The sequence below is a fragment of the Lepisma saccharinum genome, chromosome 24 (assembly GCF_977018435.1).
Source record: "Lepisma saccharinum chromosome 24, izLepSacc3.1, whole genome shotgun sequence".
Lineage (NCBI taxonomy): Eukaryota > Metazoa > Arthropoda > Insecta > Zygentoma > Lepismatidae > Lepisma > Lepisma saccharinum.
In genome coordinates, this window is record NC_139252.1 from 4,189,503 (window position 1) to 4,333,681 (window position 144,179).

Below are 144,179 nucleotides of genomic sequence, written 5' to 3' on the forward strand. Positions count from 1 at the left end.
GAGTATGTAGTTTTTGACCTTATCTGGAACCTCCTATCTGAAAATTTGAAAATTCTTAAAAAATTCGTCCAAAATCTTGAAGACCCCAATCTCTTGTTTTGTACGTTTTTTCCACGTGTCTTGACATCCAATGTATCCCTGCAAAGTTTGGTGAAGATCTGAGTATGTAGTTTTTGACCTTATATGGAACCTCCTTTCTGAAAATTTGAGAATTCTTAAAAAATTCGTCCAAAATCTTGATGTCTCCAATCTCTTGTTTTGTACGTTTTTTCCACGTGTCTTGACATGCAAAGTATCCCTGCAACGTTTGGTGAAGATCTGAGTATGTAGTTTTTGACCTTATCTGGAACCTCCTATTTGAAAATTTGAAAATTCTTCAAAAATTCGTCGAAAATCTTGATGTCTCCAATCTCTTGCTTTGTACGTTTTTTCCACGTGTCTTGACATCCAATGTATCCCTGCAATGTTTGGTGGAGATCTGAGTATGTAGTTTTTGACCTTATCTGGAACCTCCTATCTGAAAATTTGAAAATTCTTAAAAAATTCGTCCAAAATCTTGATGTCTCCAATCTCTTGTTTTGTACGTTTTTTCCACGTGTCTCGACCTCCAATGGATCCCTGCAAAGTTTGGTGAAGATCTGAGTATGTCGTTTTTGACCTTATCTGGAACCTCCCATCTGAAAATTTGAAAATTCTTAAAAAATTCGTCCAAAATCTTGATGTCACCAATCCTATGTTTTGTATGTTTTTTCCACGTGTCTTGACATCCAATGTATCCATGCAAAGTTTGGTGAAGATCTGAGTATGTCGTTTTTGACCTTATCTGGAACCTCCCATCTGAAAATTTGAAAATTCTTAAAAAATTCGTCGAAAATCTTGATGTCTCCGATCTCTTGTTTTGTACGTTTTTTCCACGTGTCTTGACATGCAAAGTATTCCTGCAAAGTTTGGTGAAGATCTGAGTATGTAGTTTTTGACCTCATCTGGAACCTCCTATCTGAAAATTTGAAAATTCTTAAAAAATTCGTCCAAAATTTTGATGTCTCCAATCTCTTGTTTTGTACGTTTTTTCCACGTGTCTTGACATCCAATGTATCCCTGCAATGTTTGGTGAAGATCTGAGTATGTAGTTTTTGACCTTATCTGGAACCTCCCATCTGAAAATTTGAAAATTCCTAAAAAATCCGTCCAAAATCTTGATGACCCCAATCTCTTGTTTTGTACGTTTCTTCCACGTGTCTTGACATCCAATGTATCCCTGCAAAGTTTGGTGAAGATCTGAGTATGTAGTTTTTGACCTTATCTGGAACCTCCTATCTGAAAATTTGAAAATTCTTAAAAAATTCGTCCAAAATCTTGATGTCTCCAATCTCTTGTTTTGTACGTTTTTTCCACGTGTCTTGATATCCAATGTATCCCTGCAAAGTTTGGTGAAGAACTGAGTATGTCGTTTTTGACCTTATCTGGAACATCCTTTCTGAAAATTTGAAAATTGTTAAAATTTCGTCCAAAATCTTGATGTCTCCAATCTCTTTTTTGTACGTTTTTTCCACGTGTCTTGACATCCAATGTATCCCTGCAAAGTTTGGTGAAGATCTGAGTATGTAGTTTTTGACCTTATCTGGAACCTCCCATCTGAAAATTTGAAAATTCTTAAAAAATTCGACCAAAATCTTGATGTCTCCAATCTTTTGTTTTGTACGTTTTTTCCACGTGTCTTGACACATAATGTATCCATGCAAAGTTTGGTGAAGATCTGAGTATGTAGTTTTTGACCTTATATGGAACCTCCTATCTGAAAATTTGAAAATTCTTAAAAAATTCGTCCAAAATCTTGATGTCTCCAATCTCTTGTTTTGTACGTTTTTTCCACGTGTCTTGACATCCAATGTATCCCTGCAAAGTTTGGTGAAGATCTGAGTATGTAGTTTTTGACCTTATCTGGAACCTCCCATCTGAAAATTTGAAAATTCCTAAAAAATCCGTGCAAAATCTTGATGACCCCAATCTCTTGTTTTGTACGTTTTTTCCACGTGTCTTGACATCCAATGTATTCCTGCAATGTTTGGTGAAGATCTGAGTATGTAGTTTTTGACCTTATATGGAACCTCCTATCTGAAAATTTGAAAATTCTTAAAAAATTCGTCGAAAATCTTGATGTCTCCAATCTCTTGTTTTGTACGTTTTTTCCACGTGTCTTGACATGCAAAGTATCCCTGCAACGTTTGGTGAAGATCTGAGTATGTAGTTTTTGACCTTATCTGGAACCTCCTATCTGAAAATTTGAAAATTCTTCAAAAATTCGTCGAAAATCTTGATGTCTCCAATCTCTTGTTTTGTACGTTTTTTCCACGTGTCTTGACATCCAATGTATTCCTGCAATGTTTGGTGAAGATCTGAGTATGTAGTTTTTGACCTTATATGGAACCTCCTATCTGAAAATTTGAAAATTCTTCAAAAATTCGTCGAAAATCTTGATGTCTCCAATCTCTTGTTTTGTACGTTTTTTCCACGTGTCTTGACATCCAATGTATCCCTGCAAAGTTTGGTGAAGATCTGAGTATGTAGTTTTTGACCTTATATGGAACCTCCTTTCTGAAAATTTGAAAATTCTTAAAAAATTCGTCCAAAATCTTGATGTCACCAATCTCTTGTTTTGTACGTTTTTTCCACGTGTCTTGACATCCAATGTATCCATGCAAAGTTTGGTGAAGATCTGAGTATGTCGTTTTTGACCTTATCTGGAACCTCCCATCTGAAAATTTGAAAATTCTTAAAAAATCCGTGCAAAATCTTGATGACCCCAATCTCTTGTTTTGTACGTTTTTTCCACGTTTCTTGACATCCAATGTATCCCTGCAAAGTTTGGTGAAGATCTGAGTATGTCGTTTTTGACCTTATCTGGAACCTCCCATCTGAAAATTTGAAAATTCTTAAAAAATCCGTGCAAAATCTTGATGACCCCAATCTCTTGTTTTGTACGTTTTTTCCACGTGTCTTGACATCCAATGTATCCATGCAAAGTTTGGTGAAGATCTGAGTATGTCGTTTTTGACCTTATCTGGAACCTACCATCTGAAAATTTGAAAATTCTTAAAAAATTCGTCGAAAATCTTGATGTCTCCAATCTCTTGTTTTGTACGTTTTTTCCACGTGTCTTGACATGCAAAGTATCCCTGCAACGTTTGGTGAAGATCTGAGTATGTAGTTTTTGACCTTATCTGGAACCTCCTATTTGAAAATTTGAAAATTCTTCAAAAATTCGTCGAAAATCTTGATGTCTCCAATCTCTTGCTTTGTACGTTTTTTCCACGTGTCTTGACATCCAATGTATCCCTGCAATGTTTGGTGGAGATCTGAGTATGTAGTTTTTGACCTTATCTGGAACCTCCTATCTGAAAATTTGAAAATTCTTCAAAAATTCGTCCAAAATCTTGATGTCTCCAATCTCTTGTTTTGTACGTTTTTTCCACGTGTCTCGACCTCCAATGTATCCCTGCAAAGTTAGTGAAGATCTGAGAATGTCGTTTTTGACCTTATCTGGAACATCCTTTCTGAAAATTTGAAAATTCTTAAAAAATTCTTCGAAAATCTTGATGTCTCCAATCTCTTGTTTTGTACGTTTTTTCCACGTTTCTTGACATCCAATGCATCCCTGCAAAGTTTGGTGAAGATCTGAGTATGTAGTTTTTTACCTTATATGGAACCTCCTTTCTGAAAATTTGAAAATTCTCAAAAAATTCGTCCATAATCTTGATGTCTCCAATCTCTTGTTTTGTACGTTTTTTCCACGTGTCTTGACATCCAATGTATCCCTGCAAAGTTTGGTGAAGATCTGAGTATGTAGTTTTTGACCTTATATGGAACCTCCTTTCTGAAAATTTGAAAATTCTTAAAAAATTCGTCCAAAATCTTGATGTCACCAATCTCTTGTTTTGTACGTTTTTTCCACGTGTCTTGACATCCAATGTATCCATGCAAAATTTGGTGAAGATCTGAGTATGTCGTTTTTGACCTTATCTGGAACCTCCCATCTGAAAATTTGAAAATTCTTAAAAAATCCGTGCAAAATCTTGATGACCCCAATCTCTTGTTTTGTACGTTTTTTCCACGTTTCTTGACATCCAATGTATCCCTGCAAAGTTTGGTGAAGATCTGAGTATGTCGTTTTTGACCTTATCTGGAACCTCCCATCTGAAAATTTGAAAATTCTTAAAAAATCCGTGCAAAATCTTGATGACCCCAATCTCTTGTTTTGTACGTTTTTTCCACGTGTCTTGACATCCAATGTATCCATGCAAAGTTTGGTGAAGATCTGAGTATGTCGTTTTTGACCTTATCTGGAACCTCCCATCTGAAAATTTGAAAATTCTTAAAAAATTCGTCGAAAATCTTGATGTCTCCAATCTCTTGTTTTGTACGTTTTTTCCACGTGTCTTGACATGCAAAGTATCCCTGCAACGTTTGGTGAAGATCTGAGTATGTAGTTTTTGACCTTATCTGGAACCTCCTATCTGAAAATTTGAAAATTCTTAAAAAATTCGTCCAAAATCTTGATGTCTCCAATCTCTTGTTTTGTACGTTTTTTCCACGTGTCTTGACATCCAATGTATCCCTGCAATGTTTGGTGAAGATCTGAGTATGTAGTTTTTGACCTTATATGGAGCCTCCTATCTGAAAATTTGAAAATTCTTAAAAAATTCGTCCAAAATCTTGATGTCTCCAATCTCTTGTTTTGTACGTTCTTTCCACGTGTCTTGACATCCAATGTATCCCTGCAATGTTTGGTGAAGATCTGAGTATGTAGTTTTTGACCTTATATGGAACCTCCTATCTGAAAATTTGAAAATTCTTAAAAGAATTTAACAAAATCTTGATGTCCCCAATCCTATGTTTTGTATGTTTTTTCCACGTGTCTTGACATACAATGTATCCCTGCAGAGTTTGGTGAAGATCTGAGTATGTAGTTTTTGACCTTATCTGGAACCGCATTTCTGAAAATTTGAAAATTCCTAAAAAATCCGTCCAAAATCTTGTTGACCCGAATCTCTTGTTTTGTACGTTTTTTCCACGTGTCTTGACATCCAATGTATCCCTGCAAAGTTTGGTGAAGATCTGAGTATGTAGTTTTTGACCTTATCTGGAACCGCATTTCTGAAAATTTGAAAATTTTTAAAAAAATCGTCCAAAATCTTGATGTCTCCAATCTCTTGTTTTGTACGTTTTTTCCACGTGTCTTGACATCCAATGTATCCCTGCAAAGTTTGGTGAAGATCTGAGTATGTAGTTTTTGACCTTATATGGAACCTCCTATCTGAAAATTTGAAAATTCTTAAAAAATTCGTCCAAAATCTTGATGTCTCCAATCTCTTGTTTTGTACGTTTTTTCCACGTGTCTCGACCTCCAATGGATCCCTGCAAAGTTTGGTGAAGATCTGAGTATGTCGTTTTTGACCTTATCTGGAACCTCCCATCTGAAAATTTGAAAATTCTTAAAAAATTCGTCGAAAATCTTGATGTCTCCGATCTCTTGTTTTGTACGTTTTTTCCACGTGTCTTGACATGCAAAGTATTCCTGCAAAGTTTGGTGAAGATCTGAGTATGTAGTTTTTGACCTCATCTGGAACCTCCTATCTGAAAATTTGAAAATTCTTAAAAAATTCGTCCAAAATCTTGATGTCTCCAATCTCTTGTTTTGTACGTTTTTTCCACGTGTCTTGACATCCAATGTATCCCTGCAAAGTTTGGTGAAGATCTGAGTATGTAGTTTTTGACCTTATCTGGAACCTCCTATCTGAAAATTTGAAAATTCTTAAAAAATTCGTCCAAAATCTTGATGTCTCCAATCTCTTGTTTTGTACGTTTTTTCCACGTGTCTTGATATCCAATGTATCCCTGCAAAGTTTGGTGAAGATCTGAGTATGTCGTTTTTGACCTTATCTGGAACATCCTTTCTGAAAATTTGAATATTGTTAAAAAATTCGTCCAAAATCTTGATGTCTCCAATCTCTTTTTTGTACGTTTTTTCCACGTGTCTTGACATCCAATGTATCCCTGCAAAGTTTGGTGAAGATCTGAGTATGTAGTTTTTGACCTTATCTGGAACCTCCCATCTGAAAATTTGAAAATTCTTAAAAAATTCGACCAAAATCTTGATGTCTCCAATCTTTTGTTTTGTACGTTTTTTCCACGTGTCTTGACACATAATGTATCCATGCAAAGTTTGGTGAAGATCTGAGTATGTAGTTTTTGACCTTATATGGAACCTCCTATCTGAAAATTTGAAAATTCTTAAAAAATTCGTCCAAAATCTTGATGTCTCCAATCTCTTGTTTTGTACGTTTTTTCCACGTGTCTTGACATCCAATGTATCCCTGCAAAGTTTGGTGAAGATCTGAGTATGTAGTTTTTGACCTTATCTGGAACCTCCCATCTGAAAATTTGAAAATTCCTAAAAAATCCGTGCAAAATCTTGATGACCCCAATCTCTTGTTTTGTACGTTTTTTCCACGTGTCTTGACATCCAATGTATTCCTGCAATGTTTGGTGAAGATCTGAGTATGTAGTTTTTGACCTTATATGGAACCTCCTATCTGAAAATTTGAAAATTCTTAAAAAATTCGACCAAAATCTTGATGTTCCGAATCCTATGTTTTGTATGTTTTTTCCACGTGTCTTGACATCCAATGTATCCATGCAAAGTTTGGTGAAGATCTGAGTATGTAGTTTTTGACCTTATATTGAACCTCCCATCTGAAAATTTGAAAATTCTTAAAAAATTCGTCCAAAATCTTGATGACCCCAATCTCTTGTTTTGTACGTTTTTTCCACGTGTCTTGACATCCAAAGTATCCCTGCAAAGTTTGGTGAAGATCTGAGTATGTAGTTTTTGACCTTATATGGAACCTCCTTTCTGAAAATTTGAGAATTCTTAAAAAATTCGTCCAAAATCTTGATGTCTCCAATCTCTTGTTTTGTACGTTTTTTCCACGTGTCTTGACATCCAATGTATCCATGCAAAGTTTGGTGAAGATCTGAGTATGTCGTTTTTGACCTTATCTGGAACCTCCCATCTGAAAATTTGAAAATTCTTAAAAAATTCGTCGAAAATCTTGATGTCTCCAATCTTTTGTTTTGTACGTTTTTTCCACGTGTCTTGACATGCAAAGTATCCCTGCAACGTTTGGTGAAGATCTGAGTATGTAGTTTTTGACCTTATCTGGAACCTCCTATCTGAAAATTTGAAAATTCTTCAAAAATTCGTCGAAAATCTTGATGTCTCCAATCTCTTGTTTTGTACGTTTTTTCCACGTGTCTCGACCTCCAATGGATCCCTGCAAAGTTTGGTGAAGATCTGAGTATGTCGTTTTTGACCTTATCTGGAACATCCTTTCTGAAAATTTGAAAATTCTTAAAAAATTCGTCGAAAATCTTGATGTCTCCAATCTCTTGTTTTGTACGTTTTTTCCACGTGTCTTGACATCCAATGTATCCCTGCAAAGTTTGGTGCAGATCTGAGTATGTAGTTTTTGACCTTATATGGAACCTCCCATCTGAAAATTTGAAAATTCTTAAAAAATTCGTCCAAAATCTTGATGTCACCAATCCTATGTTTTGTATGTTTTTTCCACGTGTCTTGACATCCAATGTATCCATGCAAAGTTTGGTGAAGATCTGAGTATGTCGTTTTTGACCTTATCTGGAACCTCCCATCTGAAAATTTGAAAATTCTTAAAAAATTCGTCGAAAATCTTGATGTCTCCGATCTCTTGTTTTGTACGTTTTTTCCACGTGTCTTGACATGCAAAGTATTCCTGCAAAGTTTGGTGAAGATCTGAGTATGTAGTTTTTGACCTCATCTGGAACCTCCTATCTGAAAATTTGAAAATTCTTAAAAAATTCGTCCAAAATTTTGATGTCTCCAATCTCTTGTTTTGTACGTTTTTTCCACGTGTCTTGACATCCAATGTATCCCTGCAATGTTTGGTGAAGATCTGAGTATGTAGTTTTTGACCTTATCTGGAACCTCCCATCTGAAAATTTGAAAATTCCTAAAAAATCCGTCCAAAATCTTGATGACCCCAATCTCTTGTTTTGTACGTTTCTTCCACGTGTCTTGACATCCAATGTATCCCTGCAAAGTTTGGTGAAGATCTGAGTATGTAGTTTTTGACCTTATCTGGAACCTCCTATCTGAAAATTTGAAAATTCTTAAAAAATTCGTCCAAAATCTTGATGTCTCCAATCTCTTGTTTTGTACGTTTTTTCCACGTGTCTTGACATCCAATGTATCCCTGCAAAGTTTGGTGAAGATCTGAGTATGTAGTTTTTGACCTTATCTGGAACCTCCTATCTGAAAATTTGAAAATTCTTAAAAAATTCGTCCAAAATCTTGATGTCTCCAATCTCTTGTTTTGTACGTTTTTTCCACGTGTCTTGATATCCAATGTATCCCTGCAAAGTTTGGTGAAGATCTGAGTATGTCGTTTTTGACCTTATCTGGAACATCCTTTCTGAAAATTTGAATATTGTTAAAAAATTCGTCCAAAATCTTGATGTCTCCAATCTCTTTTTTGTACGTTTTTTCCACGTGTCTTGACATCCAATGTATCCCTGCAAAGTTTGGTGAAGATCTGAGTATGTAGTTTTTGACCTTATCTGGAACCTCCCATCTGAAAATTTGAAAATTCTTAAAAAATTCGACCAAAATCTTGATGTCTCCAATCTTTTGTTTTGTACGTTTTTTCCACGTGTCTTGACACATAATGTATCCATGCAAAGTTTGGTGAAGATCTGAGTATGTAGTTTTTGACCTTATATGGAACCTCCTATCTGAAAATTTGAAAATTCTTAAAAAATTCGTCCAAAATCTTGATGTCTCCAATCTCTTGTTTTGTACGTTTTTTCCACGTGTCTTGACATCCAATGTATCCCTGCAAAGTTTGGTGAAGATCTGAGTATGTAGTTTTTGACCTTATCTGGAACCTCCCATCTGAAAATTTGAAAATTCCTAAAAAATCCGTGCAAAATCTTGATGACCCCAATCTCTTGTTTTGTACGTTTTTTCCACGTGTCTTGACATCCAATGTATTCCTGCAATGTTTGGTGAAGATCTGAGTATGTAGTTTTTGACCTTATATGGAACCTCCTATCTGAAAATTTGAAAATTCTTAAAAAATTCGACCAAAATCTTGATGTTCCGAATCCTATGTTTTGTATGTTTTTTCCACGTGTCTTGACATCCAATGTATCCATGCAAAGTTTGGTGAAGATCTGAGTATGTAGTTTTTGACCTTATATTGAACCTCCCATCTGAAAATTTGAAAATTCTTAAAAAATTCGTCCAAAATCTTGATGACCCCAATCTCTTGTTTTGTACGTTTTTTCCACGTGTCTTGACATCCAAAGTATCCCTGCAAAGTTTGGTGAAGATCTGAGTATGTAGTTTTTGACCTTATATGGAACCTCCTTTCTGAAAATTTGAGAATTCTTAAAAAATTCGTCCAAAATCTTGATGTCTCCAATCTCTTGTTTTGTACGTTTTTTCCACGTGTCTTGACATCCAATGTATCCATGCAAAGTTTGGTGAAGATCTGAGTATGTCGTTTTTGACCTTATCTGGAACCTCCCATCTGAAAATTTGAAAATTCTTAAAAAATTCGTCGAAAATCTTGATGTCTCCAATCTTTTGTTTTGTACGTTTTTTCCACGTGTCTTGACATGCAAAGTATCCCTGCAACGTTTGGTGAAGATCTGAGTATGTAGTTTTTGACCTTATCTGGAACCTCCTATCTGAAAATTTGAAAATTCTTCAAAAATTCGTCGAAAATCTTGATGTCTCCAATCTCTTGTTTTGTACGTTTTTTCCACGTGTCTCGACCTCCAATGGATCCCTGCAAAGTTTGGTGAAGATCTGAGTATGTCGTTTTTGACCTTATCTGGAACATCCTTTCTGAAAATTTGAAAATTCTTAAAAAATTCGTCGAAAATCTTGATGTCTCCAATCTCTTGTTTTGTACGTTTTTTCCACGTGTCTTGACATCCAATGTATCCCTGCAAAGTTTGGTGAAGATCTGAGTATGTAGTTTTTGACCTTATATGGAACCTCCCATCTGAAAATTTGAAAATTCTTAAAAAATTCGTCCAAAATCTTGATGTCACCAATCCTATGTTTTGTATGTTTTTTCCACGTGTCTTGACATCCAATGTATCCATGCAAAGTTTGGTGAAGATCTGAGTATGTCGTTTTTGACCTTATCTGGAACCTCCCATCTGAAAATTTGAAAATTCTTAAAAAATTCGTCGAAAATCTTGATGTCTCCGATCTCTTGTTTTGTACGTTTTTTCCACGTGTCTTGACATGCAAAGTATTCCTGCAAAGTTTGGTGAAGATCTGAGTATGTAGTTTTTGACCTCATCTGGAACCTCCTATCTGAAAATTTGAAAATTCTTAAAAAATTCGTCCAAAATTTTGATGTCTCCAATCTCTTGTTTTGTACGTTTTTTCCACGTGTCTTGACATCCAATGTATCCCTGCAATGTTTGGTGAAGATCTGAGTATGTAGTTTTTGACCTTATCTGGAACCTCCCATCTGAAAATTTGAAAATTCCTAAAAAATCCGTCCAAAATCTTGATGACCCCAATCTCTTGTTTTGTACGTTTCTTCCACGTGTCTTGACATCCAATGTATCCCTGCAAAGTTTGGTGAAGATCTGAGTATGTAGTTTTTGACCTTATCTGGAACCTCCTATCTGAAAATTTGAAAATTCTTAAAAAATTCGTCCAAAATCTTGATGTCTCCAATCTCTTGTTTTGTACGTTTTTTCCACGTGTCTTGATATCCAATGTATCCCTGCAAAGTTTGGTGAAGATCTGAGTATGTCGTTTTTGACCTTATCTGGAACATCCTTTCTGAAAATTTGAAAATTGTTAAAATTTCGTCCAAAATCTTGATGTCTCCAATCTCTTTTTTGTACGTTTTTTCCACGTGTCTTGACATCCAATGTATCCCTGCAAAGTTTGGTGAAGATCTGAGTATGTAGTTTTTGACCTTATCTGGAACCTCCCATCTGAAAATTTGAAAATTCTTAAAAAATTCGACCAAAATCTTGATGTCTCCAATCTTTTGTTTTGTACGTTTTTTCCACGTGTCTTGACACATAATGTATCCATGCAAAGTTTGGTGAAGATCTGAGTATGTAGTTTTTGACCTTATATGGAACCTCCTATCTGAAAATTTGAAAATTCTTAAAAAATTCGTCCAAAATCTTGATGTCTCCAATCTCTTGTTTTGTACGTTTTTTCCACGTGTCTTGACATCCAATGTATCCCTGCAAAGTTTGGTGAAGATCTGAGTATGTAGTTTTTGACCTTATCTGGAACCTCCCATCTGAAAATTTGAAAATTCCTAAAAAATCCGTGCAAAATCTTGATGACCCCAATCTCTTGTTTTGTACGTTTTTTCCACGTGTCTTGACATCCAATGTATTCCTGCAATGTTTGGTGAAGATCTGAGTATGTAGTTTTTGACCTTATATGGAACCTCCTATCTGAAAATTTGAAAATTCTTAAAAAATTCGTCGAAAATCTTGATGTCTCCAATCTCTTGTTTTGTACGTTTTTTCCACGTGTCTTGACATGCAAAGTATCCCTGCAACGTTTGGTGAAGATCTGAGTATGTAGTTTTTGACCTTATCTGGAACCTCCTATCTGAAAATTTGAAAATTCTTCAAAAATTCGTCGAAAATCTTGATGTCTCCAATCTCTTGTTTTGTACGTTTTTTCCACGTGTCTTGACATCCAATGTATTCCTGCAATGTTTGGTGAAGATCTGAGTATGTAGTTTTTGACCTTATATGGAACCTCCTATCTGAAAATTTGAAAATTCTTCAAAAATTCGTCGAAAATCTTGATGTCTCCAATCTCTTGTTTTGTACGTTTTTTCCACGTGTCTTGACATCCAATGTATCCCTGCAAAGTTTGGTGAAGATCTGAGTATGTAGTTTTTGACCTTATATGGAACCTCCTTTCTGAAAATTTGAAAATTCTTAAAAAATTCGTCCAAAATCTTGATGTCACCAATCTCTTGTTTTGTACGTTTTTTCCACGTGTCTTGACATCCAATGTATCCATGCAAAGTTTGGTGAAGATCTGAGTATGTCGTTTTTGACCTTATCTGGAACCTCCCATCTGAAAATTTGAAAATTCTTAAAAAATCCGTGCAAAATCTTGATGACCCCAATCTCTTGTTTTGTACGTTTTTTCCACGTTTCTTGACATCCAATGTATCCCTGCAAAGTTTGGTGAAGATCTGAGTATGTCGTTTTTGACCTTATCTGGAACCTCCCATCTGAAAATTTGAAAATTCTTAAAAAATCCGTGCAAAATCTTGATGACCCCAATCTCTTGTTTTGTACGTTTTTTCCACGTGTCTTGACATCCAATGTATCCATGCAAAGTTTGGTGAAGATCTGAGTATGTCGTTTTTGACCTTATCTGGAACCTCCCATCTGAAAATTTGAAAATTCTTAAAAAATTCGTCGAAAATCTTGATGTCTCCAATCTCTTGTTTTGTACGTTTTTTCCACGTGTCTTGACATGCAAAGTATCCCTGCAACGTTTGGTGAAGATCTGAGTATGTAGTTTTTGACCTTATCTGGAACCTCCTATTTGAAAATTTGAAAATTCTTAAAAAATTCGTCGAAAATCTTGATGTCTCCAATCTCTTGCTTTGTACGTTTTTTCCACGTGTCTTGACATCCAATGTATCCCTGCAATGTTTGGTGGAGATCTGAGTATGTAGTTTTTGACCTTATCTGGAACCTCCTATCTGAAAATTTGAAAATTCTTCAAAAATTCGTCCAAAATCTTGATGTCTCCAATCTCTTGTTTTGTACGTTTTTTCCACGTGTCTCGACCTCCAATGTATCCCTGCAAAGTTAGTGAAGATCAGAGAATGTCGTTTTTGACCTTATCTGGAACATCCTTTCTGAAAATTTGAAAATTCTTAAAAAATTCTTCGAAAATCTTGATGTCTCCAATCTCTTGTTTTGTACGTTTTTTCCACGTTTCTTGACATCCAATGTATCCCTGCAAAGTTTGGTGAAGATCTGAGTATGTAGTTTTTTACCTTATATGGAACCTCCTTTCTGAAAATTTGAAAATTCTCAAAAAATTCGTCCATAATCTTGATGTCTCCAATCTCTTGTTTTGTACGTTTTTTCCACGTGTCTTGACATCCAATGTATCCCTGCAAAGTTTGGTGAAGATCTGAGTATGTAGTTTTTGACCTTATATGGAACCTCCTTTCTGAAAATTTGAAAATTCTTAAAAAATTCGTCCAAAATCTTGATGTCACCAATCTCTTGTTTTGTACGTTTTTTCCACGTGTCTTGACATCCAATGTATCCATGCAAAGTTTGGTGAAGATCTGAGTATGTCGTTTTTGACCTTATCTGGAACCTCCCATCTGAAAATTTGAAAATTCTTAAAAAATCCGTGCAAAATCTTGATGACCCCAATCTCTTGTTTTGTACGTTTTTTCCACGTTTCTTGACATCCAATGTATCCCTGCAAAGTTTGGTGAAGATCTGAGTATGTCGTTTTTGACCTTATCTGGAACCTCCCATCTGAAAATTTGAAAATTCTTAAAAAATCCGTGCAAAATCTTGATGATCCCAATCTCTTGTTTTGTACGTTTTTTCCACGTGTCTTGACATCCAATGTATCCATGCAAAGTTTGGTGAAGATCTGAGTATGTCGTTTTTGACCTTATCTGGAACCTCCCATCTGAAAATTTGAAAATTCTTAAAAAATTCGTCGAAAATCTTGATGTCTCCAATCTCTTGTTTTGTACGTTTTTTCCACGTGTCTTGACATGCAAAGTATCCCTGCAACGTTTGGTGAAGATCTGAGTATGTAGTTTTTGACCTTATCTGGAACCTCCTATCTGAAAATTTGAAAATTCTTAAAAAATTCGTCCAAAATCTTGATGTCTCCAATCTCTTGTTTTGTACGTTTTTTCCACGTGTCTTGACATCCAATGTATCCCTGCAATGTTTGGTGAAGATCTGAGTATGTAGTTTTTGACCTTATATGGAGCCTCCTATCTGAAAATTTGAAAATTCTTAAAAAATTCGTCCAAAATCTTGATGTCTCCAATCTCTTGTTTTGTACGTTCTTTCCACGTGTCTTGACATCCAATGTATCCCTGCAATGTTTGGTGAAGATCTGAGTATGTAGTTTTTGACCTTATATGGAACCTCCTATCTGAAAATTTGAAAATTCTTAAAAGAATTTAACAAAATCTTGATGTCCCCAATCCTATGTTTTGTATGTTTTTTCCACGTGTCTTGACATACAATGTATCCCTGCAGAGTTTGGTGAAGATCTGAGTATGTAGTTTTTGACCTTATCTGGAACCGCATTTCTGAAAATTTGAAAATTCCTAAAAAATCCGTCCAAAATCTTGTTGACCCGAATCTCTTGTTTTGTACGTTTTTTCCACGTGTCTTGACATCCAATGTATCCCTGCAAAGTTTGGTGAAGATCTGAGTATAGTTTTTGACCTTATCTGGAACCGCATTTCTGAAAATTTGAAAATTTTTAAAAAAATCGTCCAAAATCTTGATGTCTCCAATCTCTTGTTTTGTACGTTTTTTCCACGTGTCTTGACATCCAATGTATCCCTGCAAAGTTTGGTGAAGATCTGAGTATGTAGTTTTTGACCTTATATGGAACCTCCTATCTGAAAATTTGAAAATTCTTAAAAAATTCGTCCAAAATCTTGATGTCTCCAATCTCTTGTTTTGTACGTTTTTTCCACGTGTCTCGACCTCCAATGGATCCCTGCAAAGTTTGGTGAAGATCTGAGTATGTCGTTTTTGACCTTATCTGGAACCTCCCATCTGAAAATTTGAAAATTCTTAAAAAATTCGTCGAAAATCTTGATGTCTCCGATCTCTTGTTTTGTACGTTTTTTCCACGTGTCTTGACATGCAAAGTATTCCTGCAAAGTTTGGTGAAGATCTGAGTATGTAGTTTTTGACCTCATCTGGAACCTCCTATCTGAAAATTTGAAAATTCTTAAAAAATTCGTCCAAAATCTTGATGTCTCCAATCTCTTGTTTTGTACGTTTTTTCCACGTGTCTTGACATCCAATGTATCCCTGCAAAGTTTGGTGAAGATCTGAGTATGTAGTTTTTGACCTTATCTGGAGCCTCCTATCTGAAAATTTGAAAATTCTTAAAAAATTCGTCCAAAATCTTGATGTCTCCAATCTCTTGTTTTGTACGTTTTTTCCACGTGTCTTGATATCCAATGTATCCCTGCAAAGTTTGGTGAAGATCTGAGTATGTCGTTTTTGACCTTATCTGGAACATCCTTTCTGAAAATTTGAATATTGTTAAAAAATTCGTCCAAAATCTTGATGTCTCCAATCTCTTTTTTGTACGTTTTTTCCACGTGTCTTGACATCCAATGTATCCCTGCAAAGTTTGGTGAAGATCTGAGTATGTAGTTTTTGACCTTATCTGGAACCTCCCATCTGAAAATTTGAAAATTCTTAAAAAATTCGACCAAAATCTTGATGTCTCCAATCTTTTGTTTTGTACGTTTTTTCCACGTGTCTTGACACATAATGTATCCATGCAAAGTTTGGTGAAGATCTGAGTATGTAGTTTTTGACCTTATATGGAACCTCCTATCTGAAAATTTGAAAATTCTTAAAAAATTCGTCCAAAATCTTGATGTCTCCAATCTCTTGTTTTGTACGTTTTTTCCACGTGTCTTGACATCCAATGTATCCCTGCAAAGTTTGGTGAAGATCTGAGTATGTAGTTTTTGACCTTATCTGGAACCTCCCATCTGAAAATTTGAAAATTCCTAAAAAATCCGTGCAAAATCTTGATGACCCCAATCTCTTGTTTTGTACGTTTTTTCCACGTGTCTTGACATCCAATGTATTCCTGCAATGTTTGGTGAAGATCTGAGTATGTAGTTTTTGACCTTATATGGAACCTCCTATCTGAAAATTTGAAAATTCTTAAAAAATTCGACCAAAATCTTGATGTTCCGAATCCTATGTTTTGTATGTTTTTTCCACGTGTCTTGACATCCAATGTATCCATGCAAAGTTTGGTGAAGATCTGAGTATGTAGTTTTTGACCTTATATTGAACCTCCCATCTGAAAATTTGAAAATTCTTAAAAAATTCGTCCAAAATCTTGATGACCCCAATCTCTTGTTTTGTACGTTTTTTCCACGTGTCTTGACATCCAAAGTATCCCTGCAAAGTTTGGTGAAGATCTGAGTATGTAGTTTTTGACCTTATATGGAACCTCCTTTCTGAAAATTTGAGAATTCTTAAAAAATTCGTCCAAAATCTTGATGTCTCCAATCTCTTGTTTTGTACGTTTTTTCCACGTGTCTTGACATCCAATGTATCCATGCAAAGTTTGGTGAAGATCTGAGTATGTCGTTTTTGACCTTATCTGGAACCTCCCATCTGAAAATTTGAAAATTCTTAAAAAATTCGTCGAAAATCTTGATGTCTCCAATCTTTTGTTTTGTACGTTTTTTCCACGTGTCTTGACATGCAAAGTATCCCTGCAACGTTTGGTGAAGATCTGAGTATGTAGTTTTTGACCTTATCTGGAACCTCCTATCTGAAAATTTGAAAATTCTTCAAAAATTCGTCGAAAATCTTGATGTCTCCAATCTCTTGTTTTGTACGTTTTTTCCACGTGTCTCGACCTCCAATGGATCCCTGCAAAGTTTGGTGAAGATCTGAGTATGTCGTTTTTGACCTTATCTGGAACATCCTTTCTGAAAATTTGAAAATTCTTAAAAAATTCGTCGAAAATCTTGATGTCTCCAATCTCTTGTTTTGTACGTTTTTTCCACGTGTCTTGACATCCAATGTATCCCTGCAAAGTTTGGTGAAGATCTGAGTATGTAGTTTTTGACCTTATATGGAACCTCCTATCTGAAAATTTGAAAATTCTTAAAAAATTCGTCCAAAATCTTGATGTCTCCAATCTCTTGTTTTGTACGTTTTTTCCACGTGTCTCGACCTCCAATGGATCCCTGCAAAGTTTGGTGAAGATCTGAGTATGTCGTTTTTGACCTTATCTGGAACCTCCCATCTGAAAATTTGAAAATTCTTAAAAAATTCGTCGAAAATCTTGATGTCTCCGATCTCTTGTTTTGTACGTTTTTTCCACGTGTCTTGACATGCAAAGTATTCCTGCAAAGTTTGGTGAAGATCTGAGTATGTAGTTTTTGACCTCATCTGGAACCTCCTATCTGAAAATTTGAAAATTCTTAAAAAATTCGTCCAAAATCTTGATGTCTCCAATCTCTTGTTTTGTACGTTTTTTCCACGTGTCTTGACATCCAATGTATCCCTGCAAAGTTTGGTGAAGATCTGAGTATGTAGTTTTTGACCTTATCTGGAACCTCCTATCTGAAAATTTGAAAATTCTTAAAAAATTCGTCCAAAATCTTGATGTCTCCAATCTCTTGTTTTGTACGTTTTTTCCACGTGTCTTGATATCCAATGTATCCCTGCAAAGTTTGGTGAAGATCTGAGTATGTCGTTTTTGACCTTATCTGGAACATCCTTTCTGAAAATTTGAAAATTGTTAAAAAATTCGTCCAAAATCTTGATGTCTCCTATCTCTTGTTTTGTACGTTTTTTCCACGTGTCTTGACATCCAATGTATCCCTGCAAAGTTTGGTGAAGATCTGAGTATGTAGTTTTTGACCTTATCTGGAACCTCCCATCTGAAAATTTGAAAATTCTTAAAAAATTCGACCAAAATCTTGATGTCTCCAATCTCTTGTTTTGTACGTTTTTTCCACGTGTCTTGACACATAATGTATCCATGCAAAGTTTGGTGAAGATCTGAGTATGTAGTTTTTGACCTTATATGGAACCTCCTATCTGAAAATTTGAAAATTCTTAAAAAATTCGTCCAAAATCTTGATGTCTCCAATCTCTTGTTTTGTACGTTTTTTCCACGTGTCTTGACATCCAATGTATCCCTGCAAAGTTTGGTGAAGATCTGAGTATGTAGTTTTTGACCTTATCTGGAACCTCCCATCTGAAAATTTGAAAATTCCTAAAAAATCCGTCCAAAATCTTGATGACCACAATCTCTTGTTTTGTACGTTTTTTCCACGTGTCTTGACATTCAATGTATCCCTGCAAAGTTTGGTGAAGATCTGAGTATGTAGTTTTTGACCTTATATGGAACCTCCTTTCTGAAAATTTGAAAATTCTTAAAAAATTCGTCCAAAATCTTGAAGACCCCAATCTCTTGTTTTGTACGTTTTTTCCACGTGTCTTGACATCCAATGTATCCCTGCAAAGTTTGGTGAAGATCTGAGTATGTAGTTTTTGACCTTATATGGAACCTCCTTTCTGAAAATTTGAGAATTCTTAAAAAATTCGTCCAAAATCTTTATGTCTCCAATCTCTTGTTTTGTACGTTTTTTCCACGTGTCTTGACATCCAATGTATCCATGCAAAGTTTGGTGAAGATCTGAGTATGTCGTTTTTGACCTTATCTGGAACCTCCCATCCGAAAATTTGAAAATTCTTAAAAAATTCGTCGAAAATCTTGATGTCTCCAATCTCTTGTTTTGTACGTTTTTTCCACGTGTCTTGACATGCAAAGTATCCCTGCAACGTTTGGTGAAGATCTGAGTATGTAGTTTTTGACCTTATCTGGAACCTCCTATCTGAAAATTTGAAAATTCTTCAAAAATTCGTCGAAAATCTTGATGTCTCCAATCTCTTGCTTTGTACGTTTTTTCCACGTGTCTTGACATCCAATGTATCCCTGCAATGTTTGGTGGAGATCTGAGTATGTAGTTTTTGACCTTATCTGGAACCTCCTATCTGAAAATTTGAAAATTCTTCAAAAATTCGTCCAAAATCTTGATGTCTCCAATCTCTTGTTTTGTACGTTTTTTCCACGTGTCTCGACCTCCAATGTATCCCTGCAAAGTTAGTGAAGATCTGAGTATGTCGTTTTTGACCTTATCTGGAACATCCTTTCTGAAAATTTGAAAATTCTTAAAAAATTCGTCGAAAATCTTGATGTCTCCAATCTCTTGTTTTGTACGTTTTTTCCACGTTTCTTGACATCCAATGTATCCCTGCAAAGTTTGGTGAAGATCTGAGTATGTAGTTTTTGACCTTATATGGAACCTCCTTTCTGAAAATTTGAAAATTCTCAAAAAATTCGTCCATAATCTTGATGTCTCCAATCTCTTGTTTTGTACGTTTTTTCCACGTGTCTTGACATCCAATGTATCCCTGCAAAGTTTGGTGAAGATCTGAGCATGTAGTTTTTGACCTTATATGGAACCTCCTATCTGAAAATTTGAAAATTCTTAAAAAATTCTTCCAAAATCTTGATGTCACCAATCCTATGTTTTGTATGTTTTTTACACGTGTCTTGACATCCAATGTATCCATGCAAAGTTTGGTGAAGATCTGAGTATGTCGTTTTTGACCTTATCTGGAACCTCCCATCTGAAAATTTGAAAATTCTTAAAAAATTCGTCGAAAATCTTGATGTCTCCGATCTCTTGTTTTGTACGTTTTTTCCACGTGTCTTGACATGCAAAGTATTCCTGCAAAGTTTGGTGAAGATCTGAGTATGTAGTTTTTGACCTCATCTGGAACCTCCTATCTGAAAATTTGAAAATTCTTAAAAAATTCGTCCAAAATTTTGATGTCTCCAATCTCTTGTTTTGTACGTTTTTTCCACGTGTCTTGACATCCAATGTATCCCTGCAATGTTTGGTGAAGATCTGAGTATGTAGTTTTTGACCTTATCTGGAACCTCCCATCTGAAAATTTGAAAATTCCTAAAAAATCCGTCCAAAATCTTGATGACCCCAATCTCTTGTTTTGTACGTTTTTTCCACGTGTCTTGACATCCAATGTATCCCTGCAAAGTTTGGTGAAGATCTGAGTATGTAGTTTTTGACCTTATCTGGAACCTCCTATCTGAAAATTTGAAAATTCTTAAAAAATTCGTCCAAAATCTTGATGTCTCCAATCTCTTGCTTTGTACGTTTTTTCCACGTGTCTTGACATCCAATGTATCCCTGCAATGTTTGGTGGAGATCTGAGTATGTAGTTTTTGACCTTATCTGGAACCTCCTATCTGAAAATTTGAAAATTCTTCAAAAATTCGTCCAAAATCTTGATGTCTCCAATCTCTTGTTTTGTACGTTTTTTCCACGTGTCTCGACCTCCAATGTATCCCTGCAAAGTTAGTGAAGATCTGAGTATGTCGTTTTTGACCTTATCTGGAACATCCTTTCTGAAAATTTGAAAATTCTTAAAAAATTCGTCGAAAATCTTGATGTCTCCAATCTCTTGTTTTGTACGTTTTTTCCACGTTTCTTGACATCCAATGTATCCCTGCAAAGTTTGGTGAAGATCTGAGTATGTAGTTTTTGACCTTATATGGAACCTCCTTTCTGAAAATTTGAAAATTCTCAAAAAATTCGTCCATAATCTTGATGTCTCCAATCTCTTGTTTTGTACGTTTTTTCCACGTGTCTTGACATCCAATGTATCCCTGCAAAGTTTGGTGAAGATCTGAGCATGTAGTTTTTGACCTTATATGGAACCTCCTATCTGAAAATTTGAAAATTCTTAAAAAATTCTTCCAAAATCTTGATGTCACCAATCCTATGTTTTGTATGTTTTTTACACGTGTCTTGACATCCAATGTATCCATGCAAAGTTTGGTGAAGATCTGAGTATGTCGTTTTTGACCTTATCTGGAACCTCCCATCTGAAAATTTGAAAATTCTTAAAAAATTCGTCGAAAATCTTGATGTCTCCGATCTCTTGTTTTGTACGTTTTTTCCACGTGTCTTGACATGCAAAGTATTCCTGCAAAGTTTGGTGAAGATCTGAGTATGTAGTTTTTGACCTCATCTGGAACCTCCTATCTGAAAATTTGAAAATTCTTAAAAAATTCGTCCAAAATTTTGATGTCTCCAATCTCTTGTTTTGTACGTTTTTTCCACGTGTCTTGACATCCAATGTATCCCTGCAATGTTTGGTGAAGATCTGAGTATGTAGTTTTTGACCTTATATGGAACCTCCTATCTGAAAATTTGAAAATTCTTAAAAAATTCGACCAAAATCTTGATGTTCCGAATCCTATGTTTTGTATGTTTTTTCCACGTGTCTTGACATCCAATGTATCCATGCAAAGTTTGGTGAAGATCTGAGTATGTAGTTTTTGACCTTATATTGAACCTCCCATCTGAAAATTTGAAAATTCTTAAAAAATTCGTCCAAAATCTTGATGACCCCAATCTCTTGTTTTGTACGTTTTTTCCACGTGTCTTGACATCCAATGTATCCCTGCAAAGTTTGGTGAAGATCTGAGTATGTAGTTTTTGACCTTATATGGAACCTCCTATCTGAAAATTTGAAAATTCTTAAAAAATTCGTCCAAAATCTTGATGTCTCCAATCTCTTGTTTTGTACGTTTTTTCCACGTGTCTCGACCTCCAATGGATCCCTGCAAAGTTTGGTGAAGATCTGAGTATGTCGTTTTTGACCTTATCTGGAACCTCCCATCTGAAAATTTGAAAATTCTTAAAAAATTCGTCGAAAATCTTGATGTCTCCGATCTCTTGTTTTGTACGTTTTTTCCACGTGTCTTGACATGCAAAGTATTCCTGCAAAGTTTGGTGAAGATCTGAGTATGTAGTTTTTGACCTCATCTGGAACCTCCTATCTGAAAATTTGAAAATTCTTAAAAAATTCGTCCAAAATCTTGATGTCTCCAATCTCTTGTTTTGTACGTTTTTTCCACGTGTCTTGACATCCAATGTATCCCTGCAAAGTTTGGTGAAGATCTGAGTATGTAGTTTTTGACCTTATCTGGAACCTCCTATCTGAAAATTTGAAAATTCTTAAAAAATTCGTCCAAAATCTTGATGTCTCCAATCTCTTGTTTTGTACGTTTTTTCCACGTGTCTTGATATCCAATGTATCCCTGCAAAGTTTGGTGAAGATCTGAGTATGTCGTTTTTGACCTTATCTGGAACATCCTTTCTGAAAATTTGAAAATTGTTAAAAAATTCGTCCAAAATCTTGATGTCTCCTATCTCTTGTTTTGTACGTTTTTTCCACGTGTCTTGACATCCAATGTATCCCTGCAAAGTTTGGTGAAGATCTGAGTATGTAGTTTTTGACCTTATCTGGAACCTCCCATCTGAAAATTTGAAAATTCTTAAAAAATTCGACCAAAATCTTGATGTCTCCAATCTCTTGTTTTGTACGTTTTTTCCACGTGTCTTGACACATAATGTATCCATGCAAAGTTTGGTGAAGATCTGAGTATGTAGTTTTTGACCTTATATGGAACCTCCTATCTGAAAATTTGAAAATTCTTAAAAAATTCGTCCAAAATCTTGATGTCTCCAATCTCTTGTTTTGTACGTTTTTTCCACGTGTCTTGACATCCAATGTATCCCTGCAAAGTTTGGTGAAGATCTGAGTATGTAGTTTTTGACCTTATCTGGAACCTCCCATCTGAAAATTTGAAAATTCCTAAAAAATCCGTCCAAAATCTTGATGACCACAATCTCTTGTTTTGTACGTTTTTTCCACGTGTCTTGACATTCAATGTATCCCTGCAAAGTTTGGTGAAGATCTGAGTATGTAGTTTTTGACCTTATATGGAACCTCCTTTCTGAAAATTTGAAAATTCTTAAAAAATTCGTCCAAAATCTTGAAGACCCCAATCTCTTGTTTTGTACGTTTTTTCCACGTGTCTTGACATCCAATGTATCCCTGCAAAGTTTGGTGAAGATCTGAGTATGTAGTTTTTGACCTTATATGGAACCTCCTTTCTGAAAATTTGAGAATTCTTAAAAAATTCGTCCAAAATCTTTATGTCTCCAATCTCTTGTTTTGTACGTTTTTTCCACGTGTCTTGACATCCAATGTATCCATGCAAAGTTTGGTGAAGATCTGAGTATGTCGTTTTTGACCTTATCTGGAACCTCCCATCCGAAAATTTGAAAATTCTTAAAAAATTCGTCGAAAATCTTGATGTCTCCAATCTCTTGTTTTGTACGTTTTTTCCACGTGTCTTGACATGCAAAGTATCCCTGCAACGTTTGGTGAAGATCTGAGTATGTAGTTTTTGACCTTATCTGGAACCTCCTATCTGAAAATTTGAAAATTCTTCAAAAATTCGTCGAAAATCTTGATGTCTCCAATCTCTTGCTTTGTACGTTTTTTCCACGTGTCTTGACATCCAATGTATCCCTGCAATGTTTGGTGGAGATCTGAGTATGTAGTTTTTGACCTTATCTGGAACCTCCTATCTGAAAATTTGAAAATTCTTCAAAAATTCGTCCAAAATCTTGATGTCTCCAATCTCTTGTTTTGTACGTTTTTTCCACGTGTCTCGACCTCCAATGTATCCCTGCAAAGTTAGTGAAGATCTGAGTATGTCGTTTTTGACCTTATCTGGAACATCCTTTCTGAAAATTTGAAAATTCTTAAAAAATTCGTCGAAAATCTTGATGTCTCCAATCTCTTGTTTTGTACGTTTTTTCCACGTTTCTTGACATCCAATGTATCCCTGCAAAGTTTGGTGAAGATCTGAGTATGTAGTTTTTGACCTTATATGGAACCTCCTTTCTGAAAATTTGAAAATTCTCAAAAAATTCGTCCATAATCTTGATGTCTCCAATCTCTTGTTTTGTACGTTTTTTCCACGTGTCTTGACATCCAATGTATCCCTGCAAAGTTTGGTGAAGATCTGAGCATGTAGTTTTTGACCTTATATGGAACCTCCTATCTGAAAATTTGAAAATTCTTAAAAAATTCTTCCAAAATCTTGATGTCACCAATCCTATGTTTTGTATGTTTTTTACACGTGTCTTGACATCCAATGTATCCATGCAAAGTTTGGTGAAGATCTGAGTATGTCGTTTTTGACCTTATCTGGAACCTCCCATCTGAAAATTTGAAAATTCTTAAAAAATTCGTCGAAAATCTTGATGTCTCCGATCTCTTGTTTTGTACGTTTTTTCCACGTGTCTTGACATGCAAAGTATTCCTGCAAAGTTTGGTGAAGATCTGAGTATGTAGTTTTTGACCTCATCTGGAACCTCCTATCTGAAAATTTGAAAATTCTTAAAAAATTCGTCCAAAATTTTGATGTCTCCAATCTCTTGTTTTGTACGTTTTTTCCACGTGTCTTGACATCCAATGTATCCCTGCAATGTTTGGTGAAGATCTGAGTATGTAGTTTTTGACCTTATCTGGAACCTCCCATCTGAAAATTTGAAAATTCCTAAAAAATCCGTCCAAAATCTTGATGACCCCAATCTCTTGTTTTGTACGTTTTTTCCACGTGTCTTGACATCCAATGTATCCCTGCAAAGTTTGGTGAAGATCTGAGTATGTAGTTTTTGACCTTATCTGGAACCTCCTATCTGAAAATTTGAAAATTCTTAAAAAATTCGTCCAAAATCTTGATGTCTCCAATCTCTTGTTTTGTACGTTTTTTCCACGTGTCTTGATATCCAATGTATCCCTGCAAAGTTTGGTGAAGATCTGAGTATGTCGTTTTTGACCTTATCTGGAACATCCTTTCTGAAAATTTGAAAATTGTTAAAAAATTCGTCCAAAATCTTGATGTCTCCAATCTCTTTTTTGTACGTTTTTTCCACGTGTCTTGACATCCAATGTATCCCTGCAAAGTTTGGTGAAGATCTGAGTATGTAGTTTTTGACCTTATCTGGAACCTCCCATCTGAAAATTTGAAAATTCTTAAAAAATTCGACCAAAATCTTGATGTCTCCAATCTTTTGTTTTGTACGTTTTTTCCACGTGTCTTGACACATAATGTATCCATGCAAAGTTTGGTGAAGATCTGAGTATGTAGTTTTTGACCTTATATGGAACCTCCTATCTGAAAATTTGAAAATTCTTAAAAAATTCGTCCAAAATCTTGATGTCTCCAATCTCTTGTTTTGTACGTTTTTTCCACGTGTCTTGACATCCAATGTATCCCTGCAAAGTTTGGTGAAGATCTGAGTATGTAGTTTTTGACCTTATCTGGAACCTCCCATCTGAAAATTTGAAAATTCCTAAAAAATCCGTGCAAAATCTTGATGACCCCAATCTCTTGTTTTGTACGTTTTTTCCACGTGTCTTGACATCCAATGTATTCCTGCAATGTTTGGTGAAGATCTGAGTATGTAGTTTTTGACCTTATATGGAACCTCCTATCTGAAAATTTGAAAATTCTTAAAAAATTCGACCAAAATCTTGATGTTCCGAATCCTATGTTTTGTATGTTTTTTCCACGTGTCTTGACATCCAATGTATCCATGCAAAGTTTGGTGAAGATCTGAGTATGTAGTTTTTGACCTTATATTGAACCTCCCATCTGAAAATTTGAAAATTCTTAAAAAATTCGTCCAAAATCTTGATGTCTCCAATCTCTTGTTTTGTACGTTTTTTCCACGTGTCTTGACATCCAATGTATCCATGCAAAGTTTGGTGAAGATCTGAGTATGTCGTTTTTGACCTTATCTGGAACCTCCCATCTGAAAATTTGAAAATTCTTAAAAAATTCGTCGAAAATCTTGATGTCTCCAATCTTTTGTTTTGTACGTTTTTTCCACGTGTCTTGACATGCAAAGTATCCCTGCAACGTTTGGTGAAGATCTGAGTATGTAGTTTTTGACCTTATCTGGAACCTCCTATCTGAAAATTTGAAAATTCTTCAAAAATTCGTCGAAAATCTTGATGTCTCCAATCTCTTGTTTTGTACGTTTTTTCCACGTGTCTTGACATCCAATGTATTCCTGCAATGTTTGGTGGAGATCTGAGTATGTAGTTTTAGACCTTATCTGGAACCTCCTATCTGAAAATTTGAAAATTCTTCAAAAATTCGTCCAAAATCTTGATGTCTCCAATCTCTTGTTTTGTACGTTTTTTCCACGTGTCTCGACCTCCAATGGATCCCTGCAAAGTTTGGTGAAGATCTGAGTATGTCGTTTTTGACCTTATCTGGAACATCCTTTCTGAAAATTTGAAAATTCTTAAAAAATTCGTCGAAAATCTTGATGTCTCCGATCTCTTGTTTTGTACGTTTTTTCCACGTGTCTTGACATCCAATGTATCCCTGCAAAGTTTGGTGAAGATCTGAGTATGTAGTTTTTGACCTTATATGGAACCTCCTATCTGAAAATTTGAAAATTCTTAAAAAATTCGTCCAAAATCTTGATGTCTCCAATCTCTTGTTTTGTACGTTTTTTCCACGTGTCTCGACCTCCAATGGATCCCTGCAAAGTTTGGTGAAGATCTGAGTATGTCGTTTTTGACCTTATCTGGAACCTCCCATCTGAAAATTTGAAAATTCTTAAAAAATTCGTCGAAAATCTTGATGTCTCCGATCTCTTGTTTTGTACGTTTTTTCCACGTGTCTTGACATGCAAAGTATTCCTGCAAAGTTTGGTGAAGATCTGAGTATGTAGTTTTTGACCTCATCTGGAACCTCCTATCTGAAAATTTGAAAATTCTTAAAAAATTCGTCCAAAATCTTGATGTCTCCAATCTCTTGTTTTGTACGTTTTTTCCACGTGTCTTGACATCCAATGTATCCCTGCAATGTTTGGTGAAGATCTGAGTATGTAGTTTTTGACCTTATCTGGAACCTCCCATCTGAAAATTTGAAAATTCCTAAAAAATCCGTCCAAAATCTTGATGACCCCAATCTATTGTTTTGTACTTTTTTTCCACGTGTCTCGACCTCCAATGTATCCCTGCAAAGTTTGGTGAAGATCTGAGTATGTAGTTTTTGACCTTATATGGAACCTCCTATCTGAAAATTTGAAAATTCTTAAAAAATTCGTCCAAAATCTTGATGTCACCAATCCTATGTTTTGTATGTTTTTTCCACGTGTCTTGACATCCAATGTATCCATGCAAAGTTTGGTGAAGATCTGAGTATGTCGTTTTTGACCTTATCTGGAACCTCCCATCTGAAAATTTGAAAATTCTTAAAAAATTCGTCGAAAATCTTGATGTCTCCGATCTCTTGTTTTGTACGTTTTTTCCACGTGTCTTGACATGCAAAGTATTCCTGCAAAGTTTGGTGAAGATCTGAGTATGTAGTTTTTGACCTCATCTGGAACCTCCTATCTGAAAATTTGAAAATTCTTAAAAAATTCGTCCAAAATTTTGATGTCTCCAATCTCTTGTTTTGTACGTTTTTTCCACGTGTCTTGACATCCAATGTATCCCTGCAAAGTTTGGTGAAGATCTGAGTATGTAGTTTTTGACCTTATATGGAACCTCCTATCTGAAAATTTGAAAATTTTAAAAAAATTCGTCCAAAATCTTGATGTCTCCAATCTCTTGTTTTGTACGTTTTTTCCACGTGTCTCGACCTCCAATGGATCCCTGCAAAGTTTGGTGAAGATCTGAGTATGTCGTTTTTGACCTTATCTGGAACCTCCCATCTGAAAATTTGAAAATTCTTAAAAAATTCGTCGAAAATCTTGATGTCTCCGATCTCTTGTTTTGTACGTTTTTTCCACGTGTCTTGACATGCAAAGAATTCCTGCAAAGTTTGGTGAAGATCTGAGTATGTAGTTTTTGACCTCATCTGGAACCTCCTATCTGAAAATTTGAAAATTCTTAAAAAATTCGTCCAAAATCTTGATGTCTCCAATCTCTTGTTTTGTACGTTTTTTCCACGTGTCTTGACATCCAATGTATCCCTGCAATGTTTGGTGAAGATCTGAGTATGTAGTTTTTGACCTTATCTGGAACCTCCCATCTGAAAATTTGAAAATTCCTAAAAAATCCGTCCAAAATCTTGATGACCCCAATCTCTTGTTTTGTACTTTTTTTCCACGTGTCTCGACCTCCAATGTATCCCTGCAAAGTTTGGTGAAGATCTGAGTATGTAGTTTTTGACCTTATATGGAACCTCCTATCTGAAAATTTGAAAATTCTTAAAAAATTCGTCCAAAATCTTGATGTCACCAATCCTATGTTTTGTATGTTTTTTCCACGTGTCTTGACATCCAATGTATCCCTGCAAAGTTTGGTGAAGATCTGAGTATGTCGTTTTTGACCTTATCTGGAACATCCTTTCTGAAAATTTGAAAATTGTTAAAAAATTCGTCCAAAATCTTGATGTCTCCAATCTCTTTTTTGTACGTTTTTTCCACGTGTCTTGACATCCAATGTATCCCTGCAAAGTTTGGTGAAGATCTGAGTATGTAGTTTTTGACCTTATCTGGAACCTCCCATCTGAAAATTTGAAAATTCTTAAAAAATTCGACCAAAATCTTGATGTCTCCAATCTTTTGTTTTGTACGTTTTTTCCACGTGTCTTGACACATAATGTATCCATGCAAAGTTTGGTGAAGATCTGAGTATGTAGTTTTTGACCTTATATGGAACCTCCTATCTGAAAATTTGAAAATTCTTAAAAAATTCGTCCAAAATCTTGATGTCTCCAATCTCTTGTTTTGTACGTTTTTTCCACGTGTCTTGACATCCAATGTTTCCCTGCAAAGTTTGGTGAAGATCTGAGTATGTAGTTTTTGACCTTATCTGGAACCTCCCATCTGAAAATTTGAAAATTCTTAAAAAATTCGACCAAAATCTTGATGTCTCCAATCTTTTGTTTTGTACGTTTTTTCCACGTGTCTTGACACATAATGTATCCATGCAAAGTTTGGTGAAGATCTGAGTATGTAGTTTTTGACCTTATATGGAACCTCCTATCTGAAAATTTGAAAATTCTTAAAAAATTCGTCCAAAATCTTGATGTCTCCAATCTCTTGTTTTGTACGTTTTTTCCACGTGTCTTGACATGCAAAGTATCCCTGCAACGTTTGGTGAAGATCTGAGTATGTAGTTTTTGACCTTATCTGGAACCTCCCATCTGAAAATTTGAAAATTCTTAAAAAATTCGTCCAAAATCTTGAAGACCCCAATCTCTTGTTTTGTACGTTTTTTCCACGTGTCTTGACATCCAATGTATCCCTGCAAAGTTTGGTGAAGATCTGAGTATGTAGTTTTTGACCTTATATGGAACCTCCTTTCTGAAAATTTGAGAATTCTTAAAAAATTCGTCCAAAATCTTGATGTCTCCAATCTCTTGTTTTGTACGTTTTTTCCACGTGTCTTGACATCCAATGTATCCATGCAAAGTTTGGTGAAGATCTGAGTATGTCGTTTTTGACCTTATCTGGAACCTCCCATCCGAAAATTTGAAAATTTTTAAAAAATTCGTCGAAAATCTTGATGTCTCCAATCTCTTGTTTTGTACGTTTTTTCCACGTGTCTTGACATGCAAAGTATCCCTGCAACGTTTGGTGAAGATCTGAGTATGTAGTTTTTGACCTTATCTGGAACCTCCTATCTGAAAATTTGAAAATTCTTCAAAAATTCGTCGAAAATCTTGATGTCTCCAATCTCTTGCTTTGTACGTTTTTTCCACGTGTCTTGACATCCAATGTATCCCTGCAATGTTTGGTGGAGATCTGAGTATGTAGTTTTTGACCTTATCTGGAACCTCCTATCTGAAAATTTGAAAATTCTTCAAAAATTCGTCCAAAATCTTGATGTCTCCAATCTCTTGTTTTGTACGTTTTTTCCACGTGTCTCGACCTCCAATGTATCCCTGCAAAGTTAGTGAAGATCTGAGTATGTCGTTTTTGACCTTATCTGGAACATCCTTTCTGAAAATTTGAAAATTCTCAAAAAATTCGTCCATAATCTTGATGTCTCCAATCTCTTGTTTTGTACGTTTTTTCCACGTGTCTTGACATCCAATGTATCCCTGCAAAGTTTGGTGAAGATCTGAGTATGTAGTTTTTGACCTTATATGGAACCTCCTATCTGAAAATTTGAAAATTCTTAAAAAAATCGTCCAAAATCTTGATGTCACCAATCCTATGTTTTGTATGTTTTTTCCACGTGTCTTGACATCCAATGTATCCATGCAAAGTTTGGTGAAGATCTGAGTATGTCGTTTTTGACCTTATCTGGAACCTCCCATCTGAAAATTTGAAAATTCTTAAAAAATTCGTCGAAAATCTTGATGTCTCCGATCTCTTGTTTTGTACGTTTTTTCCACGTGTCTTGACATGCAAAGTATTCCTGCAAAGTTTGGTGAAGATCTGAGTATGTAGTTTTTGACCTCATCTGGAACCTCCTATCTGAAAATTTGAAAATTCTTAAAAAATTCGTCCAAAATTTTGATGTCTCCAATCTCTTGTTTTGTACGTTTTTTCCACGTGTCTTGACATCCAATGTATCCCTGAAATGTTTGGTGAAGATCTGAGTATGTAGTTTTTGACCTTATCTGGAACCTCCCATCTGAAAATTTGAAAATTCCTAAAAAATCCGTCCAAAATCTTGATGACCCCAATCTCTTGTTTTGTACGTTTTTTCCACGTGTCTTGACATCCAATGTATCCCTGCAAAGTTTGGTGAAGATCTGAGTATGTAGTTTTTGACCTTATCTGGAACCTCCTATCTGAAAATTTGAAAATTCTTAAAAAATTCGCCCAAAATCTTGATGTCTCCAATCTCTTGTTTTGTACGTTTTTTCCACGTGTCTTGATATCCAATGTATCCCTGCAAAGTTTGGTGAAGATCTGAGTATGTCGTTTTTGACCTTATCTGGAACATCCTTTCTGAAAATTTGAAAATTGTTAAAAAATTCGTCCAAAATCTTGATGTCTCCAATCTCTTTTTTGTACGTTTTTTCCACGTGTCTTGACATCCAATGTATCCCTGCAAAGTTTGGTGAAGATCTGAGTATGTAGTTTTTGACCTTATCTGGAACCTCCCATCTGAAAATTTGAAAATTCTTAAAAAATTCGACCAAAATCTTGATGTCTCCAATCTTTTGTTTTGTACGTTTTTTCCACGTGTCTTGACACATAATGTATCCATGCAAAGTTTGGTGAAGATCTGAGTATGTAGTTTTTGACCTTATATGGAACCTCCTATCTGAAAATTTGAAAATTCTTAAAAAATTCGTCCAAAATCTTGATGTCTCCAATCTCTTGTTTTGTACGTTTTTTCCACGTGTCTTGACATCCAATGTATCCCTGCAAAGTTTGGTGAAGATCTGAGTATGTAGTTTTTGACCTTATCTGGAACCTCCCATCTGAAAATTTGAAAATTCCTAAAAAATCCGTGCAAAATCTTGATGACCCCAATCTCTTGTTTTGTACGTTTTTTCCACGTGTCTTGACATCCAATGTATCCATGCAAAGTTTGGTGAAGATCTGAGTATGTCGTTTTTGACCTTATCTGGAACCTCCCATCTGAAAATTTGAAAATTCTTAAAAAATTCGTCGAAAATCTTGATGTCTCCAATCTCTTGTTTTGTACGTTTTTTCCACGTGTCTTGACATGCAAAGTATTCCTGCAAAGTTTGGTGAAGATCTGAGTATGTAGTTTTTGACCTTATCTGGAACCTCCTATCTGAAAATTTGAAAATTCTTCAAAAATTCGTCGAAAATCTTGATGTCTCCAATCTCTTGTTTTGTACGTTTTTTCCACGTGTCTTGACATCCAATGTATCCCTGCAATGTTTGGTGGAGATCTGAGTATGTAGTTTTTGACCTTATCTGGGACCTCCTATCAGAAAATTTGAAAATTCTTCAAAAATTCGTCCAAAATCTTGATGTCTCCAATCTCTTGTTTTGTACGTTTTTTCCACGTGTCTTGATATCCAATGTATCCCTGCAAAGTTTGGTGAAGATCTGAGTATGTCGTTTTTGACCTTATCTGGAACATCCTTTCTGAAAATTTGAAAATTGTTAAAAAATTCGTCCAAAATCTTGATGACCCCAATCTCTTGTTTTGTACGTTTTTTCCACGTGTCTTGACATCCAATGTATCCCTGCAAAGTTTGGTGAAGATCTGAGTATGTAGTTTTTGACCTTATCTGGAACCTCCCATCTGAAAATTTGAAAATTCTTAAAAAATTCGTCCAAAATCTTGATGACCCCAATCTCTTGTTTTGTACGTTTTTTCCACGTGTCTTGACATCCAATGTATCCCTGCAAAGTTTGGTGAAGATCTGAGTATGTAGTTTTTGACCTTATCTGGAACCTCCTATCTGAAAATTTGAAAATTCTTAAAAAATTCGTCCAAAATCTTGATGTCTCCAATCTCTTGTTTTGTACGTTTTTTCCACGTGTCTTGATATCCAATGTATCCCTGCAAAGTTTGGTGAAGATCTGAGTATGTCGTTTTTGACCTTATCTGGAACATCCTTTCTGAAAATTTGAAAATTGTTAAAAAATTCGTCCAAAATCTTGATGACCCCAATCTCTTGTTTTGTACGTTTTTTCCACGTGTCTTGACATCCAATGTATCCCTGCAAAGTTTGGTGAAGATCTGAGTATGTAGTTTTTGACCTTATCTGGAACCTCCCATCTGAAAATTTGAAAATTCTTAAAAAATTCGACCAAAATCTTGATGTCTCCAATCTTTTGTTTTGTACGTTTTTTCCACGTGTCTTGACACATAATGTATCCATGCAAAGTTTGGTGAAGATCTGAGTATGTAGTTTTTGACCTTATATGGAACCTCCTATCTGAAAATTTGAAAATTCTTAAAAAATTCGTCCAAAATCTTGATGTCTCCAATCTCTTGTTTTGTACGTTTTTTCCACGTGTCTTGACATCCAATGTATCCCTGCAAAGTTTGGTGAAGATCTGAGTATGTAGTTTTTGACCTTATCTGGAACCTCCCATCTGAAAATTTGAAAATTCCTAAAAAATCCGTGCAAAATCTTGATGACCCCAATCTCTTGTTTTGTACGTTTTTTCCACGTGTCTTGACATCCAATGTATTCCTGCAATGTTTGGTGAAGATCTGAGTATGTAGTTTTTGACCTTATATGGAACCTCCTATCTGAAAATTTGAAAATTCTTAAAAAATTCGACCAAAATCTTGATGTTCCGAATCCTATGTTTTGTATGTTTTTTCCACGTGTCTTGACATCCAATGTATCCATGCAAAGTTTGGTGAAGATCTGAGTATGTAGTTTTTGACCTTATATTGAACCTCCCATCTGAAAATTTGAAAATTCTTAAAAAATTCGTCCAAAATCTTGATGACCCCAATCTCTTGTTTTGTACGTTTTTTCCACGTGTCTTGACATCCAAAGTATCCCTGCAAAGTTTGGTGAAGATCTGAGTATGTAGTTTTTGACCTTATATTGAACCTCCCATCTGAAAATTTGAAAATTCTTAAAAAATTCGTCCAAAATCTTGATGTCTCCAATCTCTTGTTTTGTACGTTTTTTCCACGTGTCTTGACATCCAATGTATCCATGCAAAGTTTGGTGAAGATCTGAGTATGTCGTTTTTGACCTTATCTGGAACCTCCCATCTGAAAATTTGAAAATTCTTAAAAAATTCGTCGAAAATCTTGATGTCTCCAATCTTTTGTTTTGTACGTTTTTTCCACGTGTCTTGACATACAAAGTATCCCTGCAACGTTTGGTGAAGATCTGAGTATGTAGTTTTTGACCTTATCTGGAACCTCCCATCTGAAAATTTGAAAATTCCTAAAAAATCCGTGCAAAATCTTGATGACCCCAATCTCTTGTTTTGTACGTTTTTTCCACGTGTCTTGACATCCAATGTATTCCTGCAATGTTTGGTGAAGATCTGAGTATGTAGTTTTTGACCTTATATGGAACCTCCTATCTGAAAATTTGAAAATTCTTAAAAAATTCGACCAAAATCTTGATGTTCCGAATCCTATGTTTTGTATGTTTTTTCCACGTGTCTTGACATCCAATGTATCCATGCAAAGTTTGGTGAAGATCTGAGTATGTAGTTTTTGACCTTATATTGAACCTCCCATCTGAAAATTTGAAAATTCTTTAAAAATTCGTCCAAAATCTTGATGACCCCAATCTCTTGTTTTGTACGTTTTTTCCACGTGTCTTGACATCCAAAGTATCCCTGCAAAGTTTGGTGAAGATCTGAGTATGTAGTTTTTGACCTTATATTGAACCTCCCATCTGAAAATTTGAAAATTCTTAAAAAATTCGTCCAAAATCTTGATGTCTCCAATCTCTTGTTTTGTACGTTTTTTCCACGTGTCTTGACATCCAATGTATCCATGCAAAGTTTGGTGAAGATCTGAGTATGTCGTTTTTGACCTTATCTGGAACCTCCCATCTGAAAATTTGAAAATTCTTAAAAAATTCGTCGAAAATCTTGATGTCTCCAATCTTTTGTTTTGTACGTTTTTTCCACGTGTCTTGACATGCAAAGTATCCCTGCAACGTTTGGTGAAGATCTGAGTATGTAGTTTTTGACCTTATCTGGAACCTCCTATCTGAAAATTTGAAAATTCTTCAAAAATTCGTCGAAAATCTTGATGTCTCCAATCTCTTGTTTTGTACGTTTTTTCCACGTGTCTTGACATCCAATGTATTCCTGCAATGTTTGGTGGAGATCTGAGTATGTAGTTTTAGACCTTATCTGGAACCTCCTATCTGAAAATTTGAAAATTCTTCAAAAATTCGTCCAAAATCTTGATGTCTCCAATCTCTTGTTTTGTACGTTTTTTCCACGTGTCTCGACCTCCAATGGATCCCTGCAAAGTTTGGTGAAGATCTGAGTATGTCGTTTTTGACCTTATCTGGAACATCCTTTCTGAAAATTTGAAAATTCTTAAAAAATTCGTCGAAAATCTTGATGTCTCCAATCTCTTGTTTTGTACGTTTTTTCCACGTGTCTTGACATCCAATGTATCCCTGCAAAGTTTGGTGAAGATCTGAGTATGTAGTTTTTGACCTTATATGGAACCTCCTATCTGAAAATTTGAAAATTCTTAAAAAATTCGTCCAAAATCTTGATGTCTCCAATCTCTTGTTTTGTACGTTTTTTCCACGTGTCTCGACCTCCAATGGATCCCTGCAAAGTTTGGTGAAGATCTGAGTATGTCGTTTTTGACCTTATCTGGAACCTCCCATCTGAAAATTTGAAAATTCTTAAAAAATTCGTCGAAAATCTTGATGTCTCCGATCTCTTGTTTTGTACGTTTTTTCCACGTGTCTTGACATGCAAAGTATTCCTGCAAAGTTTGGTGAAGATCTGAGTATGTAGTTTTTGACCTCATCTGGAACCTCCTATCTGAAAATTTGAAAATTCTTAAAAAATTCGTCCAAAATCTTGATGTCTCCAATCTCTTGTTTTGTACGTTTTTTCCACGTGTCTTGACATCCAATGTATCCCTGCAATGTTTGGTGAAGATCTGAGTATGTAGTTTTTGACCTTATCTGGAACCTCCCATCTGAAAATTTGAAAATTCCTAAAAAATCCGTCCAAAATCTTGATGACCCCAATCTCTTGTTTTGTACTTTTTTTCCACGTGTCTCGACCTCCAATGTATCCCTGCAAAGTTTGGTGAAGATCTGAGTATGTAGTTTTTGACCTTATATGGAACCTCCTATCTGAAAATTTGAAAATTCTTAAAAAAATCGTCCAAAATCTTGATGTCACCAATCCTATGTTTTGTATGTTTTTTCCACGTGTCTTGACATCCAATGTATCCATGCAAAGTTTGGTGAAGATCTGAGTATGTCGTTTTTGACCTTATCTGGAACCTCCCATCTGAAAATTTGAAAATTCTTAAAAAATTCGTCGAAAATCTTGATGTCTCCGATCTCTTGTTTTGTACGTTTTTTCCACGTGTCTTGACATGCAAAGTATTCCTGCAAAGTTTGGTGAAGATCTGAGTATGTAGTTTTTGACCTTATCTGGAACCTCCTATCTGAAAATTTGAAAATTCTTCAAAAATTCGTCGAAAATCTTGATGTCTCCAATCTCTTGTTTTGTACGTTTTTTCCACGTGTCTTGACATCCAATGTATTCCTGCAATGTTTGGTGGAGATCTGAGTATGTAGTTTTAGACCTTATCTGGAACCTCCTATCTGAAAATTTGAAAATTCTTCAAAAATTCGTCCAAAATCTTGATGTCTCCAATCTCTTGTTTTGTACGTTTTTTCCACGTGTCTCGACCTCCAATGGATCCCTGCAAAGTTTGGTGAAGATCTGAGTATGTCGTTTTTGACCTTATCTGGAACATCCTTTCTGAAAATTTGAAAATTCTTAAAAAATTCGTCGAAAATCTTGATGTCTCCAATCTCTTGTTTTGTACGTTTTTTCCACGTGTCTTGACATCCAATGTATCCCTGCAAAGTTTGGTGAAGATCTGAGTATGTAGTTTTTGACCTTATATGGAACCTCCTATCTGAAAATTTGAAAATTCTTAAAAAATTCGTCCAAAATCTTGATGTCTCCAATCTCTTGTTTTGTACGTTTTTTCCACGTGTCTCGACCTCCAATGGATCCCTGCAAAGTTTGGTGAAGATCTGAGTATGTCGTTTTTGACCTTATCTGGAACCTCCCATCTGAAAATTTGAAAATTCTTAAAAAATTCGTCGAAAATCTTGATGTCTCCGATCTCTTGTTTTGTACGTTTTTTCCACGTGTCTTGACATGCAAAGTATTCCTGCAAAGTTTGGTGAAGATCTGAGTATGTAGTTTTTGACCTCATCTGGAACCTCCTATCTGAAAATTTGAAAATTCTTAAAAAATTCGTCCAAAATCTTGATGTCTCCAATCTCTTGTTTTGTACGTTTTTTCCACGTGTCTTGACATCCAATGTATCCCTGCAATGTTTGGTGAAGATCTGAGTATGTAGTTTTTGACCTTATCTGGAACCTCCCATCTGAAAATTTGAAAATTCCTAAAAAATCCGTCCAAAATCTTGATGACCCCAATCTCTTGTTTTGTACTTTTTTTCCACGTGTCTCGACCTCCAATGTATCCCTGCAAAGTTTGGTGAAGATCTGAGTATGTAGTTTTTGACCTTATATGGAACCTCCTATCTCAATATTTGAAAATTCTTAAAAAAATCGTCCAAAATCTTGATGTCACCAATCCTATGTTTTGTATGTTTTTTCCACGTGTCTTGACATCCAATGTATCCCTGCAAAGTTTGGTGAAGATCTGAGTATGTAGTTTTTGACCTTATCTGGAACCTCCCATCTGAAAATTTGAAAATTCTTAAAAAATTCGACCAAAATCTTGATGTCTCCAATCTTTTGTTTTGTACGTTTTTTCCACGTGTCTTGACACATAATGTATCCATGCAAAGTTTGGTGAAGATCTGAGTATGTAGTTTTTGACCTTATATGGAACCTCCTATCTGAAAATTTGAAAATTCTTAAAAAATTCGTCCAAAATCTTGATGTCTCCAATCTCTTGTTTTGTACGTTTTTTCCACGTGTCTTGACATCCAATGTATCCCTGCAAAGTTTGGTGAAGATCTGAGTATGTAGTTTTTGACCTTATCTGGAACCTCCCATCTGAAAATTTGAAAATTCCTAAAAAATCCGTGCAAAATCTTGATGACCCCAATCTCTTGTTTTGTACGTTTTTTCCACGTGTCTTGACATCCAATGTATTCCTGCAATGTTTGGTGAAGATCTGAGTATGTAGTTTTTGACCTTATATGGAACCTCCTATCTGAAAATTTGAAAATTCTTAAAAAATTCGACCAAAATCTTGATGTTCCGAATCCTATGTTTTGTATGTTTTTTCCACGTGTCTTGACATCCAATGTATCCATGCAAAGTTTGGTGAAGATCTGAGTATGTAGTTTTTGACCTTATATTGAACCTCCCATCTGAAAATTTGAAAATTCTTTAAAAATTCGTCCAAAATCTTGATGACCCCAATCTCTTGTTTTGTACGTTTTTTCCACGTGTCTTGACATCCAAAGTATCCCTGCAAAGTTTGGTGAAGATCTGAGTATGTAGTTTTTGACCTTATATTGAACCTCCCATCTGAAAATTTGAAAATTCTTAAAAAATTCGTCCAAAATCTTGATGTCTCCAATCTCTTGTTTTGTACGTTTTTTCCACGTGTCTTGACATCCAATGTATCCATGCAAAGTTTGGTGAAGATCTGAGTATGTCGTTTTTGACCTTATCTGGAACCTCCCATCTGAAAATTTGAAAATTCTTAAAAAATTCGTCGAAAATCTTGATGTCTCCAATCTTTTGTTTTGTACGTTTTTTCCACGTGTCTTGACATGCAAAGTATCCCTGCAACGTTTGGTGAAGATCTGAGTATGTAGTTTTTGACCTTATCTGGAACCTCCTATCTGAAAATTTGAAAATTCTTCAAAAATTCGTCGAAAATCTTGATGTCTCCAATCTCTTGTTTTGTACGTTTTTTCCACGTGTCTTGACATCCAATGTATTCCTGCAATGTTTGGTGGAGATCTGAGTATGTAGTTTTAGACCTTATCTGGAACCTCCTATCTGAAAATTTGAAAATTCTTCAAAAATTCGTCCAAAATCTTGATGTCTCCAATCTCTTGTTTTGTACGTTTTTTCCACGTGTCTCGACCTCCAATGGATCCCTGCAAAGTTTGGTGAAGATCTGAGTATGTCGTTTTTGACCTTATCTGGAACATCCTTTCTGAAAATTTGAAAATTCTTAAAAAATTCGTCGAAAATCTTGATGTCTCCAATCTCTTGTTTTGTACGTTTTTTCCACGTGTCTTGACATCCAATGTATCCCTGCAAAGTTTGGTGAAGATCTGAGTATGTAGTTTTTGACCTTATATGGAACCTCCTATCTGAAAATTTGAAAATTCTTAAAAAATTCGTCCAAAATCTTGATGTCTCCAATCTCTTGTTTTGTACGTTTTTTCCACGTGTCTCGACCTCCAATGGATCCCTGCAAAGTTTGGTGAAGATCTGAGTATGTCGTTTTTGACCTTATCTGGAACCTCCCATCTGAAAATTTGAAAATTCTTAAAAAATTCGTCGAAAATCTTGATGTCTCCGATCTCTTGTTTTGTACGTTTTTTCCACGTGTCTTGACATGCAAAGTATTCCTGCAAAGTTTGGTGAAGATCTGAGTATGTAGTTTTTGACCTCATCTGGAACCTCCTATCTGAAAATTTGAAAATTCTTAAAAAATTCGTCCAAAATCTTGATGTCTCCAATCTCTTGTTTTGTACGTTTTTTCCACGTGTCTTGACATCCAATGTATCCCTGCAATGTTTGGTGAAGATCTGAGTATGTAGTTTTTGACCTTATCTGGAACCTCCCATCTGAAAATTTGAAAATTCCTAAAAAATCCGTCCAAAATCTTGATGACCCCAATCTCTTGTTTTGTACTTTTTTTCCACGTGTCTCGACCTCCAATGTATCCCTGCAAAGTTTGGTGAAGATCTGAGTATGTAGTTTTTGACCTTATATGGAACCTCCTATCTGAAAATTTGAAAATTCTTAAAAAAATCGTCCAAAATCTTGATGTCACCAATCCTATGTTTTGTATGTTTTTTCCACGTGTCTTGACATCCAATGTATCCATGCAAAGTTTGGTGAAGATCTGAGTATGTCGTTTTTGACCTTATCTGGAACCTCCCATCTGAAAATTTGAAAATTCTTAAAAAATTCGTCGAAAATCTTGATGTCTCCGATCTCTTGTTTTGTACGTTTTTTCCACGTGTCTTGACATGCAAAGTATTCCTGCAAAGTTTGGTGAAGATCTGAGTATGTAGTTTTTGACCTCATCTGGAACCTCCCATCTGAAAATTTGAAAATTCCTAAAAAATCCGTCCAAAATCTTGATGACCCCAATCTCTTGTTTTGTACGTTTTTTCCACGTGTCTTGACATCCAATGTATCCCTGCAAAGTTTGGTGAAGATCTGAGTATGTAGTTTTTGACCTTATCTGGAACCTCCTATCTGAAAATTTGAAAATTCTTAAAAAATTCGTCCAAAATCTTGATGTCTCCAATCTCTTGTTTTGTACGTTTTTTCCACGTGTCTTGATATCCAATGTATCCCTGCAAAGTTTGGTGAAGATCTGAGTATGTAGTTTTTGACCTTATATGGAACCTCCTATCTGAAAATTTGAAAATTCTTAAAAAATTCGTCCAAAATCTTGATGTCTCCAATCTCTTGTTTTGTACGTTTTTTCCACGTGTCTCGACCTCCAATGGATCCCTGCAAAGTTTGGTGAAGATCTGAGTATGTAGTTTTTGACCTTATCTGGAACCTCCCATCTGAAAATTTGAAAATTCTTAAAAAATTCGACCAAAATCTTGATGTCTCCAATCTTTTGTTTTGTACGTTTTTTCCACGTGTCTTGACACATAATGTATCCCTGCAAAGTTTGGTGAAGATCTGAGTATGTAGTTTTTGACCTTATCTGGAACCTCCTATCTGAAAATTTGAAAATTCTTAAAAAATTCGTCGAAAATCTTGATGTCTCCAATCTTTTGTTTTGTACGTTTTTTCCACGTGTCTTGACATCCAATGTATCCCTGCAAAGTTTGGTGAAGATCTGAGTATGTAGTTTTTGACCTTATATGGAACCTCCTATCTGAAAATTTGAAAATTCTTAAAAAATTCGTCCAAAATCTTGATGTCTCCAATCTCTTGTTTTGTACGTTTTTTCCACGTGTCTCGACCTCCAATGGATCCCTGCAAAGTTTGGTGAAGATCTGAGTATGTCGTTTTTGACCTTATCTGGAACCTCCCATCTGAAAATTTGAAAATTCTTAAAAAATTCGTCGAAAATCTTGATGTCTCCGATCTCTTGTTTTGTACGTTTTTTCCACGTGTCTTGACATGCAAAGTATTCCTGCAAAGTTTGGTGAAGATCTGAGTATGTAGTTTTTGACCTCATCTGGAACCTCCTATCTGAAAATTTGAAAATTCTTAAAAAATTCGTCCAAAATCTTGATGTCATCAATCTCTTGTTTTGTACGTTTTTTCCACGTGTCTTGACATCCAATGTATCCCTGCAATGTTTGGTGAAGATCTGAGTATGTAGTTTTTGACCTTATCTGGAACCTCCCATCTGAAAATTTGAAAATTCCTAAAAAATCCGTCCAAAATCTTGATGACCCCAATCTCTTGTTTTGTACTTTTTTTCCACGTGTCTCGACCTCCAATGTATCCCTGCAAAGTTTGGTGAAGATCTGAGTATGTAGTTTTTGACCTTATATGGAACCTCCTATCTGAAAATTTGAAAATTCTTAAAAAATTCGTCCAAAATCTTGATGTCACCAATCCTATGTTTTGTATGTTTTTTCCACGTGTCTTGACATCCAATGTATCCATGCAAAGTTTGGTGAAGATCTGAGTATGTCGTTTTTGACCTTATCTGGAACCTCCCATCTGAAAATTTGAAAATTCTTAAAAAAATCGTCGAAAATCTTGATGTCTCCGATCTCTTGTTTTGTACGTTTTTTCCACGTGTCTTGACATGCAAAGTATTCCTGCAAAGTTTGGTGAAGATCTGAGTATGTAGTTTTTGACCTCATCTGGAACCTCCTATCTGAAAATTTGAAAATTCTTAAAAAATTCGTCGAAAATTTTGATGTCTCCAATCTCTTGTTTTGTACTTTTTTTCCACGTGTCTTGACATCCAATGTATTCCTGCAATGTTTGGTGGAGATCTGAGTATGTAGTTTTAGACCTTATCTGGAACCTCCTATCTGAAAATTTGAAAATTCTTCAAAAATTCGTCCAAAATCTTGATGTCTCCAATCTCTTGTTTTGTACGTTTTTTCCACGTGTCTCGACCTCCAATGGATCCCTGCAAAGTTTGGTGAAGATCTGAGTATGTCGTTTTTGACCTTATCTGGAACATCCTTTCTGAAAATTTGAAAATTCTTAAAAAATTCGTCCAAAATCTTGATGTCTCCAATCTCTTGTTTTGTACGTTTTTTCCACGTGTCTTGATATCCAATGTATCCCTGCAAAGTTTGGTGAAGATCTGAGTATGTCGTTTTTGACCTTATCTGGAACATCCTTTCTGAAAATTTGAAAATTGTTAAAAAATTCGTCCAAAATCTTGATGTCTCCAATCTCTTGTTTTGTACGTTTTTTCCACGTGTCTTGACATCCAATGTATCCCTGCAATGTTTGGTGAAGATCTGAGTATGTAGTTTTTGACCTTATCTGGAACCTCCCATCTGAAAATTTGAAAATTCCTAAAAAATCCGTCCAAAATCTTGATGACCCCAATCTCTTGTTTTGTACTTTTTTTCCACGTGTCTCGACCTCCAATGTATCCCTGCAAAGTTTGGTGAAGATCTGAGTATGTAGTTTTTGACCTTATATGGAACCTCCTATCTGAAAATTTGAAAATTCTTAAAAAAATCGTCCAAAATCTTGATGTCACCAATCCTATGTTTTGTATGTTTTTTCCACGTGTCTTGACATCCAATGTATCCATGCAAAGTTTGGTGAAGATCTGAGTATGTCGTTTTTGACCTTATCTGGAACCTCCCATCTGAAAATTTGAAAATTCTTAAAAAATTCGTCGAAAATCTTGATGTCTCCGATCTCTTGTTTTGTACTTTTTTTCCACGTGTCTTGACATGCAAAGTATTCCTGCAAAGTTTGGTGAAGATCTGAGTATGTAGTTTTTGACCTCATCTGGAACCTCCCATCTGAAAATTTGAAAATTCTTAAAAAATTCGTCCAAAATTTTGATGTCTCCAATCTCTTGTTTTGTACGTTTTTTCCACGTGTCTTGACATCCAATGTATCCCTGCAATGTTTGGTGAAGATCTGAGTATGTAGTTTTTGACCTTATCAGGAACCTCCCATCTGAAAATTTGAAAATTCCTAAAAAATCCGTCCAAAATCTTGATGACCCCAATCTCTTGTTTTGTACGTTTTTTCCACGTGTCTTGACATCCAATGTATCCCTGCAAAGTTTGGTGAAGATCTGAGTATGTAGTTTTTGACCTTATCTGGAACCTCCCATCTGAAAATTTGAAAATTCTTAAAAAATTCGACCAAAATCTTGATGTCTCCAATCTTTTGTTTTGTACGTTTTTTCCACGTGTCTTGACACATAATGTATCCATGCAAAGTTTGGTGAAGATCTGAGTATGTAGTTTTTGACCTTATATGGAACCTCCTATCTGAAAATTTGAAAATTCTTAAAAAATTCGTCCAAAATCTTGATGTCTCCAATCTCTTGTTTTGTACGTTTTTTCCACGTGTCTTGACATCCAATGTATCCCTGCAAAGTTTGGTGAAGATCTGAGTATGTAGTTTTTGACCTTATCTGGAACCTCCCATCTGAAAATTTGAAAATTCCTAAAAAATCCGTGCAAAATCTTGATGACCCCAATCTCTTGTTTTGTACGTTTTTTCCACGTGTCTTGACATCCAATGTATCCATGCAAAGTTTGGTGAAGATCTGAGTATGTCGTTTTTGACCTTATCTGGAACCTCCCATCTGAAAATTTGAAAATTCTTAAAAAATTCGTCGAAAATCTTGATGTCTCCAATCTCTTGTTTTGTACGTTTTTTCCACGTGTCTTGACATGCAAAGTATTCCTGCAAAGTTTGGTGAAGATCTGAGTATGTAGTTTTTGACCTTATCTGGAACCTCCTATCTGAAAATTTGAAAATTCTTCAAAAATTCGTCGAAAATCTTGATGTCTCCAATCTCTTGTTTTGTACGTTTTTTCCACGTGTCTTGACATCCAATGTATCCCTGCAATGTTTGGTGGAGATCTGAGTATGTAGTTTTTGACCTTATCTGGGACCTCCTATCAGAAAATTTGAAAATTCTTCAAAAATTCGTCCAAAATCTTGATGTCTCCAATCTCTTGTTTTGTACGTTTTTTCCACGTGTCTTGATATCCAATGTATCCCTGCAAAGTTTGGTGAAGATCTGAGTATGTCGTTTTTGACCTTATCTGGAACATCCTTTCTGAAAATTTGAAAATTGTTAAAAAATTCGTCCAAAATCTTGATGACCCCAATCTCTTGTTTTGTACGTTTTTTCCACGTGTCTTGACATCCAATGTATCCCTGCAAAGTTTGGTGAAGATCTGAGTATGTAGTTTTTGACCTTATCTGGAACCTCCCATCTGAAAATTTGAAAATTCTTAAAAAATTCGTCCAAAATCTTGATGACCCCAATCTCTTGTTTTGTACGTTTTTTCCACGTGTCTTGACATCCAATGTATCCCTGCAAAGTTTGGTGAAGATCTGAGTATGTAGTTTTTGACCTTATCTGGAACCTCCTATCTGAAAATTTGAAAATTCTTAAAAAATTCGTCCAAAATCTTGATGTCTCCAATCTCTTGTTTTGTACGTTTTTTCCACGTGTCTTGATATCCAATGTATCCCTGCAAAGTTTGGTGAAGATCTGAGTATGTCGTTTTTGACCTTATCTGGAACATCCTTTCTGAAAATTTGAAAATTGTTAAAAAATTCGTCCAAAATCTTGATGACCCCAATCTCTTGTTTTGTACGTTTTTTCCACGTGTCTTGACATCCAATGTATCCCTGCAAAGTTTGGTGAAGATCTGAGTATGTAGTTTTTGACCTTATCTGGAACCTCCCATCTGAAAATTTGAAAATTCTTAAAAAATTCGACCAAAATCTTGATGTCTCCAATCTTTTGTTTTGTACGTTTTTTCCACGTGTCTTGACACATAATGTATCCATGCAAAGTTTGGTGAAGATCTGAGTATGTAGTTTTTGACCTTATATGGAACCTCCTATCTGAAAATTTGAAAATTCTTAAAAAATTCGTCCAAAATCTTGATGTCTCCAATCTCTTGTTTTGTACGTTTTTTCCACGTGTCTTGACATCCAATGTATCCCTGCAAAGTTTGGTGAAGATCTGAGTATGTAGTTTTTGACCTTATCTGGAACCTCCCATCTGAAAATTTGAAAATTCCTAAAAAATCCGTGCAAAATCTTGATGACCCCAATCTCTTGTTTTGTACGTTTTTTCCACGTGTCTTGACATCCAATGTATTCCTGCAATGTTTGGTGAAGATCTGAGTATGTAGTTTTTGACCTTATATGGAACCTCCTATCTGAAAATTTGAAAATTCTTAAAAAATTCGACCAAAATCTTGATGTTCCGAATCCTATGTTTTGTATGTTTTTTCCACGTGTCTTGACATCCAATGTATCCATGCAAAGTTTGGTGAAGATCTGAGTATGTAGTTTTTGACCTTATATTGAACCTCCCATCTGAAAATTTGAAAATTCTTAAAAAATTCGTCCAAAATCTTGATGACCCCAATCTCTTGTTTTGTACGTTTTTTCCACGTGTCTTGACATCCAAAGTATCCCTGCAAAGTTTGGTGAAGATCTGAGTATGTAGTTTTTGACCATATATTGAACCTCCCATCTGAAAATTTGAAAATTCTTAAAAAATTCGTCCAAAATCTTGATGTCTCCAATCTCTTGTTTTGTACGTTTTTTCCACGTGTCTTGACATCCAATGTATCCATGCAAAGTTTGGTGAAGATCTGAGTATGTCGTTTTTGACCTTATCTGGAACCTCCCATCTGAAAATTTGAAAATTCTTAAAAAATTCGTCGAAAATCTTGATGTCTCCAATCTTTTGTTTTGTACGTTTTTTCCACGTGTCTTGACATGCAAAGTATCCCTGCAACGTTTGGTGAAGATCTGAGTATGTAGTTTTTGACCTTATCTGGAACCTCCTATCTGAAAATTTGAAAATTCTTCAAAAATTCGTCGAAAATCTTGATGTCTCCAATCTCTTGTTTTGTACGTTTTTTCCACGTGTCTTGACATCCAATGTATTCCTGCAATGTTTGGTGGAGATCTGAGTATGTAGTTTTAGACCTTATCTGGAACCTCCTATCTGAAAATTTGAAAATTCTTCAAAAATTCGTCCAAAATCTTGATGTCTCCAATCTCTTGTTTTGTACGTTTTTTCCACGTGTCTCGACCTCCAATGGATCCCTGCAAAGTTTGGTGAAGATCTGAGTATGTCGTTTTTGACCTTATCTGGAACATCCTTTCTGAAAATTTGAAAATTCTTAAAAAATTCGTCGAAAATCTTGATGTCTCCAATCTCTTGTTTTGTACGTTTTTTCCACGTGTCTTGACATCCAATGTATCCCTGCAAAGTTTGGTGAAGATCTGAGTATGTAGTTTTTGACCTTATATGGAACCTCCTATCTGAAAATTTGAAAATTCTTAAAAAATTCGTCCAAAATCTTGATGTCTCCAATCTCTTGTTTTGTACGTTTTTTCCACGTGTCTCGACCTCCAATGGATCCCTGCAAAGTTTGGTGAAGATCTGAGTATGTCGTTTTTGACCTTATCTGGAACCTCCCATCTGAAAATTTGAAAATTCTTAAAAAATTCGTCGAAAATCTTGATGTCTCCGATCTCTTGTTTTGTACGTTTTTTCCACGTGTCTTGACATGCAAAGTATTCCTGCAAAGTTTGGTGAAGATCTGAGTATGTAGTTTTTGACCTCATCTGGAACCTCCTATCTGAAAATTTGAAAATTCTTAAAAAATTCGTCCAAAATCTTGATGTCTCCAATCTCTTGTTTTGTACGTTTTTTCCACGTGTCTTGACATCCAATGTATCCCTGCAATGTTTGGTGAAGATCTGAGTATGTAGTTTTTGACCTTATCTGGAACCTCCCATCTGAAAATTTGAAAATTCCTAAAAAATCCGTCCAAAATCTTGATGACCCCAATCTCTTGTTTTGTACTTTTTTTCCACGTGTCTCGACCTCCAATGTATCCCTGCAAAGTTTGGTGAAGATCTGAGTATGTAGTTTTTGACCTTATATGGAACCTCCTATCTGAAAATTTGAAAATTCTTAAAAAAATCGTCCAAAATCTTGATGTCACCAATCCTATGTTTTGTATGTTTTTTCCACGTGTCTTGACATCCAATGTATCCATGCAAAGTTTGGTGAAGATCTGAGTATGTCGTTTTTGACCTTATCTGGAACCTCCCATCTGAAAATTTGAAAATTCTTAAAAAATTCGTCGAAAATCTTGATGTCTCCGATCTCTTGTTTTGTACGTTTTTTCCCCGTGTCTTGACATGCAAAGTATTCCTGCAAAGTTTGGTGAAGATCTGAGTATGTAGTTTTTGACCTCATCTGGAACCTCCTATCTGAAAATTTGAAAATTCTTAAAAAATTCGTCCAAAATCTTGATGTCTCCAATCTCTTGTTTTGTACGTTTTTTCCACGTGTCTTGACATGCAAAGTATCCCTGCAACGTTTGGTGAAGATCTGAGTATGTAGTTTTTGACCTTATCTGGAACCTCCTATCTGAAAATTTGAAAATTCTTCAAAAATTCGTCGAAAATCTTGATGTCTCCAATCTCTTGTTTTGTACGTTTTTTCCACGTGTCTTGACATCCAATGTATTCCTGCAATGTTTGGTGGAGATCTGAGTATGTAGTTTTAGACCTTATCTGGAACCTCCTATCTGAAAATTTGAAAATTCTTCAAAAATTCGTCCAAAATCTTGATGTCTCCAATCTCTTGTTTTGTACGTTTTTTCCACGTGTCTCGACCTCCAATGGATCCCTGCAAAGTTTGGTGAAGATCTGAGTATGTCGTTTTTGACCTTATCTGGAACATCCTTTCTGAAAATTTGAAAATTCTTAAAAAATTCGTCCAAAATCTTGATGTCTCCAATCTCTTGTTTTGTACGTTTTTTCCACGTGTCTTGATATCCAATGTATCCCTGCAAAGTTTGGTGAAGATCTGAGTATGTCGTTTTTGACCTTATCTGGAACATCCTTTCTGAAAATTTGAAAATTCTTAAAAAATTCGACCAAAATCTTGATGTCTCCAATCTTTTGTTTTGTACGTTTTTTCCACGTGTCTTGACACATAATGTATCCATGCAAAGTTTGGTGAAGATCTGAGTATGTAGTTTTTGACCTTATATGGAACCTCCTATCTGAAAATTTGAAAATTCTTAAAAAATTCGTCCAAAATCTTGATGTCTCCAATCTCTTTTTTGTACGTTTTTTCCACGTGTCTTGACATCCAATGTATCCCTGCAAAGTTTGGTGAAGATCTGAGTATGTAGTTTTTGACCTTATCTGGAACCTCCCATCTGAAAATTTGAAAATTCTTAAAAAATTCGACCAAAATCTTGATGTCTCCAATCTTTTGTTTTGTACGTTTTTTCCACGTGTCTTGACACATAATGTATCCATGCAAAGTTTGGTGAAGATCTGAGTATGTAGTTTTTGACCTTATATGGAACCTCCTATCTGAAAATTTGAAAATTCTTAAAAAATTCGTCCAAAATCTTGATGTCTCCAATCTCTTGTTTTGTACGTTTTTTCCACGTGTCTTGACATCCAATGTATCCCTGCAAAGTTTGGTGAAGATCTGAGTATGTAGTTTTTGACCTTATCTGGAACCTCCCATCTGAAAATTTGAAAATTCCTAAAAAATCCGTGCAAAATCTTGATGACCCCAATCTCTTGTTTTGTACGTTTTTTCCACGTGTCTTGACATCCAATGTATTCCTGCAATGTTTGGTGAAGATCTGAGTATGTAGTTTTTGACCTTATCTGGAACCTCCTATCTGAAAATTTGAAAATTCTTAAAAAATTCGACCAAAATCTTGATGTTCCGAATCCTATGTTTTGTATGTTTTTTCCACGTGTCTTGACATCCAATGTATCCATGCAAAGTTTGGTGAAGATCTGAGTATGTAGTTTTTGACCTTATATTGAACCTCCCATCTGAAAATTTGAAAATTCTTAAAAAATTCGTCCAAAATCTTGATGACCCCAATCTCTTGTTTTGTACGTTTTTTCCACGTGTCTTGACATCCAAAGTATCCCTGCAAAGTTTGGTGAAGATCTGAGTATGTAGTTTTTGACCTTATATTGAACCTCCCATCTGAAAATTTGAAAATTCTTAAAAAATTCGTCGAAAATCTTGATGTCTCCAATCTCTTGTTTTGTACGTTTTTTCCACGTGTCTTGACATCCAATGTATCCATGCAAAGTTTGGTGAAGATCTGAGTATGTCGTTTTTGACCTTATCTGGAACCTCCCATCTGAAAATTTGAAAATTCTTAAAAAATTCGTCGAAAATCTTGATGTCTCCAATCTTTTGTTTTGTACGTTTTTTCCACGTGTCTTGACATGCAAAGTATCCCTGCAACGTTTGGTGAAGATCTGAGTATGTAGTTTTTGACCTTATCTGGAACCTCCTATCTGAAAATTTGAAAATTCTTCAAAAATTCGTCGAAAATCTTGATGTCTCCAATCTCTTGTTTTGTACGTTTTTTCCACGTGTCTTGACATCCAATGTATTCCTGCAATGTTTGGTGGAGATCTGAGTATGTAGTTTTAGACCTTATCTGGAACCTCCTATCTGAAAATTTGAAAATTCTTCAAAAATTCGTCCAAAATCTTGATGTCTCCAATCTCTTGTTTTGTACGTTTTTTCCACGTGTCTCGACCTCCAATGGATCCCTGCAAAGTTTGGTGAAGATCTGAGTATGTCGTTTTTGACCTTATCTGGAACATCCTTTCTGAAAATTTGAAAATTCTTAAATAATTCGTCGAAAATCTTGATGTCTCCAATCTCTTGTTTTGTACGTTTTTTCCACGTGTCTTGACATCCAATGTATCCCTGCAAAGTTTGGTGAAGATCTGAGTATGTAGTTTTTGACCTTATATGGAACCTCCTATCTGAAAATTTGAAAATTCTTAAAAAATTCGTCCAAAATCTTGATGTCTCCAATCTCTTGTTTTGTACGTTTTTTCCACGTGTCTCGACCTCCAATGGATCCCTGCAAAGTTTGGTGAAGATCTGAGTATGTCGTTTTTGACCTTATCTGGAACCTCCCATCTGAAAATTTGAAAATTCTTAAAAAATTCCTCGAAAATCTTGATGTCTCCGATCTCTTGTTTTGTACGTTTTTTCCACGTGTCTTGACATGCAAAGTATTCCTGCAAAGTTTGGTGAAGATCTGAGTATGTAGTTTTTGACCTCATCTGGAACCTCCTATCTGAAAATTTGAAAATTCTTAAAAAATTCGTCCAAAATTTTGATGTCTCCAATCTCTTGTTTTGTACGTTTTTTCCACGTGTCTTGACATCCAATGTATCCCTGCAATGTTTGGTGAAGATCTGAGTATGTAGTTTTTGACCTTATCTGGAACCTCCCATCTGAAAATTTGAAAATTCCTAAAAAATCCGTCCAAAATCTTGATGACCCCAATCTCTTGTTTTGTACGTTTTTTCCACGTGTCTTGACATCCAATGTATCCCTGCAAAGTTTGGTGAAGATCTGAGTATGTAGTTTTTGACCTTATCTGGAACCTCCTATCTGAAAATTTGAAAATTCTTAAAAAATTCGTCCAAAATCTTGATGTCTCCAATCTCTTGTTTTGTACGTTTTTTCCACGTGTCTTGATATCCAATGTATCCCTGCAAAGTTTGGTGAAGATCTGAGTATGTAGTTTTTGACCTTATATGGAACCTCCTATCTGAAAATTTGAAAATTCTTAAAAAATTCGTCCAAAATCTTGATGTCTCCAATCTCTTGTTTTGTACGTTTTTTCCACGTGTCTCGACCTCCAATGGATCCCTGCAAAGTTTGGTGAATATCTGAGTATGTAGTTTTTGACCTTATCTGGAACCTCCCATCTGAAAATTTGAAAATTCCTAAAAAATCCGTCCAAAATCTTGATGACCCCAATCTCTTGTTTTGTACGTTTTTTCCACGTGTCTTGACATCCAATGTATCCCTGCAAAGTTTGGTGAAGATCTGAGTCTGTAGTTTTTGACCTTATCTGGAACCTCCTATCTGAAAATTTGAAAATTCTTAAAAAATTCGTCGAAAATCTTGATGTCTCCAATCTTTTGTTTTGTACGTTTTTTCCACGTGTCTTGACATCCAATGTATCCCTGCAAAGTTTGGTGAAGATCTGAGTATGTAGTTTTTGACCTTATATGGAACCTCCTATCTGAAAATTTGAAAATTCTTAAAAAATTCGTCCAAAATCTTGATGTCTCCAATCTCTTGTTTTGTACGTTTTTTCCACGTCTCTCGACCTCCAATGGATCCCTGCAAAGTTTGGTGAAGATCTGAGTATGTCGTTTTTGACCTTATCTGGAACCTCCCATCTGAAAATTTGAAAATTCTTAAAAAATTCGTCGAAAATCTTGATGTCTCCGATCTCTTGTTTTGTACGTTTTTTCCACGTGTCTTGACATGCAAAGTATTCCTGCAAAGTTTGGTGAAGATCTGAGTATGTAGTTTTTGACCTCATCTGGAACCTCCTATCTGAAAATTTGAAAATTCTTAAAAAATTCGTCCAAAATCTTGATGTCTCCAATCTCTTGTTTTGTACGTTTTTTCCACGTGTCTTGACATCCAGTGTATCCCTGCAATGTTTGGTGAAGATCTGAGTATGTAGTTTTTGACCTTATCTGGATCCTCCCATCTGAAAATTTGAAAATTCCTAAAAAATCCGTCCAAAATCTTGATGACCCCAATCTCTTGTTTTGTACTTTTTTTCCACGTGTCTCGACCTCCAATGTATCCCTGCAAAGTTTGGTGAAGATCTGAGTATGTAGTTTTTGACCTTATATGGAACCTCCTATCTGAAAATTTGAAAATTCTTAAAAAATTCGTCCAAAATCTTGATGTCACCAATCCTATGTTTTGTATGTTTTTTCCACGTGTCTTGACATCCAATGTATCCATGCAAAGTTTGGTGAAGATCTGAGTATGTCGTTTTTGACCTTATCTGGAACCTCCCATCTGAAAATTTGAAAATTCTTAAAAAATTCGTCGAAAATCTTGATGTCTCCGATCTCTTGTTTTGTACGTTTTTTCCACGTGTCTTGACATGCAAAGTATTCCTGCAAAGTTTGGTGAAGATCTGAGTATGTAGTTTTTGACCTCATCTGGAACCTCCTATCTGAAAATTTGAAAATTCTTAAAAAATTCGTCCAAAATTTTGATGTCTCCAATCTCTTGTTTTGTACGTTCTTTCCACGTGTCTTGACATCCAATGTATTCCTGCAATGTTTGGTGGAGATCTGAGTATGTAGTTTTAGACCTTATCTGGAACCTCCTATCTGAAAATTTGAAAATTCTTCAAAAATTCGTCCAAAATCTTGATGTCTCCAATCTCTTGTTTTGTACGTTTTTTCCACGTGTCTCGACCTCCAATGGATCCCTGCAAAGTTTGGTAAAGATCTGAGTATGTCGTTTTTGACCTTATCTGGAACATCCTTTCTGAAAATTTGAAAATTGTTAAAAAATTCGTCCAAAATCTTGATGTCTCCAATCTCTTGTTTTGTACGTTTTTTCCACGTGTCTTGACATCCAATGTATCCCTGCAAAGTTTGGTGAAGATCTGAGTATGTAGTTTTTGACCTTATCTGGAACCTCCCATCTGAAAATTTGAAAATTCTTAAAAAATTCGACCAAAATCTTGATGTCTCCAATCTTTTGTTTTGTACGTTTTTTCCACGTGTCTTGACACATAATGTATCCATGCAAAGTTTGGTGAAGATCTGAGTATGTAGTTTTTGACCTTATATGGAACCTCCTATCTGAAAATTTGAAAATTCTTAAAAAATTCGTCCAAAATCTTGATGTCTCCAATCTCTTGTTTTGTACGTTTTTTCCACGTGTCTTGACATCCAATGTATCCCTGCAAAGTTTGGTGAAGATCTGAGTATGTAGTTTTTGACCTTATCTGGAACCTCCCATCTGAAAATTTGAAAATTCTTAAAAAATTCGACCAAAATCTTGATGTCTCCAATCTTTTGTTTTGTACGTTTTTTCCACGTGTCTTGACACATAATGTATCCATGCAAAGTTTGGTGAAGATCTGAGTATGTAGTTTTTGACCTTATATGGAACCTCCTATCTGAAAATTTGAAAATTCTTAAAAAATTCGTCCAAAATCTTGATGTCTCCAATCTCTTGTTTTGTACGTTTTTTCCACGTGTCTTGACATCCAATGTATCCCTGCAAAGTTTGGTGAAGATCTGAGTATGTAGTTTTTGACCTTATCTGGAACCTCCCATCTGAAAATTTGAAAATTCCTAAAAAATCCGTGCAAAATCTTGATGACCCCAATCTCTTGTTTTGTACGTTTTTTCCACGTGTCTTGACATCCAATGTATTCCTGCAATGTTTGGTGAAGATCTGAGTATGTAGTTTTTGACCTTATATGGAACCTCCTATCTGAAAATTTGAAAATTCTTAAAAAATTCGACCAAAATCTTGATGTTCCGAATCCTATGTTTTGTATGTTTTTTCCACGTGTCTTGACATCCAATGTATCCATGCAAAGTTTGGTGAAGATCTGAGTATGTAGTTTTTGACCTTATATTGAACCTCCCATCTGAAAATTTGAAAATTCTTAAAAAATTCGTCCAAAATCTTGATGACCCCAATCTCTTGTTTTGTACGTTTTTTCCACGTGTCTTGACATCCAAAGTATCCCTGCAAAGTTTGGTGAAGATCTGAGTATGTAGTTTTTGACCTTATATGGAACCTCCTTTCTGAAAATTTGAGAATTCTTAAAAAATTCGTCCAAAATCTTGATGTCTCCAATCTCTTGTTTTGTACGTTTTTTCCACGTGTCTTGACATCCAATGTATCCATGCAAAGTTTGGTGAAGATCTGAGTATGTCGTTTTTGACCTTATCTGGAACCTCCCATCTGAAAATTTGAAAATTCTTAAAAAATTCGTCGAAAATCTTGATGTCTCCAATCTTTTGTTTTGTACGTTTTTTCCACGTGTCTTGACATGCAAAGTATCCCTGCAACGTTTGGTGAAGATCTGAGTATGTAGTTTTTGATCTTATCTGGAACATCCTTTCTGAAAATTTGAAAATTCTTAAAAAATTCGTCCAAAATCTTGATGTCTCCAATCTCTTGTTTTGTACGTTTTTTCCACGTGTCTTGATATCCAATGTATCCCTGCAAAGTTTGGTGAAGATCTGAGTATGTCGTTTTTGACCTTATCTGGAACATCCTTTCTGAAAATTTGAAAATTGTTAAAAAATTCGTCCAAAATCTTGATGTCTCCAATCTCTTTTTTGTACGTTTTTTCCACGTGTCTTGACATCCAATGTATCCCTGCAAAGTTTGGTGAAGATCTGAGTATGTAGTTTTTGACCTTATCTGGAACCTCCCATCTGAAAATTTGAAAATTCTTAAAAAATTCGACCAAAATCTTGATGTCTCCAATCTTTTGTTTTGTACGTTTTTTCCACGTGTCTTGACACATAATGTATCCATGCAAAGTTTGGTGAAGATCAGAGTATGTAGTTTTTGACCTTATAAGGAACCTCCTATCTGAAAATTTGAAAATTCTTAAAAAATTCGTCCAAAATCTTGATGTCTCCAATCTCTTGTTTTGTACGTTTTTTCCACGTGTCTTGACATCCAATGTATCCCTGCAAAGTTTGGTGAAGATCTGAGTATGTAGTTTTTGACCTTATCTGGAACCTCCCATCTGAAAATTTGAAAATTCCTAAAAAATCCGTGCAAAATCTTGATGACCCCAATCTCTTGTTTTGTACGTTTTTTCCACGTGTCTTGACATCCAATGTATCCATGCAAAGTTTGGTGAAGATCTGAGTATGTCGTTTTTGACCTTATCTGGAACCTCCCATCTGAAAATTTGAAAATTCTTAAAAAATTCGTCGAAAATCTTGATGTCTCCAATCTCTTGTTTTGTACGTTTTTTCCACGTGTCTTGACATGCAAAGTATCCCTGCAACGTTTGGTGAAGATCTGAGTATTTAGTTTTTGACCTTATCTGGAACCTCCTATCTGAAAATTTGAAAATTCTTCAAAAATTCGTCGAAAATCTTGATGTCTCCAATCTCTTGTTTTGTACGTTTTTTCCACGTGTCTTGACATCCAATGTATCCCTGCAATGTTTGGTGGAGATCTGAGTATGTAGTTTTTGACCTTATCTGGGACCTCCTTTCAGAAAATTTGAAAATTCTTCAAAAATTCGTCCAAAATCTTGATGTCTCCAATCTCTTGTTTTGTACGTTTTTTCCAAGTGTCTCGACCTCCAATGTATCCCTGCAAAGTTTGGTGAAGATCTGAGTATGTCGTTTTTGACCTTATCTGGAACATCCTTTCTGAAAATTTGAAAATTCTTCAAAAATTCGTCCAAAATCTTGATGTCTCCAATCTCTTGTTTTGTACGTTTTTTCCACGTGTCTCGACCTCCAATGTATCCCTGCAAAGTTAGTGAAGATCTGAGTATGTCGTTTTTGACCTTATCTGGAACATCCTTTCTGAAAATTTGAAAATTCTTAAAAAATTCGTCGAAAATCTTGATGTCTCCAATCTCTTGTTTTGTACGTTTTTTCCACGTTTCTTGACATCCAATGTATCCCTGCAAAGTTTGGTGAAGATCTGAGTATGTAGTTTTTGACCTTATATGGAACCTCCTATCTGAAAATTTGAAAATTCTTAAAAAATTCGTCCAAAATCTTGATGTCTCCAATCTCTTGTTTTGTACGTTTTTTCCACGTGTCTCGACCTCCAATGGATCCCTGCAAAGTTTGGTGAAGATCTGAGTATGTCGTTTTTGACCTTATCTGGAACCTCCCATCTGAAAATTTGAAAATTCTTAAAAAATTCGTCGAAAATCTTGATGTCTCCGATCTCTTGTTTTGTACGTTTTTTCCACGTGTCTTGACATGCAAAGTATTCCTGCAAAGTTTGGTGAAGATCTGAGTATGTAGTTTTTGACCTCATCTGGAACCTCCTATCTGAAAATTTGAAAATTCTTAAAAAATTCGTCCAAAATCTTGATGTCTCCAATCTCTTGTTTTGTACGTTTTTTCCACGTGTCTTGACATCCAATGTATCCCTGCAATGTTTGGTGAAGATCTGAGTATGTAGTTTTTGACCTTATCTGGAACCTCCCATCTGAAAATTTGAAAATTCCTAAAAAATCCATCCAAAATCTTGATGACCCCAATCTCTTGTTTTGTACTTTTTTTCCACGTGTCTCGACCTCCAATGTATCCCTGCAAAGTTTGGTGAAGATCTGAGTATGTAGTTTTTGACCTTATATGGAACCTCCTATCTGAAAATTTGAAAATTCTTAAAAAATTCGTCCAAAATCTTGATGTCACCAATCCTATGTTTTGTATGTTTTTTCCACGTGTCTTGACATCCAATGTATCCATGCAAAGTTTGGTGAAGATCTGAGTATGTCGTTTTTGACCTTATCTGGAACCTCCCATCTGAAAATTTGAAAATTCTTAAAAAATTCGTCGAAAATCTTGATGTCTCCGATCTCTTGTTTTGTACGTTTTTTCCACGTGTCTTGACATGCAAAGTATTCCTGCAAAGTTTGGTGAAGATCTGAGTATGTAGTTTTTGACCTCATCTGGAACCTCCTATCTGAAAATTTGAAAATTCTTAAAAAATTCGTCCAAAATTTTGATGTCTCCAATCTCTTGTTTTGTACGTTTTTTCCACGTGTCTTGACATCCAATGTATCCCTGCAAAGTTTGGTGAAGATCTGAGTATGTAGTTTTTGACCTTATCTGGAACCTCCCATCTGAAAATTTGAAAATTCTTAAAAAATTCGACCAAAATCTTGATGTCTCCAATCTTTTGTTTTGTACGTTTTTTCCACGTGTCTTGACACATAATGTATCCATGCAAAGTTTGGTGAAGATCTGAGTATGTAGTTTTTGACCTTATATGGAACCTCCTATCTGAAAATTTGAAAATTCTTAAAAAATTCGTCCAAAATCTTGATGTCTCCAATCTCTTGTTTTGTACGTTTTTTCCACGTGTCTTGACATCCAATGTATCCCTGCAAAGTTTGGTGAAGATCTGAGTATGTAGTTTTTGACCTTATCTGGAACCTCCCATCTGAAAATTTGAAAATTCCTAAAAAATCCGTGCAAAATCTTGATGACCCCAATCTCTTGTTTTGTACGTTTTTTCCACGTGTCTTGACATCCAATGTATCCATGCAAAGTTTGGTGAAGATCTGAGTATGTCGTTTTTGACCTTATCTTGAACCTCCCATCTGAAAATTTGAAAATTCTTAAAAAATTCGTCGAAAATCTTGATGTCTCCAATCTCTTGTTTTGTACGTTTTTTCCACGTGTCTTGACATGCAAAGTATCCCTGCAACGTTTGGTGAAGATCTGAGTATGTAGTTTTTGACCTTATCTGGAACCTCCTATCTGAAAATTTGAAAATTCTTCAAAAATTCGTCGAAAATCTTGATGTCTCCAATCTCTTGTTTTGTACGTTTTTTCCACGTGTCTTGACATCCAATGTATCCCTGCAATGTTTGGTGGAGATCTGAGTATGTAGTTTTTGACCTTATCTGGGACCTGCTATCAGAAAATTTGAAAATTCTTCAAAAATTCGTCCAAAATCTTGATGTCTCCAATCTCTTGTTTTGTACGTTTTTTCCACGTGTCTTGACATCCAATGTATCCCTGCAATGTTTGGTGAAGATCTGAGTATGTAGTTTTTGACCTTATCTGGAACCTCCCATCTGAAAATTTGAAAATTCCTAAAAAATCCGTCCAAAATCTTGATGACCCCAATCTCTTGTTTTGTACTTTTTTTCCACGTGTCTCGACCTCCAATGTATCCCTGCAAAGTTTGGTGAAGATCTGAGTATGTAGTTTTTGACCTTATATGGAACCTCCTATCTGAAAATTTGGAAATTCTTAAAAAATTCGTCCAAAATCTTGATGTCACCAATCCTATGTTTTGTATGTTTTTTCCACGTGTCTTGACATCCAATGTATCCATGCAAAGTTTGGTGAAGATCTGAGTATGTCGTTTTTGACCTTATCTGGAACCTCCCATCTGAAAATTTGAAAATTCTTAAAAAATTCGTCGAAAATCTTGATGTCTCCGATCTCTTGTTTTGTACGTTTTTTCCACGTGTCTTGACATGCAAAGTATTCCTGCAAAGTTTGGTGAAGATCTGAGTATGTAGTTTTTGACCTCATCTGGAACCTCCTATCTGAAAATTTGAAAATTCTTAAAAAATTCGTCCAAAATTTTGATGTCTCCAATCTCTTGTTTTGTACGTTTTTTCCACGTGTCTTGACATCCAATGTATCCCTGCAATGTTTGGTGAAGATCTGAGTATGTAGTTTTTGACCTTATCTGGAACCTCCCATCTGAAAATTTGAAAATTCCTAAAAAATCCGTCCAAAATCTTGATGACCCCAATCTCTTGTTTTGTACGTTTTTTCCACGTGTCTTGACATCCAATGTATCCCTGCAAAGTTTGGTGAAGATCTGAGTATGTAGTTTTTGACCTTATCTGGAACCTCCTATCTGAAAATTTGAAAATTCTTAAAAAATTCGTCCAAAATCTTGATGTCTCCAATCTCTTGTTTTGTACGTTTTTTCCACGTGTCTTGATATCCAATGTATCCCTGCAAAGTTTGTGAAGATCTGAGTATGTCGTTTTTGACCTTATCTGGAACATCCTTTCTGAAAATTTGAAAATTGTTAAAAAATTCGTCCAAAATCTTGATGTCTCCAATCTCTTTTTTGTACGTTTTTTCCACGTGTCTTGACATCCAATGTATCCCTGCAAAGTTTGGTGAAGATCTGAGTATGTAGTTTTTGACCTTATCTGGAACCTCCCATCTGAAAATTTGAAAATTCTTAAAAAATTCGACCAAAATCTTGATGTCTCCAATCTTTTGTTTTGTACGTTTTTTCCACGTGTCTTGACACATAATGTATCCATGCAAAGTTTGGTGAAGATCTGAGTATGTAGTTTTTGACCTTATATGGAACCTCCTATCTGAAAATTTGAAAATTCTTAAAAAATTCGTCCAAAATCTTGATGTCTCCAATCTCTTGTTTTGTACGTTTTTTCCACGTGTCTTGACATCCAATGTATCCCTGCAAAGTTTGGTGAAGATCTGAGTATGTAGTTTTTGACCTTATCTGGAACCTCCCATCTGAAAATTTGAAAATTCCTAAAAAATCCGTGCAAAATCTTGATGACCCCAATCTCTTGTTTTGTACGTTTTTTCCACGTGTCTTGACATCCAATGTATCCATGCAAAGTTTGGTGAAGATCTGAGTATGTCGTTTTTGACCTTATCTGGAACCTCCCATCTGAAAATTTGAAAATTCTTAAAAAATTCGTCGAAAATCTTGATGTCTCCAATCTCTTGTTTTGTACGTTTTTTCCACGTGTCTTGACATGCAAAGTATCCCTGCAACGTTTGGTGAAGATCTGAGTATGTAGTTTTTGACCTTATCTGGAACCTCCTATCTGAAAATTTGAAAATTCTTCAAAAATTCGTCGAAAATCTTGATGTCTCCAATCTCTTGTTTTGTACGTTTTTTCCACGTGTCTTGACATCCAATGTATTCCTGCAATGTTTGGTGGAGATCTGAGTATGTAGTTTTTGACCTTATCTGGGACCTCCTATCAGAAAATTTGAAAATTCTTCAAAAATTCGTCCAAAATCTTGATGTCTCCAATCTCTTGTTTTGTACGTTTTTTCCACGTGTCTCGACCTCCAATGTATCCCTGCAAATTTTGGTGAAGATCTGAGTATGTCGTTTTTGACCTTATCTGGAACATCCTTTCTGAAAATTTGAAAATTCTTAAAAAATTCGTCGAAAATCTTGATGTCTCCAATCTCTTGTTTTGTACGTTTTTTCCACGTGTCTTGACATCCAATGTATCCCTGCAAAGTTTGGTGAAGATCTGAGTATGTAGTTTTTGACCTTATATGGAACCTCCTTTCTGAAAATTTGAAAATTCTCAAAAAATTCGTCCATAATCTTGATGTCTCCAATCTCTTGTTTTGTACGTTTTTTCCACGTGTCTTGACATCCAATGTATCCCTGCAAAGTTTGGTGAAGATCTGAGTATGTAGTTTTTGACCTTATATGGAACCTCCTATCTGAAAATTTGAAAATTGTTAAAAAATTCGTCGAAAATCTTGATGTCACCAATCCTATGTTTTGTATGTTTTTTCCACGTGTCTTGACATCCAATGTATCCATGCAAAGTTTGGTGAAGATCTGAGTATGTCGTTTTTGACCTTATCTGGAACCTCCCATCTGAAAATTTGAAAATTCTTAAAAAATTCGTCGAAAATCTTGATGTCTCCGATCTCTTGTTTTGTACGTTTTTTCCACGTGTCTTGACATGCAAAGTATTCCTGCAAAGTTTGGTGAAGATCTGAGTATGTAGTTTTTGACCTTATATGGAACCTCCTATCTGAAAATTTGAAAATTCTTAAAAAATTCGTCCAAAATCTTGATGTCTCCAATCTCTTGTTTTGTACGTTTTTTCCACGTGTCTTGACATCCAATGTATCCCTGCAAAGTTTGGTGAAGATCTGAGTATGTAGTTTTTGACCTTATCTGGAACCTCCCATCTGAAAATTTGAAAATTCCTAAAAAATCCGTGCAAAATCTTGATGACCCCAATCTATTGTTTTGTACGTTTTTTCCACGTGTCTTGACATCCAATGTATCCATGCAAAGTTTTGTGAAGATCTGAGTATGTCGTTTTTGACCTTATCTGGAACCTCCCATCTGAAAATTTGAAAATTCTTAAAAAATTCGTCGAAAATCTTGATGTCTCCAATCTCTTGTTTTGTACGTTTTTTCCACGTGTCTTGACATGCAAAGTATCCCTGCAACGTTTGGTGAAGATCTGAGTATGTAGTTTTTGACCTTATCTGGAACCTCCTATCTGAAAATTTGAAAATTCTTCAAAAATTCGTCGAAAATCTTGATGTCTCCAATCTCTTGTTTTGTACGTTTTTCCACGTGTCTTGACATCCAATGTATCCCTGCAATGTTTGGTGGAGATCTGAGTATGTAGTTTTTGACCTTATCTGGGACCTCCTATCAGAAAATTTGAAAATTCTTCAAAAATTCGTCCAAAATCTTGATGTCTCCAATCTCTTGTTTTGTACGTTTTTTCCACGTGTCTCGACCTCCAATGTATCCCTGCAAAGTTTGGTGAAGATCTGAGTATGTCGTTTTTGACCTTATCTGGAACATCCTTTCTGAAAATTTGAAAATTCTTAAAAAATTCGTCGAAAATCTTGATGTCTCCAATCTCTTGTTTTGTACGTTTTTTCCACGTGTCTTGACATCCAATGTATCCCTGCAAAGTTTGGTGAAGATCTGAGTATGTAGTTTTTGACCTTATATGGAACCTCCTTTCTGAAAATTTGAAAATTCTCAAAAAATTCGTCCATAATCTTGATGTCTCCAATCTCTTGTTTTGTACGTTTTTTCCACGTGTCTTGACATCCAATGTATCCCTGCAAAGTTTGGTGAAGATCTGAGTATGTAGTTTTTGACCTTATCTGGAACCTCCCATCTGAAAATTTGAAAATTCTTAAAAAATTCGACCAAAATCTTGATGTCTCCAATCTTTTGTTTTGTACGTTTTTTCCACGTGTCTTGACACATAATGTATCCATGCAAAGTTTGGTGAAGATCTGAGTATGTAGTTTTTGACCTTATATGGAACCTCCTATCTGAAAATTTGAAAATTCTTAAAAAATTCGTCCAAAATCTTGATGTCTCCAATCTCTTGTTTTGTACGTTTTTTCCACGTGTCTTGACATCCAATGTATCCCTGCAAAGTTTGGTGAAGATCTGAGTATGTAGTTTTTGACCTTATCTGGAACCTCCCATCTGAAAATTTGAAAATTCCTAAAAAATCCGTGCAAAATCTTGATGACCCCAATCTCTTGTTTTGTACGTTTTTTCCACGTGTCTTGACATCCAATGTATTCCTGCAATGTTTGGTGAAGATCTGAGTATGTAGTTTTTGACCTTATATGGAACCTCCTATCTGAAAATTTGAAAATTCTTAAAAAATTCGTCGAAAATCTTGATGTCTCCAATCTCTTGTTTTGTACGTTTTTTCCACGTGTCTTGACATGCAAAGTATCCCTGCAACGTTTGGTGAAGATCTGAGTATGTAGTTTTTGACCTTATCTGGAACCTCCTATCTGAAAATTTGAAAATTCTTCAAAAATTCGTCGAAAATCTTGATGTCTCCAATCTCTTGTTTTGTACGTTTTTTCCACGTGTCTTGACATCCAATGTATTCCTGCAATGTTTGGTGAAGATCTGAGTATGTAGTTTTTGACCTTATATGGAACCTCCTATCTGAAAATTTGAAAATTCTTAAAAAATTCGTCGAAAATCTTGATGTCTCCAATCTCTTGTTTTGTACGTTTTTTCCACGTGTCTTGACATGCAAAGTATCCCTGCAACGTTTGGTGAAGATCTGAGTATGTAGTTTTTGACCTTATCTGGAACCTCCTATCTGAAATTTTGAAAATTCTTAAAAAATTCGTCCAAAATCTTGAAGACCCCAATCTCTTGTTTTGTACGTTTTTTCCACGTGTCTTGACATCCAATGTATCCCTGCAAAGTTTGGTGAAGATCTGAGTATGTAGTTTTTGACCTTATCTGGAACCTCCCATCTGAAAATTTGAAAATTCTTAAAAAATTCGACCAAAATCTTGATGTCTCCAATCTTTTGTTTTGTACGTTTTTTCCACGTGTCTCGACCTCCAATGTATCCCTGCAAAGTTAGTGAAGATCTGAGTATGTCGTTTTTGACCTTATCTGGAACATCCTTTCTGAAAATTTGAAAATTCTCAAAAAATTCGTCCATAATCTTGATGTCTCCAATCTCTTGTTTTGTACGTTTTTTCCACGTGTCTTGACATCCAATGTATCCCTGCAAAGTTTGGTGAAGATCTGAGTATGTAGTTTTTGACCTTATATGGAACCTCCTATCTGAAAATTTGAAAATTCTTAAAAAATTCGTCCAAAATCTTGATGTCACCAATCCTATGTTTTGTATGTTTTTTCCACGTGTCTTGACATCCAATGTATCCATGCAAAGTTTGGTGAAGATCTGAGTATGTCGTTTTTGACCTTATCTGGAACCTCCCATCTGAAAATTTGAAAATTCTTAAAAAATTCGTCGAAAATCTTGATGTCTCCGATCTCTTGTTTTGTACGTTTTTTCCACGTGTCTTGACATGCAAAGTATTCCTGCAAAGTTTGGTGAAGATCTGAGTATGTAGTTTTTGACCTCATCTGGAACCTCCTATCTGAAAATTTGAAAATTCTTAAAAAATTCGTCCAAAATTTTGATGTCTCCAATCTCTTGTTTTGTACGTTTTTTCCACGTGTCTTGACATCCAATGTATCCCTGCAATGTTAGGTGAAGATCTGAGTATGTAGTTTTTGACCTTATCTGGAACCTCCCATCTGAAAATTTGAAAATTCCTAAAAAATCCGTCCAAAATCTTGATGACCCCAATCTCTTGTTTTGTACGTTTTTTCCACGTGTCTTGACATCCAATGTATCCCTGCAAAGTTTGGTGAAGATCTGAGTATGTAGTTTTTGACCTTATATGGAACCTCCTATCTGAAAATTTGAAAATTCTTAAAAAATTCGTCCAAAATCTTGATGTCTCCAATCTCTTGTTTTGTACGTTTTTTCCACGTGTCTTGACATCCAATGTATCCCTGCAAAGTTTGGTGAAGATCTGAGTATGTAGTTTTTGACCTTATCTGGAACCTCCCATCTGAAAATTTGAAAATTCCTAAAAAATCCGTGCAAAATCTTGATGACCCCAATCTCTTGTTTTGTACGTTTTTTCCACGTGTCTTGACATCCAATGTATCCATGCAAAGTTTGGTGAAGATCTGAGTATGTCGTTTTTGACCTTATCTGGAACCTCCCATCTGAAAATTTGAAAATTCTTAAAAAATTCGTCGAAAATCTTGATGTCTCCAATCTCTTGTTTTGTACGTTTTTTCCACGTGTCTTGACATGCAAAGTATCCCTGCAACGTTTGGTGAAGATCTGAGTATGTAGTTTTTGACCTTATCTGGAACCTCCTATCTGAAAATTTGAAAATTCTTCAAAAATTCGTCGAAAATCTTGATGTCTCCAATCTCTTGTTTTGTACGTTTTTTCCACGTGTCTTGACATCCAATGTATTCCTGCAATGTTTGGTGGAGATCTGAGTATGTAGTTTTTGACCTTATCTGGGACCTCCTATCAGAAAATTTGAAAATTCTTCAAAAATTCGTCCAAAATCTTGATGTCTCCAATCTCTTGTTTTGTACGTTTTTTCCACGTGTCTCGACCTCCAATGTATCCCTGCAAATTTTGGTGAAGATCTGAGTATGTCGTTTTTGACCTTATCTGGAACATCCTTTCTGAAAATTTGAAAATTCTTAAAAAATTCGTCGAAAATCTTGATGTCTCCAATCTCTTGTTTTGTACGTTTTTTCCACGTGTCTTGACATCCAATGTATCCCTGCAAAGTTTGGTGAAGATCTGAGTATGTAGTTTTTGACCTTATATGGAACCTCCTTTCTGAAAATTTGAAAATTCTCAAAAAATTCGTCCATAATCTTGATGTCTCCAATCTCTTGTTTTGTACGTTTTTTCCACGTGTCTTGACATCCAATGTATCCCTGCAAAGTTTGGTGAAGATCTGAGTATGTAGTTTTTGACCTTATATGGAACCTCCTATCTGAAAATTTGAAAATTGTTAAAAAATTCGTCGAAAATCTTGATGTCACCAATCCTATGTTTTGTATGTTTTTTCCACGTGTCTTGACATCCAATGTATCCATGCAAAGTTTGGTGAAGATCTGAGTATGTCGTTTTTGACCTTATCTGGAACCTCCCATCTGAAAATTTGAAAATTCTTAAAAAATTCGTCGAAAATCTTGATGTCTCCGATCTCTTGTTTTGTACGTTTTTTCCACGTGTCTTGACATGCAAAGTATTCCTGCAATGTTTGGTGAAGATCTGAGTATATAGTTTTTGACCTTATATGGAACCTCCTATCTGAAAATTTGAAAATTCTTAAAAAATTCGTCCAAAATCTTGATGTCTCCAATCTCTTGTTTTGTACGTTTTTTCCACGTGTCTTGACATCCAATGTATCCCTGCAAAGTTTGGTGAAGATCTGAGTATGTAGTTTTTGACCTTATCTGGAACCTCCCATCTGAAAATTTGAAAATTCCTAAAAAATCCGTGCAAAATCTTGATGACCCCAATCTATTGTTTTGTACGTTTTTTCCACGTGTCTTGACATCCAATGTATCCATGCAAAGTTTTGTGAAGATCTGAGTATGTCGTTTTTGACCTTATCTGGAACCTCCCATCTGAAAATTTGAAAATTCTTAAAAAATTCGTCGAAAATCTTGATGTCTCCAATCTCTTGTTTTGTACGTTTTTTCCACGTGTCTTGACATGCAAAGTATCCCTGCAACGTTTGGTGAAGATCTGAGTATGTAGTTTTTGACCTTATCTGGAACCTCCTATCTGAAAATTTGAAAATTCTTCAAAAATTCGTCGAAAATCTTGATGTCTCCAATCTCTTGTTTTGTACGTTTTTCCACGTGTCTTGACATCCAATGTATCCCTGCAATGTTTGGTGGAGATCTGAGTATGTAGTTTTTGACCTTATCTGGGACCTCCTATCAGAAAATTTGAAAATTCTTCAAAAATTCGTCCAAAATCTTGATGTCTCCAATCTCTTGTTTTGTACGTTTTTTCCACGTGTCTCGACCTCCAATGTATCCCTGCAAAGTTTGGTGAAGATCTGAGTATGTCGTTTTTGACCTTATCTGGAACATCCTTTCTGAAAATTTGAAAATTCTTAAAAAATTCGTCGAAAATCTTGATGTCTCCAATCTCTTGTTTTGTACGTTTTTTCCACGTGTCTTGACATCCAATGTATCCCTGCAAAGTTTGGTGAAGATCTGAGTATGTAGTTTTTGACCTTATATGGAACCTCCTTTCTGAAAATTTGAAAATTCTCAAAAAATTCGTCCATAATCTTGATGTCTCCAATCTCTTGTTTTGTACGTTTTTTCCACGTGTCTTGACATCCAATGTATCCCTGCAAAGTTTGGTGAAGATCTGAGTATGTAGTTTTTGACCTTATCTGGAACATCCCATCTGAAAATTTGAAAATTCTTAAAAAATTCGACCAAAATCTTGATGTCTCCAATCTTTTGTTTTGTACGTTTTTTCCACGTGTCTTGACACATAATGTATCCATGCAAAGTTTGGTGAAGATCTGAGTATGTAGTTTTTGACCTTATATGGAACCTCCTATCTGAAAATTTGAAAATTCTTAAAAAATTCGTCGAAAATCTTGATGTCTCCAATCTCTTGTTTTGTACGTTTTTTCCACGTGTCTTGACATGCAAAGTATCCCTGCAACGTTTGGTGAAGATCTGAGTATGTAGTTTTTGACCTTATCTGGAACCTCCTATCTGAAAATTTGAAAATTCTTCAAAAATTCGTCGAAAATCTTGATGTCTCCAATCTCTTGTTTTGTACGTTTTTTCCACGTGTCTTGACATCCAATGTATTCCTGCAATGTTTGGTGAAGATCTGAGTATGTAGTTTTTGACCTTATATGGAACCTCCTATCTGAAAATTTGAAAATTCTTAAAAAATTCGTCGAAAATCTTGATGTCTCCAATCTCTTGTTTTGTACGTTTTTTCCACGTGTCTTGACATGCAAAGTATCCCTGCAACGTTTGGTGAAGATCTGAGTATGTAGTTTTTGACCTTATCTGGAACCTCCTATCTGAAATTTTGAAAATTCTTAAAAAATTCGTCCAAAATCTTGAAGACCCCAATCTCTTGTTTTGTACGTTTTTTCCACGTGTCTTGACATCCAATGTATCCCTGCAAAGTTTGGTGAAGATCTGAGTATGTAGTTTTTGACCTTATCTGGAACCTCCCATCTGAAAATTTGAAAATTCTTAAAAAATTCGACCAAAATCTTGATGTCTCCAATCTTTTGTTTTGTACGTTTTTTCCACGTGTCTCGACCTCCAATGTATCCCTGCAAAGTTAGTGAAGATCTGAGTATGTCGTTTTTGACCTTATCTGGAACATCCTTTCTGAAAATTTGAAAATTCTCAAAAAATTCGTCCATAATCTTGATGTCTCCAATCTCTTGTTTTGTACGTTTTTTCCACGTGTCTTGACATCCAATGTATCCCTGCAAAGTTTGGTGAAGATCTGAGTATGTAGTTTTTGACCTTATATGGAACCTCCTATCTGAAAATTTGAAAATTCTTAAAAAATTCGTCCAAAATCTTGATGTCACCAATCCTATGTTTTGTATGTTTTTTCCACGTGTCTTGACATCCAATGTATCCATGCAAAGTTTGGTGAAGATCTGAGTATGTCGTTTTTGACCTTATCTGGAACCTCCCATCTGAAAATTTGAAAATTCTTAAAAAATTCGTCGAAAATCTTGATGTCTCCGATCTCTTGTTTTGTACGTTTTTTCCACGTGTCTTGACATGCAAAGTATTCCTGCAAAGTTTGGTGAAGATCTGAGTATGTAGTTTTTGACCTCATCTGGAACCTCCTATCTGAAAATTTGAAAATTCTTAAAAAATTCGTCCAAAATTTTGATGTCTCCAATCTCTTGTTTTGTACGTTTTTTCCACGTGTCTTGACATCCAATGTATCCCTGCAATGTTAGGTGAAGATCTGAGTATGTAGTTTTTGACCTTATCTGGAACCTCCCATCTGAAAATTTGAAAATTCCTAAAAAATCCGTCCAAAATCTTGATGACCCCAATCTCTTGTTTTGTACGTTTTTTCCACGTGTCTTGACATCCAATGTATCCCTGCAAAGTTTGGTGAAGATCTGAGTATGTAGTTTTTGACCTTATATGGAACCTCCTATCTGAAAATTTGAAAATTCTTAAAAAATTCGTCCAAAATCTTGATGTCTCCAATCTCTTGTTTTGTACGTTTTTTCCACGTGTCTTGACATCCAATGAATCCCTGCAAAGTTTGGTGAAGATCTGAGTATGTAGTTTTTGACCTTATCTGGAACCTCCCATCTGAAAATTTGAAAATTCCTAAAAAATCCGTGCAAAATCTTGATGACCCCAATCTCTTGTTTTGTACGTTTTTTCCACGTGTCTTGACATCCAATGTATCCATGCAAAGTTTGGTGAAGATCTGAGTATGTCGTTTTTGACCTTATCTGGAACCTCCCATCTGAAAATTTGAAAATTCTTAAAAAATTCGTCGAAAATCTTGATGTCTCCAATCTCTTGTTTTGTACGTTTTTTCCACGTGTCTTGACATGCAAAGTATCCCTGCAACGTTTGGTGAAGATCTGAGTATGTAGTTTTTGACCTTATCTGGAACCTCCTATCTGAAAATTTGAAAATTCTTCAAAAATTCGTCGAAAATCTTGATGTCTCCAATCTCTTGTTTTGTACGTTTTTTCCACGTGTCTTGACATCCAATGTATTCCTGCAATGTTTGGTGGAGATCTGAGTATGTAGTTTTTGACCTTATCTGGGACCTCCTATCAGAAAATTTGAAAATTCTTCAAAAATTCGTCCAAAATCTTGATGTCTCCAATCTCTTGTTTTGTACGTTTTTTCCACGTGTCTCGACCTCCAATGTATCCCTGCAAATTTTGGTGAAGATCTGAGTATGTCGTTTTTGACCTTATCTGGAACATCCTTTCTGAAAATTTGAAAATTCTTAAAAAATTCGTCGAAAATCTTGATGTCTCCAATCTCTTGTTTTGTACGTTTTTTCCACGTGTCTTGACATCCAATGTATCCCTGCAAAGTTTGGTGAAGATCTGAGTATGTAGTTTTTGACCTTATATGGAACCTCCTTTCTGAAAATTTGAAAATTCTCAAAAAATTCGTCCATAATCTTGATGTCTCCAATCTCTTGTTTTGTACGTTTTTTCCACGTGTCTTGACATCCAATGTATCCCTGCAAAGTTTGGTGAAGATCTGAGTATGTAGTTTTTGACCTTATATGGAACCTCCTATCTGAAAATTTGAAAATTGTTAAAAAATTCGTCGAAAATCTTGATGTCACCAATCCTATGTTTTGTATGTTTTTTCCACGTGTCTTGACATCCAATGTATCCATGCAAAGTTTGGTGAAGATCTGAGTATGTCGTTTTTGACCTTATCTGGAACCTCCCATCTGAAAATTTGAAAATTCTTAAAAAATTCGTCGAAAATCTTGATGTCTCCGATCTCTTGTTTTGTACGTTTTTTCCACGTGTCTTGACATGCAAAGTATTCCTGCAATGTTTGGTGAAGATCTGAGTATGTAGTTTTTGACCTTATATGGAACCTCCTATCTGAAAATTTGAAAATTCTTAAAAAATTCGTCCAAAATCTTGATGTCTCCAATCTCTTGTTTTGTACGTTTTTTCCACGTGTCTTGACATCCAATGTATCCCTGCAAAGTTTGGTGAAGATCTGAGTATGTAGTTTTTGACCTTATCTGGAACCTCCCATCTGAAAATTTGAAAATTCCTAAAAAATCCGTGCAAAATCTTGATGACCCCAATCTATTGTTTTGTACGTTTTTTCCACGTGTCTTGACATCCAATGTATCCATGCAAAGTTTTGTGAAGATCTGAGTATGTCGTTTTTGACCTTATCTGGAACCTCCCATCTGAAAATTTGAAAATTCTTAAAAAATTCGTCGAAAATCTTGATGTCTCCAATCTCTTGTTTTGTACGTTTTTTCCACGTGTCTTGACATGCAAAGTATCCCTGCAACGTTTGGTGAAGATCTGAGTATGTAGTTTTTGACCTTATCTGGAACCTCCTATCTGAAAATTTGAAAATTCTTCAAAAATTCGTCGAAAATCTTGATGTCTCCAATCTCTTGTTTTGTACGTTTTTCCACGTGTCTTGACATCCAATGTATCCCTGCAATGTTTGGTGGAGATCTGAGTATGTAGTTTTTGACCTTATCTGGGACCTCCTATCAGAAAATTTGAAAATTCTTCAAAAATTCGTCCAAAATCTTGATGTCTCCAATCTCTTGTTTTGTACGTTTTTTCCACGTGTCTCGACCTCCAATGTATCCCTGCAAAGTTTGGTGAAGATCTGAGTATGTCGTTTTTGACCTTATCTGGAACATCCTTTCTGAAAATTTGAAAATTCTTAAAAAATTCGTCGAAAATCTTGATGTCTCCAATCTCTTGTTTTGTACGTTTTTTCCACGTGTCTTGACATCCAATGTATCCCTGCAAAGTTTGGTGAAGATCTGAGTATGTAGTTTTTGACCTTATATGGAACCTCCTTTCTGAAAATTTGAAAATTCTCAAAAAATTCGTCCATAATCTTGATGTCTCCAATCTCTTGTTTTGTACGTTTTTTCCACGTGTCTTGACATCCAATGTATCCCTGCAAAGTTTGGTGAAGATCTGAGTATGTAGTTTTTGACCTTATCTGGAACATCCCATCTGAAAATTTGAAAATTCTTAAAAAATTCGACCAAAATCTTGATGTCTCCAATCTTTTGTTTTGTACGTTTTTTCCACGTGTCTTGACACATAATGTATCCATGCAAAGTTTGGTGAAGATCTGAGTATGTAGTTTTTGACCTTATATGGAACCTCCTATCTGAAAATTTGAAAATTCTTAAAAAATTCGTCCAAAATCTTGATGTCTCCAATCTCTTGTTTTGTACGTTTTTTCCACGTGTCTTGACATCCAATGTATCCCTGCAAAGTTTGGTGAAGATCTGAGTATGTAGTTTTTGACCTTATCTGGAACCTCCCATCTGAAAATTTGAAAATTCCTAAAAAATCCGTGCAAAATCTTGATGACCCCAATCTCTTGTTTTGTACGTTTTTTCCACGTGTCTTGACATCCAATGTATTCCTGCAATGTTTGGTGAAGATCTGAGTATGTAGTTTTTGACCTTATATGGAACCTCCTATCTGAAAATTTGAAAATTCTTAAAAAATTCGTCGAAAATCTTGATGTCTCCAATCTCTTGTTTTGTACGTTTTTTCCACGTGTCTTGACATGCAAAGTATCCCTGCAACGTTTGGTGAAGATCTGAGTATGTAGTTTTTGACCTTATCTGGAACCTCCTATCTGAAAATTTGAAAATTCTTCAAAAATTCGTCGAAAATCTTGATGTCTCCAATCTCTTGTTTTGTACGTTTTTTCCACGTGTCTTGACATCCAATGTATTCCTGCAATGTTTGGTGAAGATCTGAGTATGTAGTTTTTGACCTTATATGGAACCTCCTATCTGAAAATTTGAAAATTCTTAAAAAATTCGTCGAAAATCTTGATGTCTCCAATCTCTTGTTTTGTACGTTTTTTCCACGTGTCTTGACATGCAAAGTATCCCTGCAACGTTTGGTGAAGATCTGAGTATGTAGTTTTTGACCTTATCTGGAACCTCCTATCTGAAATTTTGAAAATTCTTAAAAAATTCGTCCAAAATCTTGAAGACCCCAATCTCTTGTTTTGTACGTTTTTTCCACGTGTCTTGACATCCAATGTATCCCTGCAAAGTTTGGTGAAGATCTGAGTATGTAGTTTTTGACCTTATCTGGAACCTCCCATCTGAAAATTTGAAAATTCTTAAAAAATTCGACCAAAATCTTGATGTCTCCAATCTTTTGTTTTGTACGTTTTTTCCACGTGTCTCGACCTCCAATGTATCCCTGCAAAGTTAGTGAAGATCTGAGTATGTCGTTTTTGACCTTATCTGGAACATCCTTTCTGAAAATTTGAAAATTCTCAAAAAATTCGTCCATAATCTTGATGTCTCCAATCTCTTGTTTTGTACGTTTTTTCCACGTGTCTTGACATCCAATGTATCCCTGCAAAGTTTGGTGAAGATCTGAGTATGTAGTTTTTGACCTTATATGGAACCTCCTATCTGAAAATTTGAAAATTCTTAAAAAATTCGTCCAAAATCTTGATGTCACCAATCCTATGTTTTGTATGTTTTTTCCACGTGTCTTGACATCCAATGTATCCATGCAAAGTTTGGTGAAGATCTGAGTATGTCGTTTTTGACCTTATCTGGAACCTCCCATCTGAAAATTTGAAAATTCTTAAAAAATTCGTCGAAAATCTTGATGTCTCCGATCTCTTGTTTTGTACGTTTTTTCCACGTGTCTTGACATGCAAAGTATTCCTGCAAAGTTTGGTGAAGATCTGAGTATGTAGTTTTTGACCTCATCTGGAACCTCCTATCTGAAAATTTGAAAATTCTTAAAAAATTCGTCCAAAATTTTGATGTCTCCAATCTCTTGTTTTGTACGTTTTTTCCACGTGTCTTGACATCCAATGTATCCCTGCAATGTTAGGTGAAGATCTGAGTATGTAGTTTTTGACCTTATCTGGAACCTCCCATCTGAAAATTTGAAAATTCCTAAAAAATCCGTCCAAAATCTTGATGACCCCAATCTCTTGTTTTGTACGTTTTTTCCACGTGTCTTGACATCCAATGTATCCCTGCATAGTTTGGTGAAGATCTGAGTATGTAGTTTTTGACCTTATCTGGAACCTCCTATCTGAAAATTTGAAAATTCTTAAAAAATTCGTCCAAAATCTTGATGTCTCCAATCTCTTGTTTTGTACGTTTTTTCCACGTGTCTTGATATCCAATGTATCCCTGCAAAGTTTGGTGAAGATCTGAGTATGTCGTTTTTGACCTTATCTGGAACATCCTTTCTGAAAATTTGAAAATTGTTAAAAAATTCGTCCAAAATCTTGATGTCTCCAATCTCTTTTTTGTACGTTTTTTCCACGTGTCTTGACATCCAATGTATCCCTGCAAAGTTTGGTGAAGATCTGAGTATGTAGTTTTTGACCTTATCTGGAACCTCCCATCTGAAAATTTGAAAATTCTTAAAAAATTCGACCAAAATCTTGATGTCTCCAATCTTTTGTTTTGTACGTTTTTTCCACGTGTCTTGACACATAATGTATCCATGCAAAGTTTGGTGAAGATCTGAGTATGTAGTTTTTGACCTTATATGGAACCTCCTATCTGAAAATTTGAAAATTCTTAAAAAATTCGTCCAAAATCTTGATGTCTCCAATCTCTTGTTTTGTACGTTTTTTCCACGTGTCTTGACATCCAATGTATCCCTGCAAAGTTTGGTGAAGATCTGAGTATGTAGTTTTTGACCTTATCTGGAACCTCCCATCTGAAAATTTGAAAATTCCTAAAAAATCCGTGCAAAATCTTGATGACCCCAATCTCTTGTTTTGTACGTTTTTTCCACGTGTCTTGACATCCAATGTATTCCTGCAATGTTTGGTGAAGATCTGAGTATGTAGTTTTTGACCTTATATGGAACCTCCTATCTGAAAATTTGAAAATTCTTAAAAAATTCGACCAAAATCTTGATGTTCCGAATCCTATGTTTTGTATGTTTTTTCCACGTGTCTTGACATCCAATGTATCCATGCAAAGTTTGGTGAAGATCTGAGTATGTAGTTTTTGACCTTATATTGAACCTCCCATCTGAAAATTTGAAAATTCTTAAAAAATTCGTCCAAAATCTTGATGACCCCAATCTCTTGTTTTGTACGTTTTTTCCACGTGTCTTGACATCCAAAGTATCCCTGCAAAGTTTGGTGAAGATCTGAGTATGTAGTTTTTGACCTTATATGGAACCTCCTTTCTGAAAATTTGAGAATTCTTAAAAAATTCGTCCAAAATCTTGATGTCTCCAATCTCTTGTTTTGTACGTTTTTTCCACGTGTCTTTACATCCAATGTATTCCTGCAATGTTTGGTGGAGATCTGAGTATGTAGTTTTAGACCTTATCTGGAACCTCCTATCTGAAAATTTGAAAATTCTTCAAAAATTCGTCCAAAATCTTGATGTCTCCAATCTCTTGTTTTGTACGTTTTTTCCACGTGTCTCGACCTCCAATGGATCCCTGCAAAGTTTGGTGAAGATCTGAGTATGTCGTTTTTGACCTTATCTGGAACATCCTTTCTGAAAATTTGAAAATTCTTAAAAAATTCGTCGAAAATCTTGATGTCTCCAATCTCTTGTTTTGTACGTTTTTTCCACGTGTCTTGACATCCAATGTATCCCTGCAAAGTTTGGTGAAGCTCTGAGTATGTAGTTTTTGACCTTATATGGAACCTCCTATCTGAAAATTTGAAAATTCTTAAAAAATTCGTCGAAAATCTTGATGTCTCCGATCTCTTGTTTTGTACGTTTTTTCCACGTGTCTTGACATGCAAAGTATTCCTGCAAAGTTTGGTGAAGATCTGAGTATGTCGTTTTTGACCTCATCTGGAACCTCCCATCTGAAAATTTGAAAATTCTTAAAAAATTCGTCGAAAATCTTGATGTCTCCAATCTTTTGTTTTGTACGTTTTTTCCACGTGTCTTGACATGCAAAGTATCCCTGCAACGTTTGGTGAAGATCTGAGTATGTAGTTTTTGACCTTATCTGGAACCTCCTATCTGAAAATTTGAAAATTCTTCAAAAATTCGTCGAAAATCTTGATGTCTCCAATCTCTTGTTTTGTACGTTTTTTCCACGTGTCTCGACCTCCAATGGATCCCTGCAAAGTTTGGTGAAGATCTGAGTATGTCGTTTTTGACCTTATCTGGAACATCCTTTCTGAAAATTTGAAAATTCTTAAAAAATTCGTCGAAAATCTTGATGTCTCCAATCTCTTGTTTTGTACGTTTTTTCCACGTGTCTTGACATCCAATGTATCCCTGCAAAGTTTGGTGAAGATCTGAGTATGTAGTTTTTGACCTTATATGGAACCTCCTATCTGAAAATTTGAAAATTCTTAAAAAATTCGTCGAAAATCTTGATGTCTCCGATCTCTTGTTTTGTACGTTTTTTCCACGTGTCTTGACATGCAAAGTATTCCTGCAAAGTTTGGTGAAGATCTGAGTATGTCGTTTTTGACCTCATCTGGAACCTCCCATCTGAAAATTTGAAAATTCTTAAAAAATTCGTCGAAAATCTTGATGTCTCCAATCTTTTGTTTTGTACGTTTTTTCCACGTGTCTTGACATGCAAAGTATCCCTGCAACGTTTGGTGAAGATCTGAGTATGTAGTTTTTGACCTTATCTGGAACCTCCTATCTGAAAATTTGAAAATTCTTCAAAAATTCGTCAAAAATCTTGATGTCTCCAATCTCTTGTTTTGTACGTTTTTTCCACGTGTCTTGACATCCAATGTATTCCTGCAATGTTTGGTGGAGATCTGAGTATGTAGTTTTAGACCTTATCTGGAACCTCCTATCTGAAAATTTGAAAATTCTTCAAAAATTCGTCCAAAATCTTGATGTCTCCAATCTCTTGTTTTGTACGTTTTTTCCACGTGTCTCGACCTCCAATGGATCCCTGCAAAGTTTGGTGAAGATCTGAGTATGTCGTTTTTGAACTTATCTGGAACATCCTTTCTGAAAATTTGAAAATTCTTAAAAAATTCGTCGAAAATCTTGATGTCTCCAATCTCTTGTTTTGTACGTTTTTTCCACGTGTCTTTACATCCAATGTATTCCTGCAATGTTTGGTGGAGATCTGAGTATGTAGTTTTAGACCTTATCTGGAACCTCCTATCTGAAAATTTGAAAATTCTTCAAAAATTCGTCCAAAATCTTGATGTCTCCAATCTCTTGTTTTGTACGTTTTTTCCACGTGTCTCGACCTCCAATGGATCCCTGCAAAGTTTGGTGAAGATCTGAGTATGTCGTTTTTGACCTTATCTGGAACATCCTTTCTGAAAATTTGAAAATTGTTAAAAAATTCGTCGAAAATCTTGATGTCTCCAATCTCTTGTTTTGTACGTTTTTTCCACGTGTCTTGACATCCAATGTATCCCTGCAAAGTTTGGTGAAGATCTGAGTATGTAGTTTTTGACCTTATATGGAACCTCCTATCTGAAAATTTGAAAATTCTTAAAAAATTCGTCGAAAATCTTGATGTCTCCGATCTCTTGTTTTGTACGTTTTTTCCACGTGTCTTGACATGCAAAGTATTCCTGCAAAGTTTGGTGAAGATCTGAGTATGTCGTTTTTGACCTCATCTGGAACCTCCCATCTGAAAATTTGAAAATTCTTAAAAAATTCGTCGAAAATCTTGATGTCTCCAATCTTTTGTTTTGTACGTTTTTTCCACGTGTCTTGACATGCAAAGTATCCCTGCAACGTTTGGTGAAGATCTGAGTATGTAGTTTTTGACCTTATCTGGAACCTCCTATCTGAAAATTTGAAAATTCTTCAAAAATTCGTCGAAAATCTTGATGTCTCCAATCTCTTGTTTTGTACGTTTTTTCCACGTGTCTCGACCTCCAATGGATCCCTGCAAAGTTTGGTGAAGATCTGAGTATGTCGTTTTTGACCTTATCTGGAACATCCTTTCTGAAAATTTGAAAATTCTTAAAAAATTCGTCGAAAATCTTGATGTCTCCAATCTCTTGTTTTGTACGTTTTTTCCACGTGTCTTGACATCCAATGTATCCCTGCAAAGTTTGGTGAAGATCTGAGTATGTAGTTTTTGACCTTATATGGAACCTCCTATCTGAAAATTTGAAAATTCTTAAAAAATTCGTCGAAAATCTTGATGTCTCCGATCTCTTGTTTTGTACGTTTTTTCCACGTGTCTTGACATGCAAAGTATTCCTGCAAAGTTTGGTGAAGATCTGAGTATGTCGTTTTTGACCTCATCTGGAACCTCCCATCTGAAAATTTGAAAATTCTTAAAAAATTCGTCGAAAATCTTGATGTCTCCAATCTTTTGTTTTGTACGTTTTTTCCACGTGTCTTGACATGCAAAGTATCCCTGCAACGTTTGGTGAAGATCTGAGTATGTAGTTTTTGACCTTATCTGGAACCTCCTATCTGAAAATTTGAAAATTCTTCAAAAATTCGTCGAAAATCTTGATGTCTCCAATCTCTTGTTTTGTACGTTTTTTCCACGTGTCTTGACATCCAATGTATTCCTGCAATGTTTGGTGAAGATCTGAGTATGTAGTTTTAGACCTTATCTGGAACCTCCTATCTGAAAATTTGAAAATTCTTCAAAAATTCGTCCAAAATCTTGATGTCTCCAATCTCTTGTTTTGTACGTTTTTTCCACGTGTCTCGACCTCCAATGGATCCCTGCAAAGTTTGGTGAAGATCTGAGTATGTCGTTTTTGACCTTATCTGGAACATCCTTTCTGAAAATTTGAAAATTCTTAAAAAATTCGTCGAAAATCTTGATGTCTCCAATCTCTTGTTTTGTACGTTTTTTCCACGTGTCTTGACATCCAATGTATCCCTGCAAAGTTTGGTGAAGATCTGAGTATGTAGTTTTTAACCTTATATGGAACCTCCTATCTGAAAATTTGAAAATTCTTAAAAAATTCGTCCAAAATCTTGATGTCTCCAATCTCTTGTTTTGTACGTTTTTTCCACGTGTCTCGACCTCCAATGGATCCCTGCAAAGTTTGGTGAAGATCTGAGTATGTCGTTTTTGACCTTATCTGGAACCTCCCATCTGAAAATTTGAAAATTCTTAAAAAATTCGTCGAAAATCTTGATGTCTCCGATCTCTTGTTTTGTACGTTTTTTCCACGTGTCTTGACATGCAAAGTATTCCTGCAAAGTTTGGTGAAGATCTGAGTATGTAGTTTTTGACCTCATCTGGAACCTCCTATCTGAAAATTTGAAAATTCTTAAAAAATTCGTCCAAAATCTTGATGTCTCCAATCTCTTGTTTTGTACGTTTTTTCCACGTGTCTTGACATCCAATGTATCCCTGCAATGTTTGGTGAAGATCTGAGTATGTAGTTTTTGACCTTATCTGGAACCTCCCATTTGAAAATTTGAAAATTCCTAAAAAATCCGTCCAAAATCTTGATGACCCCAATCTCTTGTTTTGTACTTTTTTTCCACGTGTCTCGACCTCCAATGTATCCCTGCAAAGTTTGGTGAAGATCTGAGTATGTAGTTTTTGACCTTATATGGAACCTCCTATCTGAAAATTTGAAAATTCTTAAAAAATTCGTCCAAAATCTTGATGTCACCAATCCTATGTTTTGTATGTTTTTTCCACGTGTCTTGACATCCAATGTATCCATGCAAAGTTTGGTGAAGATCTGAGTATGTCGTTTTTGACCTTATCTGGAACCTCCCATCTGAAAATTTGAAAATTCTTAAAAAATTCGTCGAAAATCTTGATGTCTCCGATCTCTTGTTTTGTACGTTTTTTCCACGTGTCTTGACATGCAAAGTATTCCTGCAAAGTTTGGTGAAGATCTGAGTATGTAGTTTTTGACCTCATCTGGAACCTCCTATCTGAAAATTTGAAAATTCTTAAAAAATTCGTCCAAAATTTTGATGTCTCCAATCTCTTGTTTTGTACGTTTTTTCCACGTGTCTTGACATCCAATGTATCCCTGCAATGTTTGGTGAAGATCTGAGTATGTAGTTTTTGACCTTATCTGGAACCTCCCATCTGAAAATTTGAAAATTCCTAAAAAATCCGTCCAAAATCTTGATGACCCCAATCTCTTGTTTTGTACGTTTTTTCCACGTGTCTTGACATCCAATGTATCCCTGCAAAGTTTGGTGAAGATCTGAGTATGTAGTTTTTGACCTTATCTGGAACCTCCTATCTGAAAATTTGAAAATTCTTAAAAAATTCGTCCAAAATCTTGATGTCTCCAATCTCTTGTTTTGTACGTTTTTTCCACGTGTCTTGATATTAAATGTATCCCTGCAAAGTTTGGTGAAGATCTGAGTATGTAGTTTTTGACCTTATCTGGAACCTCCTATCTGAAAATTTGAAAATTCTTCAAAAATTCGTCGAAAATCTTGATGTCTCCAATCTCTTGTTTTGTACGTTTTTTCCACGTGTCTTGACATCCAATGTATTCCTGCAATGTTTGGTGGAGATCTGAGTATGCAGTTTTAGACCTTATCTGGAACCTCCTATCTGAAAATTTGAAAATTCTTCAAAAATTCGTCCAAAATCTTGATGTCTCCAATCTCTTGTTTTGTACGTTTTTTCCACGTGTCTCGACCTCCAATGGATCCCTGCAAAGTTTGGTGAAGATCTGAGTATGTCGTTTTTGACCTTATCTGGAACATCCTTTCTGAAAATTTGAAAATTCTTAAAAAATTCGTCGAAAATCTTGATGTCTCCAATCTCTTGTTTTGTACGTTTTTTCCACGTGTCTTGACATCCAATGTATCCCTGCAAAGCTTGGTGAAGATCTGAGTATGTAGTTTTTGACCTTATATGGAACCTCCTATCTGAAAATTTGAAAATTCTTAAAAAATTCGTCCAAAATCTTGATGTCTCCAATCTCTTGTTTTGTACGTTTTTTCCACGTGTCTCGACCTCCAATGGATCCCTGCAAAGTTTGGTGAAGATCTGAGTATGTCGTTTTTGACCTTATCTGGAACCTCCCATCTGAAAATTTGAAAATTCTTAAAAAATTCGTCGAAAATCTTGATGTCTCCGATCTCTTGTTTTGTACGTTTTTTCCACGTGTCTTGACATGCAAAGTATTCCTGCAAAGTTTGGTGAAGATCTGAGTATGTAGTTTTTGACCTCATCTGGAACCTCCTATCTGAAAATTTGAAAATTCTTAAAAAATTCGTCCAAAATCTTGATGTCTCCAATCTCTTGTTTTGTACGTTTTTTCCACGTGTCTTGACATCCAATGTATCCCTGCAATGTTTGGTGAAGATCTGAGTATGTAGTTTTTGACCTTATCTGGAACCTCCCATCTGAAAATTTGAAAATTACTAAAAAATCCGTCCAAAATCTTGATGACCCCAATCTCTTGTTTTGTACTTTTTTTCCACGTGTCTCGACCTCCAATGTATCCCTGCAAAGTTTGGTGAAGATCTGAGTATGTAGTTTTTGACCTTATATGGAACCTCCTATCTGAAAATTTGAAAATTCTTAAAAAATTCGTCCAAAATCTTGATGTCACCAATCCTATGTTTTGTATGTTTTTTCCACGTGTCTTGACATCCAATGTATCCATGCAAAGTTTGGTGAAGATCTGAGTATGTCGTTTTTGACCTTATCTGGAACCTCCCATCTGAAAATTTGAAAATTCTAAAAAAATTCGTCGAAAATCTTGATGTCTCCGATCTCTTGGTTTGTACGTTTTTTCCACGTGTCTTGACATGCAAAGTATTCCTGCAAAGTTTGGTGAAGATCTGAGTATGTAGTTTTTGACCTCATCTGGAACCTCCTATCTGAAAATTTGAAAATTCTTAAAAAATTCGTCCAAAATTTTGATGTCTCCAATCTCTTGTTTTGTACGTTTTTTCCACGTGTCTTGACATCCAATGTATCCCTGCAATGTTTGGTGAAGATCTGAGTATGTAGTTTTTGACCTTATCTGGAACCTCCCATCTGAAAATTTGAAAATTCCTAAAAAATCCGTCCAAAATCTTGATGACCCCAATCTCTTGTTTTGTACGTTTTTTCCACGTGTCTTGACATCCAATGTATCCCTGCAAAGTTTGGTGAAGATCTGAGTATGTAGTTTTTGACCTTATCTGGAACCTCCTATCTGAAAATTTGAAAATTCTTAAAAAATTCGTCCAAAATCTTGATGTCTACAATCTCTTGTTTTGTACGTTTTTTCCACGTGTCTTGATATCCAATGTATCCCTGCAAAGTTTGGTGAAGATCTGAGTATGTCGTTTTTGACCTTATCTGGAACATCCTTTCTGAAAATTTGAAAATTGTTAAAAAATTCGTCCAAAATCTTGATGTCTCCAATCTCTTTTTTGTACGTTTTTTCCACGTGTCTTGACATCCAATGTATCCCTGCAAAGTTTGGTGAAGATCTGAGTATGTAGTTTTTGACCTTATCTGGAACCTCCCATCTGAAAATTTGAAAATTCTTAAAAAATTCGACCAAAATCTTGATGTCTCCAATCTTTTGTTTTGTACGTTTTTTCCACGTGTCTTGACACATAATGTATCCATGCAAAGTTTGGTGAAGATCTGAGTATGTAGTTTTTGACCTTATATGGAACCTCCTATCTGAAAATTTGAAAATTCTTAAAAAATTCGTCCAAAATCTTGATGTCTCCTATCTCTTGTTTTGTACGTTTTTTCCACGTGTCTTGACATCCAATGTATCCCTGCAAAGTTTGGTGAAGATCTGAGTATGTAGTTTTTGACCTTATCTGGAACCTCCCATCTGAAAATTTGAAAATTCCTAAAAAATCCGTGCAAAATCTTGATGACCCCAATCTCTTGTTTTGTACGTTTTTTCCACGTGTCTTGACATCCAATGTATCCATGCAAAGTTTGGTGAAGATCTGAGTATGTCGTTTTTGACCTTATCTGGAACCTCCCATCTGAAAATTTGAAAATTCTTAAAAAATTCGTCGAAAATCTTGATGTCTCCAATCTCTTGTTTTGTACGTTTTTTCCACGTGTCTTGACATGCAAAGTATCCCTGCAACGTTTGGTGAAGATCTGAGTATGTAGTTTTTGACCTTATCTGGAACCTCCTATCTGAAAATTTGAAAATTCTTCAAAAATTCGTCGAAAATCTTGATGTCTCCAATCTCTTGTTTTGTACGTTTTTTCCACGTGTCTTGACATCCAATGTATCCCTGCAATGTTTGGTGGAGATCTGAGTATGTAGTTTTTGACCTTATCTGGGACCTCCTATCAGAAAATTTGAAAATTCTTCAAAAATTCGTCCAAAATCTTGATGTCTCCAATCTCTTGTTTTGTACGTTTTTTCCACGTGTCTCGACCTCCAATGTATCCCTGCAAAGTTTGGTGAAGATCTGAGTATGTCGTTTTTGACCTTATCTGGAACATCCTTTCTGAAAATTTGAAAATTCTTAAAAAATTCGTCGAAAATCTTGATGTCTCCAATCTCTTGTTTTGTACGTTTTTTCCACGTGTCTTGACATCCAATGTATCCCTGCAAAGTTTGGTGAAGATCTGAGTATGTAGTTTTTGACCTTATATGGAACCTCCTTTCTGAAAATTTGAAAATTCTCAAAAAATTCGTCCATAATCTTGATGTCTCCAATCTCTTGTTTTGTACGTTTTTTCCACGTGTCTTGACATCCAATGTATCCCTGCAAAGTTTGGTGAAGATCTGAGTATGTAGTTTTTGACCTTATATGGAACCTCCTATCTGAAAATTTGAAAATTCTTAAAAAATTCGTCCAAAATCTTGATGTCACCAATCCTATGTTTTGTATGTTTTTTCCACGTGTCTTGACATCCAATGTATCCATGCAAAGTTTGGTGAAGATCTGAGTATGTCGTTTTTGACCTTATCTGGAACCTCCCATCTGAAAATTTGAAAATTCTTAAAAAATTCGTCGAAAATCTTGATGTCTCCGATCTCTTGTTTTGTACGTTTTTTCCACGTGTCTTGACATGCAAAGTATTCCTGCAAAGTTTGGTGAAGATCTGAGTATGTAGTTTTTGACCTTATATGGAACCTCCTATCTGAAAATTTGAAAATTCTTAAAAAATTCGTCCAAAATCTTGATGTCTCCAATCTCTTGTTTTGTACGTTTTTTCCACGTGTCTTGACATCCAATGTATCCCTGCAAAGTTTGGTGAAGATCTGAGTATGTAGTTTTTGACCTTATCTGGAACCTCCCATCTGAAAATTTGAAAATTCCTAAAAAATCCGTGCAAAATCTTGATGACCCCAATCTCTTGTTTTGTACGTTTTTTCCACGTGTCTTGACATCCAATGTATCCATGCAAAGTTTGGTGAAGATCTGAGTATGTCGTTTTTGACCTTATCTGGAACCTCCCATCTGAAAATTTGAAAATTCTTAAAAAATTCGTCGAAAATCTTGATGTCTCCAATCTCTTGTTTTGTACGTTTTTTCCACGTGTCTTGACATGCAAAGTATCCCTGCAACGTTTGGTGAAGATCTGAGTATGTAGTTTTTGACCTTATCTGGAACCTCCTATCTGAAAATTTGAAAATTCTTCAAAAATTCGTCGAAAATCTTGATGTCTCCAATCTCTTGTTTTGTACGTTTTTTCCACGTGTCTTGACATCCAATGTATCCCTGCAATGTTTGGTGGAGATCTGAGTATGTAGTTTTTGACCTTATCTGGGACCTCCTATCAGAAAATTTGAAAATTCTTCAAAAATTCGTCCAAAATCTTGATGTCTCCAATCTCTTGTTTTGTACGTTTTTTCCACGTGTCTCGACCTCCAATGTATCCCTGCAAAGTTTGGTGAAGATCTGAGTATGTCGTTTTTGACCTTATCTGGAACATCCTTTCTGAAAATTTGAAAATTCTTAAAAAATTCGTCGAAAATCTTGATGTCTCCAATCTCTTGTTTTGTACGTTTTTTCCACGTGTCTTGACATCCAATGTATCCCTGCAAAGTTTGGTGAAAATCTGAGTATGTAGTTTTTGACCTTATATGGAACCTCCTTTCTGAAAATTTGAAAATTCTCAAAAAATTCGTCCATAATCTTGATGTCTCCAATCTCTTGTTTTGTACGTTTTTTCCACGTGTCTTGACATCCAATGTATCCCTGCAAAGTTTGGTGAAGATCTGAGTATGTAGTTTTTGACCTTATCTGGAACCTCCCATCTGAAAATTTGAAAATTCTTAAAAAATTCGACCAAAATCTTGATGTCTCCAATCTTTTGTTTTGTACGTTTTTTCCACGTGTCTTGACACATAATGTATCCATGCAAAGTTTGGTGAAGATCTGAGTATGTAGTTTTTGACCTTATATGGAACCTCCTATCTGAAAATTTGAAAATTCTTAAAAAATTCGTCCAAAATCTTGATGTCTCCAATCTCTTGTTTTGTACGTTTTTTCCACGTGTCTTGACATCCAATGTATCCCTGCAAAGTTTGGTGAAGATCTGAGTATGTAGTTTTTGACCTTATCTGGAACCTCCCATCTGAAAATTTGAAAATTCCTAAAAAATCCGTGCAAAATCTTGATGACCCCAATCTCTTGTTTTGTACGTTTTTTCCACGTGTCTTGACATCCAATGTATTCCTGCAATGTTTGGTGAAGATCTGAGTATGTAGTTTTTGACCTTATATGGAACCTCCTATCTGAAAATTTGAAAATTCTTAAAAAATTCGTCGAAAATCTTGATGTCTCCAATCTCTTGTTTTGTACGTTTTTTCCACGTGTCTTGACATGCAAAGTATCCCTGCAACGTTTGGTGAAGATCTGAGTATGTAGTTTTTGACCTTATCTGGAACCTCCTATCTGAAAATTTGAAAATTCTTCAAAAATTCGTCGAAAATCTTGATGTCTCCAATCTCTTGTTTTGTACGTTTTTTCCACGTGTCTTGACATCCAATGTATTCCTGCAATGTTTGGTGAAGATCTGAGTATGTAGTTTTTGACCTTATATGGAACCTCCTATCTGAAAATTTGAAAATTCTTAAAAAATTCGTCGAAAATCTTGATGTCTCCAATCTCTTGTTTTGTACGTTTTTTCCACGTGTCTTGACATGCAAAGTATCCCTGCAACGTTTGGTGAAGATCTGAGTATGTAGTTTTTGACCTTATCTGGAACCTCCTATCTGAAAATTTGAAAATTCTTAAAAAATTCGTCCAAAATCTTGAAGACCCCAATCTCTTGTTTTGTACGTTTTTTCCACGTGTCTTGACATCCAATGTATCCCTGCAAAGTTTGGTGAAGATCTGAGTATGTAGTTTTTGACCTTATATGGAACCTCCTTTCTGAAAATTTGAGAATTCTTAAAAAATTCGTCCAAAATCTTGATGTCTCCAATCTCTTGTTTTGTACGTTTTTTCCACGTGTCTTGACATCCAATGTATCCATGCAAAGTTTGGTGAAGATCTGAGTATGTCGTTTTTGACCTTATCTGGAACCTCCCATCCGAAAATTTGAAAATTCTTAAAAAATTCGTCGAAAATCTTGATGTCTCCAATCTCTTGTTTTGTACGTTTTTTCCACGTGTCTTGACATGCAAAGTATCCCTGCAACGTTTGGTGAAGATCTGAGTATGTAGTTTTTGACCTTATCTGGAACCTCCTATCTGAAAATTTGAAAATTCTTCAAAAATTCGTCGAAAATCTTGATGTCTCCAATCTCTTGCTTTGTACGTTTTTTCCACGTGTCTTGACATCCAATGTATCCCTGCAATGTTTGGTGGAGATCTGAGTATGTAGTTTTTGACCTTATCTGGAACCTCCTATCTGAAAATTTGAAAATTCTTCAAAAATTCGTCCAAAATCTTGATGTCTCCAATCTCTTGTTTTGTACGTTTTTTCCACGTGTCTCGACCTCCAATGTATCCCTGCAAAGTTAGTGAAGATCTGAGTATGTCGTTTTTGACCTTATCTGGAACATCCTTTCTGAAAATTTGAAAATTCTTAAAAAATTCGTCGAAAATCTTGATGTCTCCAATCTCTTGTTTTGTACGTTTTTTCCACGTTTCTTGACATCCAATGTATCCCTGCAAAGTTTGGTGAAGATCTGAGTATGTAGTTTTTGACCTTATATGGAACCTCCTTTCTGAAAATTTGAAAATTCTCAAAAAATTCGTCCATAATCTTGATGTCTCCAATCCCTTGTTTTGTACGTTTTTTCCACGTGTCTTGACATCCAATGTATCCCTGCAAAGTTTGGTGAAGATCTGAGTATGTAGTTTTTGACCTTATATGGAACCTCCTATCTGAAAATTTGAAAATTCTTAAAAAATTCGACCAAAATCTTGATGTTCCGAATCCTATGTTTTGTATGTTTTTTCCACGTGTCTTGACATCCAATGTATCCATGCAAAGTTTGGTGAAGATCTGAGTATGTAGTTTTTGACCTTATATTGAACCTCCCATCTGAAAATTTGAAAATTCTTAAAAAATTCGTCCAAAATCTTGATGACCCCAATCTCTTGTTTTGTACGTTTTTTCCACGTGTCTTGACATCCAAAGTATCCCTGCAAAGTTTGGTGAAGATCTGAGTATGTAGTTTTTGACCTTATATGGAACCTCCTTTCTGAAAATTTGAGAATTCTTAAAAAATTCGTCCAAAATCTTGATGTCTCCAATCTCTTGTTTTGTACGTTTTTTCCACGTGTCTTGACATCCAATGTATCCATGCAAAGTTTGGTGAAGATCTGAGTATGTCGTTTTTGACCTTATCTGGAACCTCCCATCTGAAAATTTGAAAATTCTTAAAAAATTCGTCGAAAATCTTGATGTCTCCAATCTTTTGTTTTGTACGTTTTTTCCACGTGTCTTGACATGCAAAGTATCCCTGCAACGTTTGGTGAAGATCTGAGTATGTAGTTTTTGACCTTATCTGGAACCTCCTATCTGAAAATTTGAAAATTCTTCAAAAATTCGTCGAAAATCTTGATGTCTCCAATCTCTTGTTTTGTACGTTTTTTCCACGTGTCTTGACATCCAATGTATTCCTGCAATGTTTGGTGGAGATCTGAGTATGTAGTTTTAGACCTTATCTGGAACCTCCTATCTGAAAATTTGAAAATTCTTCAAAAATTCGTCCAAAATCTTGATGTCTCCAATCTCTTGTTTTGTACGTTTTTTCCACGTGTCTCGACCTCCAATGGATCCCTGCAAAGTTTGGTGAAGATCTGAGTATGTCGTTTTTGACCTTATCTGGAACATCCTTTCTGAAAATTTGAAAATTCTTAAAAAATTCGTCGAAAATCTTGATGTCTCCAATCTCTTGTTTTGTACGTTTTTTCCACGTGTCTTGACATCCAATGTATCCCTGCAAAGTTTGGTGAAGATCTGAGTATGTAGTTTTTGACCTTATATGGAACCTCCTATCTGAAAATTTGAAAATTCTTAAAAAATTCGTCCAAAATCTTGATGTCTCCAATCTCTTGTTTTGTACGTTTTTTCCACGTGTCTCGACCTCCAATGGATCCCTGCAAAGTTTGGTGAAGATCTGAGTATGTCGTTTTTGACCTTATCTGGAACCTCCATCTGAAAATTTGAAAATTCTTAAAAAATTCGTCGAAAATCTTGATGTCTCCGATCTCTTGTTTTGTACGTTTTTTCCACGTGTCTTGACATGCAAAGTATTCCTGCAAAGTTTGGTGAAGATCTGAGTATGTCGTTTTTGACCTCATCTTGAACCTCCCATCTGAAAATTTGAAAATTCTTAAAAAATTCGTCGAAAATCTTGATGTCTCCAATCTTTTGTTTTGTACGTTTTTTCCACGTGTCTTGACATGCAAAGTATCCCTGCAACGTTTGGTGAAGATCTGAGTATGTAGTTTTTGACCTTATCTGGAACCTCCTATCTGAAAATTTGAAAATTCTTCAAAAATTCGTCGAAAATCTTGATGTCTCCAATCTCTTGTTTTGTACGTTTTTTCCACGTGTCTTGACATCCAATGTATTCCTGCAATGTTTGGTGGAGATCTGAGTATGTAGTTTTAGACCTTATCTGGAACCTCCTATCTGAAAATTTGAAAATTCTTCAAAAATTCGTCCAAAATCTTGATGTCTCCAATCTCTTGTTTTGTACGTTTTTTCCACGTGTCTCGACCTCCAATGGATCCCTGCAAAGTTTGGTGAAGATCTGAGTATGTTGTTTTTGACCTTATCTGGAACATCCTTTCTGAAAATTTGAAAATTCTTAAAAAATTCGTCGAAAATCTTGATGTCTCCAATCTCTTGTTTTGTACGTTTTTTCCACGTGTCTTGACATCCAATGTATCCCTGCAAAGTTTGGTGAAGTTCTGAGTATGTAGTTTTTGACCTTATATGGAACCTCCTATCTGAAAATTTGAAAATTCTTAAAAAATTCGTCCAAAATCTTGATGTCTCCAATCTCTTGTTTTGTACGTTTTTTCCACGTGTCTCGACCTCCAATGGATCCCTGCAAAGTTTGGTGAAGATCTGAGTATGTCGTTTTTGACCTTATCTGGAACCTCCCATCTGAAAATTTGAAAATTCTTAAAAAATTCGTCGAAAATCTTGATGTCTCCGATCTCTTGTTTTGTACGTTTTTTCCACGTGTCTTGACATGCAAAGTATTCCTGCAAAGTTTGGTGAAGATCTGAGTATGTAGTTTTTGACCTCATCTGGAACCTCCTATCTGAAAATTTGAAAATTCTTAAAAAATTCGTCCAAAATCTTGATGTCTCCAATCTCTTGTTTTGTACGTTTTTTCCACGTGTCTTGACATCCAATGTATCCCTGCAATGTTTGGTGAAGATCTGAGTATGTAGTTTTTGACCTTATCTGGAACCTCCCATCTGAAAATTTGAAAATTACTAAAAAATCCGTCCAAAATCTTGATGACCCCAATCTCTTGTTTTGTACTTTTTTTCCACGTGTCTCGACCTCCAATGTATCCCTGCAAAGTTTGGTGAAGATCTGAGTATGTAGTTTTTGACCTTATATGGAACCTCCTATCTGAAAATTTGAAAATTCTTAAAAAATTCGTCCAAAATCTTGATGTCACCAATCCTATGTTTTGTATGTTTTTTCCACGTGTCTTGACATCCAATGTATCCATGCAAAGTTTGGTGAAGATCTGAGTATGTCGTTTTTGACCTTATCTGGAACCTCCCATCTGAAAATATGAAAATTCTTAAAAAATTCGTCGAAAATCTTGATGTCTCCGATCTCTTGTTTTGTACGTTTTTTCCACGTGTCTTGACATGCAAAGTATTCCTGCAAAGTTTGGTGAAGATCTGAGTATGTAGTTTTTGACCTCATCTGGAACCTCCTATCTGAAAATTTGAAAATTCTTAAAAAATTCGTCCAAAATTTTGATGTCTCCAATCTCTTGTTTTGTACGTTTTTTCCACGTGTCTTGACATCCAATGTATCCCTGCAATGTTTGGTGAAGATCTGAGTATGTAGTTTTTGACCTTATCTGGAACCTCCCATCTGAAAATTTGAAAATTCCTAAAAAATCCGTCCAAAATCTTGATGACCCCAATCTCTTGTTTTGTACGTTTTTTCCACGTGTCTTGACATCCAAAGTATCCCTGCAAAGTTTGGTGAAGATCTGAGTATGTAGTTTTTGACCTTATATGGAACCTCCTTTCTGAAAATTTGAGAATTCTTAAAAAATTCGTCCAAAATCTTGATGTCTCCAATCTCTTGTTTTGTACGTTTTTTCCACGTGTCTTGACATCCAATGTATCCATGCAAAGTTTGGTGAAGATCTGAGTATGTCGTTTTTGACCTTATCTGGAACCTCCCATCCGAAAATTTGAAAATTCTTAAAAAATTCGTCGAAAATCTTGATGTCTCCAATCTCTTGTTTTGTACGTTTTTTCCACGTGTCTTGACATCCAATGTATCCCTGCAACGTTTGGTGAAGATCTGAGTATGTAGTTTTTGACCTTATCTGGAACCTCCTATCTGAAAATTTGAAAATTCTTCAAAAATTCGTCGAAAATCTTGATGTCTCCAATCTCTTGCTTTGTACGTTTTTTCCACGTGTCTTGACATCCAATGTATCCCTGCAATGTTTGGTGAAGATCTGAGTATGTAGTTTTTGACCTTATCTGGAACCTCCTATCTGAAAATTTGAAAATTCTTCAAAAATTCGTCCAAAATCTTGATGTCTCCAATCTCTTGTTTTGTACGTTTTTTCCACGTGTCTCGACCTCCAATGTATCCCTGCAAAGTTAGTGAAGATCTGAGTATGTCGTTTTTGACCTTATCTGGAACATCCTTTCTGAAAATTTGAAAATTCTTAAAAAATTCGTCGAAAATCTTGATGTCTCCAATCTCTTGTTTTGTACGTTTTTTCCACGTTTCTTGACATCCAATGTATCCCTGCAAAGTTTGGTGAAGATCTGAGTATGTAGTTTTTGACCTTATATGGAACCTCCTTTCTGAAAATTTGAAAATTCTCAAAAAATTCGTCCATAATCTTGATGTCTCCAATCTCTTGTTTTGTACGTTTTTTCCACGTGTCTTGACATCCAATGTATCCCTGCAAAGTTTGGTGAAGATCTGAGTATGTAGTTTTTGACCTTATATGGAACCTCAGTAGTGGTATTTACGGTACTATAAACTCACGAAAGTATGAACCCCTCTTCAGCAGATTTGCTTACACTTAAAACTTGCTTAACATGCCCATATGAGCTTTTTGCTCTAGTGTGGAACCCCCCTCTAATCCAAGATTTTTGTAAAAATGCCCTTCGGAAAGTATGACCCTCCTCAGATTGATGAGGCTACACTTATAAAAGGCATTTTTGTGAGATTGTTGTCCATAAACCTGTCAAAAATATGCTTTTTTTGACATTGTATGATATCTTAAGTATAGTAACTGCTATAGTGCCCTAGCATGTATAGATTTCAAAATTTTGTTAATATTGTATTTTTCAGAAAATTCTATTTATAAAAATCAGAGATTTACAGCTTAAATATTGCATATATCAGGAAAATTATAGAGACATAAAATGTAGAGAATTATGCCTAGAATATGCCTGCAAAATTTCAAGTCTCCAGTACTGATAGTTTTTGAAAAAATCTCAAATTCAAAAAATTATCGATTTTTTAACAAAACTTCTAAACAGCTTCTAGATTTCAAATATGCAACTCCCATGCTGATATCTTGAAAAATAGGCAAGTTATTCAAGATCTAGAGAACAGCAAGATATTTTGAAAAATTTATAGAGATCAAAAAGTTGCATCTCGGCATGCCCAGGCCAAAGCAACAAACCCCATGTCTCTAGGATTTATGGTTCCAGAGATAATCAAAATTATTGTTAATATTGTATTTTTCAGAAAATTCTATTTATAAAAATCAGAGATTTACAGCTTAAATATTGCATATATCAGGAAAATTATAGAGACATAAAATGTAGAGAATTATGCCTAGAATATGCCTGCAAAATTTCAAGTCTCCAGTACTGATAGTTTTTGAAAAAATCTCAAATTCAAAAAATTATCGATTTTTTAACAAAACTTCTAAACAGCTTCTAGATTTCAAATATGCAACTCCCATGCTGATATCTTGAAAAATAGGCAAGTTATTCAAGATCTAGAGAACAGCAAGATATTTTGAAAAATTTATAGAGATCAAAAAGTTGCATCTCGGCATGCCCAGGCCAAAGCAACAAACCCCATGTCTCTAGGATTTATGGTTCCAGAGATAATCAAAATTATTGTTAATATTGTATTTTTCAGAAAATTCTATTTATAAAAATCAGAGATTTACAGCTTAAATATTGCATATATCAGGAAAATTATAGAGACAAAAAATGTAGAGAATTATGCCTAGAATATGCCTGCAAAATTTCAAGTCTCCAGTACTGATAGTTTTTGAAAAAATCTCAAATTCAAAAAATTATCGATTTTTTAACAAAACTTCTAAACAGCCTCTAGATTTCAAATATGCAACTCCCATGCTGATATCTTGAAAAATAGGCAAGTTATTCAAGATCTAGAGAACAACAAGATATTTTGAAAAATTTATAGAGATCAAAAAGTTGCATCTTGAAATGCCCAGGCCAAAGCAACAAACCCCATGTTTCTAGGATTCATGGTTCCAGAGATAATCAAAATCCAAAAAATTATCGATTTTTCAAAATTTGAGTATGTTGCTCAGGGGGCTATGCTGAGTCACCCCATAAAATATTACTGGCCTAGGATCAAAATTAGTGAAAATTGCAAAAATAAAATAATCGATTTTTTCAAAATTTCAGTATGTTGCTCTGGGGGCCATGCAGAGTCACCCCTATAAATATAATTGTCCTAGGATCAAAATTAGTGACAGAATGGAGAAACAAAAATTATAATAGGGCTTGGATATAGCTACCAGCCATTATAATTTTATTTTGAACACAGCACTTAAAACTAAGCCAAGATGCACCCCCACCCCCACCCACCCATACCTACCCCCACCCACCCCCACCCACACCCACCCACACCCACACCCACCCACCCACCCACCCACATCCATACATATTTACTTCCCGGTCCACTTCTATTGCATCATGTTGTGCAATATTAATTGATTAAATGGTTATGACATAATGTGATTATGTGGTGTTTTCTGATTGGCTAAAGCAAGCAAGGTTTTGATTGGTCCGACAAAACTATAAAAGCCAGGGCACAGTGCAGATTCTTCACCATTGCTGGCTCGGCAGTGGAACCCACAAGTGGGGGATAGAACCTGAACAGGCTCCACCAAAGTATAGGAGACTTGAAGCATATAATTTGGCGGAATAACCTAAGTAAGGTCATAGAGACAATATACACTGATACAATAAAAGCCAATTTTTGGCAGGGGGGCCAAAGTGGTTCCTAAATACAAAATAATTAATATCTCAAGAACTAATTGACATAGAGCTATGCGGTTTTTTTTGTCTGCACTGGAATAGCCCAAGTAAGGTCATAGAGACAATATACACTGATTCAATAAAAGCCAATTTTTGGCAGGGGGGCCAAAGTGGTTCCTAAATACAAAATAATTAATATCTCAAGAACTAATTGACATAGAGCTATGCGGTTTTTTTTGTCTGCACTGGAATAGCCCAAGTAAGGTCATAGAGACAATATACACTGATTCAATAAAAGCCAATTTTTGGCAGGGGGGCCAAAGTGGTTCCTAAATACAAAATAATTAATATCTCAAGAACTAATTGACATAGAGCTATGCGGTTTTTTTTGTCTGCACTGGAATAGCCCAAGTAAGGTCATAGAGACAATATACACTGATTCAATAAAAGCCAATTTTTGGCAGGGGGCCAAAGTGGTTCCTAAATACAATATCTCAAGAACTAATTGACATAGAGCTATGCAGTTTTTTTGTCTGCACTGAACTCAACTGATCCAGCATAGAGTTTTGATTTGAACCCCAGGAAATTGTATATAAATACCAAAGCCAAAAATATTAATACACATACACACATATACACACACACAAAGCACAGTACTGAACCCAACTGATATTTTTTATTCAGTATAAAGTTTTGAATTGAATCCCAGGAAATTGTATATAATAAACAACAACAAAAATGCCGAATCAAAAATATTGTAATCAATGCAATAAGAATATATCCAGCCCCAATTGGGCCAAGCATCAAAAAATTTGTAATCCAGACAAAAGCAGAACTCCCACAAAAATTTGCCCCAAATGCAATAGAAAATACAGCATGCAATATTTCACATATACGCATAAAGATACTTGCTCTGTACAGTCATCAACACAACCATCCACATATGGTCTGAAAAGAAAGCACGAAGCACCTCTTAATGCCAGAGCAGCAAAACAGCCACGCTATGAACCTATCCGTAGCAGTTTTAACGGCCAATTAAGGGATCACCGTTTTGTATCAGAGCCAAGATGTGACATTGAGAATTTCTTGAACAGTGTAAATCCTAATGTGCAGGCAATTCTAAATGCACAAAATGGGTCTTATAAGCTGTTCCTCAAATTGTTTGTACAATATAAGAAACCAAATGGCACAAAATTTATACATCCCCACTTAACAGAAACTGTACCGGTATATTCAAATACAAATTTAGACAGAATAATAAGCAGATTGATGGATCAATTGAATATGAAACACTCTGAATTTGCAGCAAAAGAGTCCGGATGGAGCCTATGTGGCTCTCCGCACAGGCTCTATGTTAATATTTCTGAATTCAGCCCGTTACAAGGATCTACATATCTGCCATTACCTGCTAATATCAAAAACAAAAGAGCCGTGGTCAATATTGAAAATACTGACCAGAAATGCTTTTTGTGGTGTATATTAGCTGCTCTGTTTCCAGCTTCAAGAAATCCTCAGAGAATAAATTATTACAAACAGCATGAACATGATTTTGACGATGCAATGGAGGGTTTGGAATATCCAATGTCTGTTCAGAATATTGATAAATTTGAAAAAAGGGCCAGGCACATCAATGGCAAGCAATTATCTATTAATGTATTTATTTGTTCCACTGGCAATTGCCCGATAGCACCTCTCAGAATCAGTACAATTGATGATGAATCTGCTATTCCGATTGATCTGCTCTTGATTGAAGGGGATGATACATATCATTATACTCTGATACATAATCTTGAAGCTTTGGTGAGAACACAACTAGACAAAACTCATAAAATATTTAAGTTGTGCAGAAGATGTTTAACTGTATTTGATGGTCAAAAAATGGTGAAGGGGGTTCGGGAAGAGAGTGCAGAAATTGCCAAAAACAAGTTAATTGAGCATCTGAAATACTGTGGCAACCATAAACCTGTTCATATGGTAATGCCCAATCCAAGTGAAAATTGCAAATTCAAAAAGTATGAAGCCTCGTTGGAACACCCGGCATATATTGTCTGGGATTCCGAATCAAATCTCAAACCTCTTGCATCCTGCAATCCAGATCCCGAAGAATCTTCAGCTACACCATACCAGCAACATGAACCTTCCAGCTTTTGTTATGTGGTTGTACAGGATGGTGTTGTTATTAAAGAATATTCATACAAGGGACCAAATGCCATCAAAATATTTGCACATAGAATAGAAAATGAGTGCCGTGACATAGCATATAACATCTTATTAAAATCAAAGCCTATGTTGCCTTTAACAGAGGAACAGATTGAAGATTTCAACAATGCAGAAAAATGCCCGGTATGTGATTGTGAATTTTCAGATACAAATATCAAGGTGAAACACCATTCTCATACAGATGGTAAATTCAAAATGGCCCTGTGTAATAGCTGTAATATTCAGATCAAGAGACCAAGATTTATCCCCATATTTTGCCATGGAGCATCCAATTATGATTTCCATCATCTGATCAGGTACGAGGGGTTTGAGAAGCAGAATTTAAATATTTTAGCTGAAAATGATGAAAAATATATATCTATTAGCAAGATAATTAAAGTTGATGGTGTTCCTATTCACATAAGATTTCTTGATTCTTACAGATTTTTATCTGCTAGCCTGGCTACACTGGCCACTCAATTACCTGATGATAAATTAAAAATCACACGTGCAATGTTTCCAAATCAGGACCTGAAATTAATTAGGCGGAAGGGTGTATATCCATATGAATATGTTACAGATTTTTCTAAATTTGATGAGTGTTCCCTGCCACCACAAGAAGAGTTTTACAGCAGAATCAGAGGATCTGGAATCACTGATGAAGATTATCACCATGCTCAGTTGATGTGGAACAATTTAAATTGCCAGACATTTGGTGATTATCACATGGCATATTTGAAACTTGATGTGACCCTCTTAGCTGATATAATACAGGCATTCAGAAAATCTTCCATGCAAAATTATAAACTGGACCCAGTGTATTTTTACAGTGCCCCGGGCCTAGCATGGTCTGCAATGTTTTTCAACACCAAAATGCAATTGGATCTGATCCACGATCAAGATAAGTATCTGTTTATGGAGAAATGTATAAGAGGAGGGATGGTGCAATGTTCCCAGAGATATGCCAGAGCAAATAACAAGTATATGCCTGATTATGATCCAGCACGGCCATCAAATTATATACTGTATGTAGATGCAAACAACCTCTATGGTCACGCTATGATGCAAAAACTGCCATATGCAGGGCTTGAATGGGTTGAAGATTTCAATATTGAAGATCTTCAGGACTTTGATGACAGTAACCATGGCCTCTTCTTAGAGGTTGATCTGACATTTCCTGATAATGTACACAATAAATTTTCTGATCTGCCCCCAATTCCCGAGGTTCAGTGCTCACCTGGCTCTAAACAGAAGAAGCTCATGATGACCCTGGAGCCGAAACAGGATTATGTCATATATTACAAAAACCTCCAGTTCCTGATGAAACATGGTGTCCAAGTAACCAAAGTTGGCAAAGTCTTGAGGTTCAGGCACTCAGAATGGTTGAAACTATACATTGATACAAACACGGAGCTTCGAACATCTGCAAAAAGCGAATTTAATAAGGGCTTGTTTAAATTGATGGTGAATTCTGTGTATGGCAAAACAATAGAAAATGTCAGAAAACATACCGATGTTAAAATAATTACTGACCCCAGCCTGAGCAAAAAATTGGTTGCAAAGCCTAATTTCAATTACAGAAGAATTTATGATGAGCGCATGGCACTTTTCAACATGATGAAAACAAAGATCAAATTTGATAAACCTATTTATGTAGGGGCTGTGATATTGGAATTGTCCAAATTACATATGTTAATATTGTATTATGATGTGCTGAAGCCTTTTTATGGTGATCGTGTAAAATTATTGTACATGGATACGGATAGTTTTATTCTTGATATTCAAACAGAAGATGTTTATCAAGATATGTCACAACCTGAATTGTTTCAATATTTTGATACCAGTGAACATACAATAATTCAACCCCACAACAAAAAGGTGCCTGGCAAGTTAAAAGATGAGACATGTGGTGATGCTATTGTGAAATTTGCTGGGTTAAGTGCCAAGATGTACACCTTTGAGACATGTAGTGGCGCTGTTGCCAAAAAGGCCAAGGGCATTGGCAGAGTAACTGTTGAAAAAGATCTCCAATTTGAAGATTATGAAAATTGCATCAAATCACAGAGTTCAATTAGAACATCAGAAAATAGAATTCAGAGTGAGGATCACTTGTTGACTTCAAATGTTGTAAGAAAAGTGGCCCTGGACCCACATGATGATAAGAGATGCATTTTATCATGTTGCATACATACTCTACCTTGGGGGCATTGCGATTTGAAAAATGGGGATCAATGCCCAATTACAGAGCATGATTTGAAATAAATAAACATGCCTATGAACTTATTTGGGTTCAAGAAACAGGCTATTATGGAGCTGCCGACACCACAACCCTCTTCTGATATGCTGTCTAAACTGAGTGGCTTGTTAATTATTCATCTGAACAGCATACTTACAGATAATGATGAAGAAACAGGTAAAAAATTGTACATATTTAACAATAATTTAAATTATTACCAATTACCTGTAGGTGGTCAATTGCAATTTATTACAACCCCCGAGGGTGATGTCAAGATTTCAATAGGGAGAAATATTTATAGAATTAAGCACTCAAACATGGTTTCTGGCACTGTATATACTGTTTCTGCTGGTGACTGCTTATATATTGAGGTCCCTGGATCATATGACAAGCTTATACCTTTTTTTATAGAATTAAGAATCAGATACTCTATAATAAATAACCAGTAAAACAAAAATGCCTAATGATATATTTGGCCATACAAGACATGAAGATCACAGTGATGAGATTCTGATGCTTGATGTCAGAGTCAAGAAATTAAGAAGTGATTTACAAGCTTTACAGACCACACTCAATGCCAGTCTTCAATTAGAAATTACAAATTTGCAATCACAATGCATGGACCCTCTTCTTAAAATTGATTCTGAACTCAAAGTGCTGCTTCAGAAATATACTGATTTGGCCACATTGGATAATTTTCAAAGTTTAGAAGAAGCTGTAGCAGCTCTTCAAGCCAAATTTAAGACCCAGGCTAACAACTCTGAGCAATTGAAACAACAACTGGAAGAGCAGATAAATAATGTCCAGGCACAGCTCCAAACAATTGTCAAAAGCATAAAATCACAAGAAGATTTTGATCTAGTGATTTCCACTCTAAAGGAACAGATTCAGTCACTCCAGATACCTAATCTGGATCCTCTGCACAATGCCATAGCCGAGGTTAAAGAAAAAATTGAGACACTTGAAAATTTTATGAACAATTTGCCATCTTCTGATGCTTTGAATGCAATAACTCGGAGTGTTGCCAACATCAAGCTGCAACTTGAAACATATGAAGATTTTGGAAAAATTCAAAGTTCCATAACCCATCTTGAAGGTACAAGAGCAGCGGTGCAAAGTGATTTGGCAAATGTACTAGAATCCCGATTGCCTGGGATTGTAGACACACTTGTCAGTGTCCAGCACCAAATCACAAAGCTTGAAAACCTCAACACCGAATCTGAACTGTCTCATTTTCATCACTTGATCGATGATATCCAAACAAAACTTGAAATTTTACAACAATCAACACCCTCTCAGGCAGATATAGCCCTGCTCCAAAATGCTATGCAAAATGTGGCTGATGCATCTGAATTAAACAATGTGAAATTGGCACTTGAATTTTTGCAGAATACTGTATCAAATCTTCCCACATCACAGGAACTTAAAAATATTAAGAGAGCTGTGAATCGCATATTGAAATCAGAAGATATCAAGAATATCCAGACAGAGATCAAACAACTTACTCAGACAGTTGCCACTCTACCAACTAATCAACATATTAATGAACTGCATGCCTTGTTTGAGGATATCAGAAGACAGGTCCATGATCTTACTGCTCAAAATTCAAAATTGGCAGTTATTGAAAATTTGCAACAAATTGTAGCTAATATCAAGCAACAGCTAGGGACCATGGAATCCAATCAAGCAAATGCCCTGTCTGTTTTTGCCACCCAGCTTCAAGAGATTGTGCAACAATACAAGAAACTTGTTGTGGACATAAAGATCAAGCCAGGCCATGATGATGTTGTTAGGACCATCAATGAGCATCTTGAATCTGTAACAAGCAGATTGCTCACAGCAGAAAAAGAAATAACAGGCATAATCGAGAATCCAAAACATACAGTAATTCTTGAATTGTACAGCATCCCCAACAAAGAATATGATTCACCATTTACACCAGGTGGGAAAATATATATGCTGTCCCCTGCACAATTTTATTACCAGTTTTTTGTTGGAGGCACATTGAGACCAATCAAGATCAAATATTGGCATCAGCCACAGGCACACCACTACCCCACCTTATCAATAACAAATGCTGATAACAAAGTGAAAATCACCAGTGTAGAGTTGGAGGATTTTACAGACCCCAATACATTAGAAACAGCCTATACTGAAGATGATGGCTCTCTGGAATTTAAAATACAAATAGGGGATAAATTATATTTAGAAAATCCTGCAGTCTCAGCTGCTGAACACCCCATAGTTGCAATATTCTTGTTTACATATTATGTCTAGACAAATTATTGTTGATGAATTACACAGACAAGCCCGACATAATTTTAAGAGACTCCCAGTAGTCACAAAGGGTATAGATGATTTATGGCAGAGCGACTTGATTGAAATGGCAAGTGGGCAGTTGAAAAACTTAGACAAAATCAACAAGAGCTACAAGTATCTACTCACTGTAATAGACACATTTTCAAAATTTGCATGGGCTGTGCCACTCAAATCCAAGACTGGAAAATGTGTTACAGAAGCCATCAGGACAATCATCAATCATTCAGGAAGATCACCGCGCTATTTGCAAACAGATAATGGCAAAGAATTTTATAATTCAGTGTTCCAACAATTTATTAAAAGCCAGTCAATACAACATTACTCGAGTTACAGTGATCTCAAAGCCTCAATTGTAGAGAGATTCAACAGAATCTTAAAAAATCTTATGTATAAACAATTTACACTTCAAGGTAATTATAAATGGATTAATATTCTTCCAGAACTTCTACATAAATATAACAACTCGGTCCATTCCACAATCAACATGAAACCCTCTGAAGTAACTCCATCTGATGAGCAAAAATTGATCAGCACTGTTTATTATCCTAAATATCAGCCAACAACAAGAAAAGCCAAATACAAGATTGGTGATCAAGTAAGAATCAGCAAATATAAGCACTTATTCAAAAGAGGCTTTACAAGAAACTGGAGCACTGAATTATTTACAGTGGTTCAAGTTAAACCTGGGACCCTTAACACATATATAATAAAAGATCACCGAGGAGAAATTCTCAAAGGCCGATTCTATGAACAAGAGCTCAGCAAAACTAAACAGCCTGACACATATCTCATAGAAAAAATCATCCGCAGAAAAGGCAACAAGTTACTTGTCAAATGGCTAGGACTCCCAGAACACAGCTGGATCGATGCAGACAAAATAATAATATGAGCACCTGGGATGTTATAAAAAGGCTGCCAGAACCTGAACAGCAGAATAAGAGAAATGGCAACTTGCTGCCTGATAATATTAGGTGTCTTATTGTTGGGCCATCTGCTTGTGGTAAAACTACACTAATGGTTGATAATTTTTTATTGGCACCCAACTGGTTAGACTGGAAAAACAGGCACTTGTATGTTTTCTCTAAGAGCTTGGAACAATTAAAATATCAGCAGCTGATGAAGCTATATGATGGATTGGATATTGCCACTTTTGAATCAGATGTTAAGCCACTTGATGAATGTCTCGATAATTCTGTTGTTGTGTTTGATGACATTATACTGGATAATCAAAACAAGGTTAGAAATTTCTTTACACAGGGCCGGCACAAAAACATTGATTGCTTCTACCTGGCACAGACTTTTTCAAAAATACCCAAGCAGCTGATCCGAGACAACAGCAATTTTATATGTGTGTTTCATCAAGACCATACCAACCTCAAACACATACATGATGAATATGTAGGTGGGGACTTGAGCTACAATGACTTTTCCAAGTTTTGCAGTAGGTGCTGGAATCAAGACAGTTATGGGTTTGTCACAATTGATATGACAAGAACACCCAATAGTGGAAAATACAGAAATAAAATCAACGATTTTCTAGACGTTGAGACATAAATAAACAACCATGAAACGACCAGTCATTGATGATCTTAAGTTAAGAGATTATCTTGTAAAAAGATTTAAGGGATGGAAATCAGAGAACCGTGGAATTTATGAAAAACACAAACAAACAGAACAGCCTGTCATTGATGCTATTAATAATTTAGGTAAGAATATCAAAACTGTTACAGAGCAAAATCAAGATTTGATCACAGAGCTTGTACCTGTAGCTGCAAGAAACATATTAGATTATCCATTCACCCCACTTTCCAGCATTCATACACCTAGTCCTGTTGCTCCTAGAAGAATTGAGGCTAGTCAGGATCCTATTGAATTGGGTCTTCTTGCTCAAAAATATTTAACCACACCTAAAGACAACAAAGATGAGGTGTTTGGCTTATATGCTGACACAGAGCTTGATGGCAGCATCATACATAGAATTGGTAATTTCAGAGTAACTTTTATGGGAGATGATATAATTGTATATTCAGAATCTCGTCTCGGAGAAAAAGGTGCTTTTGTTAAGTACCCCGGCACACCTGGATTATGGGAACTGATGACTAGGAAGAGACCTGGCAGCTATACAGATCAGGATTATGAGCATTACAAAGAAATATTAATAAAATCAGATGCTCTGTACCAGAACAATGATCCCACACAAAAAAGAGTCAAGTCGAGCAGTGGGGCAAAATACAATAATTTAATCAAGCCCATATGGTCACAAATTAAGACAGGTAGTGGGATCAAACAATACAACACCCTGCCTAAAGAATTTGTGTGGGTTGATGATGTCAGGAAACTTGTAGATAGGTTATTGGTGATAGCTGGGGAGGAAAATGCTGGCAACCACAATTTTTACAATGAAAAGGTTGGAATTATGGACATGATAAGCACAAAATTATCTAATTTTATAGTGAATGACCCTAAGGGCATTGGATATCTCATAAAAATTATTAATACTCTACCACCTAAATTTTGGAATGTTTCTGAGGGCCGGGGGTTGGTTAATGACATTATAAACAAGCTGCCATTTGAACTACACATTCCAGGCTATCAGTATTGCGGTCCAGGTACAAAATTGGATCATAGATTAAACAGAGGGGACCCTGGTGTTAATCCCCTAGATGCTGCTTGTAGAGACCATGACATAGCATACAACACACATTCCGATCTTGACAAGAGACATGTTGCAGACAAGAAATTAGAAGAGGCTGCATTTGGTAGATTTGTAAGCAAAGATGCTTCTTTAAGTGAAAAAATAGCAGCATTGGGAACCACCATAGCTATGAGCACCAAACAAAAACTGGGGTGGGGGTTGTGAATATGTATATATAATAAACCTACAATGAAGGCCAAGGGTGTTATGTATCAAATACCTTATGCAGGTCTCAAATCTCTTAAAACTATTGACAGTCTTTTAACCAAAAAGCAGCGCAAGAAAAAAAGCTCTTGTCTTGCAAAGGGGCATGGTATGAAATTGTTGCTTAGTACCCCCCAATTAAAAAAATTACAGCAATCCAGGAAAAAATCACATGTGGGGGGTTCATATTTACCATCCCTGCCATCTTAGCTGCTCTCGGGGCTGTTGGGAGCTTGGCTGGGGGATCAGCTGCCATAGCAAAAACAGTAATAGATGCCAAGAAAAATAGGGCAGAATTAGATGAGCAGAAGCGCCATAACCTGGCAATGGAGAAAAAAGGCAAAGGTGTTAAGAGAGCCATGAATAAGTTTAAAAAAAACAAGAGCCGCTTACAAACCAAGATATTGAAGCTTTGATCAAGCCACTGGGCATCAAAAATTTTAGGGGTGTGTACATGTCTGATTCTTTACCGGAACAACCACTCAACAAAGAGTGTGGCATTGTTAATTTGGATGAGTACAAAAATCAGGGCACTCACTGGATCTGTTATCTTAAATATTTAAACAATGAGGCATTTGTGTTTGATTCATTTGGAGGTGTTCCACCTGAAAATTTAATAAAATATCTAAAATCACCTAATCTTTATTACAATAATGCCCGTGTTCAAAACTTCAAAGATGTTAATTGCGGACATTTGTGTTTATCTGTTCTCAGATATATGTCTCAAATAAATAAACCATCAATTGAAAATTTTCAAAAAGCCTTGTGGTATCTGAAACATCATGGGGGTATTCCATCTCACCAGCCAAAATTCAATATTGAAACTCAAATTGCATGATGATATAGTGTATCCCAAAACAATAGCTCTCAGAGCATTTTACGGCATGTACCTGATCCCAAATATTACTCACCACAACAACACAATTGCAGTAGGGGATCAAAAAATTGTCATCACTCCAGGGCAGTATAATCTGTCCACTCTAAATGCTCAATTACCCAGAGGTATAGTGTTAAGTCAAAATTCTGTCACTCACAGAGTAGAGATTGTATCTGCTACGGAGACAGTGCATCTGGGTACTATAGGAGAGCTGTTAGGCTTTGAGAACAACACAAAACTCGAACCGGCCATCAAACACACTGCTATCAATATACCCAAATTCTTAGCCATAGAGACTCTGAATATTCACTGTAATGTTGCTGAGGGTATGATCACCAAATCAAATGGCATAGGCACTCACAAACAAACTGGCATCATTGCAACATTCAAACCTAATTCCGAATTCATGGAGCCCATCATCTACAATCCATCCCCAACATTATATTTTCCCGTGTGTCATAATAGAATAGATTACATTGAATTGATGGTCACTAATGAAAAAGAAGAATTAGTTGATTTTGCTGGAGCCACAACAACTGCAATCGTAGAGATTAACATTTAAATAAAAATACATACAATGGAAAATATTGAGAGTTATGAGCTACAATCATTCCCTCCAAACAGGAGGACATTTGCAAATTTAAATCAACCCAACACAGAGATCGAGGTTGATCTTGATGTAGGGGACGGATTTATACACCCTCACAGAGCAGATCTATACATCAAATTTGATGTTGTAAAGCTCGATGGAACAGATTATCCGGCAAATTCAAATATAAGATTGGTGGACAATTTTGTGCCGCATCTGTTCTCTGAAATTGAGATCAGAAAGCATGGTGTTGTTATAAACAGAGTGGATTATCCCGGCATTACCTCCACAGCTTTGGCCACACTAAAATTATCCAAAACCGAGGCTTCATACTACAAAATAGGTGGATTTGAGGCTGGTGATAAGATATTATCCAAGAACCACACAGTGCTGTTCCCCATGCGCCTGTTGCCAGGATTCTTCTCAGATTACAAAGAAATTATGTGGAAGGGTGGTTTAAGAATTACATTTAGAAGAGCTGCAAATGATAGCAATGCTTTGATGAGGTACAGTGCGATAAACCCTACAGGAGAAGCTTTGCCTAATACCTTACCTGATGCAGGCAAGTGCATTATTCAGACTATGGAGCTAAGAATTCCTGTTGTTGAGTATGAGGCCAGCTATGCTCTTAAATACAAAGCTGATATCCTAAAAAATCCGCAAATTCCTCTGCAATTTTATACATATCAATGCGTACAGAAGCCCGCATCTGGTACCTATTATGAGTTTGATGCTACAAATTCATTCTCCAGTATACAATACGACATGCCTGATTTTGTGGTGGTACTGTTTCAGACTGGAAGACACAATAATCAGGAAAAAAATTCGAGTAAATTTGATAACTGCAACATCAAGAACATATATCTTAAAAATGGCAGAAATGAGGTATTTCCTAGAGAAAATTACAATTTAGACATGTCCAAGGATGATTTCCTCAAATTATATGAGGCTTTTTCGGCTTTCAAAAGGGTCACTACTGGCAATACTGACATGTATTACACACCAGATGAATTCAAAACACAGAGACCCATGTTTGTAATCAACACTTCAAAAAGAAAACAAGTTGTGGTTAATGACAGGACAAACATTAAAATTATCTGTGAATTCCACGAGGCTTTACCTGAAGACACCATATGTAGTGTTATTCTTATAGGTGAAAAATCATATGTTTATGATGTAAGAAATGAGAGAGTCACGGAGCAATTCTAGAAGATTTACATTGTTTTAATATTAGTGAACCTGGTATCCAATTGAACTTAAACCAGAAATAAATATGTGTGTATGTATGTATGAGTGGCCTAGTTTTAAGTGTGGCCCAAGAGGGGCATATTTTTAACAAATTTATGGACAACAATCTCACAAAAATGCCTTTTATAAGTGTAGCCTCATCAATCTGAGGAGGGTCATACTTTCCGAAGGGCATTTTTACAAAAATCTTGGATTAGAGGGGGGTTCCACACTAGAGCAAAAAGCTCATATGGGCATGTTAAGCAAGTTTTAAGTGTAAGCAAATCTGCTGAAGAGGGGTTCATACTTTCGTGAGTTTATAGTACCGTAAATACCACTACTAACCTCCTATCTGAAAATTTGAAAATTCTTAAAAAATTCGACCAAAATCTTGATGTTCCGAATCCTATGTTTTGTATGTTTTTTCCACGTGTCTTGACATCCAATGTATCCATGCAAAGTTTGGTGAAGATCTGAGTATGTAGTTTTTGACCTTATATTGAACCTCCCATCTGAAAATTTGAAAATTCTTAAAAAATTCGTCCAAAATCTTGATGACCCCAATCTCTTGTTTTGTACGTTTTTTCCACGTGTCTTGACATCCAAAGTATCCCTGCAAAGTTTGGTGAAGATCTGAGTATGTAGTTTTTGACCTTATATGGAACCTCATTTCTGAAAATTTGAGAATTCTTAAAAAATTCGTCCAAAATCTTGATGTCTCCAATCTCTTGTTTTGTACGTTTTTTCCACGTGTCTTGACATCCAATGTATCCATGCAAAGTTTGGTGAAGATCTGAGTATGTCGTTTTTGACCTTATCTGGAACCTCCCATCTGAAAATTTGAAAATTCTTAAAAAATTCGTCGAAAATCTTGATGTCTCCAATCTTTTGTTTTGTACGTTTTTTCCACGTGTCTTGACATGCAAAGTATCCCTGCAACGTTTGGTGAAGATCTGAGTATGTAGTTTTTGACCTTATCTGGAACCTCCTATCTGAAAATTTGAAAATTCTTCAAAAATTCGTCGAAAATCTTGATGTCTCCAATCTCTTGTTTTGTACGTTTTTTCCACGTGTCTTGACATCCAATGTATTCCTGCAATGTTTGGTGGAGATCTGAGTATGTAGTTTTAGACCTTATCTGGAACCTCCTATCTGAAAATTTGAAAATTCTTCAAAAATTCGTCCAAAATCTTGATGTCTCCAATCTCTTGTTTTGTACGTTTTTTCCACGTGTCTCGACCTCCAATGGATCCCTGCAAAGTTTGGTGAAGATCTGAGTATGTCGTTTTTGACCTTATCTGGAACATCCTTTCTGAAAATTTGAAAATTCTTAAAAAATTCGTCGAAAATCTTGATGTCTCCAATCTCTTATTTTGTACGTTTTTTCCACGTGTCTTGACATCCAATGTATCCCTGCAAAGTTTGGTGAAGATCTGAGTATGTAGTTTTTGACCTTATATGGAACCTCCTATCTGAAAATTTGAAAATTCTTAAAAAATTCGTCCAAAATCTTGATGTCTCCAATCTCTTGTTTTGTACGTTTTTTCCACGTGTCTCGACCTCCAATGGATCCCTGCAAAGTTTGGTGAAGATCTGAGTATGTCGTTTTTGACCTTATCTGGAACCTCCCATCTGAAAATTTGAAAATTCTTAAAAAATTCGTCGAAAATCTTGATGTCTCCGATCTCTTGTTTTGTACGTTTTTTCCACGTGTCTTGACATGCAAAGTATTCCTGCAAAGTTTGGTGAAGATCTGAGTATGTCGTTTTTGACCTCATCTGGAACCTCCCATCTGAAAATTTGAAAATTCTTAAAAAATTCGTCGAAAATCTTGATGTCTCCAATCTTTTGTTTTGTACGTTTTTTCCACGTGTCTTGACATGCAAAGTATCCCTGCAACGTTTGGTGAAGATCTGAGTATGTAGTTTTTGACCTTATCTGGAACCTCCTATCTGAAAATTTGAAAATTCTTCAAAAATTCGTCGAAAATCTTGATGTCTCCAATCTCTTGTTTTGTACGTTTTTTCCACGTGTCTTGACATCCAATGTATTCCTGCAATGTTTGGTGGAGATCTGAGTATGTAGTTTTAGACCTTATCTGGAACCTCCTATCTGAAAATTTGAAAATTCTTCAAAAATTCGTCCAAAATCTTGATGTCTCCAATCTCTTGTTTTGTACGTTTTTTCCACGTGTCTCGACCTCCAATGGATCCCTGCAAAGTTTGGTGAAGATCTGAGTATGTCGTTTTTGACCTTATCTGGAACATCCTTTCTGAAAATTTGAAAATTCTTAAAAAATTCGTCGAAAATCTTGATGTCTCCAATCTCTTGTTTTGTACGTTTTTTCCACGTGTCTTGACATCCAATGTATCCCTGCAAAGTTTGGTGAAGATCTGAGTATGTAGTTTTTGACCTTATATGGAACCTCCTATCTGAAAATTTGAAAATTCTTAAAAAATTCGTCCAAAATCTTGATGTCTCCAATCTCTTGTTTTGTACGTTTTTTCCACGTGTCTCGACCTCCAATGGATCCCTGCAAAGTTTGGTGAAGATCTGAGTATGTCGTTTTTGACCTTATCTGGAACCTCCCATCTGAAAATTTGAAAATTCTTAAAAAATTCGTCGAAAATCTTGATGTCTCCGATCTCTTGTTTTGTACGTTTTTTCCACGTGTCTTGACATGCAAAGTATTCCTGCAAAGTTTGGTGAAGATCTGAGTATGTAGTTTTTGACCTCATCTGGAACCTCCTATCTGAAAATTTGAAAATTCTTAAAAAATTCGTCCAAAATCTTGATGTCTCCAATCTCTTGTTTTGTACGTTTTTTCCACGTGTCTTGACATCCAATGTATCCCTGCAATGTTTGGTGAAGATCTGAGTATGTAGTTTTTGACCTTATCTGGAACCTCCCATCTGAAAATTTGAAAATTCCTAAAAAATCCGTCCAAAATCTTGATGACCCCAATCTCTTGTTTTGTACTTTTTTTCCACGTGTCTCGACCTCCAATGTATCCCTGCAAAGTTTGGTAAAGATCTGAGTATGTAGTTTTTGACCTTATATGGAACCTCCTATCTGAAAATTTGAAAATTCTTAAAAAATTCGTCCAAAATCTTGATGTCACCAATCCTATGTTTTGTATGTTTTTTCCACGTGTCTTGACATCCAATGTATCCATGCAAAGTTTGGTGAAGATCTGAGTATGTCGTTTTTGACCTTATCTGGAACCTCCCATCTGAAAATTTGAAAATTCTTAAAAAATTCGTCGAAAATCTTGATGTCTCCGATCTCTTGTTTTGTACGTTTTTTCCACGTGTCTTGACATGCAAAGTATTCCTGCAAAGTTTGGTGAAGATCTGAGTATGTAGTTTTTGACCTCATCTGGAACCTCCTATCTGAAAATTTGAAAATTCTTAAAAAATTCGTCCAAAATTTTGATGTCTCCAATCTCTTGTTTTGTACGTTTTTTCCACGTGTCTTGACATCCAATGTATCCCTGCAATGTTTGGTGAAGATCTGAGTATGTAGTTTTTGACCTTATCTGGAACCTCCCATCTGAAAATTTGAAAATTCCTAAAAAATCCGTCCAAAATCTTGATGACCCCAATCTCTTGTTTTGTACGTTTTTTCCACGTGTCTTGACATCCAATGTATCCCTGCAAAGTTTGGTGAAGATCTGAGTATGTAGTTTTTGACCTTATCTGGAACCTCCTATCTGAAAATTTGAAAATTCTTAAAAAATTCGTCCAAAATCTTGATGTCTCCAATCTCTTGTTTTGTACGTTTTTTCCACGTGTCTTGATATCCAATGTATCCCTGCAAAGTTTGGTGAAGATCTGAGTATGTCGTTTTTGACCTTATCTGGAACATCCTTTCTGAAAATTTGAAAATTGTTAAAAAATTCGTCCAAAATCTTGATGTCTCCAATCTCTTTTTTGTACGTTTTTTCCACGTGTCTTGACATCCAATGTATCCCTGCAAAGTTTGGTGAAGATCTGAGTATGTAGTTTTTGACCTTATCTGGAACCTCCCATCTGAAAATTTGAAAATTCTTAAAAAATTCGACCAAAATCTTGATGTCTCCAATCTTTTGTTTTGTACGTTTTTTCCACGTGTCTTGACACATAATGTATCCATGCAAAGTTTGGTGAAGATCTGAGTATGTAGTTTTTGACCTTATATGGAACCTCCTATCTGAAAATTTGAAAATTCTTAAAAAATTCGTCCAAAATCTTGATGTCTCCAATCTCTTGTTTTGTACGTTTTTTCCACGTGTCTTGACATCCAATGTATCCCTGCAAAGTTTGGTGAAGATCTGAGTATGTAGTTTTTGACCTTATCTGGAACCTCCCATCTGAAAATTTGAAAATTCCTAAAAAATTCGTCCAAAATCTTGATGTCTCCAATCTCTTGTTTTGTACGTTTTTTCCACGTGTCTTGATATCCAATGTATCCCTGCAAAGTTTGGTGAAGATCTGAGTATGTCGTTTTTGACTTTATCTGGAACATCCTTTCTGAAAATTTGAAAATTGTTAAAAAATTCGTCCAAAATCTTGATGTCTCCAATCTCTTTTTTGTACGTTTTTTCCACGTGTCTTGACATCCAATGTATCCCTGCAAAGTTTGGTGAAGATCTGAGTATGTAGTTTTTGACCTTATCTGGAACCTCCTATCTGAAAATTTGAAAATTCTTAAAAAATTCGTCCAAAATCTTGATGTCTCCAATCTCTTGTTTTGTACGTATTTTCCACGTGTCTTGATATCCAATGTATCCCTGCAAAGTTTGGTGAAGATCTGAGTATGTAGTTTTTGACCTTATCTGGAACATCCTTTCTGAAAATTTGAAAATTGTTAAAAAATTCGTCCAAAATCTTGATGTCTCCAATCTCTTTTTTGTACGTTTTTTCCACGTGTCTTGACATCCAATGTATCCCTGCAAAGTTTGGTGAAGATCTGAGTATGTAGTTTTTGACCTTATCTGGAACCTCCCATCTGAAAATTTGAAAATTCTTAAAAAATTCGTCCAAAATCTTGATGTCTCCAATCTTTTGTTTTGTACGTTTTTTCCACGTGTCTTGACACATAATGTATCCATGCAAAGTTTGGTGAAGATCTGAGTATGTAGTTTTTGACCTTATATGGAACCTCCTATCTGAAAATTTGAAAATTCTTAAAAAATTCGTCCAAAATCTTGATGTCTCCAATCTCTTGTTTTGTACGTTTTTTCCACGTGTCTTGACATCCAATGTATCCCTGCAAAGTTTGGTGAAGATCTGAGTATGTAGTTTTTGACCTTATCTGGAACCTCCCATCTGAAAATTTGAAAATTCCTAAAAAATCCGTGCAAAATCTTGATGACCCCAATCTCTTGTTTTGTACGTTTTTTCCACGTGTCTTGACATCCAATGTATTCCTGCAATGTTTGGTGAAGATCTGAGTATGTAGTTTTTGACCTTATATGGAACCTCCTATCTGAAAATTTGAAAATTCTTAAAAAATTCGTCGAAAATCTTGATGTCTCCAATCTCTTGTTTTGTACGTTTTTTCCACGTGTCTTGACATGCAAAGTATCCCTGCAACGTTTGGTGAAGATCTGAGTATGTAGTTTTTGACCTTATCTGGAACCTCCTATCTGAAAATTTGAAAATTCTTCAAAAATTCGTCGAAAATCTTGATGTCTCCAATCTCTTGCTTTGTACGTTTTTTCCACGTGTCTTGACATCCAATGTATCCCTGCAATGTTTGGTGGAGATCTGAGTATGTAGTTTTTGACCTTATCTGGAACCTCCTATCTGAAAATTTGAAAATTCTTCAAAAATTCGTCCAAAATCTTGATGTCTCCAATCTCTTGTTTTGTACGTTTTTTCCACGTGTCTCGACCTCCAATGTATCCCTGCAAAGTTAGTGAAGATCTGAGTATGTCGTTTTTGACCTTATCTGGAACATCCTTTCTGAAAATTTGAAAATTCTTAAAAAATTCGTCGAAAATCTTGATGTCTCCAATCTCTTGTTTTGTACGTTTTTTCCACGTTTCTTGACATCCAATGTATCCCTGCAAAGTTTGGTGAAGATCTGAGTATGTAGTTTTTGACCTTATATGGAACCTCCTTTCTGAAAATTTGAAAATTCTCAAAAAATTCGTCCATAATCTTGATGTCTCCAATCTCTTGTTTTGTACGATTTTTCCACGTGTCTTGACATCCAATGTATCCCTGCAAAGTTTGGTGAAGATCTGAGCATGTAGTTTTTGACCTTATATGGAACCTCCTATCTGAAAATTTGAAAATTCTTAAAAAATTCGTCCAAAATTTTGATGTCTCCAATCTCTTGTTTTGTACGTTTTTTCCACGTGTCTTGACATCCAATGTATCCCTGCAATGTTTGGTGAAGATCTGAGTATGTAGTTTTTGACCTTATCTGGAACCTCCCATCTGAAAATTTGAAAATTCCTAAAAAATCCGTCCAAAATCTTTATGACCCCAATCTCTTGTTTTGTATGTTTTTTCCACGTGTCTTGACATCCAATGTATCCCTGCAAAGTTTGGTGAAGATCTGAGTATGTAGTTTTTGACCTTATCTGGAACCTCCTATCTGAAAATTTGAAAATTCTTAAAAAATTCGTCCAAAATCTTGATGTCTCCAATCTCTTGTTTTGTACGTTTTTTCCACGTGTCTTGATATCCAATGTATCCCTGCAAAGTTTGGTGAAGATCTGAGTATGTCGTTTTTGACCTTATCTGGAACATCCTTTCTGAAAATTTGAAAATTGTTAAAAAATTCGTCCAAAATCTTGATGTCTCCAATCTCTTTTTTGTACGTTTTTTCCACGTGTCTTGACATCCAATGTATCCCTGCAAAGTTTGGTGAAGATCTGAGTATGTAGTTTTTGACCTTATCTGGAACCTCCCATCTGAAAATTTGAAAATTCTTAAAATATTCGACCAAAATCTTGATGTCTCCAATCTTTTGTTTTGTACGTTTTTTCCACGTGTCTTGACACATAATGTATCCATGCAAAGTTTGGTGAAGATCTGAGTATGTAGTTTTTGACCTTATATGGAACCTCCTATCTGAAAATTTGAAAATTCTTAAAAAATTCGTCCAAAATCTTGATGTCTCCAATCTCTTGTTTTGTACGTTTTTTCCACGTGTCTTGACATCCAATGTATCCCTGCAAAGTTTGGTGAAGATCTGAGTATGTAGTTTTTGACCTTATCTGGAACCTCCCATCTGAAAATTTGAAAATTCCTAAAAAATCCGTGCAAAATCTTGATGACCCCAATCTCTTGTTTTGTACGTTTTTTCCACGTGTCTTGACATCCAATGTATTCCTGCAATGTTTGGTGAAGATCTGAGTATGTAGTTTTTGACCTTATATGGAACCTCCTATCTGAAAATTTGAAAATTCTTAAAAAATTCGACCAAAATCTTGATGTTCCGAATCCTATGTTTTGTATGTTTTTTCCACGTGTCTTGACATCCAATGTATCCATGCAAAGTTTGGTGAAGATCTGAGTATGTAGTTTTTGACCTTATATTGAACCTCCCATCTGAAAATTTGAAAATTCTTAAAAAATTCGTCCAAAATCTTGATGACCCCAATCTCTTGTTTTGTACGTTTTTTCCACGTGTCTTGACATCCAAAGTATCCTGGCAAAGTTTGGTGAAGATCTGAGTATGTAGTTTTTGACCTTATATGGAACCTCCTTTCTGAAAATTTGAGAATTCTTAAAAAATTCGTCCAAAATCTTGATGTCTCCAATCTCTTGTTTTGTACGTTTTTTCCACGTGTCCTGACATCCAATGTATCCATGCAAAGTTTGGTGAAGATCTGAGTATGTCGTTTTTGACCTTATCTGGAACCTCCCATCTGAAAATTTGAAAATTCTTAAAAAATTCGTCGAAAATCTTGATGTCTCCAATCTTTTGTTTTGTACGTTTTTTCCACGTGTCTTGACATGCAAAGTATCCCTGCAACGTTTGGTGAAGATCTGAGTATGTAGTTTTTGACCTTATCTGGAACCTCCTATCTGAAAATTTGAAAATTCTTCAAAAATTCGTCGAAAATCTGATGTCTCCAATCTCTTGTTTTGTACGTTTTTTCCACGTGTCTTGACATCCAATGTATTCCTGCAATGTTGGGTGGAGATCTGAGTATGTAGTTTTAGACCTTATCTGGAACCTCCTATCTGAAAATTTGAAAATTCTTCAAAAATTCGTCCAAAATCTTGATGTCTCCAATCTCTTGTTTTGTACGTTTTTTCCACGTGTCTCGACCTCCAATGGATCCCTGCAAAGTTTGGTGAAGATCTGAGTATGTCGTTTTTGACCTTATCTGGAACATCCTTTCTGAAAATTTGAAAATTCTTAAAAAATTCGTCGAAAATCTTGATGTCTCCAATCTCTTGTTTTGTACGTTTTTTCCACGTGTCTTGACATCCAATGTATCCCTGCAAAGTTTGGTGAAGATCTGAGTATGTAGTTTTTGACCTTATATGGAACCTCCTATCTGAAAATTTGAAAATTCTTAAAAAATTCGTCCAAAATCTAGATGTCTCCAATCTCTTGTTTTGTACGTTTTTTCCACGTGTCTCGACCTCCAATGGATCCCTGCAAAGTTGGTGAAGATCTGAGTATGTCGTTTTTGACCTTATCTGGAACCTCCTATCTGAAAATTTGAAAATTCTTAAAAAATTCGTCGAAAATCTTGATGTCTCCGATCTCTTGTTTTGTACGTTTTTTCCACGTGTCTTGACATGCAAAGTATTCCTGCAAAGTTTGGTGAAGATCTGAGTATGTCGTTTTTGACCTTATCTGGAACCTCCCATCTGAAAATTTGAAAATTCTTAAAAAATTCTTCGAAAATCTTGATGTCTCCAATCTTTTGTTTTGTACGTTTTTTCCACGTGTCTTGACATGCAAAGTATCCCTGCAACGTTTGGTGAAGATCTGAGTATGTAATTTTTGACCTTATCTGGAACCTCCTATCTGAAAATTTGAAAATTCTTCAAAAATTCGTCGAAAATCTTGATTTCTCCAATCTCTTGTTTTGTACGTTTTTTCCACGTGTCTTGACATCCAATGTATTCCTGCAATGTTTGGTGGAGATCTGAGTATGTAGTTTTAGACCTTATCTGGAACCTCCTATCTGAAAATTTGAAAATTCTTCAAAAATTCGTCCAAAATCTTGATGTCTCCAATCTCTTGTTTTGTACGTTTTTTCCACGTGTCTCGACCTCTAATGGATCCCTGCAAAGTTTGGTGAAGATCTGAGTATGTCGTTTTTGACCTTATCTGGAACATCCTTTCTGAAAATTTGAAAATTCTTAAAAAATTCGTCGAAAATCTTGATGTCTCCAATCTCTTGTTTTGTACGTTTTTTCCACGTGTCTTGACATCCAATGTATCCCTGCAAAGTTTGGTGAAGATCTGAGTATGTAGTTTTTGACCTTATATGGAACCTCCTATCTGAAAATTTGAAAATTCTTAAAAAATTCGTCCAAAATCTTGATGTCTCCAATCTCTTGTTTTGTACGTTTTTTCCACGTGTCTCGACCTCCAATGGATCCCTGCAAAGTTTGGTGAAGATCTGAGTATGTCGTTTTTGACCTTATCTGGAACCTCCCATCTGAAAATTTGAAAATTCTTAAAAAATTCGTCGAAAATCTTGATGTCTCCGATCTCTTGTTTTGTACGTTTTTTCCACGTGTCTTGACATGCAAAGTATTCCTGCAAAGTTTGGTGAAGATCTGAGTATGTAGTTTTTGACCTCATCTGGAACCTCCTATCTGAAAATTTGAAAATTCTTCAAAAATTCGTCCAAAATCTTGATGTCTCCAATCTCTTGTTTTGTACGTTTTTTCCACGTGTCTTGACATCCAATGTATCCCTGCAATGTTTGGTGAAGATCTGAGTATGTAGTTTTTGACCTTATCTGGAACCTCCCATCTAAAAATTTGAAAATTCCTAAAAAATCCGTCCAAAATCTTGATGACCCCAATCTCTTGTTTTGTACTTTTTTTCCGTGTCTCGACCTCCAATGTATCCCTGCAAAGTTTGGTGAAGATCTGAGTATGTAGTTTTTGACCTTATATGGAACCTCCTATCTGAAAATTTGAAAATTCTTAAAAAATTCGTCCAAAATCTTGATGTCACAAATCCTATGTTTTGTATGTTTTTTCCACGTGTCTTGACATCCAATGTATCCATGCAAAGTTTGGTGAAGATCTGAGTATGTCGTTTTTGACTTTATCTGGAACCTCCCATCTGAAAATTTGAAAATTCTTAAAAAATTCGTCGAAAATCTTGATGTCTCCGATCTCTTGTTTTGTACGTTTTTTCCACGTGTCTTGACATGCAAATTATTCCTGCAAAGTTTGGTGAAGATCTGAGTATTTAGTTTTTGACCTCATCTGGAACCTCCTATCTGAAAATTTGAAAATTCTTAAAAAATTCGTCCAAAATTTTGATGTCTCCAATCTCTTGTTTTGTACGTTTTTTCCACGTGTCTTGACATCCAATGTATCCCTGCAATGTTTGGTGAAGATCTGAGTATGTAGTTTTTGACCTTATCTGGAACCTCCCATCTGAAAATTTGAAAATTCCTAAAAAATCCGTCCAAAATCTTGATGACCCCAATCTCTTGTTTTGTACGTTTTTTCCACGTGTCTTGACATCCAATGTATCCCTGCAAAGTTTGGTGAAGATCTGAGTATGTAGTTTTTAACCTTATGTGGAACCTCCTATCTGAAAATTTGAAAATTCTTAAAAAATTCGTCCAAAATCTTGATGTCTCCAATCTCTTGTTTTGTACGTTTTTTCCACGTGTCTTGATATCCAATGTATCCCTGCAAAGTTTGGTGAAGATCTGAGTATGTCGTTTTTGACCTTATCTGGAACATCCTTTCTGAAAATTTGAAAATTGTTAAAAAATTCGTCAAAAATCTTGATGTCTCCAATCTCTTTTTTGTACGTTTTTTCCACGTGTCTTGACATCCAATGTATCCCTGCAAAGTTTGGTGAAGATCTGAGTATGTAGTTTTTGACCTTATCTGGAACCTCCCATCTGAAAATTTGAAAATTCTTAAAAAATTCGACCAAAATCTTGATGTCTCCAATCTTTTGTTTTGTACGTTTTTTCCACGTGTCTTGACACATAATGTATCCATGCAAAGTTTGGTGAAGATCTGAGTATGTAGTTTTTGACCTTATATGGAACCTCCTATCTGAAAATTTGAAAATTCTTAAAAAATTCGTCCAAAATCTTGATGTCTCCAATCTCTTGTTTTGTACGTTTTTTCCACGTGTCTTGACATCCAATGTATCCCTGCAAAGTTTGGTGAAGATCTGAGTATGTAGTTTTTGACCTTATCTGGAACCTCCCATCTGAAAATTTGAAAATTCCTAAAAAATTCGTCCAAAATCTTGATGTCTCCAATCTCTTGTTTTGTACGTTTTTTCCACGTGTCTTGATATCCAATGTATCCCTGCAAAGTTTGGTGAAGATCTGAGTATGTCGTTTTTGACCTTATCTGGAACATCCTTTCTGAAAATTTGAAAATTGTTAAAAAATTCGTCCAAAATCTTGATGTCTCCAATCTCTTTTTTGTACGTTTTTTCCACGTGTCTTGACATCCAATGTATCCCTGCAAAGTTTGGTGAAGATCTGAGTATGTAGTTTTTGACCTTATCTGGAACCTCCTATCTGAAAATTTGAAAATTCTTAAAAAATTCGTCCAAAATCTTGATGTCTCCAATCTCTTGTTTTGTACGTTTTTTCCACGTGTCTTGATATCCAATGTATCCCTGCAAAGTTTGGTGAAGATCTGAGTATGTCGTTTTTGACCTTATCTGGAACATCCTTTCTGAAAATTTGAAAATTGTTAAAAAATTCGTCCAAAATCTTGATGTCTCCAATCTCTTTTTTGTACGTTTTTTCCACGTGTCTTGACATCCAATGTATCCCTGCAAAGTTTGGTGAAGATCTGAGTATGTAGTTTTTGACCTTATCTGGAACCTCCCATCTGAAAATTTGAAAATTCTTAAAAAATTCGACCAAAATCTTGATGTCTCCAATCTTTTGTTTTGTACGTTTTTTCCACGTGTCTTGACACATAATGTATCCATGCAAAGTTTGGTGAAGATCTGAGTATGTAGTTTTTGACCTTATATGGAACCTCCTATCTGAAAATTTGAAAATTCTTAAAAAATTCGTCCAAAATCTTGATGTCTCCAATCTCTTGTTTTGTACGTTTTTTCCACGTGTCTTGACATCCAATGTATCCCTGCAAAGTTTGGTGAAGATCTGAGTATGTAGTTTTTGATCTTATCTGGAACCTCCCATCTGAAAATTTGAAAATTCCTAAAAAATCCGTGCAAAATCTTGATGACCCCAATCTCTTGTTTTGTACGTTTTTTCCACGTGTCTTGACATCCAATGTATTCCTGCAATGTTTGGTGAAGATCTGAGTATGTAGTTTTTGACCTTACATGGAACCTCCTATCTGAAAATTTGAAAATTCTTAAAAAATTCGACCAAAATCTTGATGTTCCGAATCCTATGTTTTGTATGTTTTTTCCACGTGTCTTGACATCCAATGTATCCATGCAAAGTTTGGTGAAGATCTGAGTATGTAGTTTTTGACCTTATATTGAACCTCCCATCTGAAAATTTGAAAATTCTTAAAAAATTCGTCCAAAATCTTGATGACCCCAATCTCTTGTTTTGTACGTTTTTTCCACGTGTCTTGACATCCAAAGTATCCCTGCAAAGTTTGGTGAAGATCTGAGTATGTAGTTTTTGACCTTATATGGAACCTCCTTTCTGAAAATTTGAGAATTCTTAAAAAATTCGTCCAAAATCTTGATGTCTCCAATCTCTTGTTTTGTACGTTTTTTCCACGTGTCTTGACATCCAATGTATCCATGCAAAGTTTGGTGAAGATCTGAGTATGTCGTTTTTGACCTTATCTGGAACCTCCCATCTGAAAATTTGAAAATTCTTAAAAAATTCGTCGAAAATCTTGATGTCTCCAATCTTTTGTTTTGTACGTTTTTTCCACGTGTCTTGACATGCAAAGTATCCCTGCAACGTTTAGTGAAGATCTGAGTATGTAGTTTTTGACCTTATCTGGAACCTCCTATCTGAAAATTTGAAAATTCTTCAAAAATTCGTCGAAAATCTTGATGTCTCCAATCTCTTGTTTTGTACGTTTTTTCCACGTTTCTTGACATCCAATGTATCCCTGCAAAGTTTGGTGAAGATCTGAGTATGTAGTTTTTGACCTTATATGGAACCTCCTTTCTGAAAATTTGAAAATTCTCAAAAAATTCGTCCATAATCTTGATGTCTCCAATCTCTTGTTTTGTACGTTTTTTCCACGTGTCTTGACATCCAATGTATCCCTGCAATGTTTGGTGAAGATCTGAGTATGTAGTTTTTGACCTTATATGGAACCTCCTATCTGAAAATTTGAAAATTCTTAAAAAATTCGTCCAAAATCTTGATGTCACCAATCCTATGTTTTGTATGTTTTTTCCACGTGTCTTGACATCCAATGTATCCATGCAAAGTTTGGTGAAGATCTGAGTATGTAGTTTTTGACCTTATATTGAACCTCCCATCTGAAAATTTGAAAATTCTTAAAAAATTCGTCCAAAATCTTGATGACCCCAATCTCTTGTTTTGTACGTTTTTTCCACGTGTCTTGACATCCAAAGTATCCCTGCAAAGTTTGGTGAAGATCTGAGTATGTAATTTTTGACCTTATCTGGAACCTCCCATCTGAAAATTTGAAAATTCTTAAAAAATTCGTCGAAAATCTTGATGTCTCCAATCTTTTGTTTTGTACTTTTTTTCCACGTGTCTTGACATGCAAAGTATCCCTGCAACGTTTGGTGAAGATCTGAGTATGTAGTTTTTGACCTTATCTGGAACCTCCTATCTGAAAATTTGAAAATTCTTCAAAAATTCGTCGAAAATCTTGATGTCTCCAATCTCTTGTTTTGTACGTTTTTTCCACGTGTCTTGACATCCAATGTATTCCTGCAATGTTTGGTGGAGATCTGAGTATGTAGTTTTAGACCTTATCTGGAACCTCCTATCTGAAAATTTGAAAATTCTTCAAAAATTCGTCCAAAATCTTGATGTCTCCAATCTCTTGTTTTGTACGTTTTTTCCACGTGTCTCGACCTCCAATGGATCCCTGCAAAGTTTGGTGAAGATCTGAGTATGTCGTTTTTGACCTTATCTGGAACATCCTTTCTGAAAATTTGAAAATTCTTAAAAAATTCGTCGAAAATCTTGATGTCTCCAATCTCTTGTTTTGTACGTTTTTTCCACGTGTCTTGACATCCAATGTATCCCTGCAAAGTTTGGTGAAGATCTGAGTATGTAGTTTTTGACCTTATATGGAACCTCCTATCTGAAAATTTGAAAATTCTTAAAAAATTCGTCCAAAATCTTGATGTCTCCAATCTCTTGTTTTGTACGTTTTTTCCACGTGTCTCGACCTCCAATGGATCCCTGCAAAGTTTGGTGAAGATCTGAGTATGTCGTTTTTGACCTTATCTGGAACCTCCCATCTGAAAATTTGAAAATTCTTAAAAAATTCGTCGAAAATCTTGATGTCTCCGATCTCTTGTTTTGTACGTTTTTTCCACGTGTCTTGACATGCAAAGTATTCCTGCAAAGTTTGGTGAAGATCTGAGTATGTCGTTTTTGACCTCATCTGGAACCTCCCATCTGAAAATTTGAAAATTCTTAAAAAATTCGTCGAAAATCTTGATGTCTCCAATCTTTTGTTTTGTACGTTTTTTCCACGTGTCTTGACATGCAAAGTATCCCTGCAACGTTTGGTGAAGATCTGAGTATGTAGTTTTTGACCTTATCTGGAACCTCCTATCTGAAAATTTGAAAATGCTTAAAAAATTCGTCGAAAATCTTGATGTCTCCAATCTCTTGTTTTGTACGTTTTTTCCACGTGTCTTGACATCCAATGTATTCCTGCAATGTTTGGTGGAGATCTGAGTATGTAGTTTTAGACCTTATCTGGAACCTCCTATCTGAAAATTTGAAAATTCTTCAAAAATTCGTCCAAAATCTTGATGTCTCCAATCTCTTGTTTTGTACGTTTTTTCCACGTGTCTCGACCTCCAATGGATCCCTGCAAAGTTTCGTGAAGATCTGAGTATGTCGTTTTTGACCTTATCTGGAACATCCTTTCTGAAAATTTGAAAATTCTTAAAAAATTCGTCGAAAATCTTGATGTCTCCAATCTCTTGTTTTGTACGTTTTTTCCACGTGTCTTGACATCCAATGTATCCCTGCAAAGTTTGGTGAAGATCTGAGTATGTAGTTTTTGACCTTATATGGAACCTCCTATCTGAAAATTTGAAAATTCTTAAAAAATTCGTCCAAAATCTTGATGTCTCCAATCTCTTGTTTTGTACGTTTTTTCCACGTGTCTCGACCTCCAATGGATCCCTGCAAAGTTTGGTGAAGATCTGAGTATGTCGTTTTTGACCTTATCTGGAACCTCCCATCTGAAAATTTGAAAATTCTTAAAAAATTCGTCGAAAATCTTGATGTCTCAGATCTCTTGTTTTGTACGTTTTTTCCACGTGTCTTGACATGCAAAGTATTCCTGCAAAGTTTGGTGAAGATCTGAGTATGTAGTTTTTGACCTCATCTGGAACCTCCTATCTGAAAATTTGAAAATTCTTAAAAAATTCGTCCAAAATCTTGATGTCTCCAATCTCTTGTTTTGTACGTTTTTTCCACGTGTCTTGACATCCAATGTATCCCTGCAATGTTTGGTGAAGATCTGAGTATGTAGTTTTTGACCTTATCTGGAACCTCCCATCTGAAAATTTGAAAATTCCTAAAAAATCCGTCCAAAATCTTGATGACCCCAATCTCTTGTTTTGTACTTTTTTTCCACGTGTCTCGACCTCCAATGTATCCCTGCAAAGTTTGGTGAAGATCTGAGTATGTAGTTTTTGACCTTATATGGAACCTCCTATCTGAAAATTTGAAAATTCTTAAAAAATTCGTCCAAAATCTTGATGTCACCAATCCTATGTTTTGTATGTTTTTTCCACGTGTCTTGACATCCAATGTATCCATGCAAAGTTTGGTGAAGATCTGAGTATGTCGTTTTTGACCTTATCTGGAACCTCCCATCTGAAAATTTGAAAATTCTTAAAAAATTCGTCGAAAATCTTGATGTCTCCGATCTCTTGTTTTGTACGTTTTTTCCACGTGTCTTGACATGCAAAGTATTCCTGCAAAGTTTGGTGAAGATCTGAGTATGTAGTTTTTGACCTCATCTGGAACCTCCTATCTGAAAATTTGAAAATTCTTAAAAAATTCGTCCAAAATTTTGATGTCTCCAATCTCTTGTTTTGTACGTTTTTTCCACGTGTCTTGACATCCAATGTATCCCTGCAATGTTTGGTGAAGATCTGAGTATGTAGTTTTTGACCTTATCTGGAACCTCCCATCTGAAAATTTGAAAATTCCTAAAAAATCCGTCCAAAATCTTGATGACCCCAATCTCTTGTTTTGTACGTTTTTTCCACGTGTCTTGACATCCAATGTATCCCTGCAAAGTTTGGTGAAGATCTGAGTATGTAGTTTTTGACCTTATCTGGAACCTCCTATCTGAAAATTTGAAAATTCTTAAAAAATTCGTCCAAAATCTTGATGTCTCCAATCTCTTGTTTTGTACGTTTTTTCCACGTGTCTTGATATCCAATGTATCCCTGCAAAGTTTGGTGAAGATCTGAGTATGTCGTTTTTGACCTTATCTGGAACATCCTTTCTGAAAATTTGAAAATTGTTAAAAAATTCGTCCAAAATCTTGATGTCTCCAATCTCTTGTTTTGTACGTTTTTTCCACGTGTCTTGACATCCAATGTATTCCTGCAATGTTTGGTGGAGATCTGAGTATGTAGTTTTAGACCTTATCTGGAACCTCCTATCTGAAAATTTGAAAATTCTTCAAAAATTCGTCCAAAATCTTGATGTCTCCAATCTCTTGTTTTGTACGTTTTTTCCACGTGTCTCGACCTCCAATGGATCCCTGCAAAGTTTGGTGAAGATCTGAGTATGTCGTTTTTGACCTTATCTGGAACATCCTTTCTGAAAATTTGAAAATTCTTAAAAAATTCGTCGAAAATCTTGATGTCTCCAATCTCTTGTTTTGTACGTTTTTTCCACGTGTCTTGACATGCAAAGTATCCCTGCAACGTTTGGTGAAGATCTGAGTATGTAGTTTTTGACCTTATCTGGAACCTCCTATCTGAAAATTTGAAAATTCTTAAAAAATTCGTCCAAAATCTTGATGTCTCCAATCTCTTGTTTTGTACGTTTTTTCCACGTGTCTTGACATCCAATGTATTCCTGCAATGTTTGGTGGAGATCTGAGTATGTAGTTTTAGACCTTATCTGGAACCTCCTATCTGAAAATTTGAAAATTCTTCAAAAATTCGTCCAAAATCTTGATGTCTCCAATCTCTTGTTTTGTACGTTTTTTCCACGTGTCTCGACCTCCAATTGATCCCTGCAAAGTTTGGTGAAGATCTGAGTATGTCGTTTTTGACCTTATCTGGAACATCCTTTCTGAAAATTTGAAAATTCTTAAAAAATTCGTCGAAAATCTTGATGTCTCCAATCTCTTGTTTTGTACGTTTTTTCCACGTGTCTTGACATCCAATGTATCCCTGCAAAGTTTGGTGAAGATCTGAGTATGTAGTTTTTGACCTTATATGGAACCTCCTATCTGAAAATTTGAAAATTCTTAAAAAATTCGTCCAAAATCTTGATGTCTCCAATCTCTTGTTTTGTACGTTTTTTCCACGTGTCTCGACCTCCAATGGATCCCTGCAAAGTTTGGTGAAGATCTGAGTATGTCGTTTTTGACCTTATCTGGAACCTCCCATCTGAAAATTTGAAAATTCTTAAAAAATTCGTCGAAAATCTTGATGTCTCCGATCTCTTGTTTTGTACGTTTTTTCCACGTGTCTTGACATGCAAAGTATTCCTGCAAAGTTTGGTGAAGATCTGAGTATGTCGTTTTTGACCTCATCTGGAACCTCCCATCTGAAAATTTGAAAATTCTTAAAAAATTCGTCGAAAATCTTGATGTCTCCAATCTTTTGTTTTGTACGTTTTTTCCACGTGTCTTGACATGCAAAGTATCCCTGCAACGTTTGGTGAAGATCTGAGTATGTAGTTTTTGACCTTATATGGAACCTCCTATCTGAAAATTTGAAAATTCTTCAAAAATTCGTCGAAAATCTTGATGTCTCCAATCTCTTGTTTTGTACGTTTTTTCCACGTGTCTTGACATCCAATGTATTCCTGCAATGTTTGGTGGAGATCTGAGTATGTAGTTTTAGACCTTATCTGGAACCTCCTATCTGAAAATTTGAAAATTCTTCAAAAATTCGTCCAAAATCTTGATGTCTCCAATCTCTTGTTTTGTACGTTTTTTCCACGTGTCTCGACCTCCAATGGATCCCTGCAAAGTTTGGTGAAGATCTGAGTATGTCGTTTTTGACCTTATCTGGAACATCCTTTCTGAAAATTTGAAAATTCTTAAAAAATTCGTCGAAAATCTTGATGTCTCCAATCTCTTGTTTTGTACGTTTTTTCCACGTGTCTTGACATCCAATGTATCCCTGCAAAGTTTGGTGAAGATCTGAGTATGTAGTTTTTGACCTTATATGGAACCTCCTATCTGAAAATTTGAAAATTCTTAAAAAATTCGTCCAAAATCTTGATGTCTCCAATCTCTTGTTTTGTACGTTTTTTCCACGTGTCTCGACCTCCAATGGATCCCTGCAAAGTTTGGTGAAGATCTGAGTATGTCGTTTTTGACCTTATCTGGAACCTCCCATCTGAAAATTTGAAAATTCTTAAAAAATTCGTCGAAAATCTTGATGTCTCAGATCTCTTGTTTTGTACGTTTTTTCCACGTGTCTTGACATGCAAAGTATTCCTGCAAAGTTTGGTGAAGATCTGAGTATGTAGTTTTTGACCTCATCTGGAACCTCCTATCTGAAAATTTGAAAATTCTTAAAAAATTCGTCCAAAATCTTGATGTCTCCAATCTCTTGTTTTGTACGTTTTTTCCACGTGTCTTGACATCCAATGTATCCCTGCAATGTTTGGTGAAGATCTGAGTATGTAGTTTTTGACCTTATCTGGAACCTCCCATCTGAAAATTTGAAAATTCCTAAAAAATCCGTCCAAAATCTTGATGACCCCAATCTCTTGTTTTGTACTTTTTTCCACGTGTCTCGACCTCCAATGTATCCCTGCAAAGTTTGGTGAAGATCTGAGTATGTAGTTTTTGACCTTATATGGAACCTCCTATCTGAAAATTTGAAAATTCTTAAAAAATTCGTCCAAAATCTTGATGTCACCAATCCTATGTTTTGTATGTTTTTTCCACGTGTCTTGACATCCAATGTATCCATGCAAAGTTTGGTGAAGATCTGAGTATGTCGTTTTTGACCTTATCTGGAACCTCCCATCTGAAAATTTGAAAATTCTTAAAAAATTCGTCGAAAATCTTGATGTCTCCGATCTCTTGTTTTGTACGTTTTTTCCACGTGTCTTGACATGCAAAGTATTCCTGCAAAGTTTGGTGAAGATCTGAGTATGTAGTTTTTGACCTCATCTGGAACCTCCTATCTGAAAATTTGAAAATTCTTAAAAAATTCGTCCAAAATTTTGATGTCTCCAATCTCTTGTTTTGTACGTTTTTTCCACGTGTCTTGACATCCAATGTATCCCTGCAATGTTTGGTGAAGATCTGAGTATGTAGTTTTTGACCTTATCTGGAACCTCCCATCTGAAAATTTGAAAATTCCTAAAAAATCCGTCCAAAATCTTGATGACCCCAATCTCTTGTTTTGTACGTTTTTTCCACGTGTCTTGACATCCAATGTATCCCTGCAAAGTTTGGTGAAGATCTGAGTATGTAGTTTTTGACCTTATCTGGAACCTCCTATCTGAAAATTTGAAAATTCTTAAAAAATTCGTCCAAAATCTTGATGTCTCCAATCTCTTGTTTTGTACGTTTTTTCCACGTGTCTTGATATCCAATGTATCCCTGCAAAGTTTGGTGAAGATCTGAGTATGTCGTTTTTGACCTTATCTGGAACATCCTTTCTGAAAATTTGAAAATTGTTAAAAAATTCGTCCAAAATCTTGATGTCTCCAATCTCTTTTTTGTACGTTTTTTCCACGTGTCTTGACATCCAATGTATCCCTGCAAAGTTTGGTGAAGATCTGAGTATGTAGTTTTTGACCTTATCTGGAACCTCCCATCTGAAAATTTGAAAATTCTTAAAAAATTCGACCAAAATCTTGATGTCTCCAATCTTTTGTTTTGTACGTTTTTTCCACGTGTCTTGACACATAATGTATCCATGCAAAGTTTGGTGAAGATCTGAGTATGTAGTTTTTGACCTTATATGGAACCTCCTATCTGAAAATTTGAAAATTCTTAAAAAATTCGTCCAAAATCTTGATGTCTCCAATCTCTTGTTTTGTACGTTTTTTCCACGTGTCTTGACATCCAATGTATCCCTGCAAAGTTTGGTGAAGATCTGAGTATGTAGTTTTTGACCTTATCTGGAACCTCCCATCTGAAAATTTGAAAATTCCTAAAAAATTCGTCCAAAATCTTGATGTCTCCAATCTCTTGTTTTGTACGTTTTTTCCACGTGTCTTGATATCCAATGTATCCCTGCAAAGTTTGGTGAAGATCTGAGTATGTCGTTTTTGACCTTATCTGGAACATCCTTTCTGAAAATTTGAAAATTGTTAAAAAATTCGTCCAAAATCTTGATGTCTCCAATCTCTTTTTTGTACGTTTTTTCCACGTGTCTTGACATCCAATGTATCCCTGCAAAGTTTGGTGAAGATCTGAGTATGTAGTTTTTGACCTTATCTGGAACCTCCTATCTGAAAATTTGAAAATTCTTAAAAAATTCGTCCAAAATCTTGATGTCTCCAATCTCTTGTTTTGTACGTTTTTTCCACGTGTCTTGATATCCAATGTATCCCTGCAAAGTTTGGTGAAGATCTGAGTATGTCGTTTTTGACCTTATCTGGAACATCCTTTCTGAAAATTTGAAAATTGTTAAAAAATTCGTCCAAAATCTTGATGTCTCCAATCTCTTTTTTGTACGTTTTTTCCACGTGTCTTGACATCCAATGTATCCCTGCAAAGTTTGGTGAAGATCTGAGTATGTAGTTTTTGACCTTATCTGGAACCTCCCATCTGAAAATTTGAAAATTCTTAAAAAATTCGACCAAAATCTTGATGTCTCCAATCTTTTGTTTTGTACGTTTTTTCCACGTGTCTTGACACATAATGTATCCATGCAAAGTTTGGTGAAGATCTGAGTATGTAGTTTTTGACCTTATATGGAACCTCCTATCTGAAAATTTGAAAATTGTTAAAAAATTCGTCCAAAATCTTGATGTCTCCAATCTCTTGTTTTGTACGTTTTTTCCACGTGTCTTGACATCCAATGTATCCCTGCAAAGTTTGGTGAAGATCTGAGTATGTAGTTTTTGACCTTATCTGGAACCTCCCATCTGAAAATTTGAAAATTCCTAAAAAATCCGTGCAAAATCTTGATGACCCCAATCTCTTGTTTTGTACGTTTTTTGCACGTGTCTTGACATCCAATGTATCCATGCAAAGTTTGGTGAAGATCTGAGTATGTCGTTTTTGACCTTATCTGGAACCTCCCATCCGAAAATTTGAAAATTCTTAAAAAATTCGTCGAAAATCTTGATGTCTCCAATCTCTTGTTTTGTACGTTTTTTCCACGTGTCTTGACATGCAAAGTATCCCTGCAACGTTTGGTGAAGATCTGAGTATGTAGTTTTTGACCTTATCTGGAACCTCCTATCTGAAAATTTGAAAATTCTTCAAAAATTCGTCCAAAATCTTGATGTCTCCAATCTCTTGTTTTGTACGTTTTTTCCACGTGTCTCGACCTCCAATGTATCCCTGCAAAGTTAGTGAAGATCTGAGTATGTCGTTTTTGACCTTATCTGGAAAATCCTTTCTGAAAATTTGAAAATTCTTAAAAAATTCGTCGAAAATCTTGATGTCTCCAATCTCTTGTTTTGTACGTTTTTTCCACGTTTCTTGACATCCAATGTATCCCTGCAAAGTTTGGTGAAGATCTGAGTATGTAGTTTTTGACCTTATATGGAACCTCCTTTCTGAAAATTTGAAAATTCTCAAAAAATTCGTCCATAATCTTGATGTCTCCAATCTCTTGTTTTGTACGTTTTTTCCACGTGTCTTGACATCCAATGTATCCCTGCAAAGTTTGGTGAAGATCTGAGTATGTAGTTTTTGACCTTATATGGAACCTCCCATCTGAAAATTTGAAAATTCTTAAAAAATTCGACCAAAATCTTGATGTCTCCAATCTTTTGTTTTGTACGTTTTTTCCACGTGTCTTGACACATAATGTATCCATGCAAAGTTTGGTGAAGATCTGAGTATGTAGTTTTTGACCTTATATGGAACCTCCTATCTGAAAATTTGAAAATTCTTAAAAAATTCGTCCAAAATCTTGATGTCTCCAATCTCTTGTTTTGTACGTTTTTTCCACGTGTCTTGACATCCAATGTATCCCTGCAAAGTTTGGTGAAGATCTGAGTATGTAGTTTTTGACCTTATCTGGAACCTCCCATCTGAAAATTTGAAAATTCCTAAAAAATCCGTGCAAAATCTTGATGACCCCAATCTCTTGTTTTGTACGTTTTTTGCACGTGTCTTGACATCCAATGTATCCATGCAAAGTTTGGTGAAGATCTGAGTATGTCGTTTTTGACCTTATCTGGAACCTCCCATCCGAAAATTTGAAAATTCTTAAAAAATTCGTCGAAAATCTTGATGTCTCCAATCTCTTGTTTTGTACGTTTTTTCCACGTGTCTTGACATGCAAAGTATCCCTGCAACGTTTGGTGAAGATCTGAGTATGTAGTTTTTGACCTTATCTGGAACCTCCTATCTGAAAATTTGAAAATTCTTCAAAAATTCCTCCAAAATCTTGATGTCTCCAATCTCTTGTTTTGTACGTTTTTTCCACGTGTCTCGACCTCCAATGTATCCCTGCAAAGTTAGTGAAGATCTGAGTATGTCGTTTTTGACCTTATCTGGAACATCCTTTCTGAAAATTTGAAAATTCTTAAAAAATTCGTCGAAAATCTTGATGTCTCCAATCTCTTGTTTTGTACGTTTTTTCCACGTTTCTTGACATCCAATGTATCCCTGCAAAGTTTGGTGAAGATCTGAGTATGTAGTTTTTGACCTTATATGGAACCTCCTTTCTGAAAATTTGAAAATTCTCAAAAAATTCGTCCATAATCTTGATGTCTCCAATCTCTTGTTTTGTACGTTTTTTCCACGTGTCTTGACATCCAATGTATCCCTGCAAAGTTTGGTGAAGATCTGAGTATGTAGTTTTTGACCTTATATGGAACCTCCTATCTGAAAATTTGAAAATTCTTAAAAAATTCGTCCAAAATCTTGATGTCACCAATCCTATGTTTTGTATGTTTTTTCCACGTGTCTTGACATCCAATGTATCCATGCAAAGTTTGGTGAAGATCTGAGTATGTCGTTTTTGACCTTATCTGGAACCTCCCATCTGAAAATTTGAAAATTCTTAAAAAATTCGTCGAAAATCTTGATGTCTCCGATCTCTTGTTTTGTACGTTTTTTCCACGTGTCTTGACATGCAAAGTATTCCTGCAAAGTTTGGTGAAGATCTCAGTATGTAGTTTTTGACCTCATCTGGAACCTCCTATCTGAAAATTTGAAAATTCTTAAAAAATTCGTCCAAAATTTTGATGTCTCCAATCTCTTGTTTTGTACGTTTTTTTCCACGTGTCTTGACATCCAATGTATCCCTGCAATGTTTGGTGAAGATCTGAGTATGTAGTTTTTGACCTTATCTGGAACCTCCCATCTGAAAATTTGAAAATTCCTAAAAAATCCGTCCAAAATCTTGATGACCCCAATCTCTTGTTTTGTACGTTTTTTCCACGTGTCTTGACATCCAATGTATCCCTGCAAAGTTTGGTGAAAATCTGAGTATGTAGTTTTTGACCTTATCTGGAACCTCCTATCTGAAAATTTGAAAATTCTTAAAAAATTCGTCCAAAATCTTGATGTCTCCAATCTCTTGTTTTGTACGTTTTTTCCACGTGTCTTGATATCCAATGTATCCCTGCAAAGTTTGGTGAAGATCTGAGTATGTCGTTTTTGACCTTATCTGGAACATCCTTTCTGAAAATTTGAAAATTGTTAAAAAATTCGTCCAAAATCTTGATGTCTCCAATCTCTTTTTTGTACGTTTTTTCCACGTGTCTTGACATCCAATGTATCCCTGCAAAGTTTGGTGAAGATCTGAGTATGTAGTTTTTGACCTTATCTGGAACCTCCCATCTGAAAATTTGAAAATTCTTAAAAAATTCGACCAAAATCTTGATGTCTCCAATCTTTTGTTTTGTACGTTTTTTCCACGTGTCTTGACACATAATGTATCCATGCAAAGTTTGGTGAAGATCTGAGTATGTAGTTTTTGACCTTATATGGAACCTCCTATCTGAAAATTTGAAAATTCTTAAAAAATTCGTCCAAAATCTTGATGTCTCCAATCTCTTGTTTTGTACGTTTTTTCCACGTGTCTTGACATCCAATGTATCCCTGCAAAGTTTGGTGAAGATCTGAGTATGTAGTTTTTGACCTTATCTGGAACCTCCCATCTGAAAATTTGAAAATTCCTAAAAAATCCGTGCAAAATCTTGATGACCCCAATCTCTTGTTTTGTACGTTTTTTCCACGTGTCTTGACATCCAATGTATTCCTGCAATGTTTGGTGAAGATCTGAGTATGTAGTTTTTGACCTTATATGGAACCTCCTATCTGAAAATTTGAAAATTCTTAAAAAATTCGACCAAAATATTGATGTTCCGAATCCTATGTTTTGTATGTTTTTTCCACGTGTCTTGACATCCAATGTATCCATGCAAAGTTTGGTGAAGATCTGAGTATGTAGTTTTTGACCTTATATTGAACCTCCCATCTGAAAATTTGAAAATTCTTAAAAAATTCGTCCAAAATCTTGATGACCCCAATCTCTTGTTTTGTACGTTTTTTCCACGTGTCTTGACATCCAAAGTATCCCTGCAAAGTTTGGTGAAGATCTGAGTATGTAGTTTTTGACCTTATATGGAACCTCCTTTCTGAAAATTTGAGAATTCTTAAAAAATTCGTCCAAAATCTTGATGTCTCCAATCTCTTGTTTTGTACGTTTTTTCCACGTGTCTTGACATCCAATGTATCCATGCAAAGTTTGGTGAAGATCTGAGTATGTCGTTTTTGACCTTATCTGGAACCTCCCATCTGAAAATTTGAAAATTCTTAAAAAATTCGTCGAAAATCTTGATGTCTCCAATCTTTTGTTTTGTACGTTTTTTCCACGTGTCTTGACATGCAAAGTATCCCTGCAACGTTTGGTGAAGATCTGAGTATGTAGTTTTTGACCTTATCTGGAACCTACTATCTGAAAATTTGAAAATTCTTCAAAAATTCGTCGAAAATCTTGATGTCTCCAATCTCTTGTTTTGTACGTTTTTTCCACGTGTCTTGACATCCAATGTATTCCTGCAATGTTTGGTGGAGATCTGAGTATGTAGTTTTAGACCTTATCTGGAACCTCCTATCTGAAAATTTGAAAATTCTTCAAAAATTCGTCCAAAATCTTGATGTCTCCAATCTCTTGTTTTGTACGTTTTTTCCACGTGTCTCGACCTCCAATGGATCCCTGCAAAGTTTGGTGAAGATCTGAGTATGTCGTTTTTGACCTTATCTGGAACATCCTTTCTGAAAATTTGAAAATTCTTAAAAAATTCGTCGAAAATCTTGATGTCTCCAATCTCTTGTTTTGTACGTTTTTTCCACGTGTCTTGACATCCAATGTATCCCTGCAAAGTTTGGTGAAGATCTGAGTATGTAGTTTTTGACCTTATATGGAACCTCCTATCTGAAAATTTGAAAATTCTTAAAAAATTCGTCCAAAATCTTGATGTCTCCAATCTCTTGTTTTGTACGTTTTTTCCACGTGTCTCGACCCTCAATGGATCCCTGCAAAGTTTGGTGAAGATCTGAGTATGTCGTTTTTGACCTTATCTGGAACCTCCCATCTGAAAATTTGAAAATTCTTAAAAAATTCGTCGAAAATCTTGATGTCTCCGATCTCTTGTTTTGTACGTTTTTTCCACGTGTCTTGACATGCAAAGTATTCCTGCAAAGTTTGGTGAAGATCTGAGTATGTCGTTTTTGACCTTATGTGGAACCTCCCATCTGAAAATTTGAAAATTCTTAAAAAATTCGTCGAAAATCTTGATGTCTCCAATCTTTTGTTTTGTACGTTTTTTCCACGTGTCTTGACATGCAAAGTATCCCTGCAACGTTTGGTGAAGATCTGAGTATGTAGTTTTTGACCTTATCTGGAACCTCCTATCTGAAAATTTGAAAATTCTTCAAAAATTCGTCGAAAATCTTGATGTCTCCAATCTCTTGTTTTGTACGTTTTTTCCACGTGTCTTGACATCCAATGTATTCCTGCAATGTTTGGTGGAGATCTGAGTATGTAGTTTTAGACCTTATCTGGAACCTCCTATCTGAAAATTTGAAAATTCTTCAAAAATTCGTCCAAAATCTTGATGTCTCCAATCTCTTGTTTTGTACGTTTTTTCCACGTGTGTCGACCTCCAATGGATCCCTGCAAAGTTTGGTGAAGATCTGAGTATGTCGTTTTTGACCTTATCTGGAACATCCTTTCTGAAAATTTGAAAATTCTTAAAAAATTCGTCGAAAATCTTGATGTCTCCAATCTCTTGTTTTGTACGTTTTTTCCACGTGTCTTGACATCCAATGTATCCCTGCAAAGTTTGGTGAAGATCTGAGTGTGTAGTTTTTGACCTTATATGGAACCTCCTATCTGAAAATTTGAAAATTCTTAAAAAATTCGTCCAAAATCTTGATGTCTCCAATCTCTTGTTTTGTACGTTTTTTCCACGTGTCTCGACCTCCAATGGATCCCTGCAAAGTTTGGTGAAGATCTGAGTATGTCGTTTTTGACCTTATCTGGAACCTCCCATCTGAAAATTTGAAAATTCTTAAAAAATTCGTCGAAAATCTTGATGTCTCCGATCTCTTGTTTTGTACGTTTTTTCCACGTGTCTTGACATGCAAAGTATTCCTGCAAAGTTTGGTGAAGATCTGAGTATGTAGTTTTTGACCTCATCTGGAACCTCCTATCTGAAAATTTGAAAATTCTTAAAAAATTCGTCCAAAATCTTGATGTCTCCAATCTCTTGTTTTGTACGTTTTTTCCACGTGTCTTGACATCCAATGTATCCCTGCAATGTTTGGTGAAGATCTGAGCATGTAGTTTTTGACCTTATCTGGAACCTCCCATCTGAAAATTTGAAAATTCCTAAAAAATCCGTCCAAAATCTTGATGACCCCAATCTCTTGTTTTGTACTTTTTTTCCACGTGTCTCGACCTCCAATGTATCCCTGCAAAGTTTGGTGAAGATCTGAGTATGTAGTTTTTGACCTTATATGGAACCTCCTATCTGAAAATTTGAAAATTCTTAAAAAATTCGTCCAAAATCTTGATGTCACAAATCCTAAGTTTTGTATGTTTTTTCCACGTGTCTTGACATCCAATGTATCCATGCAAAGTTTGGTGAAGATCTGAGTATGTCGTTTTTGACCTTATCTGGAACCTCCCATCTGAAAATTTGAAAATTCTTAAAAAATTCGTCGAAAATCTTGATGTCTCCGATCTCTTGTTTTGTACGTTTTTTCCACGTGTCTTGACATGCAAAGTATTCCTGCAAAGTTTGGTGAAGATCTGAGTATGTAGTTTTTGACCTCATCTGGAACCTCCTATCTGAAAATTTGAAAATTCTTAAAAAATTCGTCCAAAATTTTGATGTCTCCAATCTCTTGTTTTGTACGTTTTTTCCACGTGTCTTGACATCCAATGTATTCCTGCAATGTTTGGTGGAGATCTGAGTATGTAGTTTTAGACTTTATCTGGAACCTCCTATCTGAAAATTTGAAAATTCTTCAAAAATTCGTCCAAAATCTTGATGTCTCCAATCTCTTGTTTTGTACGATTTTTCCACGTGTCTCGACCTCCAATGGATCCCTGCAAAGTTTGGTGAAGATCTGAGTATGTCGTTTTTGACCTTATCTGGAACATCCTTTCTGAAAATTTGAAAATTCTTAAAAAATTCGTCCAAAATCTTGATGTCTCCAATCTCTTGTTTTGTACGTTTTTTCCACGTGTCTTGATATCCAATGTATCCCTGCAAAGTTTGGTGAAGATCTGAGTATGTCGTTTTTGACCTTATCTGGAACATCCTTTCTGAAAATTTGAAAATTGTTAAAAAATTCGTCCAAAATCTTGATGTCTCCAATCTCTTTTTTGTACGTTTTTTCCACGTGTCTTGACATCCAATGTATCCCTGCAAAGTTTGGTGAAGATCTGAGTATGTAGTTTTTGACCTTATCTGGAACCTCCATCTGAAAATTTGAAAATTCTTAAAAAATTCGACCAAAATCTTGATGTCTCCAATCTTTTGTTTTGTACGTTTTTTCCACGTGTCTTGACACATAATGTATCCATGCAAAGTTTGGTGAAGATCTGAGTATGTAGTTTTTGACCTTATATGCAACCTCCTATCTGAAAATTTGAAAATTCTTAAAAAAATCGTCCAAAACCTTGATGTCTCCAATCTCTTGTTTTGTACGTTTTTTCCACGTGTCTTGACATCCAATGTATCCCTGCAAAGTTTGGTGAAGATCTGAGTATGTAGTTTTTGACCTTATCTGGAACCTCCCATCTGAAAATTTGAAAATTCCTAAAAAATCCGTGCAAAATCTTGATGACCCCAATCTCTTGTTTTGTACGTTTTTTCCACGTGTCTTGACATCCAATGTATTCCTGCAATGTTTGGTGAAGATCTGAGTATGTAGTTTTTGACCTTATATGGAACCTCCTATCTGAAAATTTGAAAATTCTTAAAAAATTCGACCAAAATCTTGATGTTCCGAATCCTATGTTTTGTATGTTTTTTCCACGTGTCTTGACATCCAATGTATCCATGCAAAGTTTGGTGAAGATCTGAGTATGTAGTTTTTGACCTTATATTGAACCTCCCATCTGAAAATTTGAAAATTCTTAAAAAATTCGTCCAAAATCTTGATGACCCCAATCTCTTGTTTTGTACGTTTTTTCCACGTGTCTTGACATCCAAAGTATCCCTGCAAAGTTTGGTGAAGATCTGAGTATGTAGTTTTTGACCTTATATGGAACATCCTTTCTGAAAATTTGAAAATTCTTAAAAAATTCGTCCAAAATCTTGATGTCTCCAATCTCTTGTTTTGTACGTTTTTTCCACGTGTCTTGACATCCAAAGTATCCCTGCAAAGTTTGGTGAAGATCTGAGTATGTAGTTTTTGACCTTATATGGAACATCCTTTCTGAAAATTTGAAAATTCTTAAAAAATTCGTCCAAAATCTTGATGTCTCCAATCTCTTGTTTTGTACGTTTTTTCCACGTGTCTTGATATCCAATGTATCCCTGCAAAGTTTGGTGAAGATCTGAGTATGTCGTTTTTGACCTTATCTGGAACATCCTTTCTGAAAATTTGAAAATTGTTAAAAAATTCGTCCAAAATCTTGATGACCCCAATCTCTTGTTTTGTACGTTTTTTCCACGTGTCTTGACATCCAATATATCCCTGCAAAGTTTGGTGAAGATCTGAGTATGTAGTTTTTGACCTTATCTGGAACCTCCCATCTGAAAATTTAAAATTCTTAAAAAATTCGACCAAAATCTTGATGTCTCCAATCTTTTGTTTTGTACGTTTTTTCCACGTGTCTTGACATGCAAAGTATTCCTGCAAAGTTTGGTGAAGATCTGAGTATGTAGTTTTTGACCTCATCTGGAACCTCCTATCTGAAAATTTGAAAATTCTTAAAAAATTCGTCCAAAATCTTGATGTCTCCAATCTCTTGTTTTGTACGTTTTTTCCACGTGTCTTGACATCCAATGTATCCCTGCAATGTTTGGTGAAGATCTGAGTATGTAGTTTTTGACCTTATCTGGAACCTCCCATCTGAAAATTTGAAAATTCCTAAAAAATCCGTCCAAAATCTTGATGACCCCAATCTCTTGTTTTGTACTTTTTTTCCACGTGTCTCGACCTCCAATGTATCCCTGCAAAGTTTGGTGAAGATCTGAGTATGTAGTTTTTGACCTTATATGGAACCTCCTATCTGAAAATTTGAAAATTCTTAAAAAATTCGTCCAAAATCTTGATGTCACCAATCCTATGTTTTGTATGTTTTTTCCACGTGTCTTGACATCCAATGTATCCATGCAAAGTTTGGTGAAGATCTGAGTATGTCGTTTTTGACCTTATCTGGAACCTCCCATCTGAAAATTTGAAAATTCTTAAAAAATTCGTCGAAAATCTTGGTGTCTCCGATCTCTTGTTTTGTACGTTTTTTCCACGTGTCTTGACATGCAAAGTATTCCTGCAAAGTTTGGTGAAGATCTGAGTATGTAGTTTTTGACCTCATCTGGAACCTCCTATCTGAAAATTTGAAAATTCTTAAGAAATTCGTCCAAAATTTTGATGTCTCCAATCTCTTGTTTTGTACGTTTTTCCACGTGTCTTGACATCCAATGTATCCCTGCAATGTTTGGTGAAGATCTGAGTATGTAGTTTTTGACCTTATATGGAACCTCCTTTCTGAAAATTTGAAAATTCTCAAAAAATTCGTCCATAATCTTGATGTCTCCAATCTCTTGTTTTGTACGTTTTTTCCACGTGTCTCGACCTCCAATGGATCCCTGCAAAGTTTGGTGAAGATCTGAGTATGTCGTTTTTGACCTTATATTGAACCTCCCATCTGAAAATTTGAAAATTCTTAAAAAATTCGTCGAAAATCTTGATGTCTCCAATCTCTTGTTTTGTACGTTTTTTCCACGTGTCTTGACATCCAATGTATCCCTGCAAAGTTTGGTGAAGATATGAGTATGTAGTTTTTGACCTTATATGGAACCTCCTATCTGAAAATTTGAAAATTCTTAAAAAATTCGTCCAAAATCTTGATGTCTCCAATCTCTTGTTTTGTACGTTTTTTCCACGTGTCTCGACCTGCAATGGATCCCTGCAAAGTTTGGTGAAGATCTGAGTATGTCGTTTTTGACCTTATCTGGAACCTCCCATCTGAAAATTTGAAAATTCTTAAAAAATTCGTCGAAAATCTTGATGTCTCCGATCTCTTGTTTTGTACGTTTTTTCCACGTGTCTTGACATGCAAAGTATTCCTGCAAAGTTTGGTGAAGATCTGAGTATGTAGTTTTTGACCTCATCTGGAACCTCCTATCTGAAAATTTGAAAATTCTTAAAAAATTCGTCCAAAATCTTGATGTCTCCAATCTCTTGTTTTGTACGTTTTTTCCACGTGTCATGACATCCAATGTATCCCTGCAATGTTTGGTGAAGATCTGAGTATGTAGTTTTTGACCTTATCTGGAACCTCCCATCTGAAAATTTGAAAATTCCTAAAAAATCCGTCCAAAATCTTGATGACCCCAATCTCTTGTTTTGTACTTTTTTTCCACGTGTCTCGACCTCCAATGTATCCCTGCAAAGTTTGGTGAAGATCTGAGTATGTAGTTTTTGACCTTATATGGAACCTCCTATCTGAAAATTTGAAAATTCTTAAAAAATTCGACCAAAATCTTGATGTCACCAATCCTATGTTTCGTATGTTTTTTCCACGTGTCTTGACATCCAATGTATCCATGCAAAGTTTGGTGAAGATCTGAGTATGTCGTTTTTGACCTTATCTGGAACCTCCCATCTGAAAATTTGAAAATTCTTAAAAAATTCGTCGAAAATCTTGATGTCTCCAATCTCTTGTTTTGTACGTTTTTTCCACGTGTCTCGACCTCCAATGTATCCCTGCAAAGTTTGGTGAAGATCTGAGTATGTCGTTTTTGACCTTATCTGGAACATCCTTTCTGAAAATTTGAAAATTCTTAAAAAATTCGTCGAAAATCTTGATGTCTCCAATCTCTTGTTTTGTACGTTTTTTCCACGTGTCTTGACATCCAATGTATCCCTGCAAAGTTTGGTGAAGATCTGAGTATGTAGTTTTTGACCTTATATGGAACCTCCTTTCTGAAAATTTGAAAATTCTCAAAAAATTCGTCCATAATCTTGATGTCTCCAATCTCTTGTTTTGTACGTTTTTTCCACGTGTCTTGACATCCAATGTATCCCTGCAAAGTTTGGTGAAGATCTGAGTATGTAGTTTTTGACCTTATATGGAACCTCCTATCTGAAAATTTGAAAATTCTTAAAAAATTCGTCCAAAATCTTGATGTCACCAATCCTATGTTTTGTATGTTTTTTCCACGTGTCTTGACATCCAATGTATCCATGCAAAGTTTGGTGAAGATCTGAGTATGTCGTTTTTGACCTTATCTGGAACCTCCCATCTGAAAATTTGAAAATTCTTAAAAAATTCGTCGAAAATCTTGATGTCTCCGATCTCTTGTTTTGTACGTTTTTTCCACGTGTCTTCACATGCAAAGTATTCCTGCAAAGTTTGGTGAAGATCTGAGTATGTAGTTTTTGACCTTATCTGGAACCTCCTATCTGAAAATTTGAAAATTCTTAAAAAATTCGTCCAAAATCTTGATGTCTCCAATCTCTTGTTTTGTACGTTTTTTCCACGTGTCTTGACATCCAATGTATCCCTGCAAAGTTTGGTGAAGATCTGAGTATGTAGTTTTTGAACTTATCTGGAACCTCCCATCTGAAAATTTGAAAATTCCTAAAAAATCCGTGCAAAATCTTGATGACCCCAATCTCTTGTTTTGTACGTTTTTTCCACGTGTCTTGACATCCAATGTATCCATGCAAAGTTTGGTGAAGATCTGAGTATGTCGTTTTTGACCTTATCTGGAACCTCCCATCTGAAAATTTGAAAATTCTTAAAAAATTCGTCGAAAATCTTGATGTCTCCAATCTCTTGTTTTGTACGTTTTTTCCACGTGTCTTGACATGCAAAGTATTCCTGCAACGTTTGGTGAAGATCTGAGTATGTAGTTTTTGACCTTATCTGGAACCTCCTATCTGAAAATTTGAAAATTCTTCAAAAATTCGTCGAAAATCTTGATGTCTCCAATCTCTTGTTTTGTACGTTTTTTCCACGTGTCTTGACATCCAATGTATCCCTGCAATGTTTGGTGGAGATCTGAGTATGTAGTTTTTGACCTTATCTGGGACCTCCTATCAGAAAATTTGAAAATTCTTCAAAAATTCGTCCAAAATCTTGATGTCTCCAATCTCTTGTTTTGTACGTTTTTTCCACGTGTCTCGACCTCCAATGTATCCCTGCAAAGTTTGGTGAAGATCTGAGTATGTCGTTTTTGACCTTATCTGGAACATCCTTTCTGAAAATTTGAAAATTCTTAAAAAATTCGTCGAAAATCTTGATGTCTCCAATATCTTGTTTTGTACGTTTTTTCCACGTGTCTTGACATCCAATGTATCCCTGCAAAGTTTGGTGAAGATCTGAGTATGTAGTTTTTGACCTTATATGGAACCTCCTTTCTGAAAATTTGAAAATTCTCAAAAAATTCGTCCATAATCTTGATGTCTCCAATCTCTTGTTTTGTACGTTTTTTCCACGTGTCTTGACATCCAATGTATCCCTGCAAAGTTTGGTGAAGATCTGAGTATGTAGTTTTTGACCTTATCTGGAACCTCCCATCTGAAAATTTGAAAATTCTTAAAAAATTCGACCAAAATCTTGATGTCTCCAATCTTTTGTTTTGTACGTTTTTTCCACGTGTCTTGACACATAATGTATCCATGCAAAGTTTGGTGAAGATCTGAGTATGTAGTTTTTGACCTTATATGGAACCTCCTATCTGAAAATTTGAAAATTCTTAAAAAATTCTTCGAAAATCTTGATGTCTCCGATCTCTTGTTTTGTACGTTTTTTCCACGTGTCTTGACATGCAAAGTATTCCTGCAAAGTTTGGTGAAGATCTGAGTATGTAGTTTTTGACCTCATCTGGAACCTCCTATCTGAAAATTTGAAAATTCTTAAAAAATTCGTCCAAAATTTTGATGTCTCCAATCTCTTGTTTTGTACGTTTTTTCCACGTGTCTTGACATCCAATGTATCCCTGCAAAGTTTGGTGAAGATCTGAGTATGTAGTTTTTGACCTTATCTGGAACCTCCCATCTGAAAATTTGAAAATTCTTAAAAAATTCGTCGAAAATCTTGATGTCTCCGATCTCTTGTTTTGTACGTTTTTTCCACGTGTCTTGACATCCAATGTATCCCTGCAAAGTTTGGTGAAGATCTGAGTATGTAGTTTTTGACCTTATATGGAACCTCCTTTCTGAAAATTTGAAAATTCTCAAAAAATTCGTCCATAATCTTGATGTCTCCAATCTCTTGTTTTGTACGTTTTTTCCACGTGTCTTGACATCCAATGTATCCCTGCAAAGTTTGGTGAAGATCTGAGTATGTCGTTTTTGACCTTATATTGAACCTCCCATCTGAAAATTTGAAAATTCTTAAAAAATTCGTCGAAAATCTTGATGTCTCCAATCTCTTGTTTTGTACGTTTTTTCCACGTGTCTTGACATGCAAAGTATCCCTGCAACGTTTGGTGAAGATCTGAGTATGTAGTTTTTGACCTTATCTGGAACCTCCTATCTGAAAATTTGAAAATTCTTCAAAAATTCGTCGAAAATCTTGATGTCTCCAATCTCTTGTTTTGTACGTTTTTTCCACGTGTCTCGACCTCCAATGGATCCCTGCAAAGTTTGGTGAAGATCTGAGTATGTCGTTTTTGACCTTATCTGGAACCTCCCATCTGAAAATTTGAAAATTCTTAAAAAATTCGTCCAAAATCTTGATGTCTCCAATCTCTTGTTTTGTACGTTTTTTCCACGTGTCTCGACCTCCAATGGATCCCTGCAAAGTTTGGTGAAGATCTGAGTATGTCGTTTTTGACCTTATCTGGAACCTCCCATCTGAAAATTTGAAAATTCTTAAAAAATTCGTCGAAAATCTTGATGTCTCCAATCTTTTGTTTTGTACGTTTTTTCCACGTGTCTTGACATCCAATGTATCCCTGCAAAGTTTGGTGAAGATCTGAGTATGTAGTTTTTGACCTTATCTGGAACCTCCCATCTGAAAATTTGAAAATTCTTAAAAAATTCGTCGAAAATCTTGATGTCTCCGATCTCTTGTTTTGTACGTTTTTTCCACGTGTCTTGACATCCAATGTATCCCTGCAAAGTTTGGTGAAGATCTGAGTATGTAGTTTTTGACCTTATATGGAACCTCCTTTCTGAAAATTTGAAAATTCTCAAAAAATTCGTCCATAATCTTGATGTCTCCAATCTCTTGTTTTGTACGTTTTTTCCACGTGTCTCGACCTCCAATGGATCCCTGCAAAGTTTGGTGAAGATCTGAGTATGTCGTTTTTGACCTTATATTGAACCTCCCATCTGAAAATTTGAAAATTCTTAAAAAATTCGTCGAAAATCTTGATGTCTCCAATCTCTTGTTTTGTACGTTTTTTCCACGTGTCTTGACATCCAATGTATCCCTGCAAAGTTTGGTGAAGATCTGAGTATGTAGTTTTTGCCTTATATGGAACCTCCTATCTGAAAATTTGAAAATTCTTAAAAAATTCGTCCAAAATCTTGATGTCTCCAATCTCTTGTTTTGTACGTTTTTTCCACGTGTCTCGACCTCCAATGGATCCCTGCAAATTTTGGTGAAGATCTGAGTATGTCGTTTTTGACCTTATCTGGAACCTCCCATCTGAAAATTTGAAAATTCTTAAAAAATTCGTCGAAAATCTTGATGTCTCCGATCTCTTGTTTTGTACGTTTTTTCCACGTGTCTTGACATGCAAAGTATTCCTGCAAAGTTTGGTGAAGATCTGAGTATGTAGTTTTTGACCTCATCTGGAACCTCCTATCTGAAAATTTGAAAATTCTTAAAAAATTCGTCCAAAATCTTGATGTCTCCAATCTCTTGTTTTGTACGTTTTTTCCACGTGTCTTGACATCCAATGTATCCCTGCAATGTTTGGTGAAGATCTGAGTATGTAGTTTTTGACCTTATCTGGAACCTCCCATCTGAAAATTTGAAAATTCCTAAAAAATCCGTCCAAAATCTTGATGACCCCAATCTCTTGTTTTGTACTTTTTTTCCACGTGTCTCGACCTCCAATGTATCCCTGCAAAGTTTGGTGAAGATCTGAGTATGTAGTTTTTGACCTTATATGGAACCTCCTATCTGAAAATTTGAAAATTCTTAAAAAATTCGTCCAAAATCTTGATGTCACCAATCCTATGTTTTGAATGTTTTTTCCACGTGTCTCGACCTCCAATGTATCCCTGCAAAGTTTGGTGAAGATCTGAGTATGTAGTTTTTGACCTTATCTGGAACCTCCCATCTGAAAATTTGAAAATTCCTAAAAAATCCGTGCAAAATCTTGATGACCCCAATCTCTTGTTTTGTACGTTTTTTCCACGTGTCTTGACATCCAATGTATCCATGCAAAGTTTGGTGAAGATCTGAGTATGTCGTTTTTGACCTTATCTGGAACCTCCCATCTGAAAATTTGAAAATTCTTAAAAAATTCGTCGAAAATCTTGATGTCTCCAATCTCTTGTTTTGTACGTTTTTTCCACGTGTCTTGACATGCAAAGTATCCCTGCAACGTTTGGTGAAGATCTGAGTATGTAGTTTTTGACCTTATCTGGAACCTCCTATCTGAAAATTTGAAAATTCTTCAAAAATTCGTCGAAAATCTTGATGTCTCCAATCTCTTGTTTTGTACGTTTTTTCCACGTGTCTTGACATCCAATGTATCCCTGCAATGTTTGGTGGAGATCTGAGTATGTAGTTTTTGACCTTATCTGGGACCTCCTATCAGAAAATTTGAAAATTCTTCAAAAATTCGTCCAAAATCTTGATGTCTCCAATCTCTTGTTTTGTACGTTTTTTCCACGTGTCTCGACCTCCAATGTATCCCTGCAAAGTTTGGTGAAGATCTGAGTATGTCGTTTTTGACCTTATCTGGAACATCCTTTCTGAAAATTTGAAAATTCTTAAAAAATTCGTCGAAAATCTTGATGTCTCCAATCTCTTGTTTTGTACGTTTTTTCCACGTGTCTTGACATCCAATGTATCCCTGCAAAGTTTGGTGAATATCTGAGTATGTAGTTTTTGACCTTATATGGAACCTCCTTTCTGAAAATTTGAAAATTCTCAAAAAATTCGTCCATAATCTTGATGTCTCCAATCTCTTGTTTTGTACGTTTTTTCCACGTGTCTTGACATCCAATGTATCCCTGCAAAGTTTGGTGAAGATCTGAGTATGTAGTTTTTGACCTTATCTGGAACCTCCCATCTGAAAATTTGAAAATTCTTAAAAAATTCGACCAAAATCTTGATGTCTCCAATCTTTTGTTTTGTACGTTTTTTCCACGTGTCTTGACACATAATGTATCCATGCAAAGTTTGGTGAAGATCTGAGTATGTAGTTTTTGACCTTATATGGAACCTCCTATCTGAAAATTTGAAAATTCTTAAAAAATTCGTCGAAAATCTTGATGTCTCCGATCTCTTGTTTTGTACGTTTTTTCCACGTGTCTTGACATGCAAAGTATTCCTGCAAAGTTTGGTGAAGATCTGAGTATGTAGTTTTTGACCTCATCTGGAACCTCCTATCTGAAAATTTGAAAATTCTTAAAAAATTCGTCCAAAATTTTGATGTCTCCAATCTCTTGTTTTGTACGTTTTTTCCACGTGTCTTGACATCCAATGTATCCCTGCAAAGTTTGGTGAAGATCTGAGTATGTAGTTTTTGACCTTATCTGGAACCTCCCATCTGAAAATTTGAAAATTCTTAAAAAATTCGTCGAAAATCTTGATGTCTCCGATCTCTTGTTTTGTACGTTTTTTCCACGTGTCTTGACATCCAATGTATCCCTGCAAAGTTTGGTGAAGATCTGAGTATGTAGTTTTTGACCTTATATGGAACCTCCTTTCTGAAAATTTGAAAATTCTCAAAAAATTCGTCCATAATCTTGATGTCTCCAATCTCTTGTTTTGTACGTTTTTTCCACGTGTCTTGACATCCAATGTATCCCTGCAAAGTTTGGTGAAGATCTGAGTATGTCGTTTTTGACCTTATATTGAACCTCCCATCTGAAAATTTGAAAATTCTTAAAAAATTCGTCGAAAATCTTGATGTCTCCAATCTCTTGTTTTGTACGTTTTTTCCACGTGTCTTGACACGCAAAGTATCCCTGCAACGTTTGGTGAAGATTTGAGTATGTAGTTTTTGACCTTATCTGGAACCTCCTATCTGAAAATTTGAAAATTCTTCAAAAATTCGTCGAAAATCTTGATGTCTCCAATCTCTTGTTTTGTACGTTTTTTCCACGTGTCTCGACCTCCAATGGATCCCTGCAAAGTTTGGTGAAGATCTGAGTATGTCGTTTTTGACCTTATCTGGAACCTCCCATCTGAAAATTTGAAAATTCTTAAAAAATTCGTCCAAAATCTTGATGTCTCCAATCTCTTGTTTTGTACGTTTTTTCCACGTGTCTCGACCTCCAATGGATCCCTGCAAAGTTTGGTGAAGATCTGAGTATGTCGTTTTTGACCTTATCTGGAACCTCCCATCTGAAAATTTGAAAATTCTTAAAAAATTCGTCGAAAATCTTGATGTCTCCAATCTTTTGTTTTGTACGTTTTTTCCACGTGTCTTGACATCCAATGTATCCCTGCAAAGTTTGGTGAAGATCTGAGTATGTAGTTTTTGCCCTTATCTGGAACCTCCCATCTGAAAATTTGAAAATTCTTAAAAAATTCGTCGAAAATCTTGATGTCTCCGATCTCTTGTTTTGTACGTTTTTTCCACGTGTCTTGACATCCAATGTATCCCTGCAAAGTTTGGTGAAGATCTGAGTATGTAGTTTTTGACCTTATATGGAACCTCCTTTCTGAAAATTTGAAAATTCTCAAAAAATTCGTCCATAATCTTGATGTCTCCAATCTCTTGTTTTGTACGTTTTTTCCACGTGTCTCGACCTCCAATGGATCCCTGCAAAGTTTGGTGAAGATCTGAGTATGTCGTTTTTGACCTTATATTGAACCTCCCATCTGAAAATTTGAAAATTCTTAAAAAATTCGTCGAAAATCTTGATGTCTCCAATCTCTTGTTTTGTACGTTTTTTCCACGTGTCTTGACATCCAATGTATCCCTGCAAAGTTTGGTGAAGATATGAGTATGTAGTTTTTGACCTTATATGGAACCTCCTATCTGAAAATTTGAAAATTCTTAAAAAATTCGTCCAAAATCTTGATGTCTCCAATCTCTTGTTTTGTACGTTTTTTCCACGTGTCTCGACCTGCAATGGATCCCTGCAAAGTTTGGTGAAGATCTGAGTATGTCGTTTTTGACCTTATCTGGAACCTCCCATCTGAAAATTTGAAAATTCTTAAAAAATTCGTCGAAAATCTTGATGTCTCCGATCTCTTGTTTTGTACGTTTTTTCCACGTGTCTTGACATGCAAAGTATTCCTGCAAAGTTTGGTGAAGATCTGAGTATGTAGTTTTTGACCTCATC